Source organism: Gigantopelta aegis, chromosome 1, assembly GCF_016097555.1.
Source record: "Gigantopelta aegis isolate Gae_Host chromosome 1, Gae_host_genome, whole genome shotgun sequence".
Taxonomy (NCBI): domain Eukaryota; kingdom Metazoa; phylum Mollusca; class Gastropoda; order Neomphalida; family Peltospiridae; genus Gigantopelta; species Gigantopelta aegis.
In genome coordinates, this window is record NC_054699.1 from 46,058,128 (window position 1) to 46,202,306 (window position 144,179).

Genomic DNA, 144,179 nt, shown 5'->3' on the forward strand with positions numbered 1-144,179 from the left:
CTGGATGTGAGCCAGTACCGGGCTGCGAACCCTGTACCCACCAGCCTTATGTCCGATGGCTTAACCACGACACCACCGAGGCCGATCCTGCTAATGTAAGATTGTTACACTAGAGTGCTGTGTAACAAACATTCTGAGAGTACTGCTAAAGCAATACATGTCTCCTACTGTGACCAACAAATTATCATAGCTCCTAACTCTTTTGTAAAATGTGGTGGGGGTGGGGGGTGGGGCGGGATGTAGCCCAGTTGTAAAGCACTCACTTTATGCGCGGACGGTCTAGGATCGATCCCAATTGGTGGGCCCATTGGGCTATTTCTCATTCCAGCCAGTGAACCAGGACTGGCCGTGGGATGTGCTATCCTGTCTGTGGGATGTGCGTAAAAAACGATTCCTTGCTACTAACCGAAACATGTAGCGGATTTCCTAAGACTCCGTTACCAAATGTTTGACATCCAATATCCGATGATTGATTAACCAATGTGCTCTAGTGGTGTCGTTATAAAAACTAAGGTTTTTTTTCAAGCATTGGAGGGGGGGGGGGGGAGGAATTGTATCTCCTAACTTAAAAAGTTTGTTTTGTTTTTCCTAAAGCACTTTCCCCCAGACAGAAATTCACATACCACAGCCTTTGACCAGTTGTGGTCCACTGGTTGGAACGTAAAAAACCCCAATCAGTTGAATGGATCTTCTGAGGTGATTCAATCCTGTGACACAAGCACCTCAGAGGATCATTCAACCGACTGACCTAAATCCCGTCCCCATCTCCTAACTTGGCCTAAGGGCTATAACTCTGCGAAAAATTGGTAAATTGCCATAAACGTCAAACATGATTTGTAATACTACTCAAAAGAATTTAAGGGTCAAAAATGTATAACCAAATAAGTTTCAGAGTGTATTAGATTGATGATGTAAACTACACCAAAAATTTAATTTATTGTTCCATATTTACAAAAACCCACAAATAAACGTCACTGTATACAAGAAAGTCACATGACATGCTGTCAAAGTTGAAGGTTGTCAAACATGGATTTTACACATTAGAACATTCGTTTAATAGTGTGTTAATCCACCCCTGGCGCGAATACACTCGACACATCGTTGCCTCATGCTGTTGATCAGACGTCTGAAGAACTCTTGGGGAATGGCCTGCCACTCTGCCATAAGAAGCATGAAGGTTGGCCGGAGGGGCATGGTTATCCCGAACTCTCCTGCCTAATTCGTCCCAGGCGTCTCTATTGGGGCCAAGTCAGGCGAATATGCTGGCAAATTCATCCTGGCGATACCTTGTTGTCTGAGAAAGTCCGTTACCACCCTGGCGCGGTGTGGGGTCTGGCATTGTCATCCTGCAGAACTGCCCCGCCGCCAATCTGCTGAAGGCCTGGGAGAACCAACGGCCGGATAATCTCATTCAGACAGCGGATTCCATTCAGATTGCCATCCACCACATAGAGGGGGGTCTTATGGTGGATAGATATGCCGCCCCACACCATGACGCTGCCACCACCGAACCGGTGACGTTGTCTAACGTTAACGTCAGCGAAGCGCTCCCCAGGACGTCTGTAGACACGAACCCGACCGTCGTTGAACTGGAGACTAAACCTGGACTCATCAGTGAACATCACTCGACCCCACTGAACACGTTGCCACCGCAGATGAAGTGTGCACCAGTGACGTCTGGCCGTTCTGTGACGTGGTAGGAGTGGTGGTCGAACAGCCTGGCGACGGCAGCGTAGATTATTGGCTCTCAGACGATTGCGTATGGTTTGATCAGACACTCGAGTTCCAGTCGCAATCCGCAGTTTGTCACGTAATCGGCGTGCAGTGGTTGTGCGTTGACGTAGAGCCATATTGGTGATGTAGCGGTCCTATCTATTTGTAGTGCTTCGGGGCCTTCCCGAACGTGGACGATTTCGAACAGAATTCGTTGCTTGGTACCGTTGCCACAGTCGGCCAACGACACTGACTGACACCAAGTCTCAGAGCAACATTTCTTTGCGTATTGCCATCCTGAAGCCAAGCAATAGCCCTTCCTCGATCTTCGATAGTCAGTTGACGTCGTACCATTGTCGAATTTGGAGTGTGCACCGTACACGAACGCAAGCTCCAATTATACGGAAATTCAGCATTGGGAACATGGAATACACATGCAAAGCGTGCAAATGAAGCGCTTTGTGAAAAAGCAAGTTATGGGCACTTAGCAGACCTTTCGCTTTCGCCCTAATTTACGTGCAAATGTAAGCATGTTTTCGCCATTAGAACTAGTCGACAGTGTCAATGACAGTGGATTTTAATTCATTTATGGGTTGCTAGACCCACTTTCGTCAAAATGGAACAATACCATGCGTGACATTATGGTCTAGCTAATATAATTGACATTCAGAAAATAATGTCGAAAATATCGTCTGACCCTTAAATTCTTTTGAGTAGTATATGATAAAGCTATACACACAATTTCAGCTCAATATTTTGAGGCTTTGGGCGGGTGGTGGGTGGTGGTGTCGAGAACACAAATTTCCGTATCTCCAAAGTTCAAAGGCCATAACTGGGTAAATTGTCATAAAAGTCTAACTTGATCTGTAATACTGTATATAATAAAGCTATGCAAAAAATTTCAGCTAAATAGCTCAAGGCATTGTGAAAAAACTATGTAGGACATCAGACGGACGGACAGAGATGAAACCTAGTCTCCTCTGGTTGGATGGGTAGGCGACTAATAGACATGATGTTACTGTACTAGTATTTAGGAAATACTTGTAAGAGTAGTCCTTGATTTACTAGTATTTAGGAAATACTTGTAACAGTAGTCCTTGATTTACTAGTAACCTGTTACTGTACTAGTATTTAGGAAATACTTGTAAGAGTAGTCCTTGATTTACTAGTATTTAGGAAATACTTGTAAGAGTAGTCCTTGATTTACTAGTAACCTGATGTTACTGTACTAGTATTTAGGAAATACTTGTAAGAGTAGTCCTGGATTTACTAGTAACCTGATGTTACTGTACTAGTATTTAGGAAATACTTGTAAGAGTAGTCCTTGATTTACTAGTATTTAGGAAATACTTGTAAGAGTAGTCCTTGATTTACTAGTAACCTGATGTTACTGTACTAGTATTTAGGAAATACTTGTAAGAGTAGTCCTTGATTTACTAGTATTTAGGAAATACTTGTAAGAGTAGTCCTTGATTTACTAGTAACCTGATGTTACTGTACTAGTATTTAGGAAATACTTGTAAGAGTAGTTCTTGATTTACTAGTAACCTGATGTTACTGTACTAGTATTTAGGAAATACTTGTAAGAGTAGTCCTTGATTTACTAGTAACCTGATGTTACTGTACTAGTATTTAGGAAATACTTGTAAGAGTAGTCCTTGATTTACTAGTATTTAGGAAATACTTGTAAGAGTAGTCCTGGATTTACTAGTAACCTGATGTTACTGTACTAGTATTTAGGAAATACTTGTAAGAGTAGTCCTTGATTTACTAGTATTTAGGAAATACTTGTAAGAGTAGTCCTTGATTTACTAGTAACCTGATGTTACTGTACTAGTATTTAGGAAATACTTGTAAGAGTAGTCCTTGATTTACTAGTATTTAGGAAATACTTGTAAGAGTAGTCCTTGATTTACTAGTAACCTGATGTTACTGTACTAGTATTTAGGAAATACTTGTAAGAGTAGTTCTTGATTTACTAGTAACCTGATGTTACTGTACTAGTATTTAGGAAATACTTGTAAGAGTAGTCCTTGATTTACTAGTAACCTGATGTTACTGTACTAGTATTTAGGAAATACTTGTAAGAGTAGCCCTTGATTTACTAGTAACCTGATGTTACTGTACTAGTATTTAGGAAATACTTGTAAGAGTAGTCCTTGATTTACTAGTATTTAGGAAATACTTGTAAGAGTAGTCCTTGATTTACTAGTAACCTGATGTTACTGTACTAGTATTTAGGAAATACTTGTAAGAGTAGTCCTTGATTTACTAGTAACCTGATGTTACTGTACTAGTATTTAGGAAATACTTGTAAGAGTAGTCCTTGATTTACTAGTATTTAGGAAATACTTGTAAGAGTAGTCCTTGATTTACTAGTAACCTGATGTTACTGTACTAGTATTTAGGAAATACTTGTAAGAGTAGTTCTTGATTTACTAGTAACCTGATGTTACTGTACTAGTATTTAGGAAATACTTGTAAGAGTAGTCCTTGATTTACTAGTATTTAGGAAATACTTGTAAGAGTAGTCCTTGATTTACTAGTATTTAGGAAATACTTGTAAGAGTAGTCCTTGATTTACTAGTAACCTGATGTTACTGTACTAGTATTTAGGAAATACTTGTAAGAGTAGTCCTTGATTTACTAGTAACCTGATGTTACTGTACTAGTATTTAGGAAATACTTGTAAGAGTAGTCCTTGATTTACTAGTATTTAGGAAATACTTGTAAGAGTAGTCCTTGATTTACTAGTAACCTGATGTTACTGTACTAGTATTTAGGAAATACTTGTAAGAGTAGTCCTTGATTTACTAGTATTTAGGAAATACTTGTAAGAGTAGTCCTTGATTTACTAGTAACCTGATGTTACTGTACTAGTATTTAGGAAATACTTGTAAGAGTAGTCCTTGATTTACTAGTAACCTGATGTTACTGTACTAGTATTTAGGAAATACTTGTAAGAGTAGTCCTTGATTTACTAGTATTTAGGAAATACTTGTAAGAGTAGTCCTTGATTTACTAGTAACCTGATGTTACTGTACTAGTATTTAGGAAATACTTGTAAGAGTAGTCCTTGATTTACTAGTAACCTGATGTTACTGTACTAGTATTTAGGAAATACTTGTAAGAGTAGTCCTTGATTTACTAGTATTTAGGAAATACTTGTAAGAGTAGTCCTTGATTTACTAGTAACCTGATGTTACTGTACTAGTATTTAGGAAATACTTGTAAGAGTAGTCCTTGATTTACTAGTATTTAGGAAATACTTGTAAGAGTAGTCCTTGATTTACTAGTAACCTGATGTTACTGTACTAGTATTTAGGAAATACTTGTAAGAGTAGTCCTTGATTTACTAGTATTTAGGAAATACTTGTAAGAGTAGTCCTTGATTTACTAGTAACCTGATGTTACTGTACTAGTATTTAGGAAATACTTGTAAGAGTAGTCCTTGATTTACTAGTAACCTGATGTTACTGTACTAGTATTTAGGAAATACTTGTAAGAGTAGCCCTTGATTTACTAGTAACCTGATGTTACTGTACTAGTATTTAGGAAATACTTGTAAAAGTAGTCCTTATTTACTAGTAACCTGATGTTACTGTACTAGTATTTAGGAAATACTTGTAAGAGTAGTCCTTGATTTACTAGTATTTAGGAAATACTTGTAAGAGTAGTCCTTGATTTACTAGTATTTAGGAAATACTTGTAAGAGTAGTCCTTGATTTACTAGTAACCTGATGTTACTGTACTAGTATTTAGGAAATACTTGTAAGAGTAGTCCTTGATTTACTAGTATTTAGGAAATACTTGTAAGAGTAGTCCTTGATTTACTAGTAACCTGATGTTACTGTACTAGTATTTAGGAAATACTTGTAAGAGTAGTCCTTGATTTACTAGTGTTTAGGAAATACTTGTAAGAGTAGTCCTTGATTTACTAGTGTTTAGGAAATACTTGTAAGAGTAGTCCTTGATTTACTAGTAACCTGATGTTACTGTACTAGTATTTAGGAAATACTTGTAAAAGTAGTCCTTATTTACTAGTAACCTGATGTTACTGTACTAGTATTTAGGAAATACTTGTAAGAGTAGTCCTTGATTTACTAGTATTTAGGAAATACTTGTAAGAGTAGTCCTTGATTTACTAGTATTTAGGAAATACTTGTAAGAGTAGTCCTTGATTTACTAGTAACCTGATGTTACTGTACTAGTATTTAGGAAATACTTGTAAGAGTAGTCCTTGATTTACTAGTATTTAGGAAATACTTGTAAGAGTAGTCCTTGATTTACTAGTGTTTAGGAAATACTTGTAAGAGTAGTCCTTGATTTACTAGTGTTTAGGAAATACTTGTAAGAGTAGTCCTTGATTTACTAGTAACCTGATGTTACTGTACTAGTATTTAGGAAATACTTGTAAGAGTAGTCCTTGATTTACTAGTATTTAGGAAATACTTGTAAGAGTAGTCCTTGATTTACTAGTGTTTAGGAAATACTTGTAAGAGTAGTCCTTGATTTACTAGTAACCTGGAAACATTTGATTGCTGCTTGATGTGCATAAGTACATAATTATTGGTCCCCTACCGGTCCAACTCAAGGGGACTATAGGTTTCATCTTCTGTCTGTCCCACATAGTTTTCCAGTCTCCCCCCCCCCCCCCCCCCACAATACCTCAAGATATTAAGCTAATATTTTGTATATAGCTTTACAATGTAATGTTACACATGATGGTTCCCTATTTTTGACAGAGTTATGGCCCTTGAACTTAAGAGATATCAATGTGGTTTTTCAATGCCTCAAGATATTGAGCTGCATGACATTTCGAGTAAGGCTTTATCGTGTACTGCTACAAATCAAGTTTGAATTTCATGGTAATTTACCTATTTTTCAGTTATGCCCCTTGAATTTAGGAGATGTGAAAATTTGTTTGGCCCAGTGAACCACGACTGGCCATGGTATGTGCTATCCTATCTGGGATGTGCATAAAAAAGATTCCTTGCTACTAATTGAAAAATTTAGCAGATTTCCTCTTTAAGACTGTTACAAAATGTTTGACATCCAATAGCCAATGATTGATTAATCAATGTGCTCTAGTGGTGTCGTTATAAAAACAAATTAAGTATTTTTCCAAGCCTTGAGGGGGAATTGAATTTCCTAACTTTGTTTTTCCTAATGCAGCAAGGGATCTTTTATATGCACTTTCCCACAGACAGGAAAGCACATACCACAGCCTTTGACCAGTTGTGGTGCACTGATTGGAACGAGAAAAAACACAATCAGTTGAATGGATCCACTGAGGTGATTCGATCCTGTGACACAAGCACCTCAGGCAATCACCCAATCGACTGAGCTAAATCCCGTCCCCATCTCCTAACTTGGCCTAAGGGCTATAACTCTGTGAAAAATGGGTAAATTGCCATAAAAGTCAAACTTGATTTGTAATAGTATATGATACAGCTATACACACAATTCCAGCTCAATATTTTGAGACTTTGGATAGGGGGTCCAGAATTTTTTTTTCCGTATCTCCAAAGTTCAAAGGCCATAACTCTGTCAAAAATGGGTAAATTGTCATAAAAGTGAAACTTGATATGTAATAAATGTGTTTTCCTGACTTTTTTCACAGTGCCTCAAAATATTGAGCTACATGACATTTTGAGTAAGGCTTTATCATGTACTGCTACAAATCAAGTTTGAATTTCATGGTAATTTACCCATTTTTCACAGAGTTATGACCCTTGAATTTAGGAAATATTAACAGACATTTGGCTTGGTAGGAGACATGTATTGCTTAGCAACTCAAATTAATTACCATCAAATTATATAAATTAAATATCATTTTAAATACAGTGGTACAGACAAAATGCAAGAATAGCCAAAATATGCAGCTTCACCAATCTAATTAAAATTAGATCCACTATTACATGTGGATCTAACACCAGCCAGTTGGAGCTCATGTCCACCAATCAAAACCTTACTTGCAGAATCCTGCCAGTGATTTAAAAATAATTTGAAAACATTCCGAATTATCCTGAGGGTATACTACATGTTTCGTGTGAATTACGAATGTCTTAAAACATGTTTTATTTTATAAAATAAATAATTTGTAATGTAAAACTGAAGACTGATTTAGTTAGGTTTTTTTTATAAATAAATAAATAATTTTTAATGTAAAATTGAAGACTGATAACCCACCCCGTACATATTGGTATGGTTTGCTGTACTGCGCCCACTAAAATAGACTCGCCCGATATTTTTAGAATTTGTATGCTCCCAAATAACGTTATAAAAGGCGAAGTGTGATTGGTCAATATTTAAATTATTATTTACAGACGAAATGTTACCTGGACATTGGGGACTACACAGTGTTGTTAGTTTTAAATCACTGACAGGATTCTGCAAGTAAGGTTTTGATTGGTGGACACGAGCTCCAACTGGCTGGTGTTAGATACACATGTAATTGTGGAGCTAATTTTAATTAGATTGCAGCTTCACTTGCATTGTCACTGAAGTTATCAACATGTAGTGTGCACAGACACTAAAGGTAGAATTACACAAGTTTACTTTGGCTTTTCCATCAAAGGCCGTGGTATGTACTACCCTGTCTGTGGGATGGTGTATATAAAAGATCCCTTGCTGCTAACTGAAAAAAGTAACCCATGAAGTGGTGATTGCGGATTTCCTCTCTCAATATCTGTGTGGTCCATAACCATATGTCTGATGCCATATAACCATAAATAAAATGTGTTGAGTGCGTCGTTAAATAAAACATTCCTTTCTTTCTATAACACAGATAATAAATATGTAATGTGGGAGTGAATGTTGGCAACAGTTAACTTTCTGTCACAATGGACAGAGGGTATACACATTGCAGTCATGTTGCCAACTTTCTGTCACAATGGACAGAGGGTATACACATTGCAGTCAGTCTTTACTGTCAGTGTTACTATTAGTTCTTCATATTTGAAAATACCAGACGAGTGATAAACAACTCTCCTCATAAGCTCCAGGTGAGTGATGTGCAGAACACAGGAAATATCTTGAGTAAAGCTGGCACATATTGACACAAAGATGTTGTGAATAGCACTCATTAAGCAATTACAGTTTGTTTTGTTTAACGACACCACTAGAGCATATTGATTTATTAATCATCAGCTATTGAATGTCAAACATTTGGTAATTTTGACATATAGTCTTAGAAAGGAAACCAACCTGCTATATTTTTTCATTAGAAGCAAGAGATATTTTATATGCACCATCCCACAGACAGTACAGCACATACCACGGCCTTTGATATACCAGTCGTGGTGCACTGACAAGAGCAAAACATGGATCGATCCCAGTCCAAGCGTGCATCAAGCGAGTGCTTTACCAGTTTCCATGGAAAAATAGTTTCATGGTGTCAAAATGTCACGTCCATCACAAAAAATTACAATGAAATGCCCCCAGTACAGACTAACAATTTCAGCTAACAATATTGATGAGTGGCATATCAAGATAAAAAAGATAATTGCAAAGATGGTTAAATAATACTTAAAATTACAGCTCTAATATACAATGCAAAGTAATAGTATTAGGCTAAATCTACAATATGGTATCTTACAGCTATTAATAACTATTCCCCCCCCCCCACCCCTCCAAAAGGAACCGCCACAATATAACATTCCATCCTATCTTTGTAAGCAATGAACACATATTTGATTATAAATACTATTTCTTTTATTAATATATTGTTAGATCAATCACACTTTCTCTTGTAAACATTATGCACAATATGTTTCATACTTTTATAGATAATTTTTAAAGAAACCACACACACAAACAAGATGGCTGCATACAGCAATGCTGCTGTCATCAATTCAGTCACTACAAAACGACCACTGGCTGTGGTTACCTCCAAACATAGTCCATCATACTGGGAGATATCCGAATGAGATGGCTTGCCTCTAATAACCAAAGTACAAATAACGTACGGGCTCTCTGGAATAAGTGACTTGATTGTATATTTTCTGCTATCAACATTCACAGAATAATACTGCCCGAGATGTTTTTTCCCAAATGGATGAATTTTTATAAGAACCATATCTGAACTTCTGTCCGTCTTGATGTTATCCAATTTCCATTCAACAGTTACAGAATGTGCACCAATCATATTAATTGTTGCATTCAAATCTTCTAACTTGTTATCTTCTTTCTCATTGGTGGATTCTGCCGACTCCAGACACTGGAAATCCTCATTGGTCAAAGTATCCCATCCTTCACCAGACAACCAATCAGGGCTGTCACACTGTGGCACAAACAGGTCAGCATCAACACGGAGGAATTTTAACTGGTATTTCTTTGTATCATACAGCTCCTTTAACCACAGAAGACGACAGTCACAGTGAAATGGATTTTGACCAATGAGAAACACCTCCTGTGGGTAGAGATCACTTCTTTGGTCTTCCGATATCTCTACAATTTTATTCTTAGAAATGTCAAACCATTCAGTAATGGGCAATTTCTGTGGCAGTGATTTTAGCATATTCTGAGACAGGGATAAATGCTTCAATGCATAAAAATCATAGAATGTCCCTGTCTCTATTAATTTTATGTTGTTCCTCGAAAGATCTAGAGATTTTAACATTTTAAACACAGAAAATGTATCTACCTGAATGTACTCCATTTTATTGTTTGACAAAATTAAATATTCAACACTGCACTCTAATACGTCTGGGCTATTTATAATCTTCCTTATTTTGTTGTTATTCAAGAAGAGTGTTCTCAGATGAGGCAGGTGACAAATACGACTCGTATGCAATGCCATGATATGATTATGACTCATTTTAACAACTGTTAAAGGTCGTGGAAGTCCAACTGGAACTCTCGACAAGAGATTGTGTGACGCATTAAGCACTCGGATCGTTACTGGAAGTTCTCCAAGCTTTTCAACATAATTATGGCTTACATCTAAAGTTTCAATTCCTCTTGGCAGTTCTGTGGCCTTGCCATCAATTTCGACTATCTTGTTGTAGCTGAGATTCCATGACTTGACGGGCAAATCCATATTGTGAGGAACGCCAGTGAAGTGACCTGCTGTACAGGTAACCGATTTCCACCCGGATTGGCCTCGCTCACACGTACAGCCTGAAGGGCAAAACGAATCAGCCGTGATCCACTTCGGTATCAGAATACAAGTAACTATCAGGCAGAAAGGATCCATGTAGTGAGTAATCTCCCCTTGAATCTAAGCTTAAAAAGTAGTGGTCTCCCTTTATTCACCTGGTAATCTGAAAGTAACAACATTGTTTCAGTTAATTACTACATGATGTAGTACCTTGCATAGAATTTAATATTATGCATTCAAACAATGATATAACTTATTTCAGTATAATATCCGCCCGGTCCCCTCCATTATTATTTTTAGTTAGGGTTGAGGGTTAGGGTTAGGGTTAGGGTTAGGGTTAGGGTTAGGGTTGGGGTTGGGGTTATGGCTGGGGTTAGGCTAGGAGTTAGGGTTAGGGTTAGGGTATGGGGAAGGGGGGACCGGGCGGATATTTTTCCCTTATTTCTGTGATTGCATGTTAAATACATAACAAAAGTAAGTTTGTTTGTTTGACACTGATTTATTAACCATCTGCTACTGGACGTCAAACATTTGGTAATTATGACATATAATCTTAGACAGGAAACCTGCCACATTTGTCAGGGGACAATATTTCAAAATCTTAGGTAACCAGATGTCAGTTCATGTGAGTTTTACTTACATGTAGATAACCAATTGTTCAGTTACGTGAATATAGTTCTAGTAACTGAGGAGTTAGACCTACCTAATCCTAAAACACTTGAACTACGGTTCTGTGCTACATTGGTACTTCAAATGTTATTAAAAAATAAACGGATTTTCAATTTGACTTCTGATAGGGTATTTTTAATTTTAGAAAGTGATTGTTCACCACGTAACCGATTGGCGGTTCACATGATTTTAAAGTTGTGTAATCGACATGCAAACAGAACAACGGTTCTCGTGAAATTTTGTGCCGTGTTTATCCATTAGTAACAAGGGATCTTTTATGTGCACCATCCCATAGACAGGATAGCACATACCACAGCGTTTGATATACCCAGTCATGGTGAACTGGCTGGAACAGGGATTATAGCACAGTTGGCCCACCGACGGGTGAGCGTTTTAATATTGGGCTACCTCCCGCCCCCGAATAATCTGAAAATAACAATAATGTGAAAGTAACAGTATTGTTTAATTTAATTACTACATTTAATACCTACGCACAGAATTATACTGTGTATAGATGATGATGCAATTTATAAACTTCAATGATTGCACGTTATACATAACACTGCTAAACAAAGTAATTATGTATTTAGAATGACTGTATGCAATGGAAGGTTAAATGACGGTGGCAGGGAAGGGATTAATTGATATATTGAATCAGTGGATTTTATAATCCGACTAAAGTGAAATTTGTCGGTCCATTTTTTTCTCCTGTTGCCACTAATTGTCTGCTCATTTTGTCGCAAAATAATTTGAGGGTAGGTAACAAAACGGTTAATTACGATCTACCAGGTTCTTGAAATCTTTTGAAATTGGACACTCCATTTCATTTCAATTTATTTTTGTGCTTATATCCAATTAAAGTTCAAGTACGTTGTCGTAGGCACACACATCAGCTATATGGACTGTCTGTCCAGGACAGTGGGTTTGTTGATAGTGAGAGAAAAGAGGGTGTAGTGGTTTTACACCTACATATTAATTGAATCTTTAAAAGTCGCTCTGGGTGGGAGCCAGCAGGCCTACCAGGCTGTGACCCTGTACCTACCTACCACAACACCATAGACTGACAGAGACTGGTCACTCCATTTTATGTACTGGATAAATTTTAAACAGTCCTCTTACTGCAATTTTTCTAAAACCAAATAAAAACGTATCCATTAAATATTTAGGGTACCGGGTACGGTACGTACTTTTACCCTTCGTACCCTCTACTGGAGGCTCTAGCAAAACCCTGAATATGCAACACATAACCGGTAGTCCGTCTCATCCTACTACAAAAATGTTTTTTGTAAATAATTTCTGTTTGAAAAAAGAAGTGTTTTGAAAATAACAAAACACCATTTTTTTGTGTGTGCAATTTCAAAAACAATCAGCTGAGAAATAAATAGCTTGTAGTAAATTCCACAGTATGAAAAAGAAAAAAAGCCGTTCCCTGTGGAAACAACTATAAGTCAACACACATACGCACAAAATACATATGTAAATTGTTTATAAATAAATAAATATAATTTTTTAAAAATTCAAATAAATCTTAAAATTAAGAATATGAAATGCGATTCACACAAACTAATATATATTCGTTAAGTTCAACAGCTGCACATCTCAGCTTTTTACGCAACACGGCGGTGGCAGGGAAGGGATTACATAATTAAGAGGGGTGGGAAATACTACGGAGGGGAGCAAACATTTTAATTTATTTTTTGTACTAGGTATTGCAGAATACAGTATTACGTCTGGGCATAATTTGCACTTAACAGCAACCTTAATTCTACACGAAGTACAAATATATATATATATATATATAATCGCGATAAACGAGACACATGTCCGCCCAAATACACAGGTATCCCCTTTATTCATAAATGATCCTTGCCACATTCTAAATTTAGTACTCATCCGGGTTCCTGGTGGCTGACATTACACCTGTCATAAATGTTGATTGTGACATTTTAAACATCATTACGTTTTAGTGTGGGAATAAATGAAATAAACATGTCGGACAGCATTTAACTTTTTACAGTTAACTAGTGTGTATTCGTGAAAAGCATTAGGCAACTGATAAATACCAAACACGTACATTCACTTTTTTTCACGTTGTATATAAAAGGAGGCAGCATTAAACAATCTGTCATATTGCTCTGGATAAGAAACGAAATATTCTGAGATAATCATTACGTTTTCATCAGCAATTCTATATTCATATGTTAGGACTGCTGTTACTAAATATTTTATTTTTTAACTACAGTAACTGCAAAGTGGCAAAGAAAGGATATGTAACCAGTTGCAAAAATAAAGTCTCCCTCTTTCTTCATTACCAGCCAATGAAAACTTAATGGCGATGAGGTCACGTGCTCAGTGTTCGTGGCGTGCTCGAAGTGTTCCAAGAGCAGACAGTCGATGTGCGCCATTGTTAAAGGGAAGGGGATTGTCGGTCCTCCCAATATAATGCGCCGTTTCTCGCGGCCGGTGACAAGATTTGACTTTAAAAGTGATATGAGAAAATAATGACGATCATTTTATTTCTTATTGACACTAGTGCGTCCATGAATCAACGCACATTTATGGGGACAAGTCTCATGGATGTTGCGAAAGCCGCAGTAGAAACATTTATGAAGGTAACCGAGCAGATGCCGAGAGATCAATGGACGCTAGTCGAATTTGTATCGTAACATTTACGGCTATTGGTGATGCTAGTACATCTAAATTATTTGTTTTATTTCTTTTATTCAGATAAGATCCCGCGATCCAAATAGCCGATGGGACAGATATATGCTTCTGACATTCGAAGATCCGCCTGCAAATGTGAAGGTAAAATCCATGATGGGCGACATGTATTCCGTGTTTGCTTGTCAGACCTTTAATTGGTCATCGTTGGTATCGACGTTTGTGTCTTGGACGTGCATCCAAATTTTGCAGTAAAAGTAATCATCGCGTAAACGTGCGGATCCCGTTATCTTCCTCTACGCGTCCGCCATTTCCCCTGTCCTCTGACGAGGTGGATTGTGGGAATGCTAAGCAACCGGGTCTCATTAACATATTCAAATTAGCTGTTGGGCGGTCCCAAATCTGCAACTTGATCAACTTTTTGACAGTCGTACCATCCAAGAAACGACCTGTGTTGATTTTGTTTCTCAACCTAAACCCATTTTAATGTTTTAAAAAAGAAGAACAGACAATACTACATAATTCAACAAAATAACATCGTGCATATAATGTTTTATTAATTTATTTTTATTATTTTTTTAAAATTTGGTTTAAACTATTTATTTTTTGGGAAACTATGTGGGATTGGTCAGCAGGCTGAGCCTATTTTAAAGTTTCTTTTGTGTAATGACACCACAAGAGCACATTGATTTATTTATTAGTTGTCTACTGGATGTCAAATGTTTGATAATTTTGACATGTATAGTCATAGTCCGAAGATACCTAGAATGTGTGGTTCTACGTCTGAACCTTGTTACATGTCCTATATACAGCTGGTATTCAAAATTTGTGGCACAATGTTTCAAATGTTTCTCAACCGAAATAGTGCAACAAATGGACACACAAACCAAAAAATGTATAACCTCCCATACTCACTGAATCCTGATTGAAGTACTTGTGCCATTAATTATTAACAAAATAAATCTTAAAGCCATCAAAAGTGCCCCACCATTTTAAATATGCCCATAAAGGGAAGCAACTCTCCGTGCAGGGTTCGAAACGGCCTCTGGGCAGGTTGCCAAATGAAACCAATGTCCTGCTTGGGCAACATAAATATCAAAAAAACTAATGGCGTTAGTCGCCCAAATAATATTATCTTCTTTAGAGCTATAACATGAGTCACTATTAATATTTGTATTCCACATTAAAATCTTGCTCGTGGTTCGCTTACCATAATTCACCAACATGCATTATTATTTTTTGGAGTTTCCAACCCTGCCCGTGCACTAATATAGTCCAGAGAGGAAGGAAGGAAATGTTTTATTTAACAATGCACTCAACACATTATATTTACGGTTTTATGGTGTCAGACATATCATTAAGGACCACACAGATATTGAGAGAGAAAACCTGCTGTTGCTACTTCATGGGCTACTCTTTTTCGATTAGCAGCACGGAATCTTGTATATGCACCATCCCACAGACAGGATAGCACATACCACAGCCTTTGATATACCAATCGTGGAGCACTGGCTGGAATGAGAAATATAGCCTATATTAAGATCTCTCCCTACATTTAACAAGTGGATACATTTATAGAATTTAACTAACATGCTACCAGGAATTATGAATTATCTGCACTGAACATCAAAGAAATTAAGCTGTGGTGTGTATGGAGTAACGGAACACTTACGATAGTTACTGATTCTGAATACAGGATCCCTCAGATGTGTTTTCCTCTCTCTGTTCACCTTGATCCTGCTGTACAGTTCACAGTATGTTAGCCAGGGCTCCACCTTAGCGGTAGCCCGGGGTGTTTTGGCTACAGAGTTCTCACTCGGACTACCAGTTGTCTAATCCCGGTAGTTCGCTGGGCTGCCAATGTTTTGGCATGTCCAGTCACTCCCCACTCAACAAAATGTTTTAATTCATCAGTGTCTGAAATTCCACCTTTCATGTGTGCGCTCTGCTGCCAGGAGTTGCTGTAACTGTTAATTGCTTCCCTTGTCTGACCCCTGGTGGTGGTTGCACAATATGATTTAGCAAAATAAAGGAGTATATTTGCCAGTGGTAGGATTTTTTTTTTTTAACATAGTGGACCAATACAAATAATTTTACATAATTCAGTGGCCAGTTATACATGATTTGTATGGGTCATGGAATTTTTATTTGGGTCATCTAGTCTTAATCGTTTCTGACAATCAACAACACAGCCCGTTGCTTTTACGCCTACTTATAACAAACGCTTTGTATGATCAAGACTATTTGCCGCCAGCTGAAGTCTAAAATAAATCATACCTCAATTGCATGTTATTTCCTTCTAGGCTACCTATGCAAATTGTCAGATAATTGTTCAAAATTTTTAATTCTATTATTATGTTTTAAAAATGTATAAATTGACGAATGTTTTCATTTTTTCTTACAAATTATTTTTAATTAAATCTCTCATTGTTTACTATTGCTTTGCGAGATAACCTCACTCAAAATGGCATCTGAAATATTAATAACTTTTAATTTTGTTAGGGATACGCTAGCGATATCAATGCGATCGATTCATTCGAAGAAGATAGAAATAAAAAAAATAAAAAAATGTTATCCCACATTGGATTCCAAATGACATTGCACATGAATTAGGATTTGCATTCTGAATATGCCCCTTATTTTGATATCCAATATACCCATCTTTTCTCTGCAATCCATGCTTTAAAAAAAAGTTTTCTAGATGTTGTTTTTTTCCACAATGTCTGAGATATTGAGCTGAAATTTTTTGTATGCTTTATCATGTACTGTTACAGATCAGATTTGATGTTCATGGCAATTTACTAATTTTTCCACAGAATTTAGCAGGTACGGAAAAAAATTAGACGCAGTAGAGGACAGGTATTGCAGGGATTGCGCTGTCGGTAGCCAAATTAGCCATTGGCTAATTTTTACAAAAAAAGGCTAATAAAATTTGCAAGTGGCTGAAATTTTGGCTACACCATTTTCTATCTTCTGATGTGAACAAACTGTTACATAATCTATTCAACACCTCGAAACTTGTAACTTGTTATTTTAACTTTGTAAAGTCTTTGAACCAAAGTAATAAAAACAGACTGACAATGCGTGTCAATTTGAATACACATGCCAGTTCAGGGCCTAAAGACATGTAGGCTATCCAAAGGGCTGATATCAGCCAGACCGAGCGAAAACAAAACATTCGCTAGACTGGTTTGTGCGTTTCACGTTAAACCAAATGGACACGACGGACACCAATCAAATAGTTCGCGAACGTTGGGAAGAACGTTCGTTGGCTGAACCGCATCAATTAATACCCAACTGCAGTTTCGGTTATTTCTTTGTCTTTGTTAATTTCGTACCCATGGTCGAGAGCATGCATGCAGATCGTGATCGCAGTATTTATACAAATTGCAGTTAAACGTACACTGAATAAAATTAGTTTACAATAATCATATTTGTTAGATAACGATTTGTAAGACTGAGGTGAAATTTAATACGTTAGCTGGATTTTAATTTTATTAAGGTTTTTATTTTTTTTAATATATAAATGGAATATACTGTGAAGTCAGCATTCTTAGCCTAGGTACTTTACAAGCTGAAATCACAAGGTCAACAACAACAACATGGCGCAAATTGTGAAATTGTTGAGGGTGGGGAATTGATAGATTATTTTAAAAAAAGTCAAAAAAGAAGATAGCCACGTGTATTTCAAGAAATAATGAGCTCTTTATTAAAAAAAAAAGCTCTCAGATTTTTATTTGGGGTAAAAAAGGAAGAAAGAAAAAACAACACCCTCCATAAACATTCACCCACCCCCATATTTCTGTATGTTTGTTAATTTAATGGCATAGGCCTTAGAAGTGGGGGTGGGTGTACAGGGTACTGGCTTCCAACTCTGAAGATAATGCAATACCACCCCCCCACCCCCCCCCCCCCCACCGCTGAAAAATCAAAGTAATATATTAACTGCCCCTACCCCCATTGCTGTTTTTGATTTTGACAGGTAATACAGTTTTGTTATTCTGATTTATTCCAATTTGTACACAATTAGCTGAAAAAGATGCAGTTTTCATATTCATATATAAATACAGTACTAGGTAAAATAATTTTGGCTAAAGCCAGTCCTTGGTTTTTGAAAATTGTAGGTGAGTGGAAAATCGCACACCCCAGTATGCTAAGGCGAGTGAAAAATCACTCTCCAAAATAAATAAAATAGGCAGCATAGCTCCGATTAGATTTTGACTGGTACGTCTACAAAATTGTCTATTAAACCAGTATTTCCCGATTTGTTCAGCAAAGACAAATACCAGTTTAACGACTGCATGGAAGCCACTGCCATGTTTTAAATTTTTATTGTTTTAATAAAAGGACCTTCCTATCAGCTAAATGAGCTATGAAAATTTGATTTTTGTAAACAGTGGAAATAAATATACCCATCTATTTTACGTGTGCCATTTGTTGAGTGTAACATGCACTGTTTTTCACACTCATCAGATTGAAATTATGAGCGCGATCGCACCCGCACACTTTGTAAAGCATTTTCAATATGGCTAATAAAAATTTGCAACAGGTATTTATGATCCAGGGTGAGCCCTGTATTGCTTTAGCAGCTCTCTCGGAATGCTTGTTCTAAAACATTTTTCTTTTATTTTAGGCTGGGTGGAAGGAAAGTCATGCTACATTCATGTCGGAGTTGAAAAATCTTCATGGCAGTTGTTTATCCATGATGGGCCCTGCGATAAAAAATGCCTTTGATCTGCTAAATATTAACCGAATGCAATCTGGAATTGACACCTATGGGCAGGTAAATTCTATTTACAAACCACCCTACATTCCTGTTTATTGTGTACATATCCACCTGACTCTTTCCCCCCCACACACACTGAATGTTATCCCAAGAAAAGAAACATTAATTCCTCTAAATTCTGCATGCAAAGAAAAAACACTTTATTGCTGATGAATGAATGAATTAATGTTGAACAACACAGCACAAAAATTACACATCGACTATTGGGTGTCGTAAACTTTCTTTTTTCTCTTCTATATTTTGAATGGCTGGTCATTGACAACTTTACGAATAAAAAGCTGTACATTTTTGGTATTACTGTAATGAGATCCCTAGTAATTCTCTAAAATACACCTTCACGGTCCTTTGTTTTCACCACTTCAGTATCCTAAGCCCCTTCCACGCCCCGTTTGGCTTTACTGTCTTATTTCCAGACTAAAATATCTGAAACCCCCTCCACACCCCCTTTGCTGACTTATTTCCAGACTGCAATATCTGAAACCCCCTCCACACCCCCTTTGCTGACTTATTTCCAGACTGCAATATCTGAAACCCCCTCCACACCCCCTTTGCTGTCTTATTTCCAGACTGCAATATCTGAAACCCCCTCCACACCCCCTTTGCTGTCTTATTTCCAGACTGCAATATCTGAAACCCCCTCCACACCCCCTTTGCTGTCTTATTTCCAGACTGCAATATCTGAAACCCCCTCCACACCCCCTTTGCCGTCTTATTTCCAGACTGCAATATCTGAAACCCCCTCCACACCCCCTTTGCCGTCTTATTTCCAGACTGCAATATCTGAAACCCCCTCCACACCCTCTTTGCCGTCTTATTTCCAGACTGCAATATCTGAAACCCCTCCACACCCCTTTGCCGTCTTATTTCCAGACTGCAATATCTGAAACCCCCTCCACACCCCCTTTGCTGACTTATTTCCAGACTGCAATATCTGAAACCCCCTCCACACCCCCTTTGCCGTCTTATTTCCAGACTGCAATATCTGAAACCCCCTCCACACCCCCTTTGCCGTCTTATTTCCAGACTGCAATATCTGAAACCCCCTCCACACCCCCTTTGCCGTCTTATTTCCAGACTGCAATATCTGAAACCCCCTCCACACCCCCTTTGCTGTCTTATTTCCAGACTGCAATATCTGAAACCCCTCCACACCCCCTTTGCCGTCTTATTTCCAGACTGCAATATCTGAAACCCCCATCCACACCCCCTTTGCCGTCTTATTTCCAGACTGCAATATCTGAAACCCCCTCCACACCCCCTTTGCCGTCTTATTTCCAGACTGCAATATCTGAAACCCCCATCCACACCCCCTTTGCTGTCTTATTTCCAGACTGCAATATCTGAAACCCCTCCACACCCCCTTTGCCGTCTTATTTCCAGACTGCAATATCTGAAACCCCCATCCACACCCCCTTTGCCGTCTTATTTCCAGACTGCAATATCTGAAACCCCTCCACACCCCCTTTGCCGTCTTATTTCCAGACTGCAATATCTGAAACCCCCCTCCACACCCCCTTTGCCGTCTTATTCCAGACTGCAATATCTGAAACCCCCTCCACACCCCCTTTGCTGACTTATTTCCGGACTGCAATATCTGAAACCCCCTCCACACCCCCTTTGCTGTCTTATTTCCAGACTGCAATATCTGAAACCCCCTCCACACCCCCTTTGCTGTCTTATTTCCAGACTGCAATATCTGAAACCCCCTCCACACCCCCTTTGCTGTCTTATTTCCAGACTACAATATCTGAAACCCCCTCCACACCCCCTTTGCTGTCTTATTTCCAGACTACAGTATGCTAAACCCCTCCACTTCCCCTTTGCCATCTTATTTCCAGCTGGCTACATATATTTTTAGCAGTTCATATATTTTTCTGACCTCCTATTTTAAAAAACATAGCAGGCCATATTTTATTTTCCATTTTGCACCCTGTATATATAGCCTGATAAAGATATTTGTTATTTCTCCTGCAGGGTCGCAGTCCCTTCTATCTGGAGCCAGCTGTGATAATAGTGATAACTGACGGAGGACACCTGACAACTAACAACGGGGTCCACCCTGAGGTACGTGGCCAGACTCTCACAAAAACAACAGCTCAATATGGAGGTCTTTTGGAATACCAGATTTTAGTGACACATGAAAACTTGCAGTCGTTCTCTGATAAATACGGAGATGAAGCAGTGCAGTGTTTCCAGATTTTATCTGCTATTTGTCTAAAAAAAAAATTCCATATTCTCTTTGTCTAAAATTAACAATACAGATTCGGCTGATGATATGGTTTGACAAATCCACTAGCCCTCGGTCCCGGCTTGTAAGTTTTGAATCCCAGGGCCTAGTGGCAGTTACTAATTATTATATTATAATATAGAGCACTGATCAGCTGGGGGGTGGGGGGGGGGGGGGGCATAGCCCAGTGATACATTGCTTGATCGATGCGTGGTCAGTGTGGGATCGATCCCATTGGGCTATTTCTTGTTTCAACCAGTGCACCATGATTGGCATATCAAGGCATTGGTATGTACTACTCTGTCTGAGATGGTGCATATAAAAGATACCTTGCTGCTAATCGAAAAGAGTAGCCCATGAAGTGGCAACAGTGGGTTTCCTCTCTCAATGTAGGTGTGGTCCTTACCCATATGTTTGACGCCATATTATAAATAAAATGTGTTGAGTGCGTCATTAAATAAAACATTTCCTTCCTTTCTTCCGGCTTGAGTTTTTAATCTGGGCTAGTGGCAGTTATTAATTATTTATTATAGTACGAGCACTGGTCAGCCAAACTTGTGAGGGCTAGTGATTTCCTAAAACATTTGTAGAACACTGCTCATGATTTACATACATTCTTCATGGGGACTGCCATTTTAGACTCTTATGCAAACATAACCCTAGGACCAATCTCGGTACCCAACAGCCAGTATTATTAAAATTTCTGGATTTGTTTTGTAATCCACTTTATCTCTGGAATAGCATTAACATCCACAGAACTGTTGTAGTCCTTGAGATATTTTTTTTCATTTAGTTTATACAGAGCTCGAATGTAAAAATTTGTGACCCATTTGTGACCCAAAGCAGTTTTATTGTTAAATTGCCATGGATGAAATGTCCCACTGACAGCTATTTTTGGTCTAGTGTACAAAAAATAATTAAAATGTGACTTTTGCAGCAAATAAATATGGAGTAAATGTTATTTTGTTGCTTGCAGACATATTTCAAATGTACAAATGTTAACATCCACAAAACTGTTCCATTCCTAAAAATAACTAGGGAATAAAACTACCTTTTAAAAGACGTTTTTCTTAATTTAGTTTGTATGTACACCTGTATATTATTTAATTGTTTATATGTATCTCCATGGTTACTGTCATTATTTTCAGCTTAACCTGCCAATGAATAATGTTGTACCAGGCACCGAACTGACTAAAGAACCTTTCCGCTGGGATCAGCGAATATTCAGTCTTGTTTTGAGATTATCGGGAAGTGTCCCACCAGAAACACCATTTACGTTCATTCCGAATGCTGAAACCCATCCAATTGATGCAATGTGTGAAGTGACAGGAGGTATTTCAACACAATTATTGTCCCTTTTTCCTTCTACTTTTGTGGGGAGGGACATAGCCCAGTGGTAAAGCGGTCGCTTGATGCATGATTGGTTTGAGATTGATTCCTGTTGGCCCATTGGGCTAGCTTGATGCGTGGTTGGTTTGAGATTGATTCCTGTTGGCCCATTGGACTAGCTTGATGCGTGGTTGGTTTGAGATTGATTCCTGTTGGCCCATTGGGCTAGCTTGATGCGTGGTTGGTTTGAGATTGATTCCTTTTGGCCCATTGGACTAGCTTGATGCATGGTTGGTTTGAGATTGATTCCTGTTGGCCCATTGGGCTAGGTTGATGTGTGGTTGGTTTGAGATTGATTCCTGTTGGCCCATTGGGCTATTTTACGTTCCAGCTAGTGCACCACAACTGGTATATTAAAGGCTGTGGTATGTGCTATCCTGTCTGTGGGATGGTGCATATAAAATATCGCTTGTTACTAATGGAAAAATGTAGCGAGTTTCCTATCTTAGACTATATGTGAAAATTACCAAATGTTTGACATCAAATAGCTGATGATTAATAAATCAATGTGCTCTAGTGGTGTTGCTAAACAATACACACATTACCTTTTTAATTTTTAAAAAATGATGGAAACTTTCTGCTTTGCGTTAATTAATCCTTCCTCTTATGATTGTTCTCATGAATGGTTTTGTTATAATATTATCCACTGTTTTACCAGTTAGAAAAAAAATCTACTGTAATAAAGGTTTTGCTACCGAAGTATATTCATGATTTCAAATTCATAATTAATGCTTAGAGATTAACATCACCCAAAGTGATCTACAGCTTATAGTTTAGCAGGCTGAGAATTTAGCACCTTTCTATGCTTTTGAGAGTTCCAAATCTTTGGTCGGAATCACACGTTTATCATATAGAATTGCAAAATATCTGTATTAAATTGTGTTGCAGGTGGAATCCTTTTAAAAAAGGGTTGGGATTCAGCTCAATTGGTTGAGAGTTTGCATGAGGAGCTTGTGTTGCAGGTGGAATCCTTTTAAAAAAGGGTTGGGATTCAGCTCAATTGGTTGTGTGTTTGCACGAGGTGCTTGTGTTGCAGGTGGAATCCTTTTAAAAAAGGGTTGGGATTCAGCTCAATTGGTTGTGTGTTTGCACGAGGTGCTTGTGTTGCAGGATCGAACCACGTCGATGGATCCATTCAACTGATTGTTTTTTTTTCCATCTATAACCAGTGCACCTCAACTGGTCAAAGGCTGTGGTATGTGCTTTCCTGTCTGTGGGAATGTGCATATAAAAGATCCCTTGCGGCTAATGGAAATATGGCAGACTTTCTTTGATGACCATGAGTCATAAATACTGAATGTTTAACATCCACTGGCCAATGTTTATCAGTGTTCTTGAGTGATGGTGTTAAACAATACAAACTTTGTTTTCAGGCAGGTCCTATGCTATATATACACAGAAGATGTTGAATGCTGCTTTGGAGTCACTGGTGCAGAAAGTTCAAAGTGGTGTGGTAATCAACTTTGAGAAGATAGGAAGCGATCCACCCCCACTTTCTGATGGCTTGAATTCCGATTCTAATGGTAATTTGAAAGGTATGTTAATCAAAGTGTTCATAAGTAGTTATAGGAGAGGCCTTAGTATATATCATTTATAAATACAGTACTAATCAGCAAAATTTCTTCGTCAAGCATTGCCAGAGTATGGTGAGAATAGTATTTTTGTTTTCTAGTCGTGATATAGTTTTCTATTTAAAATTATTTTACAAATGGCAATTAAAAATAAATTTCTTGCTCTTACAGTAGTTTATTAAAATTTGTTTGATAGCTCCGTGCTTGTGGAAAGTATGGTGAATAACTGAACCAAATGTCGAATAAATCCCTCCCTTATTTTTATTTTTTTTACATGCTGAATTAAAATATAATTCTTTGTCTCATTATATTGTACTTTGGCTGTGCAATCTCATTTTAAAAGTAAAATGTTTTTAAAATTGAAGGTCATTTTAAGTTAAATGCTATTTTTTCATTTTAAATTAAATGCTAGTGTTTGATCCAAATGTTTTTTCAGAACAGTGGATTTTATTATTTATTTTATATTTTTAGGACATTGGCAAGTGCACATTGGGCAAAAATGTATTATTTGTTTTTGGAGCCCAGTGTAAAAAAAATTAGGCCTGTTTTCATCCTTGGTGAGGACAAGGATGAAAATGTACCATTTATTTTATAATGGCCTAACAAGTAAATGTTTCATATTACAACTTATTATTAATTTTTTTTTTTGCAATATTTTTTTTTTTTTTAACCCATACTACTAAGTCCACTGAATTTTTTATGTTTGATAAAATACTTACCTATATATATATATATATATATATATATATATCATACATTGTTGATTAAGATAAAACATTCTCTAATAAGTTGTTATTTTTTGCAGAAAATCAAGACATCAACAAGCCTGTGATAAGTGACAAGGACTTGAGCATCATCGAAGAGAAGAAAAGTATTCAACAGCAGCAGCAGACGAACGTTCAGAATCTAGCGTGGCAGAACTGTCGGCGTCTGATCTACGTTCCGCGGTCAGCACAGAAGGGATACTCTGTTGGACACTGGCCTATTCCAGAAAGTTACTGGCCGGACCCAAGCAGTCCAACCTTAGTACGTATATCTACAGACCTGTTGATGAAAACATCCCTCTTACCGTAGTACGTATATCTACAGACCTGTTGATGAAAACTTCCCTCTTACCGTAGTACGTATATCTACAGACCTGTTGATGAAAACATTCCTCTTACCGTAGTACGTATATCTACAGACCTGTTGATGAAAACTTCCCTCTTACCGTAGTACGTATATCTACAGACCTGTTGATGAAAACATTCCTCTTACCGTAGTACGTATATCTACAGACCTGTTGATGAAAACTTCCCTCTTACCGTAGTACGTATATCTACAGACCTGTTGATGAAAACATACCTCTTACCGTAGTACGTATATCTACAGACCTGTTGATGAAAACTTCCCTCTTACCGTAGTACGTATATCTACAGACCTGTTGATGAAAACTTCCTCTTACCGTTAGTACGTATATCTACAGACCTGTTGATGAAAGCACAGTTCTTTCTTACCGTTTTAATTACGTATTGATTTCTACAGACCTGTTGATGAAAACTTACCTCTTACCGTAGTACGTATATCTACAGGCCTGTTGATGAAAACATACCTCTTACCGTAGTACGTATATCTACAGGCCTGTTGATGAAAACATACCTCTTACCGTAGTACGTATATCTACAGGCCTGTTGATGAAAACATACCTCTTACCGTAGTACGTATATCTACAGGCCTGTTGATGAAAACTTCCCTCTTACCGTAGTACGTATATCTACAGACCTGTTGATGAAAACTACCTCTTACCGTAGTATTTGTATATCTACAGACCTGTTGATGAAAACTTCCCTCTTACCGTAGTACGTATATCTACAGACCTGTTGATGAAAACATACCTCTTACCGTAGTACGTATATCTACAGACCTGTTGATGAAAACATACCTCTTACCGTAGTACGTATATCTACAGACCTGTTGATGAAAACATACCTCTTACCGTAGTACGTATATCTACAGACCTGTTGATGAAAACTTCCTCTTACCGTAGTACGTATATCTACAGACCTGTTGATGAAAACTTCCCTCTTACCGTAGTACGTATATCTACAGACCTGTTGATGAAAACTTCCCTCTTACCGTAGTACGTATATCTACAGACCTGTTGATGAAAACTTCCCTCTTACCGTAGTACGTATATCTACAGACCTGTTGATGAAAACTTCCCTCTTACCGTAGTACGTATATCTACAGACCTGTTGATGAAAACTTCCCTCTTACCGTAGTATGTATATCTATAGACCTGTTGATGAAAACTTCCTCTTACCTTAGTACACTATATCTATAGACCTGTGACATTTGTATTTTTAGCACAGTTCTTTATACTGTTTTGATTAACTATTGAATTTCTATATTGATGTTGATGATCACTTAATGTTTTGCATTGACAATCGTTTGACACCCAATAGCCGATATATTTTTCATGCTGTTAACTACAGTGATGATTTGTAATAAACCTAGCTCTCCGAGTCCTTGGACGATGAAGAAGCAGCTCAGTCTGAGTAGTTCCATTTGTCAGGTCACCACTTCGTTTTATAAATAGGTACATTCAAGTTTGTTACTGCTAACTCAAGTTGATGTTTCACTTGAAAGTTGTTCATAATTCTTTATTATTATTTTTTCTTTACTTTTTAAAAATAAGTATATTGAAAAAGGGAGGGAAGAGAAGAAATTATAATTTAAATTAAAAAAACTTTAATATTTGTTGGTCATCTTGAAAGTAGGACCCAGTGTCACAAAAGTGCCGTAGGCGATATACCTGACCTACGGTAATTTAGTTCTCAGTTCGGGCAGTGTAAATGTGTTCCATAACAAACACTGAATATTATTACAAAGGGATACTTAGTAACTAGTATTAACATTAAAACAGTAAATGTGTTCCATCACAAACACTGAATATTATTACAAAGGGATACTAGTATTAACATTAAAACAGTAAATGCCGTTAAATCACAAACCTAAAGTAATTACATTGGTTTTTGCATAGAAAGATTTCTGAATTTCAAAAGCAGGTTCTTGTAAGCAATATTTTATATGTCAGAATTCTGGGTTACCTGATATTTTAAAATAAATTGTCCCCTGCCTGTTGTAGAATAAAGATATGTTGTTGATGCAGATTTAAATTTAAAAATAGTAAATGTGAGACCAAACACTAAAAACAATTTAGTCTGTATCATGTCACAATTTGCTATGTACGTTTAGTTTATCCAGTAAATTATTCCTTTTTAACAAACATTGGATTGGCCAGGGATACTTATAAGTATTAACATGAAAACATTCCTCTTTTGACAACATAAGTTTTGCATGTTATTAATAGCTTGGTGTAAATAGATAACTATTTTGAAATAACTACAGTGATGATTTGTAATAAACCTAGCTCTCCAAGTCCTTGGACGATGAAGAAGCAGCTCAGTCTGAGTAGTTCATTTTTCAGGTCACCACTTTTGTTAAATTATAAATGGGTACATTCAAGTTTGTTACTGCTAACTCAAGTTGCCATCACAACACAGAAAGTTGTTACATAACTCTACTTATTAACTATTATTAACATTAAATATATTTTTAATAATTATATTGAAAAAGGGAATATTATTACAAATAAATTTTACTACTAAAGTTTTACTAAAAGATTTTTTCTTCATCTTGAAAGTAGGACTGAGAAAAAAGTGGGCTGCTATATCTACTGAACATAGTGCGGTGTATGATCATAGCAGTTGTATTTATGTGACGTGCACGGCTCAAACTTAAGAATTTGTCTGAAAAAAAAAAATGTACATAGACGGCAATTTTGAAGCTGCCTATGGTAATTTTTGTTAAGTGACTTTTGGAGCCTAAAACCATGACTGAAGGGTTATTTTGCTATATGTAGATTTATTTCATCTGTACAGTTGCTAAATACTTGCAGATAATGTACATCAGGTGTATACATTTTTCCATGGTTGAGGAACTTTACTGACACAGTAATGTTTATCCAGTGTCACAAAAGTGCCGTAGGCGATATACCTGACCTACGGTAATTTAGTTCTCAGTTCGGGCAGTGTAAATGTGTTCCATCACAAACACTGAATATTATTACAAAGGGATACTTAGTAACTAGTATTAACATTAAAACAGTAAATGTGTTCCATCACAAACACTGAATATTATTACAAAGGGATACTTAGTAACTAGTATTAACATTAAAACAGTAAATGTGTTCCATCACAAACACTGAATATTATTACAAAGGGATACTAGTATTAACATTAAAACAGTAAATGTGTTCCATCACAAACACTGAATATTATTACAAAGGGATACTTAGTAACTAGTATTAACATTAAAACAGTAAATGTGTTCCATCACAAACACTGAATATTATTACAAAGGGATACTTAGTAACTAGTATTAACATTAAAACAGTAAATGTGTTCCATCACAAACACTGAATATTATTACAAAGGGATACTAGTATTAACGTTAAAACAGTAAATGTGTTCCATCACAAACACTGAATATTATTACAAAGGGATACTTAGTAACTAGTATTAACATTAAAACAGTAAATGTGTTCCATCACAAACACTGAATATTATTACAAAGGGATACTTAGTAACTAGTATTAACATTAAAACAGTAAATGTGTTCCATCACAAACACTGAATATTATTACAAAGGGATACTAGTATTAACGTTAAAACAGTAAATGTGTTCCATCACAAACACTGAATATTATTACAAAGGGATACTTAGTAACTAGTATTAACATTAAAACAGTAAATGTGTTCCATCACAAACACTGAATATTATTACAAAGGGATACTTAGTAACTAGTATTAACATTAAAACAGTAAATGTGTTCCATCACAAACACTGAATATTATTACAAAGGGATACTAGTATTAACATTAAAACAGTAAATGTGTTCCATCACAAACACTGAATATTATTACAAAGGGATACTTAGTAACTAGTATTAACATTAAAACAGTAAATGTGTTCCATCACAAACACTGAATATTAAAAAGGGACTTAACATTAATATTATTTTCCATATGTCACTGAATATTATTACAAGGGATACTAGTATTAACATTAAAACAGTAAATGTGTTCCATCACAAACACTGAATATTATTACAAAGGGATACTAGTATTAACATTAAAACAGTAAATGTGTTCCATCACAAACACTGAATATTATTACAAAGGGATACTTAGTAACTAGTATTAACATTAAAACAGTAAATGTGTTCCATCACAAACACTGAATATTATTACAAAGGGATACTAGTATTAACATTAAAACAGTAAATGTGTTCCATCACAAACACTGAATATTATTACAAAGGGATACTTAGTAACTAGTATTAACATTAAAACAGTAAATGTGTTCCATCACAAACACTGAATATTATTACAAAGGGATACTAGTATTAACGTTAAAACAGTAAATGTGTTCCATCACAAACACTGAATATTATTACAAAGGGATACTTAGTAACTAGTATTAACATTAAAACAGTAAATGTGTTCCATAACAAACACTGAATATTATTACAAAGGGATACTTAGTAACTAGTTTTACGTTAAAACAGTAAATGTGTTCCATCACAATTACACTGAATATTATTACAAAGGGATACTTATTAACTAGTATTAACATTAAAACAGTAAATGTGTTCCATCACAAACACTGAATATTATTACAAAGGGATACTTAGTAACTAGTATTAACATTAAAACAGTAAATGTGTTCCATCACAAACACTGAATATTATTACAAAGGGATACTTAGTAACTAGTATTAACGTTAAAACAGTAAATGTGTTCCATCACAAACACTGAATATTATTACAAAGGGATACTTAGTAACTAGTATTAACATTAAAACAGTAAATGTGTTCCATCACAAACACTGAATATTATTACAAAGGGATACTTAGTAACTAGTATTAATTAAAACAGTAAATGTGTTCCATCACAAACACTGAATATTATTACAAAGGATACTTAGTAACTAGTAATATTAACATTAAAACAGTAAATGTGTTCCATCACAAACACTGAATATTATTACAAAGGGATACTAGTATTAACATTAAAACAGTAAATGTGTTCCATCACAAACACTGAATATTATTACAAAGGGATACTTAGTAACTAGTATTAACATTAAAACAGTAAATGTGTTCCATCACAAACACTGAATATTATTACAAAGGGATACTTAGTAACTAGTATTAACATTAAAACAGTAAATGTGTTCCATCACAAACACTGAATATTATTACAAAGGGATACTTAGTAACTAGTATTAACATTAAAACAGTAAATGTGTTCCATCACAAACACTGAATATTATTACAAAGGGATACTTAGTAACTAGTATTAACATTAAAACAGTAAATGTGTTCCATCACAAACACTGAATATTATTACAAAGGGATACTTAGTAACTAGTATTAACGTTAAAACAGTAAATGTGTTCCATCACAAACACTGAATATTATTACAAAGGGATACTAGTATTAACATTAAAACAGTAAATGTGTTCCATCACAAACACTGAATATTATTACAAAGGGATACTTAGTAACTAGTATTAACATTAAAACAGTAAATGTGTTCCATCACAAACACTGAATATTATTACAAAGGGATACTTAGTAACTAGTATTAACATTAAAACAGTAAATGTGTTCCATCACAAACACTGAATATTATTACAAAGGGATACTTAGTAACTAGTATTAACATTAAAACAGTAAATGTGTTCCATCACAAACACTGAATATTATTACAAAGGGATACTTAGTAACTAGTATTAACATTAAAACAGTAAATGTGTTCCATCACAAACACTGAATATTATTACAAAGGGATACTTAGTAACTAGTATTAACATTAAAACAGTAAATGTGTTCCATCACAAACACTGAATATTATTACAAAGGGATACTAGTATTAACATTAAAACAGTAAATGTGTTCCATCACAAACACTGAATATTATTACAAAGGGATACTTAGTAACTAGTATTAACATTAAAACAGTAAATGTGTTCCATCACAAACACTGAATATTATTACAAAGGGATACTTAGTAACTAGTATTAACATTAAAACAGTAAATGTGTTCCATCACAAACACTGAATATTATTACAAAGGGATACTAGTATTAACATTAAAACAGTAAATGTGTTCCATCACAAACACTGAATATTATTACAAAGGGATACTTAGTAACTAGTATTAACATTAAAACAGTAAATGTGTTCCATCACAAACACTGAATATTATTACAAAGGGATACTAGTATTAACATTAAAACAGTAAATGTGTTCCATCACAAACACTGAATATTATTACAAAGGGATACTAGTATTAACATTAAAACAGTAAATGTGTTCCATCACAAACACTGAATATTATTACAAAGGGATACTTAGTAACTAGTATTAACATTAAAACAGTAAATGTGTTCCATCACAAACACTGAATATTATTACAAAGGGATACTAGTATTAACGTTAAAGTATTAAGTAAGTAAATGTGTTCCATCACAAACAAAACAGTGAATATTATTACAAAGGGATACTTAGTAACTAGTATTAACAAAAACAGTAAACCGTGTTCCATCACAAACACTGAATATTATTACAAAGGGATACTTAGTAACTAGTATTAACATTAAAACAGTAAATGTGTTCCATCTGCAAACACTGAATATTATTACAAAGGGATACTAGTATTAACATTAAAACAGTAAATGTGTTCCATCGTCGGTCCAATATTATTACAAAGGGATACTTAGTAACTAGTATTAACATTAAAACAGTAAATGTGTTCAAATCACAAACACTGAATATTATTACAAAGGTTGTTCTGTAGGAAAGCTAGTTGTTAACGTGCATGTGTGAAACAGTAAATGTGTTCCATCACAAACACTGAATATTATTACAAAGGGACGATAGTAACCGGAGTATTAACATTAAAACAGTAAATGTGTTCCATCACAAACACTGAATATTATTACAACGGGATACTTAGTAACTAGTATTAACATTAAAACAGTAAATGTGTTCCATCACAAACACTGAATATTATTACAACGGGATACTAGTATAGTAGTACCACATTAAAAACAGTAAATGTGTTACATCACGACACTGAATATTATTACAAAATCGGATACTCACTGAACTGATTACCATTAAAACAGTAAATGTGTTCCATCACAAACACTGAATATTATTACAAAGGGATACTTAGTAACTGCCTTGTATTAACATTAAAACAGTAAATGTGACATCACAAACACTGAATATTATTACAAAGGTATACTAGTATTAACGTTAAAACAGTAAATGTGTTCCATCACAAACACTGAATATTATTACAAAGGGATACTTAGTAACTAGTATTAACATTAAAACAGTAAATGCGTTCCATAACAAACACTGAATATTATTACAACGGGATACTTAGTAACTAGTATTAACATTAAAACAGTAAATGTGTTCCATCACAAACACTGAATATTATTACAAGGGATACTAGTATTAACATTAAAACAGTAAATGTGTTCCATCACAAACACTGAATATTATTACAAAGGGATACTAGTAACTGTATTAACATTAAAACAGTAAATGTGTTCCATCACAAACACTGAATATTATTACAAAGGGATACTTAGTAACTAGTATTAACGTTAAAACAACGCAATGTGTTCCATCACAAACACTGAATATTTGCTGCGTTTTATTAAGCGATACTTATTAACTAGTATTAACAACTAAAACAGTAAATGTGTTCCATCACAAACACTGAATATTATTACAAAGGGATACTTATGTAACTAGTATTAACATTAAAACAGTAAATGTGTTCCATCACAAACACTGAATATTATTACAAAGGGATACTTAGTAACTAGTATTAACATTAAAACAGTAAATGTGTTCCATCACAAACACTGAATATTATTACAAAGGGATACTTAGTATAAGTATTTTGAATTAAAACAGTAATGATGTAATAAACCTAGCTCTCCAAGTCCTTGGACCATCACAAACACTGAATATTATTCTGAGGGATACTTGTCAGTATTAACATTTAAAACATAAATGTGTTCCATCACAAACACTGAATATTATTACAAAGGGATACTGTAACTAGTATAACTCAAGTTGTTACCTTTCAAAACATGTTGTACATAATTTTTATTAAACTGAGTTTTATTTTATTTTTAAATATTTATATTGAACCCTGGAAGGTTGCAGAATAAAGAGTATATTGTTGACTTTAACATAAAAATATTACTAAAATCTTGAACCACTTAGGAACAGAAAATCATGTCAGCATTTGCTACTAAAGTTTATCCATATTTATTAGGGTTTTTTTTAACAAGGATTGAATTGGTCAGTAGGCTAAAGTGTATGAAAACATTCCTCTTTTGGCAACATACGTTTTGCATGCTATTAATAGCTTGGTGTAAATAAATAACTATTTTGAAATAACTACAGTGATGATTCATAATAAACCTAGCTCTCCAAGTCCTTGGGACGATGAAGAAGCAGCTCAGTCTGAGTAGTTCAATTGTCAAGTCACCACTTTTGTTTTAGAAATGGGTACTTTCAAGTTTGTTACTGCTAACTCAAGTTGCCGTTTTACCAGGATGTTGTGCATAACTCTTTATTATTATTATTGTTATTTTATTTTATTTTTTAAATGATTATATTGAAAAAGGAAGGGGAAAGAATAAATTATAACAAAATGTTTTTCTAGTTCTTGAAAGTAGGACTGAGAAAAAAGTGGGCAGCTACATGTACTAAACGTAGTGATGTGTATGATCATACCAAGTATATTTATGTGAAGTGCATGGCTCAAACTTAAGAATTTGTCTCTGAAAAAAACTACATACACGGACAGCAATTTTGAAGCTGCCTATGGTAATTTTTGTTAAATGACTTTTGGAGCAAATAGCCATGACTGAAAGGTTATTTTGCTATATGTAGAATTATTTCATATGTAGAATTGATAAATACTGGCGGATAAATTAATGTACACCAGGTGTATACATTTTGTACTGGTTGAGGAACTTTACTGACACCAGTAAATTTTGTCCAGTGTGACAAAAGTGCTGTAGGTGATATACCCGACCTACGGTAATTTACTACTGTTTGGGCAATGTGAATGTGTTCATAACAAACACTGAATATTATTACAAAGGGATACTAGTATTAACGTTAAAACAGTAAATGTCAGACAAAGGATGTGTTACCTAAAGTAAACAACATTTTGTCTCTGCATTTGTGTTTCCATAGGACAATTTCTGAATAGCAAGGGCAGGTTTTTGTAAGCAATGTGTCAGAATTCTGGTTTCCTGATATTTTTAAATATTGTCCCCTGCCTGTTGCAGAATGAAGATATTTTGTTGATGCAGATTTAAATTAAAAATATACTAAAATCACAGACCACTCAAGAACATTTTGGTCTTTATCATGTCACAATTTGCTATGCAAGTTAAGTTTATCCATATTTATTAGTTGTTTTTTTTTTAACATGGTTTGGATTGGCCAGTAGGCTAAAGTTTATTTTGTTGACGCAGATTTAAATTAAAAATATACTAAAATTAGAAACCACATTTTGGTCTGTATCATGTCACAATTTGCTATGTACGGTTTAGTTTAACCATATTTATTACTTTTTAACAAGGATTGAATTGGCCAGTAGGCTAAAGTAGATGAAAACATTCCTCTTTTGGCAACATAAGTTTTGCATGTTATTAATAGCCTGGTGTAAATAGATAACTATTTTGAAATAACTACAGTGATGATTTGTAATAAACCTAGCTCTCCAAGTCCTTGGACGATGAAGAAGCAGCTCAGTCTGAGTAGTTATTGTCAGGTCACCACTTTTGTTTTATAAATGGGTACATTCAAGTTTGTTACTACTAACTCAAGTTGCCGTTTCACCAGAATGTTATTCATAACTCTTTATTATTATTTTTTGTTTACTTTTTAAAAATAAGTATGTTGAAAAAGACAAGAAATTGTAATTAAAAAAACCCCAAAAGTGTTGAGAAAACAGTGGGCAGCTATATCTACTGAACATAGTGAGGTGTATGATCATACCCATTGTATTTATGTGAAGTGCACAGCTCAAACTGAAGAATTTGTTGCTGAAAAACAGCACACCGACGGCAGTTTTAAACCTACCACAAGTAATGTTTTTGTTAAAAGTGACTTTTGGAGCATACAACCATGACTGAAAGATTATGTTGCTATATTCAGACTTATTTCAGGGGGTTAAGGGGCCAGCGTACACCTTTTTTGAAAATGATAAATGTCGATCAATATTTTTCATTTGGGGATGTACACTTTTAGGGGAGGGGGTTTGTCAAAAGAGTTCTCTTTGTACACTTGTGAAATTTTTTAAAATTATGGACGGCCCCTTACCTATTTAAGTAAACAACATTTTCTCTGCATTTGTGTTAAGACCATTTCTGAATGGCAAGCGCAGGTTTTTGTAAGCTATTTTTTATGATTTGAATTTTTCTTTTTCAGCCTCCCCGTACCGCACACCCAATTGTTCGATTCTCGTGTTCACCATGTGATCCTATTGTGATAGAAAATCTACCGTTTGACAAATATGAACTGGAACCCTCCCCTCTGACGCAGTATATTCTAGAACGGAGGCAGCCCAACTCCTGCTGGCAGGTATTAATCTTCAACTACATTCCAAGTTGGATTTCTGTTTTCTTTTGTTGCTTTTATCCCACTGCCCCCTTTCCTTTCCCTCTTTGAATTCCATCTCATTTCTTCCCGATCTGACAACTCCTCCTATTTTGTAACTTCTTTCGCTGTCCACCTCCACATCCCGGTCCTTGTCTCTCCAACCGCAACAGGTGCTTGTCTCTTGTGGCTATCTGTGCCACACACCTGCCATTTCCCATCAGCTTTTAGCTGTGGGTTTAGTCTGACCACTTTGGGGAATGTTCAGTAGTTACTTCTGGCATTGTTAAGAGGCACTTGTAACCACCTACTATGCACCACTACTACCGGCGAACGTTAGTGCCGTGGGTCAGACCAGCTTTAGGACGAGGATGCCAGGTGGGTGCAGGGAAGTACACACAGACTGCACCCGCGGAGGAAGTTGAGACAGGTAGGCGATGGTGTGGACAGCTCTGAAGACAGAGGTGGAGGAAACTGACAGAAAGGGTCGAAACATTGAAAGTTTTTTATATTAAGATAATGAGAATGATAGGCAGAGGGTGATAGATGAGAAAGATAATGAATGTGTGAGCCAGCTTTGACAGGATTTGAACCACTGTCTTCAGCTTGATTATCCAGCAGCTTATCCACTAGACCACGGAGCTCACGACATTCCAAGTTTAAACTCGTCACAACACTGGAGTAATTGGGGTTGAGTTTGTTGCTAGAGCATTTGACCGATATTCAGTGGGTTACCAGGGTGCAGAAGTTTGACCGATATTCAGTGGGTTACCAGGGTGCAGAAGTTTGACCGATATTCAGTGGGTTGCCAGGGTGCAGAAGTTTGACCGATATTCAGTGGGTTGCCAGGGTGCAGAAGTTTGACCAATATTCAGTGGGTTACCAGGGTGCAGAAGTTTGACTGATATACTAACTTGGTGTAGAGCCCTGGTTGTAGGATCATTGATCCTTAGTATCCTTGGGTCTTTTCTCATTCCACCCAATGCTCCATGAGGTCTTGTGAAACAAAAGTTCAATTTCCGTTGTTTTTCTTTTACTAACAGACATGTTTAAACCGTCTTTTTCAGGTGTTTATTGGCAATAGTGCTAAGTTCAGTGATATTTGTCATCCGTTTGGATACTTGAAGGCGAGCAGTGCTTTGTCCTGTGTCAACTTGTTTGTGATGCCATACAATTTCCCCATCCTCCTACCACTACTGGGTGAGTGAATCTAGTTAGGAAATCTAACCCAGCTTATGCTGAATAAAAAAAATATTAATTTTTGGGGCTAATTTTGTTTTAGAAATATCCAACCCAATTCAAAGTGTTTTAACCAAACCAAACAAAAACATGCAAACAGGTAATTTCTGAGATGGACCTTCTGGTGAATGTTTGCCAAATTTGACTAAAATTAGCATTTGATGAATTTGTGAAAAGGTTAAAATGATATATATATTTTTTTTTAATGGAAAGTTTAAATGAAAGTACAGTAGCATTTTATTTCAGGTTATTTGCTTCTGTAATAAAATAAATAGAAAACACTTGTTTTCATTGGATCCCTTTTATGAGTTTAGTAAGCAGTGTGTGCATTAATGTTTTTAATTTTTAAAAAGATTATATATCATGTATAATTATTATTTCTCTGGTCATTTTATAATACTAACAAGAAAGCCAATTGTATATTTAATTTGTTGTTTGCTGTCTGTTTCTTTCTGCAAACTCGATTTTTATCGCACAAAATAAGTGTTAATAGAAAAAGTACATTTTCCAGCCTTGTGACAATTCCTCGTTTCTATATTCAGCCCAAACCTCTGTCTCCATTCTGTGATCATGTGACCTCATGTCGAATGACGCAGGAAACTGGTGACTGACTCGGGCTCGACCAGGGACAAGTGAGACATTTAATTTAAAATGTCATCTGGTTGAAATATGGCAGTAGTTTGTTATGCCAATTGGGTCAGGGTTTTTTGTGTGGGTTTTTTTTTGTGTTGTTGTTGACATATTACTGGTTTTCAAAAACCCTCTGTACACATTATATATAATTCTGTGGAATTTCTGATAGTAAAGTTAAAGTTTTGTTTTGTTTAACGACACCGCTAGAGCACATTCATTTTAAAGTATTGGCTGTTGAGTGTCAAACATTGCTAATTTTGACATATAGTCCACTACCTTTTTTCCATTAGTTTCTTGGGATCTTTTATATATGCATCATCCCACAGACAGGACGGCACATACCATGGCCTTTGATATACTAGTCGTGGTGCATTAGCTGGAACAAGAAATAACACTATGGACCCATTGATGTGGATCTATGTTAGAATGGTCGTACATCAAGCGAACGATTTACCACTGGACTGCATCCGTAGTAATGTTATACTATGGCTTGTTGCAAATACAGTGCTCACTACACAACTAGGTCACACTGAAAATAATTTTGTTTCAGCCAATAGTCTGATATGTAATATATTTATGTTACAATTATTAAAAAGTGGCTAATTTAAACAAAAGTTTATTAGTCAAATACGTAAATATTGTTACTTTATATAAAATTTAGCAATTAGCTAATTTTTGACTGTAGGCCATGTGAGTGCTGGTTTAGTTGTACATTGTATTTTATAGTGTCCAGTGATATTGAAAACAAATAAGTTTGTTGAAGCTTCATTTGGTGTTCTGTATTGATAATATATTGAATGATGGGGTGGCTAGCTTTTGACACGTAATATGAATTAGTAAATGTTTGTGCATGATGTCAAATCGAAAAATTAAATATCAACATTTTCAACATATTTAAGAGTGTAATACACAGACACATGGCCACACTTTTCTAAACAATTTAGCCAGTTACAAATCAGGTTGACAATTTGGTTGTTGTTTAATAAAAAAACATGCTCAATCTATGCAGCAAAACTATTTTACATCATAGTGCATTGGCAAAATGCATCTTTTAAGTTATTTCAATATAAAAATATATACTTTGTTTTGTGTGTGATAACCTACTTAAAGGTTTACCCATTTTCTGATATATTTTTGTGTTATCTAGTACCTGTAGGTTACTAGTCTAGGTGCATGGTTTCTGCCAGAGGACACATAGGGTAAAATGATGTACCCCAAAATCTTGGAAGTTAATGCATATATTGTATAATATTTAGATAGATGAACTGCTGTTTAAAATTTGTCAAAGCATTTCAAAACCCTAACCACCTAGACCAGATGGGGCACTTAAGGACTGTTTTGTTTTTAATACGTACCCTCAAAGTATTTTCTGTCGGAAAGCCTGAGTTATCTTATTAAATGCCTTCAATGCGTATTAGAAATGTGCCGAGGATTTATTAGCAAATACATCTTTCCTTTGATGACCACAGCTCTGTACACTGTGGTTTTACATAATTAGAGGCACTGATTTTCCGCGATCGCGGAATCGCGGACGGAATCGCGGAAATACCTATCTGAAACGGAATACCCGATTTTTTTCCAAAACATTATTTAACTTTAGCGCATTTGATTAATTAAAATTTATTTTTCAAACTAGAAACTATGGACACCGACATCTGCCTGTGCTATGCTACGACACTAGTACCGTTGTATGTTACGTCAAATGTTTAATGTAGAGTATCTAGACGTTTTACCAGTCGTTTTTTCTTCGCTTATTCCCAGCGATTTAACGGGAAAAACCGAACAGAAAGATATATTATGTTATGTTTGCTTATTAATTTTTAACATTTGCGGCATTGCCATATTTCCGATCTCACAAAGGAATGCAGTAATTGCATATTGTTATAAATTATACAAGGGAAGTGGTTTATAGTGTGATCAATTGTAATTATTTTCCCGATCATATCGTAAAGAAAACCGAAAATGTCCAAAGTCTGTCTCGTGGCGTATTCGTGGTTAAATTTAAACCAAAAATAAATACAAACTACTGACATGTTTTGCCTCATTGCATATTTATTTATTTTATACCAGCAATTAATTGCGGTGTGTGTGTGTGTGTGTGTGTGTGTGTGAAACAGAAACACAATTTGTTTAATACAGAAACGGAAAAAACCGGAATTTGTAACATTATGAAACGGAAAAGGGAAAAATCTGAAACAGAAAATCAGTGCCTCTACATAATTATAATTAAATTTCCATAACATTCATTACAACATAATGTCATCCGATTGGTTCAGATGTAGCAAAGGGAATTTGTTCATTTCTTGATGAACATAAAAATTACGTCGTCATCTGATGACATCATTTTATATTGGCAAGTTGTCTTATTGAGTTTTACCATTTATGGACAAAAAATTATTCAAAATAAAGGATGAAGTTTGACTTTTATTATTAGCAAGTATTATTCAACTTTAAATTTAAGTATTGTCTGTTATTTCTTTTATGTTCATCTAGGTATGACAAAAAACCCAAATCATCCGCAAACATAAGTGAGAACGACTTCGCTGATACACACATTTTGCAGATGATTTTTTGTTTGTTTATACTCCGATCAGCATAAAAGAAATAACAGACAATCCTTAAATATAGATAATATTTCTATGTACGTACTTACCTTTTGTAACACCCAGTAGCCGATGTGTATTATTATACTGGGGTGTCATTAAACATTCATTAAGTACTTCTACAATGACCACAGTGATGACAATTATACACCCAGCTCGCTTGGAGCGTAAAGCAGTGAAGAGAAAACAACCTGAGTGGTTTATTGGAAGAATAATGTATCGTTGAAAGGCGAAACACAAATGACTGTCGGGTGTGTCACCAGGGTGGAGATCAGCCAGGGGGTGCGAATAAACCCCTCTTGGCAATTATTTGTTTTTGCAATTTGTAATTCTTTTTTATAAAGTTAACCTCTAAATATTTTAATTATTTTTTAGAGGAATTGTTCAAAGTTCACAAGCTGAAACCCACCCCAAAGTGGAGACAGCAGTTTGATAACTACCTAAAGACAATGCCTGGTTACTACGCTGGGGTAGGTATTATTCTTGTCACTATCAACAAAATCTAGTGTGGCTGATCTAGCGTGCCAGACCCTCTGTCTAAATTTAGATCATTGCGACGATGTCGAATGCACGGTCTGTTTACAGATATCAGATACTAGTCAACCAGCTGCGAGTTTTTTGTTCGGTCTATATATCTGGGGGGTTTTAACAAATTTTATTGTTCTTTATTGTTTTAATACATAGATGGTTGAGCATATCTCATAATAGCAGGGATAGAAGGTAACGCTCGCTCCCTTGCACCAGGCGAGTAGACATTTAAATGGCACTAGTCCCCCAGGCGAGTAGACATTTAAATGGCACTAGTCCCCCAGGCGAGTAGACGAGTAGACATTTAAATGGCACTAGTCCCCCAGGCGAGTAGACATTTAAATGGCACTAGTCCCCCAGGCGAGTAGACATTTAAATGGCACTAGTCCCCCAGGCGAGTAGACATTTAAATGGCGCTAGTCCCCCAGGCGAGTAATACTGGGCAGTTGTGACCAACATTCATGATGCGGACAGTCAAACTATTTTGCCAATGAAATCTGTTAAACATACAAACTGTAGACGTATTTCTACCACTGAATAGGGGTTAGTCATAATTATTGCGAAGATGAAGCTATATTACAAAGCAGGTTAGCACGCAGCATTGTGATGGGTGACTAAAAGCCAAAGGGTGCATAAAAAGAAAGCACAAAACGCACTAGATTATTTTATAAGAAGAAACAATGGATATACGTGCATATGTATTAAACAGAAGAGTGCATATAATATATGCATGTAATATAAACGAGACATTCAGTTAATTATGTGATTTAAGAAATATCATAGATGACTCCCATTTTTGAATGCATGACTCCCAAAATAAAACCCGTGAGTCATGAAGACTTCCATTTTTTAGATGCTAGGTGGATCCCTGCAAACAACATAACAGTGTCATCTATTGTTAATTCTGAACACAGTACCGAATACTTGTACTTCAAACATATATGGGAGTTAAAATTCATACCTTATATTTCTTTAAAAAAAAATATTATTCCATTATGTTAAATGTACACAATTTTGTTAATTGTCGTTCATTGTGATTAAAAAGGTTTGTTTCTTTCATGTTTCGATGTTTATCGTTCCACGGTCATGATTCAAGAATGAAATACACAAATGCCACCAAGATGACTATATATTTATTTTGTACACTATTTGGCAAATATCACCTTTTAAATGTTAGTTATACATACATGTATTTTCTTTTTTCTTTCTCTTTTAGTCTTTTTCTCACCCACCCCCACCCCCACGGGGTAGTGCTGACATAATTTGGGACTGATTGACAATTTTTTATTTCCACCCTGGTATCAGAATGTATATTCGGTACAGCTGGGGATATTGTAACAGCACAGAGGGCGGCACTCAATTTTGAAGTAGTAGATACGCTGATTTTGTAGAAGGAAAATATGGATTAAATAACTGAAACTAATAAACTTCAATCAAATGTTTATCCCTTCTGCTTTCGTTACACACCCCCCCCCCCCCCCCCCCCCCCCCCAAATAAATATTAAATTTAAATAATATCAATGTTCTCTATTGCAATACATACTGCAGTACGGTTTGTTTTATCTCAGTATATCGCAATATGGTTTTGACCGTATTGTACCTGTGTTGCACCCCTACTTACTACAATTTACAGACTTGACTCTAGTCTAAAAGGGGCAGGATGTAGCCCAGTGGTAAAGCGCTCGCTTGATGTGCAGTCTGTCTGGGATCGATCCCCGTAGGTGGGCCCATTGGGTTATTTCTCGTTCCAGCCAGTGCACCACAACTGGTATATCAAAGGCTGTGATCTGTACTACCCAGTCTGTGGGATGGTGCATATAAAAGAACCCTTGCTGCTAATCAAAAAGAGTAGCCCATGAAGTGGCAACAGCTGGATTCTCTCTCAACATCTGTGTGGTCTGTAACAATGTCTGATGCCATATAACCGTCAATAAAATGTGTTGAGTGAATTGTTAAATAAAACATTTCTTTCTTTCTAGTCTAAAATTTTTTTGAACTCAAGGCCTGATTTTAAAACCATGTGATGTGTTCTTTATTTATTTAATTTATTTTTTCAGCCACTGAGACGGGCTTTGGCTAGAATGGGTGCGTCAAACCTGGTTCCCGATAACATGGACAACTGTCTGAGTTACAGCATCATCACCTACCTCAAGAAGCTGAAAAATCAGGTAACTTTATTAGTCGTCCCTCTTTTTTAGCGTGAAGGTTGTCAGCGTACACCGATTGTGCACCACATTTTGGTGGAGTGTAATCATCTGATGCAGACGAGAAATTGCATGATTGACAACAGAAATGTATTCGGTTAAGTCCAGGATGGGAGTGCCTGAACCTTCGGTGGATATGGGCACGTAAAAAGAGTTACCATCCCATCACATGTAGCAGGTTTTCCTCTAAGACTATATATCAGTCGGGTGGGCGAGATGTAGCCCAGTGGTAAAGCGCTTGCTTGATGCGAGATCGGTTTAGGATAGATCCCAGTCAGTAGCCCCATTGGGCTATTTCTCGTTCCAGCCAGAGCTCCACAATTGGTGTAATTATTTTATTGGGGTGGGAGCCCAGTGGTAAAGTGCTTGCTTGATGCGCTGTCAATGTGGGATCGATCCCCAGTCAGTGGGCGCATTTAATGTTCCAGCCAATGCCCCACGACTGGTATATGAAAGGTTATGATATGTACTATCCTGTTTGTAAGATGGTGAATATAAAAGGTCCCTTGCTGCTAATTGAAAAGAGTATCCCATGAAGTGGTGACAGCGGATTTCCTCTCTCTATATCTCTGTGGTCCTTAACCATATGTCTGACACAATATAACCATAAATTAGGAGTGGGAATTCTCCTCAGATCCGCTGTTTTCTTATGGAATGTTGCATTTCCTCGCATTTTAATTGGCCTTTCCTCCAAAATGTGTCAGATGGCACAGATTTTAACCTGGGATTTCAAGAATTTCCAGGACCGCTCTAGATTTCCTCTTTTTTTACGGTTCACTAATTCCCACCCCTGGTACATAAAAATGTTTTGAGTGAATCGTTAAATAAAACATTTCCTTCCTTCCAATAATCAGTGATTAATGAATCAATGTGCTCTAGTGGTGTCATTAAACAAAACAAACATTAACTTTTGGGGTGCTTTATAACGTTTTGTGTTTTTCTTGTTAATATTTAATGTAACAGCAGTTTTAAATTTAAATTTGATTGGAAATTCTGTAACCAGTATCCTTGGATGACCACAGTGATGACAATTATACACCCAGCTCACTTGGAGCCAAGTGCTGTGAAGAGAAAACTATCTGAGTAGGCATCATGATCTTATTTCAGTGCTGGGAGGAACCTAGAGGGGAGATCAGTTAAAGAAAGTTGGTTTGTTTTGTTTAGAAACACCACTAGAGCAAATTGATTTGTTAATCAGCAGCTGTTGGATGTCAAGATCACTTTATAGAAAGAATGAAAAATAATTTGAGTTCAAAACGTTTTGATTAACCAGAAGTTAGGTATAGGAATGCAGTATATGTTTTAAACATGAACATTGTGTACATGTAAATAGTCTATATATACAGTGTATATATATATATATATATATATGAAATATAATTAAAATATGTGTACGTCAGTGAGCTCAGGGCACCTCAATCCTAACACTGCCAAATATTTCTGGGGACAATAAAATTTCTAAAAAAAAGGAAAAAAAAGGTATAGGAACTCTTTATAACAAAAAATAGTCTTCAGTCCTACTAAATCCTTGAAGCCAATTGCAATAAATAAAGTAACTGAAATCATACATTAAAAAAACTAAAACATAACAACACACAAAATTAGAAAACCTCACACTTAAAATATGACAATAAATAAGTAGTAACATAATATTAATACGGTTTATAACTACCAGTGTTCGAAATAAGCAATTGTCTGTTTGTCCTGACATAGCTCGGACAAACAAAATGTACCTTGGTGGTTGTCCAGTGGACAAGTAAAAATGTTCATTAAAGTTTCATTTTAAGTAATGAAAAACATTGCCCTTGTACTGGAATAAAAGAAACCATTTATTTGGACAAGTGAAAATATTGTCGGATTTCTAGATGTATTTGTCTGGTGAACTAGTGAAAAATTCAGCTTTTTTCTATCACTGACTACAACTAGTAATACTGATTATACTAATTATGTTCTATGATTATTAATGACTAGTTTAAGCACATATAATTTGTCTGACAAAAACAAAATGAAAGAAAGAAATGTTTTATTTAATGATGCACTCAACACATTTTATTTATGGTTATATGGCATCAGACATATGGTTAAGAACCACACAGATTTTGAGAGGAAACCCGCTGTCGCCACTACATGGGCTACTCCTTCCGATTAGCAGCAAGGGATATTTTATTTGCGCTTCTCACAGGCAGGATAGCACAAACCATGGCCTTTGTTGAACCAGTTATGGATCACTGGTCGGTGCAAGTGGTTTACACCTACCCATTTAGCTTTGCGGAGCACTCACTCAGGGTGCCTTTCAATGACCACAGTGATGACCATTAGAATTTCAGCACATTTGGAGCTTAATGCGTTGAAAAAAAATAAAAAAATCTGAGTGGCCATAATAGCATAATAATTGATTCAAGTGTTGACAAGCTTATTATAATCAACAACATCTGGGGATTTTTTATGATTGCATGGTGCTAATTTCATTTATTTTAACCCCCCACCCCCAGTGACATTGCTGTCTGTGTATGTTTCCTTTGAATATTTGCATCATGATATTTTGTGGAATTTATCAGATGCTTTTGCGATGGTGACATTCAGAGCTCCATTCACCATAACCTAATTAAATTCATTACAATATAACATTATCTCATTAGTCCAGACGTAGTGGGTTAAAAATTACACCGTCAGAAAACGTCATATTTCATGACGTCATTTTATATGGGCAGTTGTCTTATTCAATATTATTGTTTATGGACCAAAAATAACTACAAATAAAGTATGAACATTGTCTGTTATTTCTTTTACATTCATCTGGGTATGAACCCCCCCAAAAAATCATTGGCAATTTTTTGTGAGAATGGCTTTGCCGATTCACACAATTTGTGGATGATAATTTTTGTTAATACCCAGATGAATGTAAAAGAAATAACAGACAATCCAAAACTAAAGACCTGGATTTTGTGAACTTCAAACACATCCTTACCATTGGTGGAGGACATTGGTCAGTTGTCAAAGCTAAGCAATTAATAATACTATTCTGAGTTGGGGATAAACAGTCCAGTATTTCCTTGGTGCTACTGGGTTGCAGAGAACATTTAACAGTGGTGTTCTGATGACTGTTCTGTCATGGACGGAAGAGTTGGTGTGAGCTGACACGTGCACCCATGACAGGCATGTGCTACAACAGCTTGTTCTGAATATTCACGTAAAACCCCAAGAGAGGACAAGATCATGTTTGGATTAAGATGGAAGACATTTGCTGGTATAACATGTTTTTGTGTTTGGATTAAGCATCTGATGACCACAATGATGACAATTATACACCCAGCTCGCTTGGAGCCAAGTGCTGTGAAGAGAAAACAATCTGAGTGGTCTTTCCTTGTTCTTAAAGTTCCTGTACATCAGCTTCAGCATCAGAATGTTTTTTTTTACAAAGTAAAAAGGCGAGATATCTAGGTATTACTTTTCTGAAGGCGATGACATCGTTGATGGTGTTAACTTTAGCGTAAACGTTTCATATTCAGATCAGTTTGTCACAAACTATAAGTCCTAGTTTAGTGAAACATGGTTTATAGTCACACTTAAGGATGTTCATCACATTGCACTCAAATTATGTTATAGTAGGCAAGCCTTTTAATTCCATGGAAGTTTTGTTACTAGTGGTTGATACCAAATGTGTTTAACTGGGGTTTTCCCCATCTCTGCCAGTCTCACACAAATGTTATATATCAAATGCCATGGTATGTGCTGCCCTGTCTCTAAAAGATTCCTTGTTGCTAACTAAAAAAAGACTGAATTTCCTGTTGGGACTACTGGTAAAAATTACCCAATGTTTGACATCCAATAGCTGATGATTAATAAGTCAATGTGCTCTAGTGTTTCTTTTTAGCAGCCACTGCTGCCATCAGGCCCTCTCGCTGGGGCGGGCCCATTGGGCTGCCATCAGGCCCTCTCGCTGGGGCGGGCCCATTGGGCTGCCATCAGGCCCTCTCGCTGGGGCGGGCCCATTGGGCTGCCATCAGGCCCTCTCGCTGGGGCGGGCCCATTGGGCTGCCATCAGGCCCTCTCGCTGGGGCGGGCCCATTGGGCTGCCATCAGGCCCTCTCGCTGGGGCGGGCCCATTGGGCTGCCATCAGGCCCTCTCGCTGGGGCGGGCCCATTGGGCTGCCATCAGGCCCTCTCGCTGGGGTGGGCCCATTAGGCTAGTTTTCGCTCCAGCCAGCGCACCATGACTGGTATATAAAAGGCTGTGGTATGTATTATCCTGTCTGTGGGATGGTGCATATAAAAGATCCCTTGCTGCTAATTGAAAAGAGTACCCCATGAAGTGGCGACAACGGGTTTCCTCTTTCAATATCTGTGTGGTCCTTGACCATATGTCTGACACCATATAACCATAAATAAAATGTGCATCGTTAAATAAAACATTTCCTTCCTTCTCAGCCGGCTTCTTCAGGGCAAGCTCTGGGTGAGCAGAAAAATTTGCCATATCATCTATTTAAACTTTAAAAATTGCAAAACCCCAGTTATTTTCTAATAAATAACAATTGTTACATAAAATGTATTTACCAAGTTAAAGTAAAATTCAATTATTTTTAAAATTAGCAGTTGGCGAATTTGGCAAGTGCCAGAGCTAGCCCTGTTCCTTCTGAGATAAACAATATCCTAAAACACACACCAGTTGGAGTGAGAAATGAGTGTATTCCCTGATGAGGATTGATCCTCCATTCCATCAAACTTCAGGTGAAAACTTGTATATCACGTTCCAAGCTGCGTGATTTAAAATATTTTGTAAAGTTTTTGAAACATTTTGACGTCTATACATAATTTTAAGGTTTACTTGCCTCGATTTTATATATTGTATTATACTTTTCCCCACAGCTCCTTACACTGTGGTTTTACATAAATATATATAAATAATATTTTCATATACTTACCATTTGTGACACCCAATAGCCGATGTGTATTTTTGTGCTGGGGTGTCATTAAACATTCATTCATTCATTCATTCATTCATTCAAATATTTTTGGAAAATATTTTTTCTATTCCATGCCCTGTGATCATCAGAACCCATGGAAAACAGTTTTTCAGTGATCATTATCTCATCATTGATGATACTTACCTTTGTTTGACACCCAATGGCTGTTACACAATTCGTTCGTTCGTTCGTTCAGTAATCATGATAATGATGGATTTCAGTTGGAAGGGGGTGGGGGTGCTACACCCAGAATTCCTGTATATAATGAATATTATTGTACTTTGGAATAACATAGGTATGCTATAGGACATTGCATCTCATCTCTTAAAAAAATCCTATCATTCCTGGATTGTTACATGACTTCAATTTCTCTGATTTTGGTACGCTTTCGATGGAAACTAGTTTGATGATATCGTGTGGCTGCCACTTTGTTGACCACAGTGATGACATTCATACACCCAGCTCGCTTGGAGCCAAGTGCTGTGAAGATAGAGAGAGACATAGAGAGAGACATATAACCACAGTGATGACATTCATACACCCAGCTCGCTTGGAGCCAAGTGCTGTGAAGAGAAAACAATCTGAGTGGTTAGTAGTGGGTTTGGTTTTACCCAATATACTGATGTAGTTTTCTTGGGTGGTGTATTATTCACTAATCATGATAATTGTGGATTCCAGTTGGGAGTGGATGAGAGTGTTGCACCATGGAATTCTTCTATAATAATGCATATTATTTTACTTTGGTACCTTTTTGGACACATTGCATCCCCTCTAAAAAAAATCCTGTAGTCGTTCCTGGATTGTTACATGACTTCAGTTTCTCTGATTTTGGTACGGTTTCGATGGAAACTAGTTTGATGATATCCTGTGGCTGCCACTTTGTTGACCACAGTGATGACATTCATACACCCAGCTCGCTTGGAGCCAAGTGCTGTGAAAATAGAGAGAGACATACAACCACAGTGATGACATTCATACACCCAGCTCGCTTGGAGCCAAGTGCTGTGAAAATAGAGAGAGACATACAACCACAGTGATGACATTCATACACCCAGCTCGCTTGGAGCCAAGTGCTGTGAAGATGGAGAGAAAGAAAGAAAGAAATGTTTTATTTAACAACGCACTCAACACATTTTTAGTTACGGTTATATGGCATCAGACATATGGTTAAGGAACACACAGATTTTGAGAGGAAACCTGCTGTCGCCACATAGGCTACTCTTTTATGACAGGCAGCAAGGGATCTTTTATTTGCGCTTCCCACAGGCAGGATAGCACAAACCATGGCCTTTGTTGAACCAGTTATGGATCACTGGTCGGTGCAAGTGGTTTACACCTACTCATTGAGCCTTGCGGAGCACTCACTCAGGGTTTGGAGTCAGTATTTGGATTAAAAATCCCATGCCTCGACTGGGATCCGAACCCAGTACCTACCAGCCTGTAGACCGATGGCCTGCCACGATGCCACCGAGGCTGGTTTGTGAAGATGGAGAGAGACATATAACCACAGTGATGACATTCATACACCCAGCTCGCTTGGAGCCAAGTGCTGTGAAGATAGAGAGATACATATAACCACAGTGATGACATTCATACACCCAGCTCGCTTGGAGCCAAGTGCTGTGAAGATGGAGAGAGACATATAACCACAGTGATGACATTCATACACCCAGCTCGCTTGGAGCCAAGTGCTGTGAAGATAGAGAGAGACATATAACCACAGTGATGACATTCATACACCCAGCTCGCTTGAAGCCAAGTGCTGTCAAGATAGAGAGAGAGACATATAACCACAGTGATGACATTCATACACCCAGCTCGCTTGGAGCCAAGTGCTGTGAAGAGAAAACAATCTGAGTGGTTGGTACCGAATGTTTTTACTAGTGATTGGTACTGAATGTTTTTACTAGTGGTTGGTACCAAATGTTTTTACTAGTGGTTGGTACGAAAGGTTTTTACTAGTGGTTGGTATGAAATGTTTTACTAGTGGTTGGTACCGAATGTTTTTACTAGTGATTGGTACTGAATGTTTTTACTAGTGGTTGGTACCAAATGTTTTTACTAGTGGTTGGTATGAAAGGTTTTTACTAGTGGTTGGTATGAAATGTTTTTACTAGTGGTTGGTACCAAATGTTTTACTAGTGGTTGGTACCAAATGGTTTATTAGTGGTTGGTACTGAATGTTTTACTAGTGGTTGGTACCAAATGTTTTTACTAGTGGTTGGTACCGAATGTTTTACAATTCGTTGGTACCAAATGTTTTTACTAGTGGTTGGTACTGAATGTTTTACTAGTGGTTGGTACCAAATGTTTTACTAGTGGTTGGTACCGAATGTTTTACTAGTGGTTGGTACTGAATGTTTTTACTAGTGGTTGGTACTGAATGTTTTTACTAGTGATTGGTACTGAATGTTTTTACTAGTGGTTGGTACCAAATGTTTTTACTAGTGGTTGGTACCGAATGTTTTTACTAGTGGTTGGTACCGAATGTTTTTACTAGTGATTGGTACTGAATGTTTTTACTAGTGGTTGGTACCAAATGTTTTTACTAGTGGTTGGTACCGAATGTTTTACAATTCGTTGGTACCAAATGTTTTTACTAGTGGTTGGTACTGAATGTTTTACTAGTGGTTGGTACCAAATGTTTTACTAGTGGTTGGTACCGAATGTTTTACTAGTGGTTGGTACCGAATGTTTTTACTAGTGGTTGGTACCGAATGTTTTTACTAGTGATTGGTACTGAATGTTTTTACTAGTGGTTGGTACTGAATGTTTTTACTAGTGATTGGTACTGAATGTTTTTACTAGTGGTTGGTACCAAATGTTTTTACTAGTGGTTGGTACCGAATGTTTTTACTAGTGGTTGGTACCGAATGTTTTTACTAGTGATTGGTACTGAATGTTTTTACTAGTGGTTGGTACCAAATGTTTTTACTAGTGGTTGGTACCGAATGTTTTACAATTCGTTGGTACCAAATGTTTTTACTAGTGGTTGGTACTGAATGTTTTACTAGTGGTTGGTACCAAATGTTTTACTAGTGGTTGGTACCGAATGTTTTACTAGTGGTTGGTACCGAATGTTTTTACTAGTGGTTGGTACCGAATGTTTTTACTAGTGATTGGTACTGAATGTTTTTACTAGTGGTTGGTACCAAATGTTTTTACTAGTGGTTGGTACCGAATGTTTTACAATTCGTTGGTACCAAATGTTTTACTAGTGGTTGGTACCGAATGTTTTACTAGTGGTTGGTACCGAATGTTTTACTAGTGGTTGGTACCGAATGTTTTTACTAGTGGTTGGTACCGAATGTTTTTACTAGTGGTTGGTACTGAATGTTTTTGTCTCGCCTTTAGAAAGTAAAAAGTCGAGATATAGGTTATTACGTTTCCAAAGCTGTTGGCAGTGTTGATGGTGTCAACGTTTGTATTAGAGTTTGACATAAGGTGCCACTTTGGACATTGCAAGCCCTCTCAAAAAAAATCCTGTAGTCATTCCTGGATTATTACATGACTTCAGTTTCTCTGATTTTGGTACGCTTTCGATAGAAACTAGTTTGATAATATCCTGTGACTGCCATTCTGTTGACCACAGTGATGACATTCATACACCCAGCTCACTTGGAGCCAAGTGCTGTGAAGAGAAAACAATTTGAGTGGTTGGTACCGAATGTTTTTACTAGTGATTGGTACTGAATGTTTTTACTAGTGGTTGGTACCAAATGTTTTTACTAGTGGTTGGTACAAAAGGTTTTTACTAGTGGTTGGTATGAAATGTTTTTACTAGTGGTTGGTACTGAATGTTTTACTAGTGGTTTGTACCGAATGTTTTACTAGTGGTTGGTACCGAATGTTTTACTAGTGGTTGGTACCGAATGTTTTTACTAGTGGTTGGTACCGAATGTTTTACTAGTGGTTGGTACCGAATGTTTTTACTAGTGGTTGGTACCGAATGTTTTTACTAGTGGTTGGTACCGAATGTTTTTACTAGTGGTTGGTACCGAATGTTTTTACTAGTGGTTGGTACTGAATGTTTTTGTCTCGCCTTTAGAAAGTAAAAAGTCGAGATATAGGTTATTACGTTTCCAAAGCTGTTGGCAGTGTTGATGGTGTCAACGTTTGTATTAGAGTTTGACATAAGGTGCCACTTTTGGACATTGCAAGCCCTCTCCAAAAAAATCCTGTAGTCATTCCTGGATTATTACATGACTTCAGTTTCTTTGATTTTGGTACGCTTTCGATAGAAACTAGTTTGATGATATCCTGTGGCTGCCATTCTGTTGACCACAGTGATGACATTCATACACCCAGCTCGCTTGGAGCCAAGTGCTGTGAAGATAGAGAGAGACATATAACCACAGTGATGACATTCATACACCCAGCTCGCTTGGAGCCAAGTGCTGTCAAGATAGAGAGAGAGACATATAACCACAGTGATGACATTCATACACCCAGCTCGCTTGGAGCCAAGTGCTGTGAAGAGAAAACAATCTGAGTGGTTGGTACCGAATGTTTTTACTAGTGATTGGTACTGAATGTTTTTACTAGTGGTTGGTACCAAATGTTTTTACTAGTGGTTGGTACGAAAGGTTTTTACTAGTGGTTGGTATGAAATTTTTTTACTAGTGGTTGGTACCAAATGTTTTACTAGTGGTTGGTACCAAATGGTTTATTAGTGGTTGGTACTGAATGTTTTACTAGTGGTTGGTACCAAATGTTTTTACTAGTGGTTGGTACCGAATGTTTTACAATTCGTTGGTACCAAATGTTTTTACTAGTGGTTGGTACCAAATGTTTTTACTAGTGGTTGGTATGAAATGTTTTTACTAGTGGTTGGTACCGAATGTTTTACTAGTGGTTGGTACCGAATGTTTTACTAGTGGTTGGTACTGAATGTTTTTACTAGTGGTTGGTACCGAATGTTTTTACTAGTGATTGGTACTGAATGTTTTTGTCTCGCCTTTAGAAAGTAAAAAGTCGAGATATAGGTTATTACGTTTCCAAAGCTGTTGGCAGTGTTGATGGTGTCTACATTTGTATTAGAGTTTGACATAAGTTTTACTTTGAAATCAGTTTCCCCACAAACAAGTCCTAGTTTATTGAAACTTGGTTTATAGTCTCACTTGAGCATGTTCATCACAGTGCACTGACAATTTTTATGGTAAGCAAGACATTTAATTCCATACCAGTATTTTTCTTACTAGTAATTGCTACCAAATGTTCTAACAAATTGTTCATACCAAATGTGTCTTGTTTGGGGGTTTCCGATCTCTGCCAATGCCTCACAACTGGTATGTCAAAGGCCATGGTATGTACTGTCATGTCTAAAACCTCCCTTATTGCTAATTAAAAAATATATACGAGGTTTCCTATGAGGTGATCATGATAATGGTGGATTCCAGTTGGGAGGGGGTGGGGTGTTGCACCATGGAATCCCTCTATATAATGCATGTTATTGTACTTTGGAATACCATACTTATAGGTGCCACTTTTGGACATTGCAACCCCTCTTGAAAAAACTCCTGGTATCATTCCTGGTTTGTTACATGACTTCAGTTTCTCTGATTTTGGTACGCTTTCGATGGAAACTAGTTTGATGATATCGTGTGGCTGCCACTTTGTTGACCACAGTGATGACATTCATACACCCAGCTCGCTTGGAGCCAAGTGCTGTGAAGAGAAAACAATATGAGTGGTTGTACCAAATATTTTTACCTTCCTTCCTTCAAACCAGTACAAAAGTAAAAAAAAAAGCATTTAAGTAGTAGGATGTGTTTAACATTACAATTTGGAATGCCAAGACGCTGAAAATTAAATAATTAAATATCCGTGACTTTATAAAAACTAAATTATAATTAAGTTTTTTTTAACAAGATGGAAAACAAAACCAGCATGTAACCACTGTCTAGAAGAGAAAGAGGCTCTTTAGGCAGTGACCACATCTGCTGAATACCTTCTCCAAAACAAACAAAACCAGCATGTAACCACTGTCTAGAAGAGAAAGAGGCTCTTTAGGCAGTGACCACATCTGCTGAATACCTTCTCCAAAACAAACAAAACTAGCATGTAACCACTGTCTAGAAGAGAAAGAGGCTCTTTAGGCAGTGACCACATCTGCTGAATACCTTCTCCAAAACAAATAAAACCAGCATGTAACCACTGTCTAGAAGAGAAAGAGGCTCTTTAGGCAGTGACCACATCTGCTGAATACCTTCTCCAAAACAAATAAAACCAGCATGTAACCACTGTCTAGAAGAGAAAGAAGCTCTTTAGGCAGTGACCACATCTGCTGAATACCTTCTCCAAAACAAATAAAACCAGCATGTAACCACTGTCTAGAAGAGAAAGAGGCTCTTTAAGCAGTGACCACATCTGCTGAATACCTTCTCCAAAACAAATAAAACCAGCATGTAACCACTGTCTAGAAGAGAAAGAGGCTCTTTAAGCAGTGACCACATCTGCTGAATACCTTCTCCAAAACAAATAAAATGAATTTTTGAACATTTCACTATCAATAAAATCATCCACTATTCTGTGAAAAAAATCCATATTTCCGGTTAACTTAAAACAACAAAAACTACAAGTATATTTGGTTCTTTGGGTAATGGATACATATCACAGACAGCTTGTATTTGGTGCAGCGGTGCACCGAATACGTGAGTGAATCATTGCAGCTATAAGAAAATGAGAAATGATGTTAAATTTCCAAAATAATATTAATCTCTTTTTATGTTTGCGCCATGAAACAAAGGAACATTTTAACATTAGTTATCTGAATTAATATATAACGTATTCGATCGTATTACTGAAAGTTGATGAATCAGTGCTAACTGATTATAAAGGGGTGATCATTTGTGGAATTTGAATAAATTCTAAACGGTCATGAGTATATATTTATCATCTAGTTAGTGTAATGTAGTCAACACTTGGCCTAACATTATGTTTGTGTTTGGATTAAACATCTGATGACCACAGTGATGACAATTATACACCCAGCTCGCTTGGAGCCAAGTGCTGTGAAGAGAAACAAATCTGAGTGGTCTTTTCTTGTGCTTAAAGTTCCTGCTGAAGTTAAGTCCCACCTGCTAATTTCATCTAAATAAAATGAAATCCCCCACACAAGGCCCTCATCTCTCTTCTTTTCAGCTGTCTTGCGTTCATCAGCTATATTGTTAGTGCATGCTTTACTAAATGGTGGGAAACATTTTTCAGTACCGAAATTTTGGTAGTTTCAGATTTGCTCTGTATGGTAAATCAGCATTAAAATAATACCAATGCTGAATGATATATATATGATATACTGCTCAGTTTTTTTAACAAGTGGTTAAATGTTGGTTGGTACGAAATGTTTTTACTAATGGTTGGTACGAAATGTTTTTACTAATGGATGGTTTTTGTTTTTATCTTGCCTTAAAAAAAATTAAAAGGTGACATATAGGTAGTACGTTTCCGAAGCCGGTGGCAACATTGATGGGGTCAACGTTTGTATTAGAGTTTGACATAAACATTTTACATTTGTCACAAACTATAAGTCCTAGTTGAGTGAAACATGTCACAAACCCGCTGTCGCCATAGGCTACTCTTTCAAGGGATCTTTTATTTGCGCTTCCCAGTTGAGACCTTTGTTGAACCAGTAATGGAAACATGGTATAGACATGAAATAAAGACACTGCTATCGTGGGTTTGTCCTCCACAATATTTCTAGAATGGTGTGTTACTGTGACATGTTCTATAGGAAATAACAAAGATGATTCTGTTGCAGGGCTAGAACTCAACGACGGCGCTGGCTGCAGTTGCCATCGTTGAGATATCAATTGCCGTAGGTAAAGAGCATCACTGACGGCACTTTTGTTGTGTCGTCTGTAAAGCTCCCCAACAATGTTAAAATGTATACATCTGGTGTACATTATCTGCGAATATTTAAGATTTGCACAATTAAAAATATGTTTCATGTTTATTTGCTGCAGATGTCACTTTAATTTTTTTTTTTTTTAAAAGCCATAGGCAGGCTCAAAATTGCAGTCGGAGGACTGTTCACCCATGGCAATTCTTTTAAAAATTGCCGTGGGAGACAAATTCTTAAGTTCGAACCCAGCTTTTAATGTTAAATACTACAGTACAATATGTCAGTTTGTGTATTTCTTGTGACTGGTATTATGTTTTAATTACAGGCGAAGATCGAGATGGACAGATTGATAGCGTCTGTTGGTCAGGTGCCTCCCGCTACCGAGGGCATTAAGGTGGACTCGAGGTGAGGCACAAATTCAACAGTACTTTTTAAATATGTATTTCTTGTGCCTTTATTTCTTTAATAAATCCAGTCCTTCACATCTGAGATATGCAATCGCGTTTGCGAGTCCAAATGCACCCTAAATTTTATTTCTGAGGCGTTTTTTATTGTCCACCTAAAAACATGGTTACAGGGCGCCTCCCGTTGGTTATTTGAAAAGAGGCTACTTTAACCCTAGCCCAGCCAATCCCAGTGTTTGTTACTCGTATAAATGTAGTTATATTGTTTGAGTGACTGTACAGAGTGTGCTATTCACAACTTCTGTGTGTTGATATGTGCGAGATTTACTCAAGATATTTCCTATGTAATGCACATCACTCACCTGGGGCTTATGAGGAGAGTGGTTTATCACTCGCCTGGTATTTCCAAATGTGAATAACTGTAAATCAGATAAAGTAATCATAGTGATTTATTTTTTTATTTTAAACTCTTTTATTATTCTGCTGAATTTGTGTAATCATCTAGCATTAAGACGTTCATTATTCATTTTATGGCTGTGATGAATTGCTCAGAACAGTTAGTAGTGGTTTTAAAATGAACATATTGCAATGGAAGAAAGATGAGATAAAAAATATATATTTAGCATTAATTATTAAATGAAGATAATGGGCATTAATTATTAAATGAAGATAATAGGCATTAATTAATAAATGAAGGTAATAGGCATTAATTATTAAATGAAGATAATAGGCATTAATTAATATTTTAAGAATGTTTTGATTTTTTGGGAGGGGTGGGTGGGTGCGGGCGGGACGTAGCCCCGTGGTAAAGTGCTCACTTGATATGCAGTTGGTGTAGGATGAATTCCAATTGGTGGCATATTTCTCGTTACAGCCAGTGTACCATGATTGGTATATCAAAGGCCATGGTATGTGCTGTTCTGTCTTGGATGGTTCATATAAAAGATCCCGTGCTGCTAATGGGGAAAATGTAGCAGGTTTCGTCTCTAAGACTGTGTCAAAACATTGTGCCCAAAATACATATGCCCGAAATAATCATGCCAAATTAACTACAAACCACATGACCTCAAAATAGTTCACCTCGAAACCACTGAAACGTCAAGTTTAATTAGATTAAAATAACTTTAAATGCATTTCTGAATATTGACAACTCTACAGCAGCTGTACTGAACAAAAACAAAAGTTCTCATCATTACAGCTGGGTGGTATACCATATATACCATTCGGTATTGGTATCATGTCAGTACCAGTTTACCATGTATACCAAGCAAATCTCAAAATACCGAAATTTTGGTATTGAAAAATGTTTTACCATTTAGTAAAGCACTAACAGTATATATGACGAACACAAAATAGCTGAAAAGAAGAGAGAGATTAGGGCCATGTGTATGGAATTAATTTTTTTTACATGAAATTAGTGGGTGAGACTTAACTCGGGCATGCATTTAAAGCTGAGTACACCGAAAATACCGATCGGATCACTATTCTTTCAATACCGAATACTGTACCGATACCGAGGTAAATCACCCCCAAAATACCACTCTGATCACTATTCTTTCAATACCGAATACTGTACCGATACCGAGGTAAATCACCCCCAAAATACCACTCGGATTGTTATTCTTTCAATACCGAATACTGTACCAATACCGAGGTAAATCCCCCCAAAATACCGCTCGGATCGCTATTCTTTCAATACCGAATACTGTACCGATACCGAGGTAAATCCCCCCCCCCCCCCAAAATACCGCTCGGATCGCTATTCTTTCAATACCGAATACTGTACCGATACCGAGGTAAATCCCCCCCCCCCCCCCCCCCCCAAAATACCGCTCGGATCGCTATTCTTTCAATACCGAATACTGTACCGATACTGAGGTAATTCACCCCAAAATACCGATACAGACCTCTGAGAATTCAAAATCTGGGTGACCCATTTATCGGTTACGCAGAAATAAATCTTGGTAACCTATTTCCTTTTTGAATAACCCGTTATGTCCAAGTAAATGGTGCTCCAAATTTTGTGCAAACAAAAAATAGCTTATGCAAAATTCGATTTACACGAGCAACGCGCAAACAAAATGATTGTTATCACAATTTTCAGAGGCCTTCGATACCGATGTTGAACCTGAAATTTAATACTGCCTAGCTGTACCTGTTGTGCCCAGATTAGTGAGATCTAAAGCTCTGTAAACAAAACATTGTGTTTTTCAGGACAACGACATCATTCGTGGAGAGGAAGGATTTTAACCAGCTGATGAAGAACATGGGCAGCAACATGTCAGGGCTGAAACAGGAACTCCAAGAATACAGCTCATTCACGATCGCCGTCGCCGATAAAGAAATCAAACCACAGTACTATAGGTAATCACCATGGCATGTACTACCCTGTCTGTAGGGTGGGCATCTAAAAGATCCCTTGCTGCTAATCGGAAAGGGTAGCCCATTGCAGTATCTTTTATTGTGAGGTCCTCAACCATATGTTCGATGTTATATAACTGGGGCATGGCATAGCCCAGTGGTAAAGTGTCCGCCTGATGCACGGTAGGTCTAGGATCGACCCCCCCCCGTCGGTGAGCCCATTGAGCTATTTCTCGTTCCAGGCAGTGCACCAAGACTGGTATATCAAAGGCTGTGGTATATGCTATCCTGTCTGTGGGATGGTGCATATAAAAGATCCCTTGCTACTAATGAAAAAACATAGCGTGTTTCGTCTCTAAGACTATATGTGACATCCAATAGCCGATGATTAATAAAACAATGTGCTCTAGTGGTAGTGTTAAACACAACAAACTTTAACTTTAAGATTGTGGAGATGATCTCTAGTTGTATTTTAAAAGGCATTTGCTTGTTTCAGCATGATACTCTGTACTCTGATACATGTGTAACATTATCCAAATATGATACAGGTTCAATGTTCTCGCTGCTCCATTTAAGCGAGGCGGCCCGCCCTGCTATTGCATTTTTCTGCACCCCTCTTTATTTTCCAACACCTGTCTCTGCTATTTCCAAATGCACACTTTTTTCCACACATAAAAAAAAAAAACGATCAGTCTGACCACTGGACATCAAGGAAACAAGCCGTGTTGTGTATGAAAAAGCAACTGACGAAACATTTACGACAGTTACCGTAAAGTAATTTAATAGTATTTTAACAGCCTCTATTTTGTCCCATACCTGTATCCATTTGTATGTTTAATACAAACAATAAAAGTTATATTTTATTTGAGCAATGAAAACATTTAAAAAAAATTATGCATTCTGCAATCTCCGACTGAAAACCTCCCCACATGTTTGGCGCCAAATTTGGTACGTGATCAGAATGGTCACTCTATCTTTTGTTTCTACTAACTGTCGTCTGATATTTTGTCTTCAGTTACAGATATAATTGATAGTAACTGACGATTTTTACTTTCTGTCATTCTGTTTATTCAGCAATTCTTATAACATATTGTAAATTTTCATTTTGGGGGGATATCACCGCTTATAAAATCAACGGAAGTGGTAGTGTTCAGCATTAAAATCATTTATCTTGGGTGCCAAATAATATACTGAATAAAATAAGAAACTTCCGCTAACTTAGCTTGAACATAACTTGATGAAAACAAACCGGGGAAATAATTGTTATATATGCGTTTAAAGAGTGTTCGATGATGCATCGTTTGGTGCAAAAATCGTAGTCATAGGTTAACAGAAACTGGGAGAAATTTTGACCAAGTGTGGTAGGGGTTAAAAAAAAAACCCACTTAATAACGGGTATGACCACCTCTTGAATTGACCACTGCAGTGCATCCCAGGCGCATAGAATTGACAAAAGTATTGATTTCTGCCTGTGGAATATTGTTCCATTCCTGAATGAGCACTTGACGAAGTTCATTGACGTTAGCGGGTGGTTTGGGACGACGCCTCAATTGTCTGTCCAGACTATCCCAGACATGCACAATGGGGTTGAGATCAGGACTTTCAACGGGCCAGTCATCAATGAAATCAAAGTTATTTGTCCTAAGAAAATGTACAGTGTGTCTAGCTGTATGAGAGGTGGCATTATCATGCTGAAAAATCGAGATGTTGGCATTGTTATGGAACAGAGGAATGACGTGATGAGCGAGAATGTCATCGCGGTAACGTTGAGCATTTAAATTGCCATCAGTGACGACTAGTGGTGAACGATAACCATGGGCAATGGCTGCCCAGACTATGACACAACCCCCACCCCCGAAACGATCTCGTTCAAGAACACAACAGTCAGCATAGCGTTCATTTCTCCTACGGTAGACTCGCACCCTGCCATCACCACGTTGTAAAGAAAATCTGGATTCATCCGAAAAAAGAACGGTATTCCAGCGTCACCGTATCCAACGAGTGTGTACACGTGCCCAATTAAGACGATTTAGACGTTAAAACGCATTCGACGTAAGGACGTTGTGCATGTAAACCGTTCTCCCGCAGACGATTACGAACAGTTTGCCCACTGATTCGGTTATTATGAAGCCCAGGTGTGTTAGCAGCAGTAGCAGTGGTAGTTTGGAATCGATTGCGCAAATGCGTGTTCATGATATAGCGGTCTTGACCACGCGTTGTAACACGCGGACGTCCACGACGTGGCAAGTCGTTGGTGCTTCCTGTCGTTCTTACGCGAAGATTTCGTGTCGCTCAACTAGAACTCCCAACATGCCTTGCAACGTCTTCTGTCGACATGCCAGCATCAAGCATGCCAATCGCCCATTCGCATAAATTATTGGGTATTCTTGGCATACTAAAAATGCTACAATGTAAAAAAAACTTTATTTTTTTTTACAAATTTTGAAGCGTTTTCGTTCACTTGACAACAATGTCAGTAAGACAAGTAAAACAAATTGACCGAATACTACACGGGACATGTCGAACCATGCATGCACGTGCAAATTGAATTTCACGTTGTCGATGATTAACAGTGCAACAATAATCGATAAAATTCATGAATCCTGATAATACAGCTCATGGCTAATACTACCTATATAATTTCATTACACAATGAATTCTTTAACACAACAAATACTATATGTACAAATCGGAAGTTTCTTTTTTTGTTCAATATATATACACAGCGATCGATTCATTCGATGAAGATGGGAATAACAAAAAATGTTTACGACATTAGGGGATCACACAAACATCTTTTTTGGTTTTCCTATATCTTGAAATCTTTAAGATTCAGCAAAACCGGTACTGCCAATGAATATCAGACCGATAACATCTTTGGTTCAATTAAAAGACGAGTCTGCTTGTATTTCGTATAAACTTTTTGTAATCAAAATAATGAGTATGTCTTTCCACAAAGTCTATCAACACACAACAACATAGTAACCACTAAGCTCTTCCCACCCTCCCCATTTTTGTAAATTATTTTTTTTGGAAGGGTGTGGTGCTGTGCGGCCACCCTCCTTTAATTTTCACCCAGCGAGAAGACTGAGGTTTACAAGTATATTAACCAAACTTTGTGTCCATTAACATGGGTTGAAACTAAGGTAGGGTCTGCAACGTAAAATAAAACCTTCCTTCCTTCCTTCCTTCCTTCCATTTATTTTATATTCTAGCCAGTGCTACAACTGGTATATTGACATTTAAGCAAAGTTACTGCGGTGACTCTTCATAATTGACATGTATTCATAGTCATAAAAAAAAACCCCAATTTAGTCAGAAATGTCAAAGTTGAATGATGTAATTTTGGACATCCTTACATAAAAGTGAACTAGTGCTTAATTTTTATTTTTATTTTTAAAGCATTTTTGTGATCACTAGACAGCTTTCAGTGTAAGGTTACTATGGAAATATTTTTATTTGCTGACTACATGTATGAATGCATATGTCAATTATGGAGTGTCACCGTAGTACGTTTGATGTCAATAAATGTAGTGTCGTGACATTGATTAATTTACATCTAATTTGCAAAGTTACCAAATTCTGAAAGTATATGATCTGATACTTAGATTACACTGGATATTCTAACTAATAAACAAATATATAAAAATGTTTAGTCCCATCGGAAAAGGACAGATCATTCATCGGACTGGTTGTTGAATTTTTACTAGCATTGGCCAACGGTCGCAAGTACTTTGTCTACCTCTACTAAATAATGTAGCTATATTGTATTATTTTTTTAAATGGCAATTAGCTGATTTGTCAATGGACAGGGTTAGCCCTGATTGAACATTCCTTTCTTTTTTCATTTAGTAGTGTATTAGAAATGTGCAGGTGTGTCATTGCACAAAGATTGATTCGTTTCATTATGATTGTATTTCAGAAATCCCTATGATATACCTCGAACGAGTCTGTTAGACCAGATAACGAGAATGAGAATGAATTTCTTGCAGTCCTCGCACACCAATACCAAGGTTGTTGATGAAGGTATGTTCAAAAGATGTTGTCTTGCAAACAACTTTTTTTCTGGAAGTATTAATGAACAAATGAATGTTGTTTAACAGCATCACAGCACAAAAATACACCGACTATTCGGTGTCAGAAAAGGTAAGTAAGTGTGAATATTATTTAAAGTAAGAACAGAAGTTAGATAAATATGTAAAACCGAGAGAGAGAGACAGAGACAGACAGACAGACAGAGACTGTGTGACTGACTGACTGACTGACTGAGACAGACAGTTATAGCCACAGTGATGACATTCATACACCCAGCTCGCTTGGAGCCAAGTGCTGTGAAGAGAAAACTATCTGAGTGGTTAGGGGCATAATAAACAATTTATATGAAATCAGGTGGGGTTTGATATCCAATAGGCGATGATTAATAAATCAGTGTGCTCTAGTGGTATCATTAAGCAAACAAACATTTTAATTTTCATATCACTGATTTATTTATTGTTTTCAGACCAGCTTCACAGTATACCGGTGCAACAGATGGGAAACTATCAGGAGTATTTGAAAAAGCTGCCCTCCCCGTTGAGAGAGCTGGAAAGTGCCCCAGTTCGATTGCACATGTTTGGAAATCCATTTAAAGTTAATAAAGCGGTAAGACTTCTAGATTGTGGGAGCCCCACTCCCGTGGCTAGTGATATTTAGTGTTGGGCTAGTAAATAACTACTATTACCATGCCCAGTGCCAAGTTCCCTGAGAAATGAACAAACTCATCTTGTTTTGTCTGGACCAATGGGATGATGTTAAATTGTAATGAATATAACAGAAATCTAATTATTAATCATTATATTACATACATTTTTCACCATTGTATATATCACATAAATTTGTTCACTGTTACAGCATATGTTTTTCACTGTTATAGCATATGTTTTTCACTGTTACAGCATATGTTTTTCACTGTTACAGCAACAGAACTTCATGACGGATGAGGTGGATGATGCGATGTTTGGAACACAGCAAAGTAAAAAACGGCCAGCTGAACGCCCCCCACCGTCGCCAGGACCACAGAAGAGAAAACCAGGTGACAATCTCAGACATTTTGAACACACAAATCTTACCTATACTGAAAATAGTTTTTTTTGCTGACAGGTGAGATCACTTTAAACACTCGGAGATCTTGTCGCCAAGATCACTCTGTAAAATGAAGCCCACGGCTCGTGCTTATAAAACAAAATTTTAGTCTTCCCTCTATCTCTAATGAGGTTACATCCATGCAGTTTGTTTGGTTTGATTCAATTAATTTATTTGCCAAAGCAATTGCCTATAGGCATATGGTGTTGTCATGACATTAAAGTCTCAGACTATAATACATTATCAAAAATTGTGCTATAGTTACTGCCACTACCCCATGCCCCATAGTTACTGCTAGTACCCCATGCCCCGTAGTTACTGCCACTATGCCATGCCCCGTAGTTACTGCCACTATGGCATGCCCCGCAGTTACTGCCACTATGCCATGCCCCGTAGTTACTGCCACTATGCCATGCCCCGTAGTTACTGCCACTATGCCATGCCCTGCAGTTATTGCCACTATGCCATGCCCCGTAGTTACTGCCACTACCCCATATCCTGTAGTTACTGCCACTACCCATATCCCGTAGTTACTGCCACTATGCCATGCCCTGCAGTTACTGCCACTACCCAATATCCCATAGTTACTGCCACTACCCCATATCCCGTAGTTACTGCCACTACCCATATCCCGTAGTTACTGCCACTACCCATATCCCGTAGTTACTGCCACTACCCAATATCCTGTAGTTACTGCCACTACCCATATCCCGTAGTTACTGCCACTACCCATATCCCGTAGTTACTGCCACTACCCATATCCCGTAGTTACTGCCACTACCCATATCCCGTAGTTACTGCCACTACCCATATCCCGTAGTAGTGGCACTACCCATATCCCGTAGTTACTGCCACTACCCATATCCCGTAGTTACTGCCACTACCCATATCCCGTAGTTACTGCCACTACCCATATCCCGTAGTTACTGCCACTACCCAATATCCCGTAGTTACTGCCACTACCCAATATCCCGTAGTTACTGCCACTACCCATATCCCGTAGTTACTGCCACTACCCATATCCCGTAGTTACTGCCACTACCCCATATCCCGTAGTTACTGCCACTACCCCATATCCCGTAGTTACTGCCACTACCCATATCCCGTAGTTACTGCCACTACCCATATCCCGTAGTTACTGCCACTATGCCATGCCCTGCAGTTACTGCCACTACCCAATATCCTGTAGTTATTGCCACTACCCAATATCCTGTAGTTACTGCCACTACCCCATATCCCGTAGTTACTGCCACTATGCCATGCCCTGCAGTTACTGCCACTACCCAATATCCTGTAGTTACTGCCACTACCCCATATCCCGTAGTTACTGCCACTATGCCATGCCCTGCAGTTACTGCCACTACCCAATATCCCATAGTTACTGCCACTACCCATATCCTGTAGTTACTGCCACTACCCATATCCTGTAGTTACTGCCACTACCCATATCCAGTAGTTACTGCCACTACCCATATCCCGTAGTTACTGCCACTACCCATATCCCGTAGTTACTGCCACTACCCATATCCCGTAGTTACTGCCACTACCCATATCCCGTAGTTACTGCCACTACCCATATCTCGTAGTTACTGCCACTACCCATATCCCGTAGTTACTGCCACTACCCATATCCCGTAGTTACTGCCACTACCCATATCCCGTAGTTACTGCCACTACCCATATCCCGTAGTTACTGCCACTACCCATATCCCGTAGTTACTGCCACTACCCCATATCCCGTAGTTACTGCCACTACCCCATATCCCGTAGTTACTGCCACTACCCATATCCCGTAGTTACTGCCACTACCCATATCCTGTAGTTACTGCCACTACCCAATATCCTGTAGTTACTGCCACTACCCCATATCCCGTAGTTACTGCCACTATGCCATGCCCTGCAGTTACTGCCACTACCCCATATCCCGTAGTTACTGCCACTACCCCATATCCCGTAGTTACTGCTAGTACCCCATGTGGAGAGTTTCTTCTCAATTACTATATGTTAAATTTGTTTTGTTTAATGACATCACTAGAACACATCATAAGCTATTGGATTTTAAACATTTGTGGGTTTTTTTAAACATATAGTCTTAGAGAGGAAAGCCAGTACCTTTTTTCCATTAGTAGAAGCACCATTCCACAGACAAGATAGTACATATCACGGCCATTGATATACCAGTCATGGTGCACTGGCTGGAACGAGAAATAGCCCACACCGACTGTGCACCGAGCAAGCGCCTTACCACTGGGCTACGTCTTGCCTGTAAGTATATGTTAGTTACTGATCAGTGTGCTGGTGATTTTAATATTTCTTTGTGTTTACAGGACCTCTACCTCGTGATATCCCAATCCGACGTCCGATAACACCACCACCCACACCTCCGGCATCCCCTCTTCCTACAGAATCTCAAATTGAAGAACCATTGGAGAATGAAGCACCAGTTCATGATGCAATAGAAGGTATGACTAAATGCTGCACACACACTGAAATTATTAATCACTACCCATCCAACTTTCAGGTCCAGGTTTCATCTCAGTCCTGTCTGTCTGTATGTCTGTACGTCCATCCGTCTATCCCACATATAGCTTTCTGGATGTTTTTTTCAGAAGACCTTGATATTGAGCACAAAAAAATTGTACAGCTTTATCGTGTACTGTTCCAGATTAAATTTAACTTTCATGGAAAGTTATCTATCTTTCAAAGAGTTATGGCCCTTGAACATAGGATATAAAAAAAAATGTTTTCCAGACTTTTTTTTCCACAAGATCTTGACCTGTTGAGCTGACATTTTGTATATAGCTTTATCGTGTACTGTGTGTGTGTGTGTGTGTGTGTGTGTGTGTGTGTGTGTGTGTTATTTATATTTATATATGAAGATTTAAATAATTAATGATATTGTTAAAAAATAAATAAATAACTTTTTTGCAATGTTCCTTTAATTCATTTGCCTTTAATACCATTTCTACTTACCATTTGTGACACCCAATAGCCGATGAGTATTTTTGTGCTGGGGTGTCGTTCATTCATTCATTGAATATAATTTCTACAGTAGTCTGTGTCATCCGAAGACATAAATAGTTCAGCTCCATTACAGAATTTATACATTCATGTACATATGTGTAGCATAGAACTCTGGGGTGTCGTTCATTCATTCATTGAATATCATTTCTACAGTAGTCTGTGTCATCCGAAGACATAAATAGTTCAGCTCCATTACAGAATTTATACATTCATGTACATATGTGTAGCATAGAACTCTGGGGTGTCGTTCATTCATTCATTGAATATCATTTCTACAGTAGTCTGTGTCATCCGAAGACATAAATAGTTCAGCTCCATTACAGAATTTATACATTCATGTACATATGTGTAGCATAGAACTCTGGGGTGTCGTTCATTCATTCATTGAATATCATTTCTACAGTAGTCTGTGTCATCCGAAGACATAAATAGTTCAGCTCCATTACAGAATTTATACATTCATGTACATATGTGTAGCATAGAACTCTGGGGTGTCGTTCATTCATTCATTGAATATCATTTCTACAGTAGTCTGTGTCATCCGAAGACATAAATAGTTCAGCTCCATTACAGAATTTATACATTCATGTACATATGTGTAGCATAGAACTCTGGGGTGTCGTTCATTCATTCATTGAATATCATTTCTACAGTAGTCTGTGTCATCCGAAGACATAAATAGTTCAGCTCCATTACAGAATTTATACATTCATGTACATATGTGTAGCATAGAACTCTGGGGTGTCGTTCATTCATTCATTGAATATCATTTCTACAGTAGTCTGTGTCATCCGAAGACATAAATAGTTCAGCTCCATTACAGAATTTATACATTCATGTACATATGTGTAGCATAGAACTCTGGGGTGTCGTTCATTCATTCTTTGAATATCATTTCTACAGTAGTCTGTGTCATCCGAAGACATAAATAGTTCAGCTCCATTACAGAATTTATACATTCATGTACATATGTGTAGCATAGAACTCTGGGGTGTCGTTCATTCATTCATTGAATATCATTTCTACAGTAGTCTGTGTCATCCGAAGACATAAATAGTTCAGCTCCATTACAGAATTTATACATTCATGTACATATGTGTAGCATAGAACTCTGGGGTGTCCTTCGTTCATTCATTGAATATCATTTCTACAGTAGTCTGTGTCATCCGAAGACATAAATAGTTCAGCTCCATTACAGAATTTATACATTCATGTAGTACATATGTGTAGCATAGAACTCTGGGGTGTCGTTCATTCATTCATTGAATATCATTTCTACAGTAGTCTGTGTCATCCGAAGACATAAATAGTTCAGCTCCATTACAGAATTTATACATTCATGTACATATGTGTAGCATAGAACTCTGGGGTGTCGTTCATTCATTCATTGAATATCATTTCTACAGTAGTCTGTGTCATCCGAAGACATAAATAGTTCAGCTCCATTACAGAATTTATACATTCATGTACATATGTGTAGCATAGAACTCTGGGGTGTCGTTCATTCATTCATTGAATATCATTTCTACAGTAGTCTGTGTCATCCGAAGACATAAATAGTTCAGCTCCATTACAGAATTTATACATTCATGTACATATGTGTAGCATAGAACTCTGGGGTGTCGTTCATTCATTCATTGAATATCATTTCTACAGTAGTCTGTCATCCGAAGACATAAATAGTTCAGCTCCATTACAGAATTTATACATTCATGTACATATGTGTAGCATAGAACTCTAGAGATGCAAACAAAGATTGTAACATGGAGAATTATTACAAATGAACAATATAACTAAACATGTGAGAGGCTCGCGATTCTCATTAGCAAACGCTAACTCTCGATTCAATGGAGGGTTCAACAGCTTAATGGAATGTAGTTCTTTGGAGTCTAAACATTTCTTTTGAAGGTTGTGAATTTAGACTTTTCTTCAGTGTCGATTTGTTGCTAAATTTCCAAATTGTTGTATGCCTTTTGAAATGATTCAACATTGTTGGGATTATATGTAGTAACGAAAGGTATAGCGTTCTTGTTAAAATTTGGTGTATTATTTATAAGAATCTTTTGGTCTTGATTGTAAGCTTTTTTAATGTCTGTGTTAAGTACTTGCATAGGAAAGCCCCTTGTTTGTAGCTGTCGTTTTTGTTCATGTAATCAGATTAGTCTTAATTGTGGATTGGATCCTATGGTACAAATGCATCTAGCAAGATAATATGATAAATTAATTTTAGTGTGGTGTTCATGACAACTAAAGACGAGAAGTTATTGTTTGGTGTATGTTAGTTTAAAAAAAACATCTGTATTGATTGTGTTGTTTGTGTTTTTTATGACCAATGTATCCAAGAATGGAAGTTTTTCTTTACTTTTTTTTATTGATGTAGATTTTGAGTATTGTTATTTCTTTTTAACTTCACCTGTCCTCAATCAGATGCATGTTCCCCTAAGGATAGTAATTTGGTCTGAACATTCAAAAGCCAATAGCAGTGTTTCTGCCAGAAAGAATGTTTTGGGTATGGTGCTATGGAATTGAATGCAACCACAGTTAACAGGGGGTATGGGGGGCCTCCTCCTGAAAGAAAGTGGGTTACGTTTAGGGTTACGGTTAAGAAAATCATACAGTAATGATAAGAGTAATTAATTTTGCCAAAAGTTTTAACTTTAAAAAACAAATCTGCAAAAACATTTGGGTATGACGCCATACCCATTTTTCCCTCTGGTAGAAACCCTGAATGGGATGGCCTAAAATATTTCTACTGCGTCTTCCTTCCTGTTCCGGTCACATGACTGTAACTTCCTTCTCTTCCCTGAGCAAATCGCACAGACAATTGGAAGCAGGGAGACTTGGGAGGTACAGGTATAAACCCTTGAGCACAGACCGGCCTCGGCTCCTGCGCGTGCTGTAACCTCACCGTGGTGCAGGGGTGTAACATTCTCTTTGAGAATGGCCAATACAGCACAAATTGAAGTTTAGAGTAAAATTCGGTGTCCGTAAAATTCGGTGATATTTGTATTTGTATTTTTGGCACAGTTCTTTACACTGTTTTTGTTTAAACCTTGAATTTTTATATTGATGTTGATCATCACTTTATTTGCATTACCATAGTTTGACACCCAATAGCCGATGTATTTTTCGTGCTGGGGTGTCGTTAAACATTCATTCATTCATTCATTCACAGACCGGCCTCGGTGGTGTCGTGGCAGACCATCGGTCTACAGGCTGGTAGGTACTGGGTTCGGATCCCAGTCGAGGCATGGGATTTTTAATCGAAATACCGACTCCAAACCCTGAGTGAGTGCTCCGCAAGGCTCAATGGGTAGGTGTAAACCACTTGCACCGACCAGTGTTCCATAACTGGTTCAACAAAGGCCATGGTTTGTGCTATCCTGCCTATGGGAAGCGCAAATAAAAGATCCCTTGCTACCTGTCGTAAAAAGAGTAGCCTATGTGGCGACAGCGGGTTTCCTCTAAAAACTGTCAGAATGACCATATGTTTGACGTCCAATAGCCGATGATAAGATAAAAAATCAATGTGCTCTAGTGGCGTCGTTAAATAAAACAAACATTAAAAACAAACCTTGAGCACCGGTGAAGTATGCATAAGAGAAAACACCAAGTTTCCTCCATTTCTTGTCAACTTCACCTGTCCTATACAAAAAAAGTCTGGTGATATTAATAAAAACAATTCTAGTACAGTGCCCCTGAAAACATGGTGCCCAAACAAGATTACTGTTAATTTCTTTACTGTTACTCTTGGAACAGTAGATAAGTAAATAAATATGAAAGGCAATATTTCACAAAATTTAACAGGGTAAAACGGGTATGGCGCCATACCCAAATTGTTTGCAGATTTTATGTTTTTAAGTTGATCTTTTAACCACAAGTCAAAGTTAAATGATTTAGTTGATGTGTATTGTGTAACACCCACAACTCTGTTGATGCCCATTATATTTCAAGTGAATCTGTCACCAAAGTGTGTGATGCAGTTGATGTGTATTGAGTAAGACCCACAACTCTGTTGATGCCCATTAAATTTCAAGTGAATCTGTCACCAAAGTGTGCTGCAGTTGATGTGTATTGAGTAAGACCCACAACTCTGTTGATGCCCATTAAATTTCAAGTGAATCTGTCACCAAAGTGTGTGCTGCAGTTGATGTGTATGACCCACAACTCTGTTGATGCCCATTAAATTTCAAGTGAATCTGTCACCAAAGTGTGTGCTGCAGTTGATGTGTATTGAGTAAGACCCACAACTCTGTTGATGCCCATTAAATTTCAAGTGAATCTGTCACCAAAGTGTGTGCTGCAGTTGATGTGTATTGAGTAAGACCCACAACTCTGTTGATGCCCATTAAATTTCAAGTGAATCTGTCACCAAAGTGTGTGATGCAGTTGATGTGTATTGAGTAAGACCCACAACTCTGTTGATGCCCATTAAATTTCAAGTGAATCTGTCACCAAAGTGTGTGGTGCAGTTGATGTGTGTTGTGTAAGACCCACAACTCTGTTGATGCCCATTAAATTTCAAGTGAATCTGTCACCAAAGAGTGCGATGCAGTTGATGTGTATTGAGTAAGACCCACAACTCTGTTGATGCCCATTAAATTTCTAGTGAATCTGTCACCAAAGTGTGCGATGCAGTTGATGTGTATTGAGTAAGACCCACAACTCTGTTGATGCCCATTATATTTCAAGTGAATCTGTCACCAAAGTGTGTGATGCAGTTGATGTGTATTGTGTAAGACCCACAACTCTGTTGATGCCCATTATATTTCAAGTGAATCTGTCACCAAAGTGTGTGATGCAGTTGATGTGTATTGAGTAAGACCCACAACTCTGTTGATGCCCATTATATTTCAAGTGAATCTGTCACCAAAGTGTGTGGTGCAGTTGATGTGTATTGTGTAAGACCCACAACTCTGTTGATGCCCATTAAATTTCAAGTGAATCTGTCACAAAAAAACCCCACTGACAGTGTTTCAGCCAGAAACTAATTTGTGGGTATGGCGCTATGAATTTGAATATTTACAATGTATTTGCTGAATGCAACTGCAGTTGATAGGGGGTATGGAGGGCCAGAAAGAAAATGGGTTTAGGGATAGGGTTAAGACAATCGTACAATAATGATAAGTCATTAATTTTGTCAAAAGATCAACTTAAAAAAAATTAAATCTGCAAACAATTTGGGTATTGCGCCATACCCATTTTACCCTGTGGCAGAAAACCTGACTGAAGTGTTTGGGTGTTGTAGTTTTTTTTCAATTAGACAAATAATGTATGGAACATGTGAATTTAATGGAAATTGTGAAATCTTGAACTTAAAATACTCTGCCATATATATATATTTATCATATAATATCTTACATTTTCAGTGCAATCAAAGTATGTGATATTTTTTAAGAATTTGATAACTTTGCAAATTAGATGTAAATTAGTTGAGGTCTCGGCACTAGGTTTATTGACATTTAAGCAAACGTACTTGGGTGACACTCCATAATTGACGTATGCATTCATAGTCATCAAATAAAAACATTTCAATGGCAATTTGACACTGAAAGCTGTCCAGCGTTCAGAAAACAAAAAACGTTTGGCATAACTTTATTTTGATGTAAGGACATCCAAAATGACGTCATTTCCATTCAAAAATATACTGCGCCTCATATTCTTATGTCATTGGAATATCCAATAATGGCGGACTGGAATTAAAGTTGCGTGTACAGTTTACAAAAACATGTATTAACTTTGAGCTTATATGATAAAGAGATTATTACCCTCGTGTATTTCGGTATCGTCAATATCATATATTAGGAATAAAAATAATGTTTTATACTCGCCAGAGACTATATATATGATGATGATACCGAAAAACACTGGTAATAACCTCTATATATATAATGTTGTCGTGACTTTCAGAAAATGGAGAACTACTCATTGTGATAGATGAGGATTCCCCACCTAAGAAAAGTGAAAGGAAGAGTGAAGTGGTGAAGAGTGAAGTTGTGAACAGCGTGATGCCGAATCACACGTTGAAACAAGACGGTGAGGAGGTGAACAGTGTGCACTCGAAACTTGTGAACAGTGTGGAGCGAACGAGTCCGTACCCCACCACCAGATTCACCAACAAGAAGAGAGACTCGCAGCTTCTCCTCGACAACACAAAGTTACGTGATGTTCTCTGCAAGGAAGTTAGAAGACCAGGAAGAAGTAAGTTGACAGAGACTGAATTGGTGGGGGATTGGGGGGTGGGGGCTAGACATGGGTCACACTTTTGGTGAGATGATCCATCCTGACAAATAGATAATTTACTAGATGATTGGCCGTTAGATACCATTTATCTTACGAGTTGTAATACTACACGAGTAGCCGTTGGATACCATTTATCTTGCGAGTTGTTTATATAGAGAATGCTACATGAGTAGCTGTTAGATACCATTTATCTTACGAGTTGTAATACTACATGAGTAGCCGTTGGATACCACTTATCTTACGAGTTGTTTATATAAATAATACTACATGAGTAGCCGTTGGATACCATTTATCTTAAGAGTTGTTTATATAGGTAATACTACATGAGTAGCCGTTGGATCACATTTATCTTAAGAGTTGTTTATATAGATTATACGACATAAGTAGCCGTTGGATCACATTTATCTTACGAGTTATTTATATAGATTATACGACATGAGTAGCCGTTGGATCACATTTATCTTACGAGTTATTTATATAGATAATACGACATGAGTAGGGCCTCCACGAATCCAGAATATTGGACTCGAGTATTTGAGGGTCAAACTCGACCCGGACCCGAGTACCCGACACTTACACTAGATGATGATGAGATTAAGGAATAAAGTTAAATAGCATTATGCATCTTAATTCCAGCGCTGAACATAGATGCCAAATCATGCAATTGTATTGCATTTAGAAACAGGTTGATATGTTCAGTGATGGATTGACGGCCAGTTAAAAAGAGAAACTAGCGCATGGTCATATAATTATTGTGTAACTTATATCGTTGATTATCTACTGCTAAAATTATTGTCCTACATTGTCCAATGTATTATAGTTGAAAATTGTATTCCACCTTTTACGGGTACTCGAGTCCTGTGAACGGAATCGAGTCTTGCTAGACTCGGCCCGAGCCTGAGTACCCGAGTACTCGTGGAGACCCTAGACATGAGTAGCCGTTGGATACCATTTATGTTACGAGTTGTTTATATAGATAATACTACATAAGTAGTCGTTGGATACCATTTATCTTATGAGTTATTAGTCCCCTATTGGTTTAACCAGAGGTGACTATAGATTTCATCTCAGTCCTGTCAGTTTGGTTTAAAATAAATTCAAAATGTCTTTTTTATATTAAACCTATTTACGGCCCTAGCGCTTGTAGTTAACATATGGGTCACAGACAAATCAGTTTCAGGTTAAGTTATACAACATGGAATAATCAATTTTGATTGTGCTTTATTTTGTTGTATAGTATATACTGGTGACCTGGTCATCACCTAGGAGCAGGCAGTTGTATGTCTCTAAATTATCACACATATATGTGTTATTAGTAAGTGTTATAAAAATAATAATAGATGATGCTCTCATCAACTCATATGTGAGAATATTATTTTTCTAATGAACGTACGATCAATTGTTTTTCAAATGACAGTACCAGCAAATATTTAGGTATGGTCAATTTTTATTTACATGACCGTATGGTCAGTCAAAATGTTATAAATGCCTGTTCTGGAATTTAAAAAAAAAAAAAAAACCCCATCATGGTCAAATTACTAGTTTGTTTTTTTTCTCTTTTAATTTGTAATATTTTTATGTTTATTTTTAATTAGATATATATATATTTTTTTTTTTTAATATTTAATCACCAAAACTAGCCCTATGTCTTGTCTGAGAATAAGTTCATAATGAGTTATTTTGGCCCCTTGGGTTTAGTCCAGGTGAAATACAATACCCACTCTATTTTTTGTGTGCAGTCACTCACCTGACCTGACCTAAAAGTACAACTTGTTATGCCTATATTTTGTCTTCTTGCAGACTACGAGAAGTTATTCAACACGCTAACCCTGATGCAAGGCAGTCTGGAGATCCGTTGTTTGTTCATCAGAGACATAATCAGAGAGGCAACCCGCTTCAAAAAGAAATTGCTTATTCGAATGCTGGAGGACTTTGAGAGGAACTTGGTTAACAATGCCGAATCGTCACGATGGACAGCCAAAACCTACTCAACGTCACTAGCCAGGTGATGGCAGCTTTCTGTCAATCAAAGCGAGTTCTGTGTTCTTACAAAGGCAGCCAGTTTAGTGCGACTTGTTTCCACTGTGTGGGACCGACACTGAATATTGGTACTGTCGTAGCTGGGACAGGACGCAGCCCAGTGGTGAAAGCGATCACTTGATGCGCGGTCGGTCTGAGATCGATCCTCGTCGGTGGGCCCATTGGGCTATTTCTCATTCCAGCCAGTGCACCACGACTGGTATATCAAAGGCTGTGGTATGTGCTATTCTGTCTGGGATGGTGCATATAAAAGATCCCTTGCTATTAATGGAAATAATGGCAGGTTTCGTCTGTAAGACTGTCAAAATCACCAAAGGTTTGACATCCAATAGTCAATGATTAATAAATCGGTGGGCTCTAGTGGTGTCGTTAAACAAAAACTTTAACCATCACAGCTACATGTGTAATGTTGCTACATATCTTGACACCACAAGTAAACAACGATAATCAAATTGTGTCAACATGTAACTTAGTTATAACTGATCATAAAGCAATTACAGACCTTAATTTAAGACTCTGCTGGGGTGTCGTTAAACATTCATTCATTCATTCATTCATTCATTATTTAAGACTTACGACAAACAAATACACTAACGGTTAATTCTGAGTAATAAATTTAAATGCTAGAAAATGTAAAAGTAACTGGTTTAGCAAGTCCCAATTTAAATTTTAAATGAAACATATGTGTAATGTGTTATGCAGTGTTAAAGTTTTATGAACTTTTACAAACTTGAATAGTGGTAAGTCATTGAAAGAGAAAACTTTAATAATTATTTTCTCTAATTCTGTCGGCCATATTTGTCGTTGCGACAGTACCAGTATCCGATGGCGGTTCCATACGGCGGTTACCCAACAAGTAAACGCTGATCAGCAGGATTGAATCGGATACAACTGTCTATGCTACTTTCTTACATGACCCATTATATTTTGCATATCGGGCATCGAAATAAGTGGAAAAGCTGTCGTTCTAGTTGTCAGGTTACCATGCGTCAAGAACTGTACTTTGCTCTCCACAAAATCTAGTAAAACTAAAAGTACACACCCTACATTTTGATCATTTGAGTGTTATTTAAATACACATACAACATCAGTGCAGTGAGAACCGATATATGAATGAATACTTTTATCCTGCAGCCACTAAATTGTTTCTATCAGCCGGTTATGACGACCAAATTAAAGCATTAAAGTCGTAAGCCTATACTAGCAGATTGTGACACTTAACGTCACGTGCATAGCTACATTACAGAATTGCCCATTTTACCTGCACATCATCGTACAGTGTAGCTGAAATAATAGAAATGATTTTCCCTTTAATTTTTATGGACTGCAGGATAAAGTTAACAACTAGTTAATGGCATAGGATACCTGCTTTATCCTGTTCATTCTTACCTTCACAGAATAAAGCCGATACCCTATGTCATTAACTAGTTATTCTCTATATATCAGTGTGTATGTGAAGGGATTTTATAATGTGAATAATAATAATAATAATAATGGAAATGCAGTTGTGTTGTAACCTGTAGGTTACCAGGAGGTTACTAACCTCTCACAACTTGAGAGAGCTTTGTCACTTGGGCTTCAGGAGCTCATTTCACAAAACATCGTAAGTTTACGTCTGCGACTAGCAGTTATACCAGGCATACATTTATAAGTATTTGGCACCTATTTCACGCAGAAAATTACATCATTACAGAAGATGGAGCATTTTAATGACAAAATAAAATTAATTATGTGTACTATATTTGTTGAACTATAATAGTAATAAAAACTGGTTTAGTCATAGATTTACCTTTACTTACAAAACTAGGCTTACAGTGTTTTGTGAAATTGGGCCCCAGGGACCTAATTTACAAAGGTCTCTTAGGCTCTGCTGGACAACAAACCATCCTCTTTGTAAGTCTTTAGCATTGCACTGCGATATCGCAAAGATGCCATGGTGTTTAGTGGGCCCCGTTCCACGAAGCGATCTTGGCGCTAAGATTACCATAAGTGCATATGTTAGCTGTGCAGTTATGATGATCTTAGGGCTGAGATCACTTTGTGTATGTGATGGCCTATACATGGGTTACCAGACACACTGCTTATTTCGATGCCGGTCTACTCCACAGTTAATTAAGGGCCAGAGGACCTTTGCGTCAATTGTCTGTAACTAGGGTTTTACCAAAAACCCGCAGATTCTTCTGTTATAAGTTGCCAGCGAATAAGTTGAACAACAGTTTATAACAAAAAAAATGTCAAGTATTGTTGTTATAAATATGTCATAAGTGCATAATATGTGTATGTATTTTGGGTCAGTTTTTACTGGACAAGTATTTAGAACTCATCCGTGATCAAAGCTTGCTGAAATAACGACGCCAGCAAAGAATTAACAAACGTTTACTGGCCCTAAATTAATAATGTGAGTATATGTGATCTTTCTTCGGTATCAGTCACAACTGATGTCTCGAGGTTTTGGCAACTTAAGCCAGCTGATTTTGAGAGTACAAACCAGTATGAAGAAATTTTATTCATACACACAAGCACATTCCCGACATGTATATACAGTATCCAGTTACTCAAAGAGGGAAGCAGCATATTCTATTTGTTTTCCATACAACTGCACAGTTTCCAGCATTCATGGAATAAGATCATAGTTTTTGTTCTGTTTGGGGAGGTTTAGTACAGAAATTCTTGCCCAAATTCAAGTTTACTTTTCAAATTTCACATCTTTTTCAACATAAAATCTACATTTGGAAAATTCAGTCACCTGAAACGCCAGCCTCAAGAACCCTGGTTTGTGATTGGCCGAACGAAAGGTCTGATAATACCAATGGTGACATTTCAGTAAAATCCGATTTCAATCGGTGATATCAGGTGAAGAGTTTCGCCACAAAACCAGATAAATGTAGTTTTTTTCAATTGCCTTATTTAAAACAAATATACAGTACCCAACACACAATAATAAAGTCAACTAGCAATTCAGAGCTCGACTTTTGTTTTCAGTGTACTGCTGTACCTATTTTATACCACACCCCCCCCCCCCCCCCCCCCCCCCCCCCCCGAAAAAAAAAAAATGTTCCCATCCCAACCAGTGCTCCAGGACTGGTATATCAAAAGCCATGGTATGTGCCAACTTGTTTGTAGGAAAGTGCATAGGAATGATACAATGTTTTAAATTTTATCTTCCTGATTTTTTTTTCAATATATTTTCCAGGGTATCCTCTTCTCCCCTCCACCCACCCACCGCCTATAAACTTGCTCATCACAGGCTAGACCTATCCACCCCTGCCCGTTTCCACTATGACTATATTGAATGTTTGACATCCACTGGTCAATGATTGATTTATAATGTGCACTAGTGGTGGTGTTAAACAAGACAAGCTATCTTTCGGTTGTTACATGTAGCCCAGCTATTTTTATACTGGACTCTTTTAAAACCAAATCAATGTGCTCTAGTGGTGTCGTTAAAGAAAACCTTCAACTTTGAACACCATGCGCCCAGGCAATTGTGAAACATTCCAGCTGGCTATCTTCATCTTTTTGAGGCTGGGATGGAGCCTTGTGGTAGAGTGCTTGCTTGATGTGTGGTTGGATTTAGGATCAATCCCCATCACTGGACCCACTGGCCTAATTCTTCTTCCAGCCAGTGCACCATGAAAGGATGTGATATGTGCTATCCTGTCTGTCGGATGGTGCATATAAAAAATCCCGGGATACTAATAGGAAAATGTTTCCTTTCTAAGATGCCAAAATTACCAAATGTTTGACATCCAATAGCCGATGATTAATAAATTAATGTGCTCTAGTGGTGTCATTAAACACAACAAAACAACTTTCAACACCATGTGCACAGGCAGTTATGAAAGATTCTAACTGGCTTTCTAAATCTGGTCAACTTTATCATTGGTTTTCGTACTGTGTAGTGTGACTATCTGTACAATGTACAGGATGTGGATTTTGCTTGTCCATATGACTCGTATTACAAATTATTAAATACGATTTTTGTAAAGGTTTTCAGCACCGATTCATTTTATTTGAAAGCAAAAATGATGCATTATTTTTCAAACATTTCTCGTGTTTTGTGGCAAAACCTGTATTATGTGCAAATGAAATAGTGCTATGAATATAAAACATTCTATCCAGTTTGTTTCGTTTCCCCGTTCCTTCCCTAGGATGTGTTTTGCCAGTACGCCAGATATACACAAATAGATTATAAAGAATTTACACAGAAAAAAGAAATCATTGAAATTTATACACTGTTAAAAATGTCCATGTTGCATTTCCTGTTTTAATAAACTTGCAAATTGTAAAAATGTTAAATTGTAAGAGTTGTTTTTTGCTCAATGGGTGTAGTTCAATGATGGGCGTGAGCTTCGAGGTGGTTGGAAACTTGTGGGGCAAATTTGGGGAAATAAAACATTAGCTTTCAATTACTTATTACAAATATTCATGGCAATTTAGTTTTTTCATTGAAGGTAGGCCCTACATGGTGGACAATACTGAGCAAAAATGGCAGTAGTGGCCACTAGCCTAATCAGGGTTTTATTGAAGAGTGAGAGTGCCATAAAGCAATCGTTAGACTACTTGTGTGGATATATTTCAGGATTTTGGTCAACTAAATGGGAAGATAACTAAGATCATAATCCGAGAATGCATGCACTGAAACGAGTTGAAATGAATTCAAAGAAAATGGTATTCACGGGCCACTTGTAGTATTATGTCAAAATGTGGAATATTAAGGATGGTGCATGAACAAGTGAAACAACGCCAGTCATGAACAAAGCTTTTATTTAAAACACAAGAAAATAAGTTGTAAAGAACAACTGTTTGTAGGAATGTTAACACATGTATAACACAGTGTGGTACAGATCCACTGAAAATACTTGCACAACACAATGAACAGTAAATTATCCAATGCAATCACTTTGTAAATCATCCTGAAAATCTTCAAAATGTTCAATGTAATATATAGGCTCACAGGAAGTATATTTCACTATTTTTATCTCTGGATGACCTCGAATGCAACTTTTTGGCACTGAGCAGAACAAAATGGTAATTTCCAGGGCCCCAGTTCCACGAAGCGATCTTAGCTCTAAGATCAACTTAAGTGTGCATAGGGTAGCTATGTGTCTACGGTAATCTTAGGGCTAAGATCGCTTCATGGAATGGGACCCAGCTCTTTGTTTTTTTAACCATAGAGAAAATGTGATTCTTGGGTGTGTTTTTAGTGTCTAATTAGTGTCAAAAAAAGTAATAATAATAATAATTACCGATATGTATTTACCCATAAATTACCAAATATACAAAATGATTATGAAACTTGAGTCAATACTTCAGGAATCTGTATGTTAACATTAATAACAATCATAGGTCTACTTTATACAAGGTTTTTTATACCACAATTTGTTTGAAAAAACCCAAACCCAAATAACATTACTTAAATATAGAGAACTAATTTATATAACCAAACCAGTTTTTAATATACACTTAAATAGAGCTCAACATACATGTAAACTAGTAAAAAATCCAAAATAGTGAAAAATAAAAATCTAATGTTTCTTTTACAACCACTGACATTTTCATATGCAACAAAATAAGACCTGTTAAACCTGCTAAATCACAATGAATGTCTGTCTTCACATGCAAACGCTGAATATATCTGCACTAACAAATCTGTTATGTCTTTTAAAAATGCCAGTGGTTGCAAAACGGATTAAAATTTAGAGAAAGTCTTATCAATGGTAAACTTGGACGTATATAACCATATAAACCCAATTTATTTTGTTTTATAATAATGTAACAACATGTAAAGAAGCAAGTAAACAAAAAATACTGTTGATCAAATGAAATGGACGGAAAGGTAAAAGAAACACAATTGTAAAGTAAAATGCACATTCAAACACGAAATGAAAAGGACGGAAAGTTTTAAATTTTAAGTGAACAAGTATAATGTATATACTTCAAACAAACAAACAAAATAATGAAGATTATGAGACGAAATTCTTAAGTAAAAAAAAAAAAAAAATTAATATTGATTTTTATTTCTTTATGCAAAACAAGACAACGAAGACATGTATGCAGTCCAAATAAACACTGAAAAGAAAGTATCATGCATTTAGACGTACATGAATGTACCCTGTATGTTAAAAATTCCCAATATATATATATTAGGAATTTTTAATGTACTAGTATTTAATTAGGTCTGTTGTACTCTCGATTCACTAATGTCAAAACCTATATTAGCTCCGGAACTTTCTTTTCGACCAACCGTTCAAAATTCCTCAATCAAACTTGCACACGTTTTCTCTTCTGTATAATTCTTGCTCCCATTCAAAATTCCATAGCACCATTAACACCCCCCCACCCCTTTCCTGTCCTGGACGCTCGGCCGGCTCTTGTGCCCAAGACAGGCGTGCACTACAACAGCTTGCTCTGAAGGTGCATGTAAAGCCCTCTGACCTGACCTGACCTAATAAATTAATTTAACAGTGGTGTACTGCATCATTCATTGGATCGTAAACATATCGCAAGTATGATTTACTCATGCTGATTTTCCCAATCTGATGAGATATGGGGACTGGTGAAAACTCACAGGTAAATACTGGTATACAAATTGAAAAAAAAAAAACAAATGTTCTGGATAGCAACACATCTCACACCATCAGTCCAATGAATGAAAAGCAACAGGTATTTTCTCCTGTTTCAGTTTTTTTTTTGTTTTCCTTTTTAATTAACTGTAAACGAAAATGACAATTTTTTTTGAAAATATTAATACTTTTATTTTGGTAATACACTGAACCTCTGATACAAGTGATTTTTACACTGATTTCAGCTTTTTTTCTGTGTGTGTGAAATGACACATTTGTAGATAGTATTTTATAGGAAATGCTGAAAAATTACCTTTTCCGCATTTCAAAGATTGTTCGAGGTCTTGCATGTATGTTTAAGATGGGTATCGCATTCTGGAAATACACTACAAGCGTGTAAGCATGTTTATGTATTTTACATTAAACAGCTTGCTAGGCCAACATTTTTCCCGTCTGCTTATTTCATTTTAAAAGAACCTACCTGTATATATTAACTGGACGGAAAAACTCTTTTCACCGATGTATAAATAGATTTTATAAATATTAAATAAATATATAGTTGTGAATATTAGATGCACAGCTCTTCATACAAATAAAAAATTAGACCATGCAGGCACACAATGATTAAAATGTAAAAATTTAACTAATAAATAACTGTTAACATGTAAGTATAAACGTAATGTTATGACAAAATCACAAGCTGGAATGTACGGCAATATAAAGCGGGCAACATTTGGGTAATACACCAGTCTGAATGTTTTGCTGCATTGTTTTAAACACACGGTAATGATCACCACTGGGTTAAAACAAAAAATGTAACTGGTAAAAATAAAAAACAGTTACTGAAAAAAAGAGAGAAGTAAACTAACAAATGAATTAGTGACATGTGTTATACAATGTATGTCTTACATTTGGCATGATAATAATACTGAAATCATCATAGATATGTATTAAGCAATATATATTTATATAAAATAATTATTTTGTCTGTAAGTGCAGTTTTATCTGCAAGTCGTGTTTAAGTCACCTGTCGCACAATGTGATGCAATGTACCGTATTTTGCGGAATATACACCTGCTATTTTCTTCTCAAATCGGAACAAGACGACAAAGTTTGTTTTGTTTAACGACACCACTACAGCACACTAATTTATTAATCATCGGCAATTGGATGTCAAACATTTGGTAATTCTGTCATATACATGTAGTTATATCTACACATATACAAACAACATGCGGTTTTTGAATAATTTTTTGGTCAGTTGGTAATGAAATAGATATGTGCAACCTTAGAATGTGTTATAACACAGGGGTGCGAGTTATTCAAGGGTGCTTGTAGTCCACAAAATATGGTATCTTTCCTTTCATACACTGAGGCTTGAGACGAGTCCTCGTACCTCATTTAACATTTTAGAAAAATCTGAAAAGGAAGCAATTTTATTTATTATCTAATTATACAGCTATGCGTAACTCATCACATGTACATGTATTTCCCCACCAACCACCAAAAGAAGGATAATATGAAAATAAAAGACAAAATTGGATATATTTTTCGAGATTGTTAGACGAATGTCATTTCATCGATCAGTATGTGTTTGATATGCATGCATGTGACCGCATCTGTTTAAAAACAGTACAGATGACACATGACATCATTCATTGAAATGACCTCGTACAATTTCAATGTGGCATATATCAGACACCTGCTGGTTGGAACTGATATCAACATGTAAGCATTTCATATATTAAATCAAAACACAGAGAGTTTCTCCTTTACACTAAAATGAAACTCTGGCAAGGCATTTTTGAACCTACATGTATAGGCCCTGATTATAATTTAAAAAATAAACTGCTATGCTTTGTCAGACTGAAGTGTCTAGCTTCCACCCAAACCTTATGACTTCATTATTAACTTGTGACCTTTGAGCTTCTCTAAGCATTCTAACATTTAACATCTAATATACAACACAGATACAGACACACAAGCATACCTATACAAACAAAACTGGAAACATTTAGGTCAATCTTAACTCCTATTTTTCCACACTGTAGAAGAATGAAACTTGCAATGTTTGTAGTGACAGTTATCGACAGTTGGTCAGTCAGTCTTTTGTCAGTGTTACTGTCGTGGAAGAAAGATAAAACAAAAATAAATTCTATCAAAACTGCCACCCCAACCCATCCCTAATCAGTTGGTTTATAGCAAATAATATAGTTTGTCAAGACTGGCAGCACACAATTAAAACTGAAAGTACAAACCAATATAACTCATTTGAAAAAACCTCATGCATGAAGAAACAATTCACAGTACATCTTTTGGCTCGAATTCAGATTCATTCATACTGTACAACAAAAGCTAGTTAGTTATGACTGATAAAATACAAATTGCATATATATTATGATGACTGGTTAAAACAAACAATCCACAAGAGAATGATATTCCTTAAGGCATGAACGGCTGACAAAAAACAAAGTCATTCCTTAAGGTATTGATGACTATCAAAATAATATTTAAATATATTGGGATGACTAAATGTCATATATTCCTTGGGCGACTGATACAAATGTCTGTACATGTAAGGCATGTGTGGAATAACATCTCTGCCAAAACCTCGGAACCGATGACAATCTGATTTGCTGATGGGTATAGCACAAAGTAACCCTCATCACTATTGCACAATTCACCTCCAAATCCGACACGTGTTGTCCTTGCTCCCTGTTCATCAAAGAAACAAACACTGGTTTAATGAAAACTAAGAATCCCATGCCTCGACTGGGATCCGAACCCAGTACCTACCAGCCTGTAGACCGATGGCCTAACCACGACGCCACTGAGGCCAGCGTGTCACACACTATTTCTATACCTTGTTTTAATACAAGATAGGGAACATGCAAAAGCAGCAAGGGGTGTTTTATATTTACTTTCTCTAAATACAAAACTAAATTTAAACGTTGGTCGTTAACGCAAAAGTTGACGCCACCATAGCCATGTCAAACGAAAAAGTAATAGCTACATCTCGCCTTTTTTAAGGCGGGATGAAAGGGATGTTTTAGAAAATATATACAACAAGTAGAAACTATAACTGTATTTGGTAGTGCTGGGCAGTAAACCATATATACCATTTGGTATCGGTATCATGACAATACTGATTTACCGTATCCAAAAATACAGAAACTTCAGTATTGAACAATATTCTAGCCATTAAGTAAAACACTGTAAAATATATATTCGACAACATTACTGTAACATAAACTGACTGACAAGAAATTATCCCCTGTAATACCGCCCAGCTCTAGTATTTGGGAAACGGAACTGGTGCACTGAATTAAGCCCTGTAATACCGCCCAGCTCTAGTATTTGGGAAACGGAACTGGTGCACTGAATCAAGCCCTGTAATACTGCACAGCTCTAGTATTTGGGAAACGGAACTGGTGCACTGAATTAAGCCCTGTAATACCGCACAGTTCTAGTATTTGGGAAACGGAACTGGTGCACTGAATCAAGCCCTGTAATACCGCCCAGCTCTAGTATTTGGGAAACGGAACTGGTGCACTGAATCAAGCCCTGTAATACCGCCCAGCTCTAGTATTTGGGAAACGGAACTGGTGCACTGAATGGCGGCGTGTGAGAGCTGCACTGACCTGTGATGATGGTGTTGCCCTCGTAGTTGAAGGCACAGCTGAATATCTCGTCCGTGTGACCCTCGAGAACCTGCTTACACTTGCCACTCTCAGAGTCCCACAGTCGCGCAGTCTTGTCCGAGCTGGCGGTCAGCACCGATGTCCCTTGTGGGTTGAATGTCGCCTGCAACAACCCGTCACTTTCAATATATGGATGGGAAGCTTTTGCTTAACAACACCGGCCTCAGTGGTGTCATGGTTAAACCATTGGACATAAGGCTGGTAGGTACTGGGTTCACAGCCCAGTACCGGCTCCTACCAAGAGCGAGTTTTAACGACTTGATGGGTAGGTGTCAGACCACAACACCCTCTTCTCTCTCACTAACAACTAACCCACTGTCATGGACAGACAGCCCAGATAGCTGAGGTGTGTGCCGCGGACAGCGTGCTTGAACCGTAATTGGATATAAGCATGAAAATAAGTTGTAATGAAATAAAAAATGCTAACAACCCCCCAGTCAGGGATTTATCCAGGACTGTTATTTCCAGAGAAAATTACCACAAGTAACTCAAACTTAGGATATTTTTTCAGACCACTGAATGACGCAATACACCACTGATGTCCAATGGCTTAACCATGACACCACTGAGGCCAGTCTAACATTGTAATTGCATCACTTTATTTAGTGTTAAAGACAGAAATGTTTTCGTTAAAATTTGCAGACCATAAGTGAAATATTGGTTATTACAGCAATTTACAGTACAAGTACATAATATTTTGTCAAACATCTTGCTTGTACAGTGAAACCCCTCTAAACCAGACACCCACAGGACCAAATAAAATGTCTGGTCTTCAAAGGTGTCCGGATTGAGGGGGTTCAATGTGTTAAATGTAATTTAACACACTACAAATGAACAAGATAGCTTTTATAATTAATATTTTAATAACAATTAAAATATTGATTTAAAATTGTAAACTGATGACCTCATGTCATCATCTGGCATCAATATGATGTCGTATTACAAAGACGTCATATTAAGCACAAGCACGTGATATCCCATGTGAGATTTGTTACACAGCTTTCTTTCATAGGATAGCTCCAGAGTGTCTATAAAAAAAAATTAAATCCACTAGCCATGGGATCAATGATTTTAAAAATTAACTAGCCATGATTAAAAGTCCACTAGCCCTACTTCACTTTAAGTTAATACAATTTTACTAAATAATAGTAATAATCAGATGTCACCTAAAGAGGGGGATAGAGCTTAAAAACACTAACAATGGAGGGTTGGGATGGAGGCAGAATATTCATATTTACAAAATAGACGTAGCTGTAACATTTGACCATTTCTTTTTCACTAGCCGTCGGGCATGGCAATAGAAGTTATTTACTAGCCCAACTATCATATTTGCTGTGGGGGGTTTTCATGTGTTAACACTACAAATTAACAAGATAGCTTTTATATAATGAATGTTTTAATAACCTCACATCACTATGTCATATTACCAACAAAATTTAATTAAGCACAAGCATGTGATATCCCACGTGAGATAGAAACTTCTTACATACATGTAGCTATCTTTCGTGGGATAGCTCTGTCCTATATAATATATACCTGAGCATGAGAGAAATGCACTTTCCCACAGACAGACCACCACATACAACAGTCCATGATATACCACGTGTGTGAGGAACGTCTGTGATATACCTCGTGTGTGTTGAACTGGTTTGACTGTGAGCACCTTTAACAAGTGAAAGCGAAACATTTGACAAACATACCTTGGAGATCTCGCCTTCGTGGCCTTCCATCTTACATATCAGGTTATGAGTATTGGCATTGTAACAGCGAGCGGTCGCGTCCGCCGAGGCTGTCAGCAGATTCTGACCCGTGAAGTCAAATGCCACATCAAGAACTTCATCCTCGTGACCTAGCAATGTCCCGATGCACCGACCTACACAGCAGGGTACAGACATTTAATTAAAGAGGCTTGCACGACAGATGACCTACACAGCAGAGTACAAACATTTAACTAAAGAGGCTTGCATGGCAGATGACCCACACAGCAGAGTACAAACATTTAATTAAAGGCAGGCTTGCATGGAAGTTGATCTATACTAGTCACATCAAGTTGAGGGCCAGTATCATATTTTACCGTACTTTATCAATTAAAAAGATTATAATTCAATGGTTGTGACAGGTAATAAAAAACAGGTTACAGACATGGTTAAAGAATTGCAGATTGCAAATGTTTTAGGCTTTTACTCCCAGCTTATTTGGCTACCAGACATGTACGTACGTACCTGTATTGTGCACATGAAACACCTTCTTTTGTCAAAACTTTTCAAGTTTGATTAGAGTAGGGGGAAAATGTAGCAGGTTTCCTCTGATGACTACGAGTCAGAATAACCAAATGTTTGACATCCAATAGCCAATGATTAATTAATCAATGTGCCCTGGTGTTGCCGTTAAACAAAACAAACTTTAACTTTAAAACAAAATCAAAGTAGATTTATTTAAAATTGACCGACAGATAACGTGTCGTCTGGCTTGCCATGCCATTCCCAACATGCTCCACTAGGCACCTGTCATTACCAGACTTCCAGCATTAGTTTCTGCACAGTAACAGGAAGGAAGGAAATGATTTATTTAACGACGCACTCAACACATTTTGTTTATGGTTATATGGCGTCGGACATATGGTTAAGCATCCCAGAGATATTGAGAGAGGAAACCCGCTGTCACCACTGCATGGACTACTCTTTCTGATTAGCAGCAACGGATCTTTTATATGCACCATCCCACAGACAGGATAGCACATACCACGGCCTTTGAAATACCAGTCGTGGTGCACTGGCTAGAACGAGAAATAGCCCAATGGGCCCACCGACGAGGATCGATCCCAAATCGACCACGCGTCAAGCGAACGCTTTACCACAGGGCTACGTCCCGCCCTACACAGCAACAGTTTCTATGTATCTATTAACTTTAGCATAACATACAGGGGCGGGATGTAGACAAGCGGTAAAGTGCACACCTGATGCGCGGTCGGTCTAGAATCAACCCCCGTTGATGGGCCTATTGGGCTATTTCTCGTTCCAGCCAGCATACCACGACTGGTATATCAAAGACTGCGGTATGTGATATCCTGTCTGTTGGTTTGGTGTCCCAATCTTACAAGTCTTGTTGTTCTGACTAACCTGAGTTTGTGTCCCAGATCTTACAAGTATTGTTGTTGTGACTAACCTGAGTTTGTGTCCCAGATCTTACAAGTCTTGTTGTTGTGACTAACCCGAGTTTGTGTCCCAGATCTTGCAAGTCTTCTTGTTGTGACTAACCTGAGTTTGTGTCCCAGATCTTGCAAGTCTTGTTGTTGTGACTAACCTGAGTTTGTGTCCCAGATCTTGTTGTTGTGACTAACCTGAGTTCGTGTCCCAGATCTTACAAGTCTTGTTGTTGTGACTAACCTGAGTTTGGTGTCCCAGATTTTGCAAGTCTTGTTGTTGTGACTAACCTGAATTTGTGTCCCAGATCTTGCAAGTCGTGTTGTTGTGACTAACCTGAGTTTGTGTCCCAGATCTTGTTGTAGTGACTAACCTGAGTTTGTGTCCCAGATCTTGCAAATCTTGTTGTTGTGACTAACCTTAGTTTGTGTCCCAGATCTTGTTGTTGTGACTAACCTGAGTTTGTGTCCAAGATCTTGTTGTTGTGACTAACCCCGAGTTTGTGTCCCAGATCTTGCTGTTGTGACTAACCTGAGTTCGTGTCCCAGATCTTGCAAGTGTTGTTGTTGTGACTAACCTTAGTTTGTGTCCCAGATCTTGCAAGTGTTGTTGTTGTGACTAACCTGAGTTCGTGTCCCAGATCTTGCAAGTCTTGTTGTTGTGACTAACCTGAGTTTGTGTCCCAGATCTTGCAAGTCTTGTTGTTGTGAATAACCTTAGTTTGTGTCCCAGATCTTGCAAGTCTTGTTGTTGTGACTAACCTTAGTTTGTGTCCCAGATCTTGTTGCTGTGACTAACCTGAGTTTGTGTCCCAGATCTTGCTGTTGTGACTAACCTGAGTTCGTGTCCCAGATCTTGCAAGTCTTGTCCATGGATCCCGTGGCGATGAGAGACGAATCCCAGTTGAACTGAGCGCTGCTGATTTCAGCCTTGTGACCAATCAATGTGTGGATCCGTCTGAAGTGAAACACACTCTTTAGCCTCCATACAAAGGGGCCATACAAATATTACTCAAGGGGGTGGGTGGGTGTAGGTCCAAACATTATGTAGTGTTACAGAGGGTAGGTGGGTGTTATGTAACACATTTTCTTATTACTAAATGTTTTTGTGTGTTTTGGGGTTGTTGTTTTTCTTTCATAAACGCTCTGTCATGGCGACAAAGTTTAACGTAGGTAGTTATAGCTAGATGTAAAAACACAATAAGGATTATAAATCAAATATAAATGCATATATATATATATATATATATTCATATATATATATATATATATATATATATATATATATATATATATATATACAATCAAATCCGCTTTATTGCATAGCCCCGGTGTGTGTTAAATTTATGCCAATAACCCGTATAACCGATTATCCGATAGAGCCCCACTTCAGGTTATAACCAAACGGTAAACTTTACAAATGCCTTGTGGACAGTCTATCTTACTCTTAACTGCAGAAAATTGTCTGAATGCCGATACATGTGTTTCATTTGTTTATACATGTATTTTAAAATAATAATAAATAAAATAACAGTATAAATGTAAGATCAAATATTTATAATTTTGCATTGTTACAAATCTGTGGTTGTGTTTATTGATGCTATGTCTAGCTACTAATATTCACGTTGCAGTTTGTTGCACACGGCTTTTCCACAGTTCACACCAATTGTTCTCAGGGGTGTTGAGTAGTGAAACCATGTTACTTGGCAAAGCGCAATTTCCACGTGCAGGCGAAATATACATAACTTAAATTAGCAACTATTAATTGTCAACCGATTTTAGCTAGTGTACTAATGTTACAGTATATTTTGTTAGAGATGCTAATGTGCATTGGACAAAATATAAGAATCGTAGTGTTTATTTTGCTTATTTCATTAATTAATTAGAAAATTAAAAATATTTACTAATGAATAAAATTATTAACACGATGTAAGCCAGACCTGTGCCCGCCCCTCCTTCCCCCTGTAGGAACCGGGGGAGAGGCCTGTGCCCACCCCTTCCTCCCCCCCCCACCCCCACAAATGTATATGGGGGGGGGGGTGTTTCCTATTCCATATACATATTAAAATGTGGCTTATCCCCCCCCCCCCCAACTAGACGGTTCCTTCCCCACTCCAGATGTCATACCTATAGGCCTGTAAGCATCTTATTCTAAAAACAAAAACTCAATAAAAAACAAAAATAATTTATGAGTTAAAAATATTTTTATCTGCAAGTCTGCTGTAAGTTCACGAAGGGTCAAATCTCTTGAAACAAAAATACAAACAATTCAACTCAAATGTAATAACATGAAATCAAAGTACCCAATTTTCGTATGCAATTAACCAATGTTTTTCTTTATAAAGCTATTCAAATATGCGACATAATTTGTATTGATTTAATGCTATTTGGTTCTGTGCAGCCGAATTATATGCAAATAACCGATTTATGCTATAAACCGATATGCAATGACTGTATATATATATATATACACAGTGAAACCTGTCTAAACCGGACCATGGCGGGGACCTGATATTTATCTGGTTTGGAGAGAATCCGGTGTTTAGAGGGTCACGTTTTAGAATATAGAGTTATTTCCCTTGACATCGAATTCTTAACTGCTAACAAACAGGTCCGAGAATTGCCGAATGAATGTGACTGTCGAAGCGACGACTCATAATAATGTCGCTATATCCCAGTTTTGTTATGCATCTTTCTTATTTATTAACTGACATTAAAACATAAATAAAAACAACAACAGATGTATAAATAATTAAGTTTTTTACCACAATTAAGGCTTGTGCCCAATCTACTTGTTTACAATAAAATATGTTTTGAATCAATAAAGATAGAAACAATTGTTCAGATCAATGTCCATGGTTTGTTGTTTTGGTTCAGATTAGTTTTTTTGAACAATGTTCATCGATATCGAATTAAGTTTCAGACTGTGTTCCAAATAGCGTTCATCTTTTGCAAGAGCAAAATTTCTACGTTTCTTAATCATAACCAGTGCATCGACATGCGACATTTTGCAACCATTAGGTAGCAAACTTTCACCCGATAAACTTTCACTTTCGTCATCACTTGGGCTCTTATCACATTCCTCTGGTTTTCTGTATTCATTTTTCCCATTCATCACTTGTATCCTCGATTGGCAACTGGTCGTCAAATGTCGCAATAGTGGCCAGATCCATATTCATCCAGTAGACACTGATCAGTTGCAAAAGGGGAATATCGTCGTCATCGTCAACATCATCATCAATGGAATCCACATTTGTCGATGTTATAAATACACATGCTCGAAAACACTTTGATATGGTTTCAGGCAGTGTCTTTCCATGCATGTGATATCCCATGTACAGCGCCAAGGACCGTAATTTCCTTACACAACTGCGCAACAGAGAGTTAGCAGTGTCAATTTTAACAATTAAGTTTTTAAGCAGATGTTTTCTGTATTTGGCTTTAAATACACAAATTACCACTTGGTCCAATGGTTGGACACTGTGTTTGGTGGTAGAAACTTCAATGTTGTGTTTGAAAGTTCTATTTCAGCATGAGAAGTTGCACTATCCAAAAACCATCAGGATCTTTCTGTCATGTCGTTTCATCTGTATGTTGACACTTTAATCCATTTTTCAAACAACTTGCCGTTCATCCACGCCTTACGGTTTGATTCCCAAATGACAGGCAGCTGATTAATGTTCACATTTTTTAAGCATCTAGGCTTCGCCGCTTTCCCAGATGAGGAGCACCTTAAACTTCTCTCCAGTGGTGCTACATGCAAACATAACGGTTAGCCTTTCTTTTGAGTTTTTTATTCCCTTGGTAGACTTGCCTTTAGCAGATAGGGTTTTGTCAGGTAAAGCACGCCAGTAAAGACCAGTTTCATCACAATTAAAGATATTTTGTGGGTCATAACTGGAAACAATGCCAGGAATTCTGTCTTTATAATCATCAATTACGTTATTATCTATACCAGCACTTTCACCGCTGATCATGAAATGTCGAAAAGAAAAGCGCGACTTCCAGCTTTCTAACTATCTGTTAAAGCCTTAAAATCCTGAATCAGCAGATCAGATGAAAATTTCAAAGCTTTTTCCTGAATGATCGGTCCGGATATGGGAATATTCTTTGCTCTCGCATGTTGAAACCATTTCCATGTCAGTTTATTCAGTTCGTCATATTTGCAGTCTGTATTGAATTGCATTTTGTTGGCACTAGAGTTATTTTCATATTCATGCAGATAAACAGTCTTTTTCTTTAATATGTCCGACACAGTGGAAATGCCAATACCATACTTTGCTGCTAAATCCTTTTGAGTTAATTTTGGTACAGACTGCAAATTTTTAAACTAATCGAACTTTACTTTCAACGATAATTCCACACGCCTATGTTTTGCCTGTTGTGGTCAGGACATGTTCGTTTAAGGTTTTGGGGGGGGGGGGGGGGGGGGGGGGGCGGGGGGGGAGAGGGTTGTTAGCAAAATTCAGCGTGCATGTTTTTCATATCTATCACAGAAAAGATAAAATTTTCTGTTTATATGTAGTGTATACAAATAAGTCATGTGTGTATATTTTACTCTAAATTAAGTTGTTTCTAACATTTACACTGTGTCAGTATTCCATTATCAAAGTGCATGGATTAAAAATCAAAGGTGAAAAAGCTATAAAGAATTTGCTCAGCATTGCACTGCACCAGACAGGACAATTGAAAACAATCAAGCTTTAATCACTCTGCTGTCTGCTAAGCTGGCCTGAGATCATGGAAATCGGTGACCCATGATGTAGCACCGGATGCTGGACAGCAGAAATTCTGGTCTGCAATGTTTTCTGAAAGTCGTGTTTTCGTCAACTTTACTCTTCATTTGTTTATACTACGCCGGTTTGTTCAGGTTAATTAATGAAGGATTTTACATCTGTGAACAAAAAATCAATCCGGTTTCCGAAATGGACAGGTTCTGGTTTTATCAGGTTTTTAATACATGGTTTAAATAAGAGAATATTCGGGACCATGGAATTTTGCCGGTTTTGACAGGATTTCGGTATGTTCAGGGTCCAGTTTAGACAGGCTTCACCTATATATATATATATATAAATATATATATATATATATGCACTTTCCAAAATTGCCAAACAGTATATTAAAATTATATTATATGATCATTTTGTACAGAAGATTACACATTTTTCTAAAGGACTATCTTTGAGAAAATGTACTTCCAAAGTTTTACCCCATTAAATTTTTACTTAAATAATCAGTAAAAAGAATATAATATACATCAACTGAGTTATTCTGTACTGTGTAATCATGTAATTTTTTGTTTAACTGTATACACTATTGACAAGAATTTGACATTAACCCTCTACAAAATTTGTTTACATCATTTTTCTAAGGAATGAGCACAATAATATCCACCACCAACAAAATGAGAAAACAACTGTAAATACTACGCTTTTCTCATGCAACCATAAAATTCATTAATTTGTAAAGACTGCTTAATGTTAAGGTTTTCTTTAAATTTTAAAAATCCAATAGAAATACAAAAATATCTTTCTATTAGTTTGTGAAGACTGCCCCAGAGAATCACAGTACCAAGTTTCAGAACTATCCAATCAAAAGCTATGAGAAGATAGACTTTTAAATTAACAATCATTGTAAATTTCTATTTCAGATTTTTCTCTATTAGTTTGTGAAGACTGCCCCAGAGAATCATAACACCAAGTTTTAGAACTAATTTACTAATCAAAAACTTTAGGAAAGAGACTTTCAGAGTTTTAATTTTGAAAACATTTAATAGAAATTCAAGATTTCAAACTATCACTCTGCTACTAGTTTGGGGAGGGTGCCCCAGAGGATCGCTGTTCCAAGTTTGAGAACAACTCCATCAAAACTGAAGTAGAAGACAAACTGACAGATAGATGGACGCCGTACAAATTTATATTAGAAAAGTCCACCTAATCGACAAATGTCAAAAGCGGAGCTAAAAAGTAGTTAATTCTTCTTGGAGATGTCATTCTGCATTCTGGACAATTACTGCCTTTTATTTGCCAAATTGAATGATTTTAATTTTAACTGAAGCCAGACTAAATTTAATGACAATTTTTTTTATTGGTACACATATTGGTTTTCTCACCAGACAGCAGCATACATGTCAAATGTTCTGTCATTCAAACAATCATGCCAAGATAAGTGAATAGCAAACCAAGGAATGACTGTTTGCGATGACAGTTCATCTGGACACAAAACCTGGGGGTGTCCCCAGATCCTAGTAGGCATAAAAAACCACACAATCCACCGAGCCAAAGCCGAAACCCATACTTATTAACATGCTCATATACCACTAGTTTCAAGCATGTCTGTCGTGGGTCCGGTCTCTGGATAGCTAGTGGTCTGACCTGGGACAGAAATATTTGGGACGATTTTGAAACTTACCGCCATACAAATACAGGAATTTAATAAATTTATTTGCAGTCTAAATAAAATATATTCCACTTACTTATTTTATTAGAAAATTTAATAATTTTGGCGCTTTTTAGACTGGGCTGTCTAAACCAATATAGATAATGTTTAACCGTAAGCCCTTTAGGTTGGGGGGAGTAGGAGGTTGGTAGGAGGGGTTAGACCTAGGTCCCCGGAAGTTACTTAATGTATGGTGGAAGTGAGGGGCAGCAATCATATCGGTAACGTTGGTGTGACCAACTAGAGAAGGGAAGGGAGGAGGGAGGCAGGCCCCCGGACAAACCTAAACTCACTCTACGGCCGAAACCGCCTAGCCAAAGCAAATAAAAGAGCATATTCCAGTTACTTACTGTCCAGACCGGACATCCCAAACGGACACCGTGTGGTCAAACGATCCAGTGATGAACTGGGAACCAGTCGAATTGAAGGATAACGAGATTATCTCTGCAGAGTGACCCTGAAAGATGAAGACTTAAAAGTTAAACGTTTGTTTTGTTTAACAACACTACTAGAGCACACAGATTTATTATAATATAATATGTTTTGACACCTAACACCCCTGGATTAAAAAATGCAGTGCGTGCTTAACACTGGCATAGATTGACGGGCCCAACCTACTCTTGTGGGGGAAGAAGGCAACACACACTATGTATGTATGTATATATGATTTAATCAAAAATTAATACACTACAAAAGAAAGAAAAAAGGTCTGATTGGTTGGGCGGGGGGGGGGGGGGGGGGGGGGGGGGGGCTGGCCACCCCCTTCGCTATGCCACTGGTATTTAATGACATGTTCCTTCCTTGCATGAACTCACATTTAACGTTTGCAGCTCCACCCCTGTCTCAACGTCCCAGAGCTTGGCTGTGGTGTCCATACTGCCAGTCGCAAGAACCGAACTAGACGGGTTGAATCCCAAACAAACCTGAAATAACATACAGATAACTACATTATAATTTAACATCATCCCATTGGTCAAGCAGTATCAACAGAGTTTGTTCATTTCCCGATGAACAAGCCTGGAAATAAGTGGCTGGACACGGACGTTGTCCGGTACAAATTTGTCATTTGTCAAACTTTGACAGTCACCAACTTAATATTAGGGGTCATTTTGTCCCACACAGAAAGTGTTGAAGTAGTCCGAAACAAACGTAGAAAGACAGTCACTTAATGTACACTTTGCACGAGTGCTGAAGCAGTTCGATGCAGTACATTTTAAAATGCATATATAAACTAGTTTTATTACTGTATCATGTAGCATGCATGTGCTTGCAGAACTGTTGCTAGAACACCTTCACGTTTGCCCGGAAATGGTGTTTCCCATGTCTATTAATAGACCTGAGCAAGCCCGATGATCCGATGTTTTCTGACTGGCTCAAAGCATCTTTTAACACAAAAATTTATCCATCTATACTGAACAGTGGACAAATAATCTAGTGTCATGTTGTTTATTGAATGTAAGTTGCACCTCTGAAACCGCACGGTCGCATGGGAAGCAGTCATTATTTACATCAGCCAAATAAACAGGTAGTGTGATATGCGCATGCTCCGGATTAGCCGTCAGTCTATATTTATCAACAGTACCTTAGCTTATGTTGTGGTTCTTACAATTCGTAATAAATGTCAATTAAGCAATCAAAATTAAATGGAAATGTATAATATTGTTTTTAAAATAACTAAAGTATACATTATTCAATACATTTATTAAAGTTATTTCAGTTTTGAACATGAATGAAATTTGTTAATGGAGGCCTTTGGATTTCACGTTTCGGTAACATCATAGAACCAAAATTTCATTTCCCATGATTATTATATTGAGTACGACTATTCAACGAAAATAATAAATATATATAATAAAACAGTTTCCGATGGGTTCCCATGATCACAAGGCATGGAACCGAAAAAGTGTTTCAGTGGGCAGTCATGAATTTTAATTTTTTCTGTTGAATTATTTTAAAAGTATATTTAACCAAATAAATTTTTCAACTTGGCGTAGTGGAAAGATATCAACTGTATTTCATTTTCAAATGAAATTGCAGCATGTCAGAATGTCTGACAAAAATGTCAATGCCCATGCCATAACAGAAAAAAGTCTTAAACTTACAATTTCGGCTGTATGGCCTCGGAATGTGTAATAGCACTTGCCAGTTTCGGCACTCCACAATTTGCTGGTCTTGTCAAACGATCCTGTGGCTATTTTATCTCTGAAAGTACAAATAACAAACAAATGTTTGTTTAAAAACACCTCAGCACATTGTTTAAGCAGAACTTTTACATGTCAAAGCTAAGTTACAAATATAGTGAGTGAGCGAATGAGTGAGCGAGCAACTGAATGCATGCATACATGCATGGATGGATGAATGAATGCTTTACGATGGCCCTGAACAAAAAACACATCAGTTATTGGATGTCATAAAAAGATTTATTACAGCAGCGGTCACTAATAACTCAATGGGAAATATTCTGCATTGGTCTAACGGACAATAATATTGTATGATTTGACACTTATAAGCCCATGACCGTGTCAGTACTAAATATGATGTCATCATGATTTGGCAAACACACAAAATGATGTCATGTAGTTTAAAGACTTTGCATTTACAGCTCTGTTTTTGGTGTTAACATTGTAACAAAATGTCATTTTAATGCAATTCATAATAGATTATTTTACCAGAATAAAGAGATTTTTGTTTTTGAAAATTATGAACGTGATTAAATTACAAAGTTATAGCAATACTTAGAACAGTGCGTAAAGTGGTTTACGTCGTTTCTATACATGTACGTGCATGTTGAAAATAAAGGCTTTTAGAGAAAAAATAACTGAGGTAATAAATAGAAAACGAACTTGGTACCAGTTATTATCAAATTTATGTCCCTCGTGAAATAATTTTCATTTGTCACTCGCCAAAGCTTGTGACAACTGAAAATTATTTCACTCGGAATATAAATTTGATAATAACTGGTAACTTGTTTATTATTAACGGAATTAAGGTAGTATTAAAGAATACACCTCTTACAACATCTTCTTGTATGATAGGCTACACTTACACACACTTCCCACAAACAGCACAGCACATACCAGACCTTTTATATACAAACAAACAAAATAATTTTTTAAGCATGATCTAAGTGACTTACATGTAATTTAAATACATGCTTATGGAGATATTACTTGTTGGAAGTTAGTAGGTAGGTGTTGGGGGGGGGGGGGGGGTGGGGGGGTTAGGTTACAGTAACCAAAACAATTTTATTTTACAACAATCTCCATTAAACATTTAAAACATGACCCTCTACCCAAAGAATACAATCAAGATTGACATTTTCATATGTACAAAATGTACTCGTTTTCTATATCCTTATGCACCTACATGTAGCTATTAAAATGTATATCAAAAATTTATATTTTGTCAATTAAAATAATTTTATCAAAGGGTATGGTGACATTAACAGAGCCCTCAGCACCCAGCAAATGGCTATAAATTAAATTTCTGTTACATTCATTTCATTATTATACTAATAATGTCATCTCATTGGTTCAGCTGTAGCAACGAGAGGTGAACATAAAAAATTTATGTCTGGGAATGTCATATCTGATGACGAATATATAGGTATATAGGTATTTTGTCTGCTTTAGAATGGAAAAATAATTTGAAATAAAATGTGAAATTTAAGCGTTATGGGCCATTCAAATGTTATGTAATGTTATTTTTGTCAAAATTAAACACCTTCCCTCCCCCCATAACATTCCGTAACGCTAGACCATACACCCCCCAAATATTATGTAATGCTTGGTGATCCCCCCGCCATTCACAAACAAGTCACGTGATGGATGTAATATAATTTTAATGTACATTTATGCCATTTGGGAAAGCGCAGATACGCATTTCAACTCTATTTATAATCCTTATATATTGTATGTATCCGCCTAGCTATAACTACCTACGTTAAATATTGTCGCCGTGACAGTGTTTATATATATATATATATATATATAATAATAATAATAAAATAAGTGATTTTAGTAATAAAAATGTTGATAAGTGTGTTACATAACTGTTAAATACACTTGCCATCCGCTACATAACGTTTCGACCTCCACCCACCCCTCGAGCGTTATGTAATATTTGAATCAACCCTTATTATTAGTATAAAGTATATTTTAAATTTAATTGTAAGTATTGTCTGTTATTTCTTTTACGTACATCTGAAGTGCTTTTGGTCATCCTGGGGTTTCTAATACCACAAAATGCATTTTTCATATATTTAAAAATGTATGTCTGTTATGGAAACAAGTTCTGGTCTATTTTAAAGGATATATTTCACCATTTCAACATCACAGACTCTTGTTTCACTCTATTGTAACTATCTAAATTTGTTACAGGTTTGTAGATTGCATGCAACTAAACTTATATAGTCTGTCCCATCCTCCTACAAACATATTTTTTGTAAATAATTTTAGTTTGGTTTGACATAAGAAAAAAAGGAAATTATAAAGTGTTTTGGAAATAATTAAATACTATTTTATTTAGAAAACAATCGGTTTGTATGAAAAAAGGCGTTCTCTGTGGGATGGGCTATAGTTTGTTTTGTATAAAAAAACAACACTAGAGCATATTTATTTATTAATCATCGGGTATTGGATGTCAAACATTTGGTAATTTTGACATACAGTCTTAGAGAGGAAACTCGCTATATTTTTCCATCAGTAGAAAGATCTTTTATATGCACCATCTCACAGGCAGGATAGCACAAACCACGGCCTTTGATATACCAGTCGTGGTGCACTGGTTGGAATGAGAAATAGCCCAATGGACCCACTGATAGGGATTGATCTCAAACCGACCACGCATCAAGCAAGCGTTTTACCACTGGGCTAAGACCCACCCCTTTTTATATGCACCATCCCACAGACAGGATAGCACATACCATGGCCTTTGATAAATGAATAAGGTGTAGTAAATTCCATAGTATGAAAATCAGCGTTCTCTGAGGGATGGACTATAGTGTCCATTTTCAGTGGTTGAAACTAGGGTCTGTGACTATACCATGTTGCAACTCACCCATAAGGGTTGTTGAAGGCTATGGCGTACACAACATTTCGGTGTCCCTCCAGTGTGTGAAGCTCCTCCCCAGACGCAGTGTCCCAGATTTTACACGTTCGGTCGTAACTTCCAGTGATAAAGCTGAAAAACAAAAACAGCAACACATTCCTGGGTTTTTTAAATACAAAGTTACCAGTTTTAAAATGTAAACCACCATGGGTTTTTTCCACCTATCAATGCAATTCCAATTATTAATTTTGTAAGTATCAAAAATCCAATAAAAAGATAAATTTACATTTATTTATTTATAATTATATCATTTGGTAATTTTTACAAATATGTCTTAGAGAGGAAACCGCTACATTTTTCTATTAGGAGCAAGGGATATTTTATATGCATCATCCCAGACAGGATAGCACATACCAAAGCCTTTCATGTACCAGTAGTGGCACACTGGCTGGAACATTAAAAAGCCCAATGGGCCCACCAATGAGGATTGATTCCACACTGACCGTGCATCAAGCAAGCACTTTACCACTGGGTTCAGTCACACCCCAGAAATAAATGGAAACGTTATACAGTTGATAAAATGACTGCATCACAACAGGTCTTTTCAACAGGTGAGCAGTGGCTTTCACTAGCCTTAATATGAAAAAATAGCATTTCTGAACTCGTCTTTCATTTAACATCACATTTTATTCTGAGGATGATCATTTCTTAAAATGTGTTATTTAGCAGGATTCTTTGCTTCCAAGCTTCCAGGAATCCCAGATTGTGACTTGGAAGCATAGGTTTTTTGGCAATAAACTCCAGAAATATCTAGATTACATCATTTTATGATCTGGCAGAAATGTTCAAAAATCCCTACCGGTACATTCATTGCCCGATTGGTCTCCTATTAATTCCAAATGGAGAGAGCCAATCTGATACTGAAACACATGTTGTTAAATTACATAGCACTGACTCTCAACTCCCCTCAATACCTCTGTCATTCATTCATTCATCTCTCTCTCTCTCTCTCTCTCTCTCTCGTTTTTTCTCACGCACTCTCTCATTCTCTTGTGCTCTCATTCTCTCTCTCTCTTATGCTCTCATTCTTTCTCTCATTCTCTCTCTCCTGATGGTAATAATTACTGGATGAAGCAGCATATAACAATATTGAATCATGCAGGTTTAATCGGAACTTACCACGAACCAGACTTGTTAAATGCTACATTTGTGAGAGGAAGTATATGGGCCCTCAAAACCTGCAAATATAAGAACATTAGAGCACATTATTAATCATCTAAAATTGGTTGTCAAACACTTGGTAATTTTTTAGTCATAGTCTTCGACATAACCTGTTACATTTTTTCAACAGCAGCAAGGGATCTTTGATATATTTGTAGTGCACTGGTTGGAATGGGAAAAACCTCAATCAGAGAATGGGATCACGGAGATGGTTCGATCCTATGACACAAGCACTGCAGGTGAGCTCGCTACCGACTGAGTTAGATCCTGCATCTGTTAATTTAATCACAGGAATGATAACCCATATATAGTGTATTGTACAGAGCCAATAAGAGAATTTGTGTTCTATATATGATACCTGGAGCTCGCAGATCAACTAGTAATTGTACAGTTATTTTAGGCTCTCGTGTTTGCTGCTCACAGGCAATGTTCTAGCTAGGATTTTGACTGTAGGTCATGTTTAATGTGAACACCATGGGCCGAATTTATGAAGCATGATTTTCTTAAACAAGGGTTTTAAACATTGTACATGTAATATGTAGTTACTAGCATGTAATAAACAGGCTTCGTAAATTCAGTCCAATATTTTTAAGACAAGTGATGGAAATTATTGCATACAAGTACATGTATTTGATATTTAGTTTTAAAAAATCAAGCAATGTCATATATTTAATATAAATATTAGGGAAGCATAAACTATTATTTTCATTCAGGTTTCTTTTTAATTTAATGACGATTTGTCAATTTAAAAAAATAATTCTGAAACCACAATTTATTATTCATAAATCTGGTTAATTCATGAAAAAAGTACAATAATTTGTTCATTGTATCAATGCACTAAATATAAAAATAATTAAGTCATAATTGCAGAATTTTTACATGTAATAATTGCTGAAAGTATTTATACCTGATACCATCAAATAAACTTAAGAAAAAAAGTGTTCAAATAAATAGATCTATAAATAAACTTTTAAAAATTAAAAAAACAAACAGAAGAAAGACAATAGACAATCAATTAATTTATAAATAAATAAAATTTGTCATGTGCATATATATTTGCAGTAAAAATAGATCTATAAATAAATTTAAAAAATGAAATTTAAAAAAAAATATAATAAAGACAATATTCAATTTATAAATAAATGACATTTGCATATATTTGCAGTACAAGCTGTCCACTGCCTTTAAATTTGTACATTTTAAATACATGTAAATCTATTATTAAAGGTCAAGGTCGAGATTATTATTTTATTAAGAAACTTTTGCAGTCAGGCTGTTAATAAATTAGTGTGTCTATTTTATGGGGATGTACATGTAAACACAGACGTTCTTCCATTTGATAATAATGATCTGTTTGTTTTGTTTAACGACACCACTAGAGCACATTGATTTATTAATCATCAGTTATTGGATGTCAAACATATGGTAATTTTGACAGTTGTAAATTTTTTCATTAGTAGCAAGGGATCTTTTATATGCACCATCCGACCGACAGGATAGCACATACCACGGCCTTTGATATACCAGTCATGGTGCACTGGCTAGAGAGAGAAATAGCCTTGATACTAATGATCAATACAACTGAATAACTGGGCAAGTGGCACTTTGAGTATAATAAAAAGAGACTATCAGCTTTGTGAGTTCAAGTGACGTTTACATTCATGCACATTATGATAATCGATAATAATTTTTTTTACATTCATGCAGATGTCATTTTAGTTATTTATCTACTTGTTTACTTATTTATTTATTAAGGTACTTACTTATATGTACTTATTAACATTTTGCTTACTTACATATACTTATACTTACCTTTTAGTTAATTATTTTACTTACTTATTTTTTTACTTACATGTACTTATTTATCGCTCCAGCCATAGTAATCTACTCACATGCAACATAAATGTGGGCACAAGTCTATTAAAAGTTTTAAAAACAATAACATTATATATAGAGCATGTGACAGTGTATATGACCAACCTTAAAGAGATAATAGTGATGGTCATCGGCGTGAGAAAGCTTCTCCTGAAGACCTGAACAATGGTTAAGAAAATGATCGCCTAGAAAATGTCTATTGACAAGCAAGTACATATACCTGTAGACTTGGTAATGCACACTAAACTTCTACACTGACTTATTAATCATCGGCTAGTGGATGTCAAACATTTGGTATATTTGACATATAGTTTTGGAGAAGAAACCTGCTACATTTTCCCATTAGTAGCAATTAAGGGATCTTTTATATGCACCATCCCATACAGGATAACACATACCATGGCCTTTGATATACCAGTTGTGGTGCACTGGCTGGAACAAGAAATAGCGCAAAGGGTCCACCAAAGGGGATTGATCCCAGACCGACAGCACATCAAGTGGGCGCTTTACCACTGGGCTACGTCCCGCCCTGTCAAGAAACAATGTTATTACTTGGAGTAAAACAATGTTTAATCACAAGCAATAGTTTATTTTGCTTAACGACACCACTGGAGCACATTAAGAACAAACAAGTAAGACTTGGTAATAAACATTGGTTTCAGTTCAGACATCTATATCCAAAATACATTTAACTTGTTGTTACGTTGGTGTTTAACCGTTTGTTACAGTATTCCTACAGGTTTGAGCCTTTAAATGAACTTAGAGAAAACTTGCATTTTCATTTTATTTACTGGGGGTACTTATTTACTGGAAATGGCCTAATTTCTTAATTGCCTACAAAAAGGATGGGTGCCCATTCATAGACATGGGCCAATTTCCAGTCAAATACAGTATTTCCAGCAGGTCATATTTTTTCATAGGACATATTTCTTTTGGCCTGTTATTAAAATAAACAGGCATTAAGAAAGTACTGCTAAACCAATACATGTCCACTACCAAGCCCAACAATGTTTCATATCTCCTAAATTTAAGGGACATACCTTTGTGTAAAGTGGGTAAATCACCATGAAAGATAAACTTGATTAATAACGGTACATGATAAACAATTATACAAAATTTCATCTCAATATCTTTGAGATGAAACAAAATTATTAATCTTCCGAGTTCAAGGGCCATAATTCCGTTAAAAATGGGTAATTTGCAATGAAAGTCACACTTGATCTGTAACAGTACATTATAAAGATATACACAAAATTTCAGATCAATATCTCAAGGCTTTTTGAAGAAAAGTCTGGAAAACAAATATTCACATTAACCAAGTTCAAGGACCATAACTTCGTCAAAAATGGGTAAATCTTCATGAAAGGCAAACTTAGATTTGTAAAAGTACATGACAAAGCTATACAAAAATGTCAGCTCAATATCTCAAGGCATTCTAAAAAAAAAAAAACATCCTGAAAACTATATAACAGACAGACAGAAGGACAGAGATGAAACCTATATAGTCCCCTCCGGATGGAACACAGACAGAAGGACGGAGATGAAACCTATGGTCCCCTCCAGGTGGAACAGACAGAAGGACGGAGATGAAACCTATGGTCCCCTCCAGGTGGAACGGACAGACAGAAGGACGGAGATGAAACCTATGGTCCCCTCCAGTTGGAACAGACAGACAGAAGGACAGAGATGAAACCTATGGTCCCCTCCGGTTGGAAGAGACAGACAGAAGGACGGAGATGAAACCTATGGTCCCCTCCAGTTGGAACAGACAGACAGAAGGACGGAGATGAAACCTACAGTCCCCTCCAGGTGGAACAGACAGAAGGACGGAGATGAAACCTATGGTCCCCTCCAGGTGGAACAGACAGACAGAAGGACGGAGATGAAACCTACAGTCCCCTCCAGGTGGAACAGACAGAAGGACGGAGATGAAACCTATGGTCCCCTCCAGGTGGAACAGACAGAAGGACGGAGATGAAACCTACCCCTCCAGGTGGAGTCCCCTCCAGGTGGAATGGACAGACAGAAGGACGGAGATGAAACCTATGGTCCCCTCCAGGTGGAACAGACAGAAGGACGGAGATGAAACCTATGGTCCCCTCCAGTTGGAACAGACAGACAGAAGGACGGAGATGAAACCTACAGTCCCCTCCAGGTGGAACAGACAGAAGGACGGAGATGAAACCTATGGTCCCCTCCAGGTGGAACAGACAGAAGGACGGAGATGAAACCTATGGTCCCCTCCAGTTGGAACAGACAGACAGAAGGACGGAGATGAAACCTACAGTCCCCTCCAGGTGGAACAGACAGAAGGACGGAGATGAAACCTATGGTCCCCTCCAGGTGGAACAGACAGAAGGACGGAGATGAAACCTATAGTCCCCTCCAGTTGGAATGGACAGACAGAAGGACGGAGATGAAACCTATGGTCCCCTCCAGGTGGAACAGACAGAAGGACGGAGATGAAACCTACAGTCCCCTCCAGGTGGAATGGACAGACAGAAGGACGGAGATGAAACCTATGGTCCCCTCCAGGTGGAACAGACAGAAGGACGGAGATGAAACCTATGGTCCCCTCCAGTTGGAACAGACAGACAGAAGGACGGAGATGAAACCTATGGTCCCCTCCGGTTGAAACAGACAGACAGAAGGACGGAGATGAAACCTATGGTCCCCTCCAGTTGGAACGGACAGACAGAAGGACGGAGATGAAACCTATAGTCCCCTCCAGTTGGAACAGACAGACAGAAGGACGGAGATGAAACCTATAGTCCCCTCCGGTTGGAAGAGACAGACAGAAGGACGGAGATGAAACCTATGGTCCCCTCCAGTTGGAACAGACAGACAGAAGGACGGAGATGAAACCTATGGTCCCCTCCGGTTGGAAGAGACAGACAGAAGGACGGAGATGAAACATACAGTCCCCTCCAGTTGGAAGAGACAGACAGAAGGACGGAGATGAAACCTACAGTCCCCTCCAGTTGGAAGAGACAGACAGAAGGACGGAGATGAAACCTATAGTCACCTCCAGGTGGAACGGACAGACAGAAGGACGGAGATGAAACCTATGGACCCCTCCGGTTGGAAGAGACAGACAGAAGGACGGAGATGAAACCTACAGTCCCCTCCAGTTGGAAGAGACAGACAGAAGGACGGAGATGAAACCTACAGTCCCCTCCAGTTGGAAGAGACAGACAGAAGGACGGAGATGAAACCTATAGTCCCCTCCGGATGGAAGAGACAGACAGAAGGACGGAGATGAAACCTATGGTCACCTCCAGGTGGAACGGACAGACAGAAGGACGGAGATGAAACCTATGGTCCCCTCCGGTTGGAAGAGACAGACAGAAGGACGGAGATGAAACCTACAGTCCCCTCCAGTTGGAACGGACAGACAGAAGGACGGAGATGAAACCTATAGTCCCCTCCAGTTGGAACGGACAGACAGAAGGACGGAGATGAAACCTATAGTCCCCTCCAGTTGGAAGAGACAGACAGAAGGACGGAGATGAAACCTATAGTCCCCTCCGGTTGGAACGGACAGACAGAAGGACGGAGATGAAACCTATGGTCCCCTCCGGTTGGAACAGACAGACAGAAGGACGGAGATGAAACCTATAGTCCCCTCCAGTTGGAACGGACAGACAGAAGGACGGAGATGAAACCTATGGTCCCCTCCAGTTGGAACGGACAGACAGAAGGACGGAGATGAAACCTATGGTCCCCTCCAGTTGGAACGGACAGACAGAAGGACGGAGATGAAACCTATAGTCCCCTCCAGTTGGAACGGACAGACAGAAGGACGGGGATGAAACCTATAGTCCCCTCCGGTTGGAATGGACAGACAGAAGGACGGAGATGAAACCTATGGTCCCCTCCAGTTGGAACGGACAGACAGAAGGACGGAGATGAAACCTATAGTCCCCTCCAGTTGGAAGAGACAGACAGAAGGACGGAGATGAAACATATGGTCCCCTCCGGTTGGAAGAGACAGACAGAAGGACGGAGATGAAACCTATGGTCCCCTCCAGTTGGAACGGACAGACAGAAGGACGGAGATGAAACCTATGGTCCCCTCCAGGTGGAACAGACAGAAGGACGGAGATGAAACCTACAGTCCCCTCCAGTTGGAAGAGACAGACAGAAGGACGGAGATGAAACCTATATAGTCCCCTCCAGTTGGAACGGACAGACAGAAGGACGGAGATGAAACCTATAGTCCCCTCCAGTTGGAACAGACAGACAGAAAGACGGAGATGAAACCTATGGTCCCCTCCAGTTGGAACGGACAGACAGAAGGACGGAGATGAAACCTATGGTCCCCTCCGGTTGAAACAGACAGACAGAAGGACGGAGATGAAACCTATGGTCCCCTCCGGTTGGAACAGACAGACAGAAGGACGGAGATGAAACCTATGGTCCCCTCCGGTTGGAACAGACAGACAGACGGAGACGGAGATGAAACCTATGGTCCCCTCCGGTTGGAACAGACAGACAGAAGGACGGAGATGAAACCTATGGTCCCCTCCGGTTGGAACAGACAGACAGAAGGACGGAGATGAAACCTATGGTCCCCTCCGGTTGGAACAGACAGACAGAAGGACGGAGATGAAACCTATGGTCCCCTCCGGTTGGAACAGACAGACAGAAGGACGGAGATGAAACCTATGGTCCCCTCCAGTTGGAACGGACAGACAGAAGGACGGAGATGAAACCTATGGTCCCCTCCGGTTGAAACAGACAGACAGACGGACGGAGATGAAACATATAGTCCCCTCCGGTTGGAACAGACAGACAGAAGGACGGAGATGAAACCTATAGTCCCCTCCGGTTGGAACAGACAGACAGGAGGACGGAGATGAAACCTAGAGTCCCCTCCGGTTGGAACAGACAGACAGGAGGACGGAGATGAAACCTACAGTCCCCTCCGGTTGGAACAGACAGACAGACAGAAGGACGGAGATGAAACCTACAGTCCCCTCCGGTTGGAATAGACAGACAGGAGGACGGAGATGAAACCTAGAGTCCCCTCCGGTTGGAACAGACAGACAGGAGGACGGAGATGAAACCTACAGTCCCCTCCGGTTGGAACAGACAGACAGAAGGATGGAGATGAAACCTACAGTCCCCTCCAGTTGGAACAGACAGATAGAAGGACGGAGATGAAACCTATAGTCCCCTCCGGTTGGAACAGACAGACAGAAGGACAGAGATGAAACCTATAGTCCCCTCCAGTTGGAACAGACAGACAGAAGGACGGAGATGAAACCTATAGTCACCTCCGGTTGAAACAGACAGTCAGACGGATGGAGATGAAACATATAGTCCACTCCGGTTGGAACTGACAGACAGAAGGACGGAGATGAAACCTATAGTCCCCTCCGGTTGGAATAGACAGACAGGAGGACAGAGATGAAACCTATAGTCCCCCCGGGTTGGAACAGACAGACAGGAGGACGGAGATGAAACCTACAGTCCCCTCTGGTCGGTCGGGCAGGGGACTAACAGCAACAGGACATATATATAATTATATTACTTCCTATCTGAAGCCCTGAAGTACACTGTACTAAGTATCAAAGGATACGGAGAATGAGTTTTCGAACTTGTTCTGCTTTAGTTGAAGTAACCAGGGGCTCCTTTCTCATTATCTCGTCCACCACTACATCAACATCAGTCCTGCCAAATAAAACATCAACATTTATCACATGTATACATGTACATGGCCACACACTATATTGTTATACAGATCTGTAGAAACAATAGAATTGATATTTGATGAAAACTCATGTTTTCACTGAATTTAAAGAACAATATTTACATTTTTACTACAGGAAGTTTTCTTAAGATGAAACAAATACAGTTACCTCTTTTGTAAATTTTTGAGGTCTAATTATTGCTCAGAGGCAAATTAATTTATTGTTTTCTAGCTTCATGATTACCAAAGAAAAACGAAATGTTTTATTTAACGGCGCACTCAACACATTTTATTTACGGTTATATGGCGTCAGACATATGGTTAAGGACCACACAGATCTTGAGAGGAAACCTGCTGTCGCCACTACATGGGCTACTCTTTCCGATTAGCAGCAAGGGATCTTTTATTTGCGCTTCCCACAGGCAGGATAGCACAAACCATGGTCTTTGTTGAACCAGTTATGGATTACTGGTCGTGTAAGTGGTTTACACTTACCCATTGAGCCTTGCAGAGCACTCACTCAGGGTTTGGAGTCGGTATCTGGATTAAAAATCCCATGCCTCGACTGGGATGCGAACCCAGTACCTACCAGCCTGTAGACTGATGGCCTAACCACGATGCCACCGAGGCTGGTTCATGATTACCAATGTATCTGATTGTATTTCAAACAAACAAATTTGTATTTTAAACAATAGACTTATTTCACATTCCATATGCACATGCACATGTTCCTAGCAACTCGTAGATGCTATCAAGGAACTTATGTAAGATCATGCAACAGAACACGTTAAGGGGCACAGGAAATGTTAGCGAGCATAAAATATACGAAAATTTTGCTACATGTAGGCCTATATAAGTATTTCATGATATTAAATTTAAATAGACCAACAAGACACTGTTATGAAAAACTTGTGTACAAATGTTTTGTTGAACATACAGCAATGGTTACATGTCAGTAAGGATAACAATAGTTAGTTAGCATGCATATTACTGCAATGTTTTACTAAATTTTATTATCTGTAAGCTACATAACACCAAAATATATCACATAGAAGTATTTCTTCAGTCCTTTCTGCAACTTAAATTTATTTTTTTAATGTCTGATAATGCCAACCTCACTAAAGTTTTATATCTCTAATACATGTATGTTCAGGGCACAACACTGCGGTTATAATTTACAAAACATTTGCCTTTTGGCGAGTAGATTATTTTGTCAGCACCTGGCTGTCATTATGACATAAATATTTATTTTATATTACCAGTCAGACAATATAGTACTTAAATATAAATATAAACTTCTGTGTTTAGGACTTTGCGTTTGCGAATGACTGTGAACTCATTCTCGTCACATCACTATGCAAGGTAGCGTGGGATCTGAGAACCCATTCTTGTCACATCACTATGCAAGGTAGCATGGGATCTGATAACCGGAACATGTTCTCGCCTTTCCCAGACACAAGAATAGAGTTTTGAATACCCGGATATTGTCAGATAACCAAAGTTGCAAAAGTTATTCCGAATATCAACTTAGGAACTTTGGCCCCTTTGACAATCGAGGCATTTTGGAGTTTTTAATGTCCCGTGAGACACATCGAAATGTTCCGGTTGTAATTGATATCTGATTTTCTAAGTACTTCATACAAGGCATGTGTTTACTTAATGCTTTAAAAAAAAAACCAAACCCCCATCAGAAAACACCAAAAAAACTGAGATCCTGTTTGCTGTAGCCTAAATCATGTGATCATGTCGATAAGATGCACAACAGAAAAACGTTTATCAATTTACAATTATAATTATATTCAATTGTTAAATTTTTATTTTTAATTTCAAACATGGTTGCAGTATCTTTTCGCTCTACATTGTCTCACTTGTACAGGTACTCTTGCTGGACTTGACCTGTGCCCGGGTACTTGTGGAGACCCGTGCCCGGGTACTCGTGGAGACCCTACTAACTAGCGATTATTTTTCATTTACCAGCCAACTGGCCAGTAAACTGCTGCTTTAGAATGCACCCAGGGTTGAAAATTAACATTAAAACCATGGTCGCCAGTAGGGCCAGTTGAAGAAAAATCTTACCAGCCCTTCTCAAATTCAACTAGCCCTTCAGTTATCACATTAAAATTTAATTGTACAGCCAAAATAAAAACTACAATGTTCTTTGTTGAATAATAATAATGTGCTCACCGTATATAGTCTGTTTGCTTCAATGGTAAACTGATAAATAATGAAGTTAAAATTCATATAAAAACATGTTATTAAGTTTTAAACCCATACTAACTCAAATTACCTTTTCTGAAAAAGAAATCCCATATAAATAAAAAAAAATCTTTACAAATTACCATTAAATTATGCAGATTAAATCTCATTTTTTAATATAGGGGTGAAGACAAAATGCTAGAATAGTGAAGGTATACAACTTGTCTTGCATTGTCTATGAAGTAAAATATAATGCAGTACAGAGACTAAAGGTAGAACTGAGCGTGTTTTAAATAAACTAGTATGGGAGTGGCAGTCCTCTTTGTGACGACGCAAGAGGGATGACATACACTTTGTGGCAATGCCAGAGGGGTGAAATATCCAGTAAAGGATATCCTCGAGAGTGGCTCTCCTCCTATAGGCAAGGCACTACATAGAGATCCATAGAATCATCCACTATTTTGCCAAATCCCAATTCGACTCTGCATTGTACAGATTATGCATTACAGTTCTGTCATTCATATTACCTTGAATGTTCTAACAATTGCCTTAAAATCTAAATTAGAAAAGAAGATTTAACCTATGCAGTTTGATGGTAATTTATAAAGCTTTTTTTTTTTTTTAAATTTACCTAGAACCTTTTCCCCCAAACAAATGTTACTTGAGATGGCATGGGTTTAAAACATAATAAATTAATAAGTTTTTATATGACTTTTATCTTTATTCATTATGAAGTTACATGCAAAATGACACAAACGGACAATAGCCTAAAAATGTATATTTTCTGCCTCATTAAAAGGTAATAATGCGCACGTGTGTGTGGATATTGTAAATGCAACAGTAATAGGCTTCTAATAAAATAAATATCGAAAGAAAAATAAATCTGAAAAAACAAAAGAACAGAACTTCATTACACTCAGTTACACAATTTGGCATATGAAGAACATACTTATTATTACAGTAATATTTGGACGGTTATGTCATCATGTAAGGTTTGGTGTCAAGACTTAAGATCTGATCTGTTCTTATTGCATGCAAATCGCTTAAACTTAAAACAATACAGACACTGACAGACAATTAACTGACCTTTGAAATAATCCCTGTAATACTGGAACATTTCATTGTTATTTATATATGCGTGCATGTGCTCACGTTAGTGCGAGTTAAAACTACAACATAGATTTTGATTTTGTCCCAGAATAATATAAGCTAATTAAATATAATTTTTTACCATAGTTCATTGCATAACAATTGTCTTCTAGATAATTATGGCGTATCCAGTCCATTCCAATAAGCCGATGACTTCCAGATTTTAAAAATACATGCAATGTCTGCAATATGTTTTGAGCTCTATTTTTAGAAAGACCCGGCCCAAAACTACAGAAACTGAGTCTGGCGCTTTCAAAATATAATGCATGTTCTATGTCTTCTGCTGCTGTGGTTGGCGCCAGCACAGATGCAATGTGTTTTGTCATGTTATAGTCAGTTTCAGTGCGTTTCATTTTTAACTGGTAGTACACTCACCAGACCCTAAAATCGATGGTCACCCAACAGACTACCTTTGTAACATTCTTAGTCGCCCTTAGCCAATAAAGGTCACCATGGGTGACCGAGCGACTGCTAATTTTCAACCCTGTGCACCCTGATGTTACTTATATTTGATAGTGTTTTCCCTAGCTTGTTTTAGCAGTCTAGCACCATATTGCCTTAATCAGTGCCATGCTGCCTTGAGATTAACAAACCTTTTTCAGTAATTAAATCTAAAATTGCCTTTATAAAACACCCAAAAAGGTATTATTAATTAATAAAATATGCCTTTTATATCTTTTGCCATTCATTTATTAAAGCAAGCAAATAAATTACATTAATATTTATTTCAATTAATTTTTGTGTATTTTTAATGAAATACAAGTGCCCCGAAAATTGTGAAAATGCCCCAAACATCTACCATGCTTTGCCAAATGTCTAGGGAAATCGCTATTTGAATTTCGCTGAATTTTAAGATTGTTAATATTTTATGATTGACAGTAATAAAGATTACTCTTGTCTAAGATCCAGCAGGTCTACAGACTTGGTCTTCACACTGCCTCCTTGTTCATATTCCAAGATAATACCTGTAATAAACAGAATAATTAATTGATGCATGTACATCGTACATAAATTGTCAGGGTTGTCAACATTAATGAATTTAGCCACACTGTTCCATACTGGTCAGCCTAGCTCGAGTGTCCTCCAGTGTTATTCTGTTATATGTGTGAATAATGTTAGAGATGACTGTGTGTAATATGTCGGCAACTGTCAACGACCAAATGGTAGCCAGCTATTGTGTCTAAAATACACATTTTTTCCTAGATCTGATCCAACAGACCTTTAGTTCGATTACTCCCCGAGACAAATGTGCATGATACGACCACTAAAGATCAGCACGACAGTCGAGTGATGTCTCCACACACTTTGCCCTATGTCAGTACAACAATAATGCAGTTTCACATAGGGGCATCAGGTTTCTTCATCTAATGTTCATACCGGTTACCAACATGTAAGTCTAATGTCTGACTCGAGAATAATCGAACCAAAGGTCTACACATCAGATTTAGAAAACAATTGTATTTTAAACACAGTAGTTGCCTACCAATTGGTTGTTGATGATTGCAGAGTATTAAACTGTCATTTCTAGCGTTAGTCTCACATGTATATAATTGAATAATGCTAGAGGACACTCGAGCTATGGAAAGCCTTAATTAATAAACAACACTGTTCAGCCTTTGGGCATTTGAATACCCCACCTCCATTTTAAATTGATAATAATAATAAGACTTGTTTTATTATTATTATTATTATTATTATTATTATTTAAGCCCACTTTTTTTCAATGTCAGAATTGGCACATAACTGTAATCATTATATGAAAACTTCATTTCATGGACAAACAGCATACATGTATTTCCTGATTCAAGTTGGAACTTATGGGTCATTATATGTTTTTTAATATCATAGATTTTGTGTATAGTGATAAACCAAACTTTGTAGGCTTCTGTCTTGTGACAAACGTGGTATTTGTAAACAGAATTTCGGTTGCCATAGCAACCAAATATAAAACAAATAAATACCAGTAGCATTCGCTGCATTGTGATTATATGGACATTTTCGAAATAATGCGTGTGTACTGTACTATGTTGGGCTTAATTAACATCCAAATAGTTTGTGTTCCCAATGCCTATTAAGTTCCAAACTCACATTTTTTAAATAAATTTAAGAACGCGATGGACGCTCAGGCTCGATTTCACTGTGAAAATTTAGACGACTCTAAAAGCAAACAACAGAATTTATGATATGCATTAACATCATACTGCATTATATACAAACTTGCCATTCATAATGCTATTACCTGGAGGATAGTATCGCAACAAAAAACGTTTGAGCTTCATCTTTTGAGAGGTTGTGTACAGTATTCAGAAACATTCAACATGTCGGAACAACGAAGTCTGGGATATCAAAGAACGACAATCCAAATTTAATATTGTTAGCTCCCTTGTGGTTCATGCCAAAATATGTTTTTATGTTTGAAAAAAGTTTGTTTGTGTTGTTTAACGACACCACTAGACAGTAGACACTCATTCTCAATAAACCAGTGCATTTGTAAGGACTTTTTTAAAGCTCAGAAAGCAAAATAAAAAATCGAATATTAAATGCTAGGGTTCCCACGATCTATCATCATTCACATTCCTTACACACCTCTTGAGTCCAAATGTTACCGTAAGATTCGTTACTGTCGCTTCTGTGAAATGTAAAGTTTCAGTCACTTCTTATATTAAATGATGTAACAGGCTTAATTACATTTGTTCATTGCGTAGAGATTTTCATAGCCCAGTTTAAATGATTAAAAACTTATTTCCAATGTCAATATATTTTAAATACATTCAGACGCGGATCCAGGGGGGGGTCGAGGGGGTCTGAACCCCCCCCCCCCTGCTCGTGACCAACAAGCAGGATTTTGATAACGGGAATGTACTTCAAATCCATCTAAAGCTATCTTCAAATATGTAAATTTCCTATCGGGAGGGGGGGGGGGGCTTCAAAGGCTCAAGACTGGACCCCCCTGCTAAAATTCCTGGATCCGCCCCTGACATTTGTATTATTTTCTTTGTGTCGCCGACTGTTTTGAAATGTTCGTTACGGTACTATCTTTATTCATGATTATAATTTAAAGTAGGAAAAGAAGGAAGGAAATGATTTATTTAACGACACACTCAACACATTTTATTTACGGTTATATTGCGTCGAATATATGGTTAAGGACCACCCAAATATTGAGGGATGAAAACCCGCTGTCGCCACTTCATGGGCTACTATTTTCGATTAGCAGCCAAAGATTTTTATGTACACCATCCCATAGACAGGATAACACATACCACGGCCGTTGATGTACCGCTCGTGGTGCACTGGCTGGAGCGAGAAATAGCCCAATGGGCCACTGACAGGGATCGATCCCAAACCGACCGCGCATCAAGCGAGAGCTTTACCACTGGCCTACATCTCGCCCCCTTAATGTAGAATGAACATATATTATATTCGAATGTTGGTTAATGTGAACAATCTATTCAGGAATTAGATGGAATGGAATATTCATAATCGTGGAGCTGGGCCGGACTTTTTGCATGCATGAGAGGTCCCCTAGAAATCGCCATTCATAACTGGTGAGAGGAACACCTCGGCTATCATAACAATCAGGGTGGACATTCTGATTCCTGGCAATAAGTAAGAAATTTGACCGTATATAAAAAATTACTATGAAGAAAAAGCAACAGAAAATTAGGGTTAGGGGTAAACTAAATGAAATATATAACATGGCTATATATATATCAATATACCATAGCATTTTACCTATCAGCATAATGCTAGCAGTGTCCCCTACAAAATACAAAATTTACATTTTGGTTGGATAATTTTCAAAGTAAACAGTGGTCAATATATGACGTCATCAGGGTGTTGTTCTTAAATTACGACCCCCCCCCCTCCCGCAAAAAAAATAAAAATAATATACACACATACACACGCACACACGCACACACACACACATACACATATACATACATACATACATATACATGTTTGCAAGTTTGACAATTTTTAATCACTAAATCGCAAATTCAAACAATAAAAATGATTAAAAACTAAACATTAACAACTGTATGATTGACAGAAATAATGTTTCACAGTGATTAATCGATCTCCCTGGAAATGGTCAAAATCGAGAATGATACCCCACGCACGTGTACGGGGCAAATGCGTGGTGCATGTGCAAACTATGGAATGTGTTTTGGTGTGTTGTCTTTACTAGGATGTCTATGGTCAAAAAGTATGTTCGGTCTAATAGTTGATTTTAACATTAATATTTCAGGTCCCCTACTTTTTTTAAGGGAATATATATATATATATATATATATATATATATATATATATATATAAAAATAAAAAAAATAAAAACCATAATAATAATAAATATATATTTTGTAATGGACCCACAAATAGACTGGACGAATTTTCCAAAAAGTCACATACAAATGAACCATTAGGAATTTTTTTGTAGAAGTCGGTGAATGGCATATTCTATATGACATGGATATGCTAATTACGAATCTGCTTGTCACCAAACTTTCTTTCATGATTTTAACCCCCTAATTAATGAAATTCAAGGTAATGTCAAAATATATCGCTTCAGTAGGTAACTGGTCGAAGATGTCCTTGATGGGAATATATTTTCGCTTATTTTCTGTACCTGACATCATCTAGAGTCTTCGGCATGAAAAACGAGTAAAATGTGATACAAACATTAAAAGAACATTGCTGCAGTTATTATTGATGCCATGCAGTACACGTCTGGGGCCTAATTCACAAAGCTCTCTTAGGCTCTGCTAGACAACAAAGTAACCTCTTTGCAAGTCTTTTAGCATTTAATTGCGAGATCGCAAAGTTGCGAGAGTTTAGTGAGTGCCTGTCCATCTATTACTAGACATGATGGCGTTCTTCCAAGATCGAGGGTTTGTGGGCAATCAATATCGGCTGTGAGCAAGTCAGCCAGGATAGGCGTTGTGCCAGTTCTAAGAGCGTGATTCATCTGTGCTAGTGATATTGGCACATTCAACAACTCGTGCTTCAACACATTCTGTAGGTCGACCTTGCGGCCTGTTTCATAAGCAAACGATAAGACGTCGAAGAACACTTCTGTCAGCTTTTAGCAGTTGTTTTATCCTTGTCATTATTGTCTCTCACTACGTCATACAAAGTTTCAAAGGTAGAAGCATTGTTTGTATGTGATGTTTATATATGTTCTATGGATCTCTGATCTGAAATAAAAATCTATTATTATTATTATTATTGTTCTTTCGTATTGCATCATAAAATGGAACTGTTGGTGTGTTTCCACTAGTCACCAGTCTTTCTTTGATAAAACAGTTAATTTGTTTCTTTTCAAGTATTCTTGCATTCAAAAGTGACTCCTGGATTACATCAGTGGCAAGATCGTTTTTTGCAATGTTTTGAAGAGAAGTGGGGATGCATCTCAGGAGAAAGACACACTGAAATGCTACAAGGTAGAGTGGATGGAGTTTTAATAATCTTGATCACGTTTCAGTTCCCCTGGCTTTGCCTCATCATATGACTTACTTACAGCATTGTATGGGTGTCAGCAGCAATTTGAGACCAGTAGTTGTAGAAAAGTACCCATCTGCTAAGTGCAGAAGTTGTCGTGGTTATCCCTACTATACCTCATCCCCTATTCCCTGAACCGTTAAACTATTCCTGGGAATGTCCAGGGTCTATCTCGTTAAACTTCCGAGATGTTCGCTTAACAAATTCATCCAACACTTCCTAAGGAAGTTGGTGCATCTCCACCAGATAGACTGTATTCCATCTGCCATAATTGTAACAATCATATCTCATGAAGTATGGAAGTATGTAACTGAAACTGTGTAAGTGGCGATCCCGCAGGCCATCACGCTGGGCTCGAGTGAACATCGGCAGAATAGAAAGTATTTTTATGTAGCTCCACCAGAAAGTGAAATCTACATTCTCCTCTATTTTGTGCTCAATGGACACATCAAACAGTTCATATAATTTTGGGCTATTCAACAATGTTATAAGAGTGTCTACATCATCAAGGTTCATGAGGCACTTGATAGTTCATCATGTAGACCTATATCAGATTGCTGGCAGAATGTCAGACGACTTGGCATCAGTAGTCACCACAGCTCCTGCATAGTTATTCTGTGGGCCTTTATGACTTTTTTGCATGCTTTTCCATTCAGGACTTGCTCAGTTGTATTAGGACCAAGAATCCCACAATCAACCCATGTTTCTGTAAGCCCTGAGCAACTAATATGTTTTCCAATAACCCTCTGAAAACACATGGATGTGTGTAGGCCACCAAGACGCGGTATAAGCTTATTCTTGTACTCTGAGATTGCCAATTTTGGGCTGTACCAATTTGGTTCATAGTGATGTCTGAATACTGTTGCCACTGGTTTGGCATTTTTGTCAATCCAATTCGGGTATTTCAGAATGTTTTAATGTTTATAATAGGTCTCCGACATTGGGATACCTCAAAACAATTTATATGCGTAGAATATGCATATTCTGAACAAGACATTGTAGGTAATGTATTAAGGGCGAACAAAACAAAAAACAAACAACAACACTATATTAGCAGAAAATAGGTTACAATCCTGCGTCATCAGTTGCAGTCCTCCTAAAGTAAGGTCATTGTTTTCAAACTGTTGTAGTGAAAATAAAACCACGTACTGGCAATATATGAAATTTATTTTAAAAACATCAATAACACAAACCATTATACCACCACTTAAAGATGCAACATCAGATGTGCCTGTATCATATACGAATTTTGAAAAAGCAGAAACGTTAAACAATTATTTTCTATCAATTTCATCAGTTGATGATGCAAATATTGCACTTCCGAGTTTTGGACAACGTTGCAGGGAATCTTTGGAAACCTTGACAATAACCACTGAAGAAATAATAGACATTATTAAAATAGTAGCTCCTAATAAAGCAAGTTGCCCAAATGAAATAAGCCATACACTACTAAAACGTATTGCTAATTTCATTTCGATTCTTCTTCAATTGCTCTTTAATAAATCACTGACCTCAGCAGAATTCCCTACCAATTGGAAAATTGCCCACGTAAAACCACTTTTCAAAAAAGGAGATAGAAGTTCACCAACAAATTACAGACCTATATCATTAATAAGTTGTGTTGGAAAACTATTTGAGAGAATAGTGTTTAAACACCTGTATAATTATTTCACATTCAATAATCTACTTTATAAGTATCAGTGTGCATACCGACCTAACCATAGCACCGTGTACCAATTAATTGAATTGTATAATAAAATTTGTAAATCACTGGACAATAAAGAATATTTCTATGCAGTTTTCTGTGACATGTCCAAGGCCTTTGATCGGGTATGGCACAGGGGTTTAATCTATAAACTTAAAACAATATGGCATCAGAGGCAATCTCTTAAAATGGATTAATAATTATATTTCTAATATTTCTAATTTCTAACATTTAGGTTTAACTTTAGCAGATGATGCAAGATGGTCTAGTCATATTCTAAATGTATGCACATCAGCATCGGTAATGATCTGAGTATTAAGGAAATACAGACTGTTATTAAATCGTCAAACTCTAATGCGAATATATAGTACTTTCATTCGTCCCGTCCTAGAATATGCTTCAGAGGTCTGGGATGGCTGTTCTCAATTAAACGCAGATAATTTAGAAAAGGTACAACTAGACGCTGCAAGGGTAATCACTGGCATGCCTAAATGTGCTTCACGTAATTCGCTATATATTGAAACCGGTCTTACAACACTTAGTGAAAGGAGAAAAACAAAAAAACTGTGTACAATGTTTAAAATAATGAAAGGAATGACTCCTGATTTCTTAACTAATTGTATTCCACAAAGATTAGAAGAAAGGGTTCCTTATATGTTAAGAAATCGGGAGGATATATCTACACCTTTTGCTAGAACCTGCTTATTAAAATCATCATTTATTTATTCAGCAATTGATTTATGGAATAATTTAAGCCCAGCAATTAAAAAGTGTGAAACAATATCGTCTTTCAAAAAAGTAGTTACACCAGTGGTAAATAAAGTTCCATATTATTATAAAAAGAATAGAAAATATATTGCATACTAGATTACGACATGGATGTAGCCCTTTAAACGCCGATATGTACAGATGTGGACTTACCACAGACCCTTCATGTAACTGTGGATACAGATTAGAAAACAATATCCATTTTTTTCTTACAATGTAAACAATATGAACAACAGAGACGGATTCTATGTAATTCCTTACAGCTTTTTCAACCAATAGATTTACAATTACTGTTATATGGTAGAAGCACGTTAAGCGATGCCAATAATAAAGACATATTTACTTATGTTCAAATATATATTAAAAAACCCTCATCGTTTTGATTAATCAAGTATTATTTAAATTACCATAAGGATACTTGATTTATGTCAAATAGCTACAGCAGTTACTTCTACCAAAACATACTCGTCCAGTCTAAAACGCTCAGAATAAACATAGACATAGTTTATTTAGCTGTCCTGAAAGAAGACTTCCTAATCCTAGGTAACTTTTGAAAATCATAACCGTTGATAAATGTAACATATTAACCCGTTGGCGGGTATTTTCAAGAACTTTTGATCAAAATTAAAAAACGACTAGATTTTTGGTAAAAAAAAAAAAAAAAAAGTGTAAAAAATATTTGAACTCTCCAGAACTTGCAGAAACAATGCTCCATTTGGTAAATATCATCATCTACCAACTGTAAAAAGCAAAGGGATATCTGAAAAAACGCACATGACGTTAGTTGACTTTGAGGGTCGGATATCGTCGAGATATCTGAGTTACTTGATTTCTTGAAAGCAGCCTCTTCCTATTCGGCGACACAGATGCAAAATGTGAACTAAAACGTTTGCCCATAGCACAACCACACGCCTGCTGATACATTTCTCCATCAAAATCAAAATCATATCCTTTTAGGCTTAACTCGAACAGCTCAATAATGTTTTTATCTGGTCTGGTTTGGATCAAATGCTCTCTTAACCGAATCAATGACCGCATCAATACCTATGTTGGTGTACATGACGTCAATATCAAGGGTAACCAAAAATGAATCTTTTGGGATTTTGATTTTTGATAATTTTGATACATGACCTTCAGTGTTTTTCACAAAACTTCCATGTATATTTGCAATTGGTTTTAAGTGAAAGTCTATGTATTCTGAAACATTGTACGATTCTGATCCACAGTCTGAAATGATTGGACGACCAGGTAGTGTGTTAATATCGGTCCATGTGTAGACTGGCTTGTGGATTTTTGGAAGTAGCCTAGATAAAATTTCCGGGTTTGTGATTGTGATCTGGGCCCAATTTCGTAAATCATCGTAAGCAAAGTTTTTTCTTCGTCAAATAGATGCCAAACACGTAACTGCTAGTCGCAGACGTAAACTGACGATGTTTTCTAAAACTGGCTTCAGTCTTCTAAATAGTTTACTTGCTTTTTATTAATATGCCCCTGATCGTTAAGACATTGAATAATTGCACTGAACTTTTTACAGCCAAATAGCTTTGTCTAATTTTGTATAGTATTTTGAATTATTAAGCTGTCGATGGTCAAAGGCCGTGGTATGTGCTATCCTGTCTATGAGAAAGTGCATATAAAAGATCCCTTGCTACAAATGGAAAAATGTGGCGGGTTTCCTCTAATGACTACTTGTCAAAATTACCAAATGTAGGACATCCAACAGCCGATTATTAATTAATCAATGTGCTCCAGTGGTGTCGTTCAACAAAACAAACTTTCTCCTCCCTAGAAAAATCCTGCATCCGTCCGTGCCTGATTTGACAATATTAAGAAATTGCAATATTACTACCATCCACCCTTCCCCACCCGCCAGCTACACAGCCTCGTGGTGACCCCCGTTCGATTTGACACCGGATCCGCCGTCGTAGTTTGAGGATATGTGCACTTTGTTTACATTGGATATAGTGCAGCGCGCACATTAAGTCAATACTTTTCTTAATGTGCGGGGGGAGTTGCTTCCCTCTATTTAGCAAACTTAAAATGGCGGGCACATTTTTAAAGTTGTCGTTGGAAGATTTATTTTGTTAATAATGATGCAATTACTTCAATCAGGATTTAGTGAGTACGGTTGGTTATACATTTTTGGTTTGTGTGTCAATTTGTTGCGCTATTTCGGTTGAGAAGCGGTTGAAACATTGTTCAACAAGTTTTGAATACCAGCTATATATATGGTATGTAATAATATTCGGATGCAGAAAGAACCACACTTTCTACGTCCCTTCGGACTATATTGGATACTGCATACTGTCCATCACAGCACCTGGAGGTAAAGAGACGTGTATTAGATGTATTTTGTTAGTTTACATCCCTTTGTGTGTTCCCTGGTCAACAGCGGTCATCCCTTTGTGTGTTCCCTGGTCAACAGCGGTCATCCCTTTGAGTGTTCCCTGGTCAACAGCGGTCATCCCTTTGAGTGTTCCCTGGTCAACAAGGGCCATCCCTTTGAGTGTTCCCTGGTCAACAGCGGTCATCCCTTTGTGTGTTCCCTGGTCAACAGCGGTCATCCCTTTTAGTGTTCCCTGGTCAACAGCGGCCATCCCTTTGAGTGTTCCCTGGTCAATAGCGGTCATCCCTTTGTGTGTTCCCTGGTTAATAGCGGTCATCCCTTTGAGTGTTCCCTGGTCAACAGCGGTCATCCCTTTGAGTGTTCCCTGGTCAACAGCGGTCATCCCTTTGAGTGTTCCCTGGTCAACAGCGGCCATCCCTTTGAGTGTTCCCTGGTCAACAGCGGTCATCCCTTTGAGTGTTCCCTGGTCAACAGCGGTCATCCCTTTGAGTGTTCCCTGGTCAACAGCGGTCATCTCTTTGAGTGTTCCCTGGTCAACAGCGGCCATCCCTTTGAGTGTTTCATGGTCAAAGGCAGGTAAAGTGTTTCCTAAAATGGCAATGGCTTAGAAAGATGAATAAAACTGCTAGAGCCATTGTGGTTCCATTGGAAAACATAGTGTAATTATAGTCCGTTTGTGTTAACGGGGAACCGAAACATAGTGTAATTATAGTCCGTTTGTGTTAACGGGAAACCGAAACATAGTGTAATTATAGTCCGTTTGTGTTAACGGGGAACCGAAACACAGTGTAATTATAGTCCGTTTGTGTTAACGGGGAACCGAAACACAGTGTAATTATAGTCCGTTTGTGTTAACGGGGAACCGAAACACAGTGTAATTATAGTCCGTTTGTGTTAACGGGGAACCGAAACACAGTGTAATTATAGTCCGTTTGTGTTAACGGGGAACCGAAACACAGTGTAATTATAGTCCGATGAATTGGCATATAACTCTGTAAGGGGCGGGACGTAGCCCAGTGGTAAAGTGTCTGCTTGAAGCGCAGTCGGTCTGGGATCCATTGCAAATTCAAACATGTATATATTTACAGGAAAGGTCAAGGTCACATTTTGAAGAACAGTTCAATACAAGAAGAACCATATTATTTCTCTCAGCTAAGGTGTAAAGGCTAATAGCCTAATTCTGTTATAGGGTTTTTCTTACACAAACCATATATTTAAACATGTGATTAAATATTCCAACTTGTCTTTACAATTGAGTATTTATGTTTGGTATTGGTGCACCTAATAGCGGTGTTGGGGGGGGGGGGGGGAGGGGGGGGAGGGGGGTAGATGACCACATTTGGAATTCTAAAAAAAGCCTTAGATCTCTAAGTGAAGTGTCCAGCAGAATGTTGATATAACTCTGACATAATATGATGACTAGGCCATCAAATAATGGTAGTAGCTTTATATTTAATGATGACGTGTTGTTGTGCAAGTAGTACAGGAAGTTCCTGCTCAGACCAAACATACTGGACATGGACATGGATTTCACTTGAGACTGCATATTTACTGTATACAGGTTTGTAAATCTTACTTTTATGATGAAATACATTATTGTGCAAATAAAAGATTTACTAAACATGAATTAAATGTTCTCAAAAAGATAAAAACATGAATAAAAAGACTAAGTAATTTTGGATTTCCCTGCACTAAAACTTGTTTCCAATATACTATTTTCTAAATAACACATTTTAATTACCGAAGACCCTCAAGTGTATTACTTCAAAAATGTCACATTTTCATGCTAATTAACTTACTTTGCAAATATTTAATTTACAATCAATGATTTACAATTTTAATGATTTTTTTTTTTTAAATATTGGTTGTCTTATTATTATTATTATTGTTATTAATATTATTATTATTATTAATATTTTTTTATTTTATATATATGTATTTTTTTATTTATTTTTTATTACTGTTATTGATTTTTTTTAATTTTAAATTGGTTGTTATTATTTATTATTAATATATATATATATATATATATATATATATATATATATATATATATATCGTTAAAAAGTGTATGTTTTTCTCTACATGACAGGCTTGTTTCGTGAGAGAGTTGAATTGCTCTCACTCATCAGATGTAGCGTCTTTCAACTCGAAAACGACTACTATATATATATATATATATATATATATATATATATATATATATTATTTATTTTTATTATTGTTATTTTAAATTTTTTTATTAACATCAATAAGATCATTAATGAATTTGTTTAAAGTTGGTTGGTTGTCACATTCTAATAACGATTTTGAAAACATGAAATTACGAGAATAATATCATTGTTTTGTTTTTTTAATTTTACCGTATCACATTAATCTTGTTGCAGGTCCACTCAGAAAAATAGAAGCAATTGCAAGTCTAAAGAGACCCGCCAGTGTTGTGTTCTCAATGTGTATTGTGTGTCAGCAAATCAAAAACGATAAACTTATCAACGGTGGGATACAAGGAGTGCAAAGATTACTTAAGTGTGCCAAACAGAGACTCAAGCTGAAAAACATCAAATGTAGAGACACTGCGCACAGGATTCAAAATGCGGCTTCCACACACAAATCTCTACAGTGGCATAAATCATGCTACTCATGGTTCACTGACAAAGGCAAAATCGCTAGATTGCAGACAAGTGGGTCAAAACCAATAACATCATGGGCGTACATGGGGGGGTGTGTGTGTGTGTGTGGTTCGATGGGTTCGACCGAACCCCCCCCCCCCCGAAATCGCTTTTTTTAAATAATTTAATATTTCTGACATTGATATCTGACATTATTATATTTACTCAACATAGAAATATATGCCCAATATCTCTGCAATCTATTTTGGAACCCCCCTTTTCAAAATCCTATATACGCCCATGAACATGCACTAGTTCCTGTACTGATTTTTCAAAGCTCCGTAGTTCTACAAAACAAATAAATTGGGAACATTGTATTTTTTGTCAAGCACCAACAAAAGACAGCCTACATTACGTATCCTCTTTTAATACTAGCAATAGAATAATGGAGGCAGCTAAATTTGATCAAACCCTCAGCATAGCATTGGCAGATTGCAGTGACTTAATAGCAGCTGAAGGAAAGTATCACCTGAAATGCTATACATCATTTATGAAGAATACATCCAAAACACACAATACTGCAGAAACAAATGACACTGCAATAGCATGGTTATGTAATGAACTGCACTCAACAGCAGGTAGTAGTCACATATATGATATAACTGGGGTATGGAATAGGTATTGTACACTTATTGAAGACACAAATGAGGAAATACCACAGTCATTCATAAGTCGTAGGTCATCATTCATAGAGAAACTGAAGAATCTTGTAGGATCAGTGTACGAATTTCATGTCCTGGGTCGAAATTCTGAATCCGAAAAACGTACAGTCATGGTTCCAAACCAGTTTGCTCATATGCCAATACATCAGATCTTAACATCTGAAGACGACACAGAAGGAACAATACCCATGTATAAACCAGACAATGACATTTTTCTTTCACTTGCCCATGTGGCTCTAAAACTGAGATCTGATATTCTGAGCCATGCACCATATAAAGGTTTCAAAATAACAAAGTCAGATGCATTACACTGTGTGCCAGACACATTATATATGTTTTTAAAAGTGCTATATGGTGGTCAAAATGTTTTGGAGGATGAGGAACAACAAAAGATTGAGGGTGATGACAAAGAAAGTGACTATAATAGCTCCATTGCAGATAGAGCATTGAATGTGGCGCAAGATCTTGTCTTTGGTGTTAGTGGTGGAAAGATGTTAACTCCAAAACATATAGGACTTGGGTGTGCTCTACATCAGGCAACACGATCTAAGCAACTAGTACAATTATTTCACAAGGCGGGACACACCATAAGTTACCAAAAAATACTTCAAGTAGACACTGCTTTGGCAGAAGCAACATTAACTTCTATGGATCCCGTAAGTGGATGTATATGTCCAGCAAATCTTGTTCGAAATCGCTTTGTGCATTTTACCGCTGACAATATTGACATTCTCGATTCCAGCCTAAATGGAAAGAACACTTTTCATGGAACTCAAATGGCTGCATGGCAGCGTGGACCACAACCCGAAATATCATTATTGGAAAATCTTAAATTATCTCAACACCAAACCCTACATGTTGCTGATGCTGTCAATACAGTTGTCCCATCACTTATAGTTAAAGGTACAGCGAAACCAATATTTAAGGAAAAGGTGCAGACACAGTGGTTCCGCCTATCCAAAAAAGATAACCCATTTCAATTTGCAGCAGAAGGCAAGGAAATGGCTTTCACACTGAAGCGTAGTGCCCAGACACTGAATTCAACCAAGAGCACAGTGTTATAGATCTCCCACAAACAACAATTGGATATATTCCACTGATACTTGCCCCAGCACATGAAATTGACACTGTCAATACTGTTGTAAAAAGATGCAAGTATGCAGCTGAGCTACTTGGGCAGAAATATGTAGTTCTTATTGTAGATGAGGCCTTATTCTGTAAGTTGATGGAAATCAAATGGACAAACCCAGAATCCAGAGAAGTTCTTATTCCTCGACTGGGTGGCTTTCACACTGCAATGAACTTTATGAAGGCTATCGGACAACACCTTCAATCAACTAGAATTCTTGAGTTGTGGACCGAAAGTGGGCTGTTGGGAAAGAAAACTGCAGAGAATGCACTGAGTGGGAAATGTTACGATAAGGCCATACGAGCCCACAAAATCACTGCTCAGGCAATGTGGCAAATACTTCTACCAAAATTTCTTACACATTTGCAACATCCTGATAGTGAACTGAAAGAGAATATTAAAATGGCAAGTGGCGAGGATGGCGTTAAACAGCTCTTTGACATTCTGTCAACACCAAGACTTAGCAATGCACTATCTCGGTTTGGTCAAAGACATGCTGAAGATCCTAACTTTATGCTATGGTGGGAATATCTGCAGATGGTGAAAGTGCTGTTGATGTTTATCCGTGCTCAACGAGATGGCATTTGGGAGCTACACCTCATTGCATTCCAATGTATGATTCCCTATTTTCACATATATGATCATACAAATTATGCAAAATGGGGTATTATATACCTTGCTGAGATGAATCAATTGCCCAGTGATGTTCTTGAGCAGTTCAGAGAGGGAAACTTTGTAGTGAAGGTGGGGAATTCCAGATTCAACCAAGTGGATCCTGATCAGTTTCAGGAATGGCTGAATGGAACTGGTAAGAGAGGAGGTGGAATAGTTGGAATAACAAAGACCGTATCTGCTTTAAGTACATGTGCTTTATGATTTAACCTACGAGCACAGATTGCAGCAGACACTAGGCAGCTCTATGATCTTTCACTTTTTTATTTTTTTTATTTTTTTATTGTCCCCAGAAACATAAGCAAGGTCAAGGTTGGGGCCTTGAATCATTGCTGTACATGGTATTATTGTATATACATAAACGATACATAATTAAAGCTATACACTCGTATATAAAGCACTTATTAAACAATATGTGTATACATATGCATGTGCGTGTGTGTGAGAGGGATAGAGAGAGAGAGAGAGAGGGGGGGGGGGGGGGGGGGCAGACAGACAGACACGGACGTGTGGAGTAACAGGGAGGAAGCCGAAGATAGACAAAAGGGAACAGAAACGGCGCGAGCCGTATGCACACATACATAGTATTCAATATTAAGATGAAACAGATAGGCTTAACATGATATTGTAAAACAGGATATTAGGAATGCAAAAGCCTTACATAACTGAAGAGGAAATATTCTGGAGACTAGGAAGAAGAGTACTAGAAATAGAAACAAAGAGTGAGAGAAAAAGAAGAAGAAGAAGAAGAGAAAAAAAAAAAAAAAAAAAAAAACTTTCTTCAAAGATAAATAAGATCAATGCGATCTTTTAAAAAAAGAAATTATAGAAAGTCAATATACGTTTTCCGCACTGGCGATATTTTGCATAAAAGTATGTTTATTAGCTTATTCGTATATTTTGCTATTAATAAGTTTATACATGAATTTATACAATTTGTTTGAGGAACTGCTGCCACGGTTCCCACTGATCATCAAAGTCTTTATATACAGGCAATTTTTTATAAAATATATATTTTTCAATCTGTATTTTATCAATAATGAATCTTAGCATTGCGTTTTTATTTAATCTGATCTTTTGTAATTTCGTTCTATATATATAATACTTAATATTAATAATGAACCAATTAATAAAACAATGCTTTTTTGTTATGATACCAAATAAAACCATGTTTTTTATCCAACTGAAATTGTTCACCTTTTTTTAATGCCCATTCTTCTACTGCTTTCCATAGGACAGTAACTTTAGAGCACTCATAAAATAAGTGTTCCAGTGTTTCTGGCATAAGATGGCAAAAATCGCAAATATTAGAATCAACATATTTTATTTTATTTAGAAATATATTTGTAGCTATTATCCTGTGTAAAATTTTATACTGAAACCATAATAAAGATGGGTCTTTAATAGTTTTGAATGGTAGAGCATAATACTTTCCCCATACTTGTGAAGTGAAGTCAAACCCCAATACTGAATATCTTTTTTGGGACGTAGGGACTATTGTAGTGCGATTTAATATTGCGTATATTTGCTTACTTAGGTTTGTATCTTTTAAAAATAGTTTTATTTTAAACGGAAGAATCGGGTTGCAAACAGTGTTAAAACTTTGGTTGTTTGATTTTGTTGTTTTACAAATATATAGTTTAATGTCTCTGATTAAAGAAGCATATTCTAAAAAATTGGACTGTACTTGATATTTTGTTATGAAAGTATTGTAATTCGTTAATGTCCCATTTTCGTCCATTAGATCTTGAATAAATATTATGCCTTTTTGCAAATACTTCATATAAATAAAAGGTTTGCCGGTTTTTCTTTTAATTTTGCTATTGTACCAAATGTTTAGGCTCATTACATCTTCATTATTATCAGGCGTTTCTTTCTGTTGAATGGTAAGCCAGCTTTGTAACACATCTTTCCAAAAATTATTTTTAATTGTTGTTATTTTTAGCTGAATATAATAATCTCCATATTTAATCATATTTGCTGTCGTTAAACCTGTTACAGCTTGGAAAAGATGTGTCCATTTCGAGTTTGATATTAGAAGTCTTCTTAACCAAGTAGCTTTTAACGCAGTTGTAAAATGTCTAATGTTTAGCATTTTGATGCCTCCATTTACATAGTCTTGCATTAGTACTTCTCTTTTGACTTTTTTCTGGTTTGTTTTGCCAAATAAAATTAAAAAACATTTTAGTTATTTGTTTTGTTACTTGATCTGGTACATTTGGTAATGCAATTAATAAATGTGTTATTTTTGAAATTATTAAGGTCTTGATAACAACGACGCGACCCAGTGGAGTTAATTTTCTAGTGGACCATTGTTTTAACAGTCTTTCATCTCCATTAACTTCGGTTCAAAGTTAGTTTGAATCATTTCTTCAATATTAACTGAAAAATATACTCCTAGTAAGGAAAAGGTTTCTGCACCCCATTCTAACTTCCATTTTGGATGATGAAAAACATCTTTTGAATATTTTTTACTGCCTATCCAGATGATTTTTTATTTCGAGTAGTTTATGTTTAATCCAGATACGTTGGCATACAGGTCTAATATTTTTAGAGTGCTATCCAGGGATTTGTGGGTTCCATCTAAAATGAAGGAGGTGTCATCAGCGTACTGCGATTTTAAATATTCTTGCCCGTTTACAGTTATACCTTTGATATCCTTTGAATTTCTTATCAATATGATCTTTCACTTGATGATTCATTAGTCCACAAAGAAGCTACCAAGAGCTGAAGACAGAGAGATTGTGAAGATGAAGAAAGAGTTATACAGGTTCTAAACACGTTTGGTGTGTTCCAAGAAGTTGAACTTGATGATGCGACACTGTGCAATATTGCAACGAAGGATCAGGCAACAAAACAGATTACAGAATCGTTGCTTCATGCAAGAGACAGAGGGCAGAAGCAAGTTGAAGAATTTGTAAGAGACAGGCTGATTCGTACTGGTGAAGGACAGCTTAGAAAACACTTCAGAGCTCCTTTGCAAAAGAATAATTCACTGACATTTTCCAACATTTATGATGTTCCTAAGGTGACTAATGACAAGGGGAAGACATTAAAAGCAGATAGGTCTATCCTGCAAAGACTACTCATTGCCTCTGAAGCTGGTCGAAATGTTGACGTTGAAACATACTAAAGCACGAACTTCTGCCAGTACCTCTGTCACTTGCACAGATGGATGGTAGTCTTCGCACAGGACAACAATCAGTGCTTATGGAAGAACTAACAAAGAACATATCTTGTCCAGCGACCTTAGATATTCCTAATGGCGCAACACTTATAATTGATGGCCAGGATTGGTTGTTGCTTTAGGGAAGCCGCAAAGTGCATTAACATTTGGTGACTTTGCAGATATTTTTGTACAAGCAGTCTACCAATCTGGTGCAAAGTACAGTCGAATTGATATCCTTTTTGACAGATATGAACATCATTCTATCAAGTCACGAACCAGGGCTAGGAGAAAGAGAGGAACTGCTATTCGAAGAAAGATTGAGTCAAGACAAATACCCTTACCACATGACTGGCCTGGGTTTCTCTCCCACCAAGACAACAAAATTGACTTAGCTAGATTTTTATCAGATGAACTGATCTGTACATCCCCATTAGACAAGAGTATTGTAGTTGCTGGAGGATTCACAGATGGAACAGATGTCAGAAGCAACACTCCAGACATCAACATCACACAGTTACAAGGTTACCACGAGGAAGCCGATACTCGAATTGTGCTTCACTGTGTGAATGGAAGTTCTGACACCATTGTGGTTTCTTCTAGAGACACTGATGTTTTCCTGCTGCTCATTGCACATTATGCAAGAATGAAGTGCACCAATTTGTGGTTAAAGGCAGGAACACACAAAACACAAAAATTCATTTCAGTGAGAGAGGTTATTGATACACATGGTTTAGAGCTCCCAACAGCTCAACTTCTTCTCCCGTTTCATGCGCTAACAGGCTGTGATACAACTTCATACCTGTCTGGTCACACCAAGAAAACAACTCTTGATATCTTCTACAAGCACAAAGAACTGCTTGATGGCCTTGGTAAAGAGCCTCTGACAGAACATGCAATGCATAATGCTGAGTCATTCATTTGTAAGATCTATAAAGTTCCCAATGCAGCCACTACAGACACGGCCAGATATGTACTGTTCAAAAAAGCACAGCGTCCAGAAATGCTCCCTCCAACAAGTGATGCTGCAAGATACCACATACAAAGAGCTCATTATCAAACCAGCATTTGGCTTCAGGCCAGTACATTACTTCTAAATATTCCACCTGCCACAACTATGGGATGGGAACTGAAAGATGACCAACTCCAACCAGTTTTAGTATCCCTACCATCTATACCAGCATCCTGTTTGCAACTAATTGCATGCGGCTGCACGTCTATGTGTTCCTCTCAGAAATGTAAATGCAGAAAGGCAAAACTGTCGTGCACTGGTGCTTGCAAATGTGCAGGTGACTGCATGAACGTTGACGTAGTTGAACAATGATAGATTTAATGTCTGTGTGACCCGACGTAAGAAGTTCATAACAGTGTGAGTTTGAATGCAATATTTGAAGTTTTTGTTTATATTAGAATAACATGTTTCAAATTCTAGTTATTAATCTAATGTTATACTTTGGTACTTAATTTCATCAATTACACTGGTCAACACAATTTTTCTTGCATAAGGTATTCAAACGGATTCTAGCTAACTTTTGTGTGCTGAATCCAAATCTGTCATTAGTTTTTGCCTATCACATCAGATTTTAAAATTATGTTGCATTAAAGGATTGATAGATGCAGAAATGTTCACAGTAAAAGGTACCTAATTCAAGTACAATATTTAATCATTTATTGCACATCATTTTCTCACATATTCATACACATGAGTTTTGAGACTTTTCACAACATTCAAAATGCAGCAAGTATCCATATCCGGTAATTGAAAGGCACAGGTGTAATCGTATTACAACATAGTAAACTTCCTCTTTGTGGACGTTCTTTTATAAACAGCATCTGGGACATCCCTCATCAAACTCCAGCAGTAATCTGCCATCATATGTGAGTCCCAACGACCTTGATAGCGTTCCTCCATCACTTTAAGGTTTGATGGAACCGTTCGCCCTGTTCGTCGCTTACATCTCCAAGGTTATCTGGAAACTCGCTCAAGTGACTATGCAGGTAGTGCCCCCACCTTGATGCTCATTCTGCACCCCCCAATGCTTGCAGACTAAGGAGCAGTTCTCCACAATCTCTTGGTAGTTGTCATCTTTCTTGTTCCCAAGAAAATTCTGCACACCTTAGTGAATGCCATTCCACGCTCGAGCTTCGACTGCAGTCATTGTCGTAATGAAGTGTGTGTCCTTGAGTAATGTTCTGATGCGAGGTCCGTCAAATATGCCTGACTTTTTCTTTTCGGTGCTAAGACTCGGAAAGGTAGAACATATGTAACTAAAGCAGTCTCCAGTGTGATATCAAGAGCTTTCACAGACTGCTTCATCTAGGACCGAGCTAATATGCAGTGTGGAAGGATGATATTTTTCCGATCACCAGTGGTTCTTAATGATGTTCTTGTCACCAGGTTTCAGACTATTCCTTGCTGGCCATTCCTTTTTCAACACCCAGTGCTCATCATTAGCCCTACTGTCCCAGTAGCATAGGAAAACAAGAATATTGGGTGTATCCTCCTTGTTGGCCCTAAAAGGAAGTTAATCATTTTCAAATCCACACAGATCAACCATTCATGATCGTGGTACTTCAATCGATCAAGTACAACTTTGATGTTGCCATACTCTTCCTTCAGGGTCACTGAGTATCCTATAGGGATGGATCCATAGATGTTTCCTGTTGTGAAGTAAAACACATTTCAAACTTCTTTTTGAACTGTCAATAAAGAGTCTCCACTCACGTGAATGATATGCAGGCAATCCCATAGCGAGAAAAAGCCCTTCAACATCATTGCAGTATACAAGCTGACCATCAGAATGGAAGTACTTCCTCAGTTCTGCCTCTCTGTTGCAATAAAATGAAACACTTGTGCAAGGTTCGAGAAGGTTTTTCTCTTTCAGTCTGGAAGCCAATAACTCAGCAGATTTTTTTGGCAAATTCAAATCTCGGATCAGATCATTCGATTCAGGCTGACTAAACAGAGAAGGTTGATCAAGAGACGAATTCGATGGCTTGTACTCTGCATCTGCTTTTCCATCATCATCATCGGATAAAGATGTGGATGAAGTAGGTGCTTCCTCGTCAATCTCTGCGAGCTCGGTAAAAACAGGTACAGGTATTTCGTCACAATGAGGAACTGGCCTTATAGCAGATGGTATGCTAGGGTATTTCATGTATTGCTTATTTTTCTTATTGAATCCTTTGACATTTACAAGGCAGAAGTAGCAGTCATCCAGATAGTTTTTTGGTTCTCTCCAAACCATCGGCACACCAAATTTGAGCTTAGCATTCTTTCCTTGACCATGCTCTCAGAGTTTCGACACAAGTCGTGCATACTTTATGAGGGGCCCAGTTTTTGTCCTGGTCTCCAAGCGGTTACTTTAAAGTAGGCACGGTACACTCTCTTGACGAATGTAGTGATGTTACGCCTTTGAGGTGCTAAAGTGAAGCATCCACAGATATAGCACAAAATATCTGGGTCGTTACAGCACTTTCTTCTCTGTGAAGGTGTAGACATAGCTAGCTTCCAGTGTAAGGTACCAGGTACTGGTATAAACAACTACACTAAGTCAGCTGTGCCGCCCAGTGAGAATCGTAGTCACAGAAAGGTAGTCTTAACAGCTAATTAGGTAATCTTCACATCTGTAAATCATATAATAAAAAACAAAGAAAACAACATTAGAACACTATAACAAATAATAAATAAAATAAAAATAAATACTTAAATAATAAATAAATAAATAATAAAAACAACTTCACCACATGAACAAAGACTTAGAACATTGGTGAACAAAATATAATAAGGCCATAAATGAAGTAGTTTTGGGTAGAATAATCAAGCTTTTGCTGTTTTATCCCCCAAAAACTGCCGGACTGGATGGTCAACTTTCGTAAAACTCCATGAATATAGAGCATACAGATAGCACAAAAAATTGATATGATAGAGCAAATCTGAGCTCAGATCTGGATTCAGCAGCCCAAAATTAGCCTAAACCAGTTTACAAAGTCCATGCAAGAGAAAACAAACTTTTTTTTGTAGACCAGTGTTATCCAAAACATAACATGTAAAACCTACAGTGAAGGCCAAATTACATGTTTATAGGGAGAAACGATACAATGTCTTGTTGTATTGAGAAGCCACCTTGCAAACTGACCTTGACCGTTCCTGTAAATTACCAAAACCTTGATACTACATACTTTAATTTGTTTTTAATGAATTGCTGGATGCTTAGTATGTCAGAAAAAATATGTTAGATCATTGTTGTATCTCAACTAGTTAAGAAGTAATGAACTCATATAGAAAGATTGGCGGCCATCTAGTTTTGGGGCTTTAGGGGGTTAAAAACACAAAATTCAGCTTGGTATACAGCATTTTTGGAATCGGCAAGTCCTAGTCATATAAAAACGACTGTATACCATATTCTACCCAAAATGCCTTAACAAGTCTCAAATCTTCAAAATGTGCCTAGACTATATATACGAATAAAAAATCCGTCTTCTGTGTTGCTGGCACCTCTTCTCTAAAGTAGCAAGGGGGCTTGAGATAATATATTTTACATAAAGAAAATTCCATTCATGTTTTCATGCAGTATGGTTTGACTTCTTTTAGCTTAGTTTTAAAATTTACCTGATGAAGCCTGAAGAGGCGTAAATTTGAATTAAAGAGTGATATATGTTTGTCATGAAAATACAACCATATAAACAAAACTGAGTTGAAGTAATAGGTACAGGTTACAGGGGCGTAACTACGTGTACGCAATGTACTCATTTGAGTACAAAATGTTTCGGCTTAGGTCTCACTACACAGATGTCATCTGCCATTGAAACCCATGTTAAATTGCCCAACTTCAAACGAACATTGCCAATAGAACGGGTTCTCGTTGGCACTAACAACATACACCATTGCGAACATACATTATATAAGCATTTATTTTCACTCCAAAATTGAGAACATTTCCGTCTCAGTTTTTTGCTATATGACCGCATCTGGCTGTAGTAGCGGTCCGAACAGGTGGTTCATTAACCGATTCACTCCGGCTGTCACTTGCGCTATATACCCATGTCCCAAAAGGTCGATGCACAATATTACAAAATAACATGGGCAAAATATAGCCAGAAGGCTTACCATTAAACATACATATTGTTTTAATTCTTCACCATTTCCTAGAAGTGAATATGTGAACCATAACTTGTGTCACAATTAGGAACTATAGTGGTGATCAATGAACTCTCACCCGGAAGTGATCTGTGTAGTGAGACCTTATACGCAATTTAGCTATTTGAGTACACTTTTTTTTTTGAACAATCGCACTAAATTCTCAACTTTACGTATTAACGCTTCACTACAGGGGAATCCCCAACGCCATTCAAAGCTTGGGTTTCATGAAGATATGACAGTCGTAATGACGTCATACGAATTTGACCAATACAAGCATTTGTAAGAAAATAAGTTTTACAGATTGGAATTACTAGTGACTGAATTAGGTATGACAAAGTTTGACGTCACTTTGCGCTGCATATCTGCCACCAGCTTAAATGACTCACTTTTCAACACACATATTACAGCTTCCCAATGAAATACAGTGATATTAAATAGATGTACATACACAGCGTTTTATCGTCTTTCCAAAAGATATAATTATTTTATTTGTAATTCGGTTAAAACTGCACCAATAACGATTTTCAAGAGAGCTCTGTCAATGACGTCGCGTTATAAGTATGACTTCGCGGCCATTTTTACAGCTGATAGGGTCACATGATAATTTTGTCTTAACGCGGCGTCTGACGTCAATGGCTTCTTTTAGAAGTGTTTTGATGGATTTAAGACGTGGCTCATTATAAAGAAAGGTCGATTTTGTCACTAATAACGAAATGTGATATTTTAAATGTACTTTGAAAAACACTGAACTTCAAATGGATTTTGAATATATTTCTATACTTCGGCACATCGAGTTTACATATTCAATTGTTAAATTGAACCTATTTCTATGTTTTCTTTGAAGTTTTAAGTCATTTCACCCTAGCGCATTTGAGCGCAGGGCGTCCTAATTTGGGCTGTCTCAGCAGTCACGGCGACAGCCATTTTATCAATCCCATAATGCATCGCTTCAAGATGGCCCTGCCTAGTGTGTTACATGTGTTTTCGTTTTTAAAAATAAATATTAGGGCCTAAGTTGCTGAAATTGCGTTTTGTTATAACTGACCATGTGTCAAATATGATATTATATCGGAGGTGAATCTAGCCCAAATACATTATGGCTAGCGAGCTCTCACCAACAATTACATTGTTTTGGTTGTTTCTTGCATGGAAATTGTCTTCCTTTTTTTAAAGCTGCAATCTCGCCTCACATTAATTAGTATAACTTCATAGAAACACACCTACAGTTTTTATAAAGAAGTGTGTATGACAGTAGCACAATTTTAATAATTAAATATATATAGATATTTTTAGATATTTTAGGTAATATTCCGATCAGCACACAGTACCCTCCCCCACATGCCATATTGTTCTTTTTCAATGTATTTTCCAGGGAAACATGACCCCCACCCCCACCCTCACCCCACGACACACACAAACCTTTGCTGGTCAATCTAGACCTCTACATAATTTCTTGCACAGGCGCCTGTTTTACAAAATATTTCGTTTCAATGCTTCAAATTAATTTTATATGTACATTAAATTGTATTATAAACATGCTAAATTGCAAATTTTGCTGTAATAACAGCAAAAATAATTTATCTTAAAAACATCGACCTAGTAACTGTAACATTAGTATTTGTATAAACATGTTTATGTTGGTCTTGCATGTCGATTTTTCAAGATAGGTAGGGCCCAATCGGAACACCTCGTCACATTCCGCTACGCTAGATGTAGGCTCGGACACAAGTTGTAGGAATACACCAAATTTTCATGTATTTGGTGACGCGGTTAGGACGAAGTTCGTAACATAATGTAGTTCGATCAAATATGGAACATCTTTTGACACAACATTTTTTTATAATTATAAAATTATTATTCTGGAGTTACTTAAGCAAATATTATGTGTGGGATCGAGTAAATTGTAGTTATTTATTACAATCACATGTGAAAATAGCATAATAGTTTAATTTAACTCTAATATTGGACCTTTAAGATATTTTTTAAAATGTTGCTAAACATGGACAGTGGGTGGGTGCATGCAAGCACATGTGTAATGCAATATTTTAATTATAACATTTAAGAGTTCTATGGTTTAGTATTTTAAATGTCCAGTATCACAATAAACTATTTATAAAAAGCCCCACTTAGTTCTTTGGAGGAGCTGAACCTAATGGCAATCTGTACCAAGAAACAGCTGATTAAACAGACTGATGTTTTGATGAAATTGTTCTTAAATGTGAGAACGCTGGATTGTTTAAAAAGCTGACTTGTCACTATTTCTATGGAACATGCTCGCCAACTGCACACATTAACTGTGATATAGATTTAACCGTGGTTCATGAGTAAAAATAAAGATATGACGACTAAAAGATTGTTTCGTGATGGATTTGTATTTTCAATCTATTTTAGAAACTTCTGAAAAAGCTTACTTCAACATATTTAATTATATTTAAAATTGAAGAAATTGTAATACATTTATTTTGGAATTTAATAATTTTATTTACACATCTGTTAAATATTCTGTAACTGTCAGTATGTTTAAAGCCTAATGTGTCTGTTATCTTTTGTATTAGGGGTATATCATTCTCGCGTATTCTCTTCGATGCATTTGTTGTTGTATGTAGTTGTCACTGAAGCACAGAATGAGCAATTATATTCCATGGCCATGTTTTGATCATGTGACTGAAAAAAGTTCCGTCCAAAATTGTGATGCATTGTGTCCGAGTTTATATTTCGTAGAAATGTACGAGGAGTTCCGATTGAGGTAGGGCCTAGATGTCCAACATGTTAGAATGAAGACATTGTTGTACACATCATTGTAGAAAGAAAGAAAGAAGTGTTTTATTTAACGACGCACTCAACACATTTTATTTACGGTTATATGGCGGCAGACATATGGTTAAGGACTACACATATTTTTTTAGAGGAAACCCGCTGTCGCCACATAGGCTACTCTTTTTTACGACAGGCAGCAAGGGATCTTTTATTTGCGCTTCCCACAGGCAGAATAGCACAAACCATGGCCTTTGTTGAACCAGTTATGGATCACTGGTCGGTGCAAGTGGTTTACACCTACCCATTGAGCCTTGCGGGGAACTCACTCAGGGTTTGGAGTCGGTATCTGGATTAAAAATCCCATGCCTCGACTGGGATCCGAACCCAGTACCTACCAGCCTGTAGACCGATGGCCTGCCACGACGCCACCGAGGCCGGTCATTGTAAACATAACTGGCAGGCAAATCAAAATAAATAAACATAAATAAAACTGCTCCATTCAAATTCCATAGATTCACGTCCATAGCACCACCACCACTAGCCCGAGTACTCTGACTGTAAGAGAGCTAGACGGACATTTGGACATAAATACGCTCTCATTACAGTCAGAGACCAAGCTATGTATTTTGTTTGGGCAATTCCCGACAACCAAAAAGTTGGCAAAGATTTCCGCTCTAATACCACAACAATCCTATGTTTGACGTCAAATACCTTTACATCGATCATTTTCGAGTTGATTGATTAAAAGAAATTCAGATATTAATCACTAATACACACACCACAGAAAGAAACCCGACAGCACCCACATTCAGCTAAGCTTCGGCAAACTCCGGACAGCAGAATTCTGGTCAGGTCAGATCATAGGGTTTTACATGCACATTCAGAACAAGCTGTTGTAGCGCACGCCTGTCGAGAGTACTCGGGCTACACCACCACCCCCACCCGCCTGCTACCGATTTGATCGGGCTGCTGGTGCTCCCTTGCACCTGCCAGTGCAGGCGGTCCCTCCTCTCCCCTCCCCCCACCTTTCCTGTCATGGACGGAGGAGCCGGCCAAGGCCGGCTCTTGTGCCCACGACAGGCGTGCGATACAACAGCTTGTTCTGAATGTAATGTGCACGTAAAACCCTATGACATGACATGACATGTAACATTGTTTCACTATTTATTTATGCATGCATAACAGACGTTGGAAATGAATGGGGTATCGTTGCATTGTACTACGCATTGGTGTCGGCCCCTTTCATTTTACCCGTAGTGTATCCCATAGACCACGGGCGTGTCTGACCTAAATTTTAGCGATTACTGAATGGCTGAAGAAAGTTACGCCTACAGTTCACATATAGTTCAGCAGGAAGTAAATTAGAACATTGTTTTAAAAAGTAACACTGTCACTAAAATTACTAATAAACTACAATACAAATCTGTAATGGGGGCGTGGTACAAGCTAGTTACATCATCCTTTTCCAAGAGATTTGTCTAGATAGACCACGGTTATTGCGGCCGTTGAGTGACGGGTGTAATAGATCTCGGGCTACGCCCTCGATCATTACACCCGTCACTCAACGGCCGCAAAAATCGTGGTCTAACTAGACAAATCTCTCGGAAAAGGATGATGTAACTATAACTTGTCCTGATAGGCTAAATAAATATATTAAGTTGTGAAAACAACAACGTCGCTTTGTATTGCTTATTTTTCGATTTTACGTTTATAACGACGTTAGGGTTCATGATAACATTTTAACATTATAATGGTATATGTTACCATTTTCCAGTGGCTTCAAAAACACTACTGTATATTGCAGAATAATATTTGGCGTGTTTCAGTTCCATTTTAAAGTGAAATATACACATGGCGACCAGTAGTTGAGTTTAACCGGCAATTTTAAAAAAGCGAGTCAAAATTTGGCAGACATATTTCACAGCACGCCAAACTTCAAAGGGCTGTAACTTTCTAACCATTAAATATTTTTCCGTCCGGTTTTCATTAATTTACATCTTTTGGTTCATATTTTTGTTTAAAATAAAAAACTTGACCACATATTTATTTTTTAATTTTTCGTTGTTCTACCTAACTGAATGGCACGATTTTGAGTGGTTTCGCTATTTTCTTGAGTACACATTTCAAAAATCTAGTTACGTCCCCTGGGTTACATTCTATGATTCGTGGGGGTTGGGATAGGGTGGTGTCTCATTCACAGAGAGCATATATGGATTTATCATTCAAGCAGTCATTCACTGGCAGAATTACTTTCTATGGGTATTCTAAACCGTTGTATCCAGGGCGGGGTTTAGGGTGGAGCAACACCTTCATCTCTGAAATGCATCCATATTTCTTTTTCTTATAGGATGTATACCACCAAATCAAATCTCATAGACGACAACAGTAACCTAACATATGTGGCTAAAACGGCTACACGCAGCGTATCAATCGACACAGTGGCGGATCCAGTGTCAAATCGAGTGGAGGTAACAACGAGGATGTGAAGTTGGCGAGTGAGGAAGGGTGGGTGGTAGTAATGTTGCAATTTTTAAAATACTGTCATCACAGGCAGGGACGGATGCAGGAGTTTTCTAGGGGGAAGATGCAATGCTTAACAGGGGCACATGCAGCAGGCTTGTAACCCGGAATGTTTTCCGAAGGATGGGTCACGGGACCCCTGTAACACCCCCTTGGATCCGCGCCTACCACATATACACCATATACTACGCCTCACCCTTAAAGTAAATCAGAAGAAATTGATATTTAAGCTGCTCGTTTCAGACATAACAGGTAGCGTGTATGACCACCCTAGTTCCGCACAAAAATTGTCATGCTAGTTTTAGTAGGACCTCGCACATATGTGAAGCACAATGGTAGTTGGTACACTGACGCTAGTTCAAATTAAATTACAGAAATTTACCGTGGGATGAAAACTTTAGTGCACCTTCAACTCTGACCTTTGAATCATGCCCCCGGACCCCCCAAATAACTCGCCTTCGGCGCTCATTCAATTGCCCCCCCCCCCCCCCCCCCCCCCCCCCCCGCCCCCAATAATGTCCACCATGCTACGGGCCTGATACGGCTACCTTTATTGGGAAGATTGTCATGTCAAACAATGAAACTTGTTAGTGTATTTTCGAATAATGTAAGTTGTACCTAGAAACAGCCTGTATCTGCCCGAGTGGATTTAAACGGTCTTGGCCTTAATAAACCTACCCAATGAGTCGTTAAACTTGGTCTGGATGGGAGCCGGAATTATTAGTAAAAAATGGTCTTACACGTGACATGGGAAGTAGATCTAACTCAGCCAGTACACTAAGATTAGTATATCAAATGCTGTGGTATGTGCTGTCCTGTCTTAGGGAAATTGCATATAAAAGAAGAAAAGGTAAGTAGCGGGTTCTCTCTGAAGACTAGGAGTCAAAATTACCAAATGGTTGACATTCAGTAGGCTAATCTATGATTAATACATCAATGTGCTCTAGTGGTGTCGACAAACACAATATTAACTTTAACACTGACTACGATGTTTTAAATACAGGCTAACCAATGATCCAAACTTTTTTTAAAAATTAAAATATTAATAATCGGCTATTAGATTTCAAACATTTGGTAATTACGACACGTGGACATCAGAGGAAACCCGCTACATTTTTCCATTAGTAGCATGGAATCTTTTATATGCATTTTCCCACAGACAAGAAAGCAGATACCACGTATTTTGAGCAGATGTAATGCACTGGTTGAAACAAGAAAACCCCCAATGAGTTGAATGGATTCACCGAGGTGGTTCGATCCTACGACGCAAGCACCTCAGGCGAGCACTCAACCGACTGAGCTAAATCCCGCCCCCAAAACACCATTTTAGACGCACTTTTACAGTGCCACGACTCTTTGATATTGAACGTATTAAAGGCATACTGTCACGGATTTAACGACCTTATTTCTCTGAAAATGGATAATAACTAAAAATTACATTAATTGTTGGAAACAAAATCTAGCTATTGCATCACTTTAACTGAACCATGGTGGAGTGAAATCCATGTCAACCCTCTCGGCAATTTTAGTTTTTGAATTAATTATTTTTACAAAATATCATTAATAAATGGAGTATGGTGGTTATGAAGATGGTTGAATAAAGTACGTATAGGGACAAATCAAATTATTTTTGTTCAGGTAATACTTTGTTAGACCATTAAATAGGTCAGTGGTCTGTGACAATATGCCTTTAATAAGCATGCTATCGGTGGACTGTCCGTAATGGTTGTTGTATTGGTCATATATTAAAGGGGCATACCCCAGTTTTTAAACACTAAGGCATACTTTTAACTATTATAGCCATTTTTTATAACTGAATTCATACTTCACTTAGATTGTATGGTTTAGATTATCAGTGTCTGTACATTCGAAGTGTTTTTTGTCATCCTGGTGTTTTTAATATCACAAAATGCATTTCTCATATTTTTAAAAGGGCACGTGCGTCTGAGAAGTAATAGTTATGGAGTCGAGTTTTAGTCTATTTTTTTTAGGGTATTTCACCATTTCGAAGTCACAGACTCATGTTTCACTCAATTGTAACTTTATCCAAATGTGTTAAAGGTTTGTAGATTGACTAAACTTAGTGTTAATTTTCAAATGTTGAAATTACGATCTGTCCCTTTAATGGAATCCTGGCGACGGACAATTATTTACGACCTCAGAACAAGACTTAGTCACAGTTAGTGTGCAGCAAACTTGTGCGACATCCAGGGAGATCACGTGTGACGTCAGATGTTGTCAAATTCGATTACGTCATTTACGTGATAGTGACAGTTGATCATGAATACGGCAATTTTAAGAACTTGAAGTAGGACGGTAAACTGACGGTGAGTATGTTATTAAATGCGATTGATTAATTGCACTGTTTAAAGATTGAGGGGGAATGTGGAGGGGTGGGGCGGTTGTGGGGTTATGGGGGGGGGGGCGGTCGCTGGATTTAGCACAGTCGGTTGAGTGAATGCTTGAGGTGCTGACGTCGCAGGATCGGACCATCTCGGTGGATCCAATCAACTGATTGGGATTTTTCTCGTTCCAACCTATACACCACAACTGATCAAATGACGTGGTATGTGTTTTTCTATCTGGGGATAAGTAGATAAAAGATAGGAAAGATGTAGCGGTTTTCCTCTAACGACTACGTGTCAGAATTACCAAATGTTTGACATCCAATTGACAGGTACAGGTGATACGCCAGTTCCGGATCACTTCCGGATCACCTGTAGTTACCGATCAGTCTGTCGGTATATTCAATTTTTAGTCGTTTCTGTGTAAATTTCATTAAACAAATATTCTAACAAACAAATAATACATGTTTCTTGAAATTGTACGTAAAATAACTGTAACAGTATATAGTCTTGGTTTCATTTTGGACGGCGATACATAACCACTATTAAAACTTTACACGAGCAGACGACATGAACAAAAGAAGACGTTTACAAAGAGAGATGAAGTTTTTGATGTTTTTCTTTTTATATCCTTTGAAATTTTATAGTACGAGTAGGGGAAACATATATAGATTGTGCATG

The 144,179-nt window shown here is 37.3% G+C and overlaps 4 protein-coding genes across 10 annotated transcripts; 1 reads left to right on the plus strand and 3 right to left on the minus strand.

Moving 5' to 3' along the window:
• Positions 1–9,411: 9,411 nt before the first annotated feature.
• Positions 9,412–14,464, minus strand: LOC121375932 (leucine-rich repeats and immunoglobulin-like domains protein 3). 7 transcript variants are annotated; one of them, XM_041503676.1, is made up of 3 exons: positions 14,338–14,456; positions 12,528–12,614; positions 9,412–10,979 (listed from the first exon to the last, which is right to left on the minus strand). In XM_041503676.1, the coding sequence occupies exon 3, from the start codon at positions 10,910–10,912 to the stop codon at positions 9,449–9,451; it is 1,464 nt and encodes a 487-aa protein (XP_041359610.1). In that variant the 5' UTR covers positions 10,913–10,979; positions 12,528–12,614; positions 14,338–14,456; the 3' UTR covers positions 9,412–9,448. The 7 variants fall into 7 exon arrangements, with proteins under 7 accessions (XP_041359610.1, XP_041359595.1, XP_041359603.1 ...); XM_041503661.1 differs by lacking the exon at positions 14,338–14,456 and adding an exon at positions 13,798–13,924; XM_041503669.1 differs by lacking the exon at positions 14,338–14,456 and adding an exon at positions 13,050–13,753.
• On the plus strand, positions 13,834–76,761 carry LOC121375925 (integrator complex subunit 6-like). Its single transcript, XM_041503650.1, has 19 exons — positions 13,834–14,097; positions 14,213–14,290; positions 18,780–18,929; positions 20,907–20,996; positions 22,308–22,491; positions 23,922–24,083; positions 24,925–25,145; positions 35,707–35,859; positions 36,942–37,074; positions 40,725–40,819; positions 42,935–43,045; positions 56,214–56,293; positions 58,507–58,656; positions 62,576–62,679; positions 63,155–63,294; positions 63,610–63,724; positions 66,102–66,236; positions 72,709–72,999; positions 74,842–76,761. The coding sequence occupies exons 1-19, from the start codon at positions 13,987–13,989 to the stop codon at positions 75,048–75,050; spliced, it is 2,712 nt and encodes a 903-aa protein (XP_041359584.1). The 5' UTR covers positions 13,834–13,986; the 3' UTR covers positions 75,051–76,761.
• Positions 76,762–79,831: 3,070 nt separating this feature from the next.
• Positions 79,832–114,453, minus strand: LOC121375972 (dynein assembly factor with WDR repeat domains 1-like). The gene is made up of 13 exons (XM_041503720.1): positions 114,353–114,453; positions 113,006–113,078; positions 108,658–108,749; positions 103,179–103,231; positions 101,157–101,215; positions 99,987–100,109; positions 97,031–97,130; positions 95,744–95,851; positions 95,279–95,385; positions 89,327–89,448; positions 87,049–87,221; positions 85,289–85,451; positions 79,832–84,362 (listed from the first exon to the last, which is right to left on the minus strand). Exons 1-13 carry the CDS (start codon positions 114,390–114,392, stop codon positions 84,328–84,330), a joined length of 1,248 nt encoding a protein of 415 aa, XP_041359654.1. The 5' UTR covers positions 114,393–114,453; the 3' UTR covers positions 79,832–84,327.
• A 7,995-nt stretch (positions 114,454–122,448) lies between these two features.
• On the minus strand, positions 122,449–122,982 carry LOC121383767. Its single transcript, XM_041513891.1, has one exon. The coding sequence runs from the start codon at positions 122,980–122,982 to the stop codon at positions 122,449–122,451; it is 534 nt and encodes a 177-aa protein (XP_041369825.1).
• Positions 122,983–144,179: the final 21,197 nt, after the last annotated feature.

Bases quoted from the DNA above. Each gene is read 5' to 3' on its own strand.
- LOC121375932 (XM_041503703.1), bottom strand. From the start codon at position 10,912: ATGGATCCTTTCTGCCTGATAGTTACTTGTATTCTGATACCGAAGTGG.
- LOC121375925 (XM_041503650.1), top strand. From the start codon at position 13,987: ATGACGATCATTTTATTTCTTATTGACACTAGTGCGTCCATGAATCAA. The intron at 22,492-23,921 runs GTATTTCAACAC...CTTTGTTTTCAG, and splicing joins AATGTGTGAAGTGACAGGAG to GCAGGTCCTATGCTATATAT. The intron at 43,046-56,213 runs GTAACTTTATTA...TTTTAATTACAG, and splicing joins TCAAGAAGCTGAAAAATCAG to GCGAAGATCGAGATGGACAG.
- LOC121375972 (XM_041503720.1), bottom strand. From the start codon at position 114,392: ATGAAGCTCAAACGTTTTTTGTTGCGATACTATCCTCCAG. The intron at 101,216-103,178 runs GTTGGTCATATA...TTATATTTGCAG, and splicing joins ATCACTATTATCTCTTTAAG to GTTTTGAGGGCCCATATACT. The intron at 97,131-99,986 runs GTGAGTTGCAAC...TTGTACTTTCAG, and splicing joins GCCTTCAACAACCCTTATGG to AGATAAAATAGCCACAGGAT.
- LOC121383767 (XM_041513891.1), bottom strand. From the start codon at position 122,982: ATGGCCGCTGTTGACCAGGGAACACTCAAAGAGATGACCGCTGTTGAC.